We start from the raw sequence: 144,179 nt of genomic DNA on the forward strand, positions 1-144,179 counted from the left end.
GTTCCCCTGTTGTCACTGTGATAGAACAGTTACCCCATCCTCACTGTGGAAGAACAGTTCCCCTTTGTCCTCACTGTGACAGAACAGATCCCTTGTCCACACTGTGAAAGAACAGTTCACCCGTCCTCACTGTGATTGAAACGTTACCCCGTCCTCACTGTGATAGAACTATTCCCCTGTCCTCACTGTGATAGAAGAGTTCCCCTGTTCTCACTGTGATAGAACAGTTCCCCGGTCATCACTGTGATAGAACAGTTCCCCTGTCCACACTGTGATAGAACAGTTCCCCGTCCTCACTGTGACAGAACAGTTCCCCGTCCTCTCTGTGACAGAACAGTTCCCCAGTCATCACTGTGATAGAACAGTTCCCCTATCCACACTGTGATAGAATAGTTCCCCTGTCCACACTGTGATAGAACAGTTCCCCCGTCCACACTGTGATAGAACAGTTCCCCCGTCCTCACTGTGATAGAACTGTTCCCCTGTCCTCACTGTGATAGGCGGAACACTTCTATCAAAGTGAGGACGGGGGAACAGTTCAATCACCGTGAGGACAGTTCCCCCGTCCTCACTCTGATCGAAATGTTTCCCCTGTCCTCACTGTGATAGAACAGATCCTCTGTCCTCACTGTGATAGCACAGTTCCCCTGTCCTGACAGTGACAGAACAGTTCCCCCAGTTTCACTGTGATAGAACAGTTCCCCGTCCTCACTGTGATAGAACAGATCCTCCGTCCTCACTGTTATAGAACACGTCACCCGTCCTCACTGTGATAGAACAGTTCCCCTGTCCTCACTGTGATAGAACAGTTCTCCCGTCCACACTGTGATGGAACAGTTCCCCCGTCCTCTCTGTGATAGAACAGTTCCCCCGTCCTCACTGAGATTGAAACGTTCCCCCGTACTCACTGTGATAGAACTGTTCCCCCCGTCCTCACTGTGACAGAACAGTTCCACCGTTCTAACTGTGATAGAACATATCCCCTGTCCTCACTGTGATAGAACAATTCCCCAGTCGTCACAGTGATAGAACAGTTCCCCTGTCCTCACTGTGACTGAACTTTTCCCCTGTTCTCATAGTGAGAGAACAGTTCTCGCGTCCTAACTGTGATAGAACAGTTCCCCTGTCCTCACTTTGATCGAAACGTTCCCTGGTCCTCACTATGATAGAACTGTTCCCCTGTCCTCACTGTGATAGAACAGTTCCCCTGTCCTCACTGTGATAGAACAGTTCCCCCGTCCTCACTGTGATAGAACAATTCCCCGGTCCTCACTGTGATAGAACAATTCCCCGGTCCTCACTGTGATAGAACATTTCCCCTGTCCTCACTGTGATAGAACAGTTCCCCTGTCCTCACTGTGATAGAACAGTTCCCCCGTGCTCACTGTGATAGAACATTTCCCCTGTCCTCACTGTGATAGAACAGTTCCCCTGTTCTCACTGTGATAGAACAGTTCCCCCGTCCTAAATGTGATAGAACAGTTCCCCTGTCCTCACTGTGATAGAACAGTTCCCCTGTCGTCACTGTGATAGAACAGTTACCCCATCCTCACTGTGGAAGAACAGTTCCCCTTTGTCCTCACTGTGACAGAACAGATCCCTTGTCCACACTGTGAAAGAAGAGTTCACCCGTCCTCACTGTGATTGAAACGTTACGCCGTCCTCACTGTGATAGAAATTTTCCCCTGTCCTCACTGTGATAGAACAGTTCCCCCGTCCTCACTGTGATGGAACTGTTCCCCCTGCCCTCACTGTGATAGAACAGTTCCCCGGTCCTCACTGTGATAGAACAGTTCCCCGGTCATCACTGTGATAGAACAGTTCCCCTGTCCACACTGTGATAGAACAGTTCCCCGTCCTCTCTGTGACAGAACAGTTCCCCAGTCATCACGGTGATAGAACAGTTCCCCTATCCACACTATGATAGAATAGTTCCCCTGTCCACACTGTGATAGAACAGTTCCCCCGTCCTCACTCTGATAGAAATGTTTCCCCTGTCCTCACTGTGATAGCACAGTTCCCCTGTCCTGACAGTGACAGAACAGTTCCCCCAGTTTCACTGTGATAGAACAGTTCCCCGTCCTCACTGTGATAGAACAGTTCCTCCATCCTCACTGTGTTAGTACAGTTCCCCTGTACTCACTGTGATAGAAGCACTGCCCCGTCCTCACTGTGACAGAACAGTTTCGTTGTCCTCACTGTGATAGAACATTTCCACTGTTGTCACTGTGTTAGAACAGTTCCCCTGTACTCACTGTGAAAGAACAGTTCCCTCTTTCTAACTGTGATAGAACAGATCCCTTGTCCTCACTGTCACAGAACAGATCCCCGGTCTCACTGTGACAGAACGGTTCCCCCGTCCTCACTTTGATAGAACATTTCCCCCGTCCTCACTGTGATTGAACAGTTCCCCTGTCCACGCTGTGATAGAACAGTTCTCCTGTCCACACTGTGATAGAACAGTTCCCCCGTCCTCATTGTGACAGAACAGTTCCCTTGTCCATACTGTGAAAGGTCCTCACTGTGATTGAAACGTTCCCCGGTCATCACTGAGATATAACAGTTCCCCTCTCCACACTGTGATACAGCAGTTCCCCTGTTCTCACTGTGATCGAATAGTTCCCCTGTTCTCACTCTGATAGAACAGTTCCCCAGTCCTCACTGTGACAGAACAGTTCTATTGCCCTCACTGTGATAGAACTGTTCCCCCTCCTCACTGTGGAAGAACAGTTCCCCTGTCCTCACTGTGACAGAACAGATCCCCCGTCCTCACTGTTATAGAACAGTTTCCCCGTCCTCACTGTGACAGACCAGATCCCTTGTCCACACTGTGATTGAACAGTTCCCCCGTCCTCACTGTGACAGACCAGATCCCTTGTCCACACTGTGATAGAACAGTTCCACCGTCCTCACTGTGATAGAACTGTTCCCCCTGTCCTCACTGTGATAGAACAGTTCCCCTGTTGTCACTGTGAGAGAACAGTTCCCCCCTCCTCACTGTGGAAGAACAGCTCCCCTGTCCTCACTGTGATAGAACAGTTCCCCTGTCCACACTGTGATAGAACAGTTCCCCTCTCCACACTGTGATAGAACAGTTCCCCTGTCCTCACTGTGATAGAACAGTTCCCCCGTCCTCATTGTGATAGAACAGTTCCCCCGTCCTCGCTGTGTTAGAACAGTTCCCCCGTCCTCACTGTGATAGAACAGTTCCCCCGTCCTCACTGTGACAGAACAGTTCCCCCAGTTTCACTGTGATAGAACAGTTCCCCTGGCCACACTGTGATAGAACAGTTCCACTGTCCTCACTGTCACAGAACACATCCCTGGTCTCACTGTGACAGAACGGTTCCCCCGTCCTCACTTTGATAGAACATTTCCCCCGTCCTCACTGTGATAGAACAGTATCCCCCGTCCACACTGTGATAGAACAGTTCCCCTGTCCTAACTGTGATAGAACAGTTCCCCTGTCCTCACTGTGACAGAACAGTTCCCCTGTCCTCACTGTGACAGAACAGTTTCCCTGTCCTCACTGTGACAGAACAGTTCCCCAGTCTTCACTGTGATATAACAGTTCCCCTCTCCACACGGTGATACAGCAGTTCCCCTGTTCTCACTGTGATAGAACAGTTCCCCAGTCATCACTGCGATAGAACAGTTCTCCTCTCCACACTGTGATAGAACAGTTCCCCCGTCCTCATTGTGATAAAGCAGTTCTATTGACCTCACTGTGATAGAACAGTTCCCCTGTCCTCACTGTGACAGAACAGATCCTCCGTCCTCACTGTTATAGAACACGTCACCCGTCCTCACTGTGATAGAACAGTTCCCCTGTCCTCACTGTGATAGAACAGTTCTCCCGTCCACACTGTGAGAGAACAGCTCCCCTGTCCTCACTGTGATAGGACAGTTCTCCCGTCCACACTGTGATGGAACAGTTCCCCCGTCCTCTCTGTGATAGAACAGTTCCCCCGTCCTCACTGAGATTGAAACGTTCCCCCGTCCTCACTGTGATAGAACTGTTCCCCCCGTCCTCACTGTGACAGAACAGTTCCCCCGTTCTAACTGTGATAGAACATATCCCCTGTCCTCACTGTGATAGAACAATTCCCCAGTCGTCACAGTGATAGAACAGTTCCCCTGTCCTCACTGTGACTGAACTTTTCCCCTGTTCTCATAGTGAGAGAACTGTTCTCGCGTCCTAACTGTGATAGAACAGTTCCCCTGTCCTCACTTTGATCGAAACGTTCCCTGGTCCTCACTATGATAGAACTGTTCCCCTGTCCTCACTGTGATAGAACAGTTCCCCTGTCCTCACTGTGATAGAACAGTTCCCCCGTCCTCACTGTGATAGAACAATTCCCCGGTCCTCACTGTGATAGAACAATTCCCCGGTCTCACTGTGATAGAACAGTTCCCCTGTCCTCACTGTGATAGAACAGTTCCCCCGTCCTCACTGTGATAGAACATTTCCCCCATCCTCATTGTGATAGAACAGTTCCCCCATCCTCATTGTGATACAGCAGTTCCCCTGTTCTCACTGTGATAGAACAGTTCCCCCGTCCTAAATGTGATAGAACAGTTCCCCTGTCCTCACTGTGATAGAACAGTTCCCCTGTTGTCACTGTGATAGAACAGTTACCCCATCCTCACTGTGGAAGAACAGTTCCCCTTTGTCCTCACTGTGACAGAACAGATCCCTTGTCCACACTGTGAAAGAACAGTTCACCCGTCCTCACTGTGATTGAAACGTTACCCCGTCCTCACTGTGATAGAACTATTCCCCTGTCCTCACTGTGATAGAACAGTTCCCCTGTTCTCACTGTGATGGAACAGTTCACCCGTCCTCACTGTGATAGAACAGTTCCCCCGTCCTCACTGTGATGGAACAGTTCCCCGGTCCTCACTGTGATAGAACAGTTCCCCGGTCATCACTGTGATAGAACAGTTCCCCTGTCCACACTGTGATAGAACAGTTCCCCTCTCCACACTGTGATAGAACAGTTCCCCTATCCTCACTGTGACAGAACAGTTCCCCTGTCCTCACTGTGATAGAACAGTTCCCCGGTCCACACTGCGATAGAACAGTTCTCCGTCCTGACTGTGACAGAACCGTTCTATTGCCCTCACTGTGATAGAACAGTTCCCCTGTCCACACTGTGATAGAATAGTTCCCCCGTCCTCACTGTGATGGAACTGTTGCCCCTGTCCTCACTGTGATTGAACCGTTCCCCCGTCCTCACTGTGATTGAACCGTTCCCCCGTCCTCACTGTGATTGAACTGTTCCCCCTGTCCTAACTGTGATAGAACACTTTCTCCGTCCACACTGTGACAGAACAGTTCCCCCGTCCTGACTGTTATAGATCTGTTCCCCCTGTACTCACTGTGATAGAACAGTTCCCCATTCCTCACTGTGATAAATCAGTTCCCCCGTCCACACTGTGATAGAACAGTTCCCCTATCCTCACTGTGACAGAACCGTTCTAATGCCCTCACTGTGATAGAACAGTTCCCCTGTCCACACTGTGATAGAATAGTTCCCCCGTCCTCATTGTGACAGACCAGTTCCCTTGTCCACATTGTGAAAGAACAGTTCACCCGTCCTGACTGTGATGGAAACGTTCCCCTGTCCTCACTGTAATAGAACTGTTCCCCCTGTCCTCACTGTGATAGAACAGTTCCCCTGTCCACACTGTGATAGAACAGTTCCACCGTCCTCACTGTGATAGAACTGTTCCCCCTGTCCTCACTGTGATAGAACAGTTCCCCCGTCCTCACTGTGATAGAACAGTTCCCCTGTTGTCACTGTGAGAGAACAGTTCCCCCCTCCTCACTGTGGAAGAACAGCTCCCATGTCCTCACTGAGACAGAACAGTTCCCCTGTCCTCAATGTTATAGAACAGGTCCCCTGTCCTCACTGTGATAGAACAGATCCCCCGTCATCTCTGTGACAGAACATTTCCCCCGTCCTCACTGAGTTTGAAACGTTCCCCCGTCCTCACTGTGATAGAACAGTTCCCCTGGTCCTCACTGTGATAGAACAGTTCCCCTGGTCCTCACTGTGATAGAACAGTTCCCCGGTCATCACTGTGATAGAACAGTTCCCCTCTCCACACTGTGATAGAATACTTCCCCTGTCCACACTGTGATAGAACTGTTCCCCTGTCCTCACTGTGATAGAACAGATCCTCTGTCCTCACTGTGATAGCACAGTTCCCCTGTCCTGACAGTGACAGAACAGTTCCCCCAGTTTCACTGTGATAGAACAGTTCCCCGTCCTCACTGTGATAGAACAGTTCCCATGTCCACACTGTGATAGAACAGTTCCCCCGACCTCACTGTGATAGAACAGTTTCCCGTCCTCACTGTGATAGAACAGTTCCTCCATCCTCACTGTGTTAGTACAGTTCCCCTGTACTCACTGTGATAGAAGCACTGCCCCGTCCTCACTGTGACAGAACAGTTCCGTTGTCCTCACTGTGATAGAACATTTCCACTGTTGTCACTGTGTTAGAACAGTTCCCCTGTACTCACTGTGAAAGAACAGTTCCCTCTTTCTAACTGTGATAGAACAGATCCCTTGTCCACACTGTGACAGAACAGTTCCCCTGTCCTCTCTGCGACAGAACAGTTCCCCTGTCCTCACTGTGATACAAAAGTCCCCTTGTCCTCACTGTGATAGAACAGTTCCCCTGTCCTCACTGTCACAGAACAGATCCCCGGTCTCACTGTGACAGAACGGTTCCCCCGTCCTCACTTTGATAGAACATTTCCCCCGTCCTCACTGTGATTGAACAGTTCCCCTGTCCACGCTGTGATAGAACAGTTCTCCTGTCCACACTGTGATAGAACAGTTCCCCCGTCCTCACTGTGACAGAACGGTTCCCCCGTCCTCACTTTGATAGAACATTTCCCCCGTCCTCACTGTGATTGAACATTTCCCCTGTCCACACTGTGATAGAACAGTTCCTCCGTCCTCACTGTGAAAGAACATTTCCCTCTGTCCTCACTGTGGAAGAGCAGTTCTCCTGTCCTCACTGTGATAGAACAGTTCCCCTGTCCTAACTGTGAGAGAACAGTTCCCCTGTCCACACTCTGAGAGAACTGTTCGCCCGTCCTCACTGTGATAGAATAGTTCCCCTGTCCACACTGTGACAGAACAGTTCCCCCGTTCTAAGTGTGATAGAACATATCCCCTGTCCTCACTGTGATAGAACAATTCCCCAGTCGTCACAGTGATAGAACAGTTCCCCTGTCCTCACTGTGACTGAACTTTTCCCTTGTTCTCATAGTGAGAGAACAGTTCTCGCGTCCTAACTGTGGTAGAACAGTTCCCCTGTCCTCACTTTGATCGAAACGTTCCCTGGTCCTCACTATGATAGAACTGTTCCCCTGTCCTCACTGTGATAGAACAGTTCCCCGGTCCTCGCTGTGATAGAACAGTTCCCCTGTCCACACTGTGATAGAACATTTCCCCTGTACTCACTCTGATAGAACAGTTCCCTCTTTCGAAATGTGATACAACAGTTCTCTTTTCCACACGGTGACAGAAAAGTTCCCTTGTCAACAGTTCCCCCGTCGTCACTGTGATAGAACAATTCCCCCGTCCTCACTGTGATAGAACACTTCCCCTGTCCTCACTGTGACAGAACAGTTCCACTGTCCTGACAGTGACAGAACAGTTCCCCTGGTCTCACTGTGATAGAACAGTTCCCTTGGCCACACTGTGATAGAACAGTTCCCCTGTCCTCACTGTGATAGAACAGTTCCCTGTCCTCACTGTGATAGAACAGTTCCCCCGTCCTCACTGTGACAGAACAGTTCCCCTGTCCTCACTGTGATAGAACAGTTCCCCTGTCCTCACTGTCAGAACAGATGCCCTGTCCTCACTGTGATAGAACATTTCCCCCGTCCTCACTGTGATTGAACAGTTCCCCTGTCCTAACTGTGATAGAACAGTTCCCCCGTCCTCACTGTGACAGAACAGTTCCCCCGTCCTCACTGTGATTGAACAGTTCCCCTGTCCTAACTGTGATAGAACAGTTCCCCGGTCCTCACTGTGATTAAACTGTTCCCCCGTCCTCACTGTGATAGAACAGTATCCCCCGTCCACACTGTGATAGAACAGTTCCCCTGTCCTCACTGTGACAGAACAGTTCCCCTGTCCTCACTGTGACAGAACAGTTTCCCTGTCCTCACTGTGACAGAACAGTTCCCCAGTCTTCACTGTGATAGAACAGTTCTCCTCTCCACACTGTGATAGAACAGTTCTCCTCTCCACACTGTGATAGAACAGTTCCCCCGTCCTCATTGTGATAAAGCAGTTCTATTGACCTCACTGTGATAGAACAGTTCCCCTGTCCTCACTGTGACAGAACAGATCCTCCGTCCTCACTGTTATAGAACACGTCACCCGTCCTAACTGTGATAGAACAGTTCCCCTGTCCTCACTGTGATAGAACAGTTCTCCCGTCCACACTGTGATGGAACAGTTCCCCCGTCCTCTCTGTGATAGAACAGTTCCCCCGTCCTCACTGAGATTGAAACGTTCCCCCGTCCTCACTGTGATAGAACTGTTCCCCCCGTCCTCACTGTGACAGAACAGTTCCCCCGTTCTAACTGTGATAGAACATATCCCCTGTCCTCACTGTGATAGAACAATTCCCCAGTCGTCACAGTGATAGAACAGTTCCCCTGTCCTCACTGTGACTGAACTTTTCCCCTGTTCTCATAGTGAGAGAACAGTTCTCGCGTCCTAACTGTGATAGAACAGTTCCCCTGTCCTCACTTTGATCGAAACGTTCCCTGGTCCTCACTATGATAGAACTGTTCCCCTGTCCTCACTGTGATAGAACAGTTCCCCCGTCCTCACTGTGATAGAACAGTTCCCCCGTCCTCACTGTGATAGAACAGTTCCCCTGTCCTCACTGTGATAGAACAGTTCCCCCGTCCTCACTGTGATAGAACAATTCCCCGGTCCTCACTGTGATAGAACATTTCCCCCATCCTCATTGTGATACAGCAGTTCCCTTGTCCTCACTGTGATAGATCAGTTCCCCCGTCCACACTGTGATGGAACAGTTCCCCCGTCCTCATTGTGACAGGACATTTCCCCTGTCCACACTGTGAGAGAACAGTTCCCCTGTCCTCATTGTGATAGATCAGTTCCCCCGTCCACACTGTGATGGAACAGTTCCCCCGTCCTCATTGTGATACAACAGTTCCCCTGTCCTAACTGTGAGAGAACAGTTCCCCTGTCCTCACTGTGATAGAACAATTCCCCAGTCGTCACAGTGATAGAACAGTTCCCCTGTCCTCACTGTGACTGAACTTTTCCCCTGTTCTCATAGTGAGAGAACAGTTCTCGCGTCCTAACTGTGATAGAACAGTTCCCCTGTCCTCACTGTGACAGAACAGATCGTCCGTCCTCATTGTTATAGAACACGTCACCCGTCCTCACTGTGATAGAACAGTTCCCCTGTCCTCACTGTGATAGAACAGTTCTCCCGTCCACACTGTGATGGAACAGTTCCCCTGTCCTCTCTGTGATAGAACAGTTCCCCTGTCCTCACTGAGATTGAAACGTTTCCCCGTCCTCACTGTGATAGAACTGTTCCCCCCGTCCTCACTGTGACAGAACAGTTCCCCCGTTCTAACTGTGATAGAACATATCCCCTGTCCTCACTGTGATAGAACAATTCCCCAGTCGTCACAGTGATAGAACAGTTCCCCTGTCCTCACTGTGACTGAACTTTTCCCCTGTTCTCATAGTGAGAGAACAGTTCTCGTGTCCTAACTGTGATAGAACAGTTCCCCTGTCCTCACTTTGATCGAAACGTTCCCTGGTCCTCACTATGATAGAACTGTTCCCCTGTCCTCACTGTGATAGAACAGTTCCCCGGTCCTCGCTGTGATAGAACAGTTCCCCTGTCCACACTGTGATAGAACAGATCCCCTGTCCTCACTGTGATAGCACAGTTCCCCCGTCCTCACTGTGATTGAACAGTTCCCCTGTCCTAACTGTGATAGAACAGTTCCCCGGTCCTCACTGTGATAGAACTGTTCCCCCGTCCTCACTGTGATAGACTGTTCCCCCTGTCCTCACTGTGATAGACTGTTCCCCCTGTCCTCACTGTGATAGAACAGTATCCCCCGTCCACACTGTGATAGAACAGTTCCCCTGTCCTAACTGTGATAGAACAGTTCCCCCGTGCTCACTGTGATAGAACATTTCCCCTGTGTTCACTGTGATAGAACAGTTCCCCCATCCTCATTGTGATACAGCAGTTCCCCTGTCCTCACTGTGATAGAACAGTTACCCCATCCTCACTGTGACAGAACAGATCCCTTGTCCACACTGTGAAAGAACAGTTCACCCGTCCTCACTGTGATTGAAACGTTACCCCGTCCTCACTGTGATAGAACTATTCCCCTGTCCTCACTGTGATAGAACAGTTCCCCTGTCCTCACTGAGATAGAACAGTTCCCCTGTTCTCACTGTGATAGAACAGTTCACCCGTCCTCACTGTGATAGAACAGTTCCCCCGTCCTCACTGTGATGGAACTGTTCCCCCTGCCCTCACTGTGATAGAACAGTTCCCCGGTCATCACTGTGATAGAACAGTTCCCCTGTCCACACTGTGATAGAACAGTTCCCCGTCCTCTCTGTGACAGAACAGTTCCCCAGTCATCACTGTGATAGAACAGTTCCCCTATCCACACTGTGATTGAATAGTTCCCCTGTCCACACTGTGATAGAACAGTTCCCCCGTCCTCACTGTGATAGAACAGTTCCCCCGTCCTCACTCTGATAGAAATGTTTCCCCTGTCCTCACTGTGATAGAACAGATCCTCTGTCCTCAGTGTGATAGCACAGTTCCCCTGTCCTCACTGTGATAGAACAGTTCCCCCAGTTTCACTGTGATAGAACAGTTCCCCTGTCCTCACTGTGATAGAACAGATCCCCGTCCTCACTGTGATAGAACAGTTCCCCGTCCTCACTGTGATTGAACAGTTCCCCGTCCTCACTGTGATTGAAGAGTTCCCCTGTCCTCACTGTGATAGAACAGTTCTATTGTCCTCACTGTGATAGAACAGTTCCTCCATCCTCACTGTGTTAGTACAGTTCCCCTGTACTCACTGTGATAGAAGCACTGCCCCGTCCTCACTGTGACAGAACAGTTTCGTTGTCCTCACTGTGATAGAACATTTCCACTGTTGTCACTGTGTTAGAACAGTTCCCCTGTACTCACTGTGAAAGAACAGTTCCCTCTTTCTAACTGTGATAGAACAGATCCCTTGTCCTCACTGTCACAGAACAGATCCCCGGTCTCACTGTGACAGAACGGTTCCCCCGTCCTCACTTTGATAGAACATTTCCCCCGTCCTCACTGTGATTGAACAGTTCCCCTGTCCACGCTGTGATAGAACAGTTCTCCTGTCCACACTGTGATAGAACAGATCACCCGTCCTCATTGTGACAGAACAGTTTCCCTGTCCTCACTGTGATAGAACTGTTCCCCCTGTCCTCACTGTGATAGAACAGTTCCCCCGTCCTCACTGTGATAGAACAGTTCCCCTGTTGTCACTGTGAGAGAACAGTTCCCCCCTCCTCACTGTGGAAGAACAGCTCCCATGTCCTCACTGAGACAGAACAGTTCCCCTGTCCTCAATGTTATAGAACAGGTCCCCTGTCCTCACTGTGATAGAACAGATCCCCCGTCATCTCTGTGACAGAACATTTCCCCCGTCCTCACTGAGTTTGAAACGTTCCCCCGTCCTCACTGTGATAGAACAGTTCCCCTGGTCCTCACTGTGATAGAACAGTTCCCCTGGTCCTCACTGTGATAGAACAGTTCCCCGGTCATCACTGTGATAGAACAGTTCCCCTCTCCACACTGTGATAGAATACTTCCCCTGTCCACACTGTGATAGAACTGTTCCCCTGTCCTCACTGTGATAGAACAGATCCTCTGTCCTCACTGTGATAGCACAGTTCCCCTGTCCTGACAGTGACAGAACAGTTCCCCCAGTTTCACTGTGATAGAACAGTTCCCCGTCCTCACTGTGATAGAACAGTTCCCATGTCCACACTGTGATAGAACAGTTCCCCCGACCTCACTGTGATAGAACAGTTTCCCGTCCTCACTGTGATAGAACAGTTCCTCCATCCTCACTGTGTTAGTACAGTTCCCCTGTACTCACTGTGATAGAAGCACTGCCCCGTCCTCACTGTGACAGAACAGTTCCGTTGTCCTCACTGTGATAGAACATTTCCACTGTTGTCACTGTGTTAGAACAGTTCCCCTGTACTCACTGTGAAAGAACAGTTCCCTCTTTCTAACTGTGATAGAACAGATCCCTTGTCCACACTGTGACAGAACAGTTCCCCTGTCCTCTCTGCGACAGAACAGTTCCCCTGTCCTCACTGTGATACAAAAGTCCCCTTGTCCTCACTGTGATAGAACAGTTCCCCTGTCCTCACTGTCACAGAACAGATCCCCGGTCTCACTGTGACAGAACGGTTCCCCCGTCCTCACTTTGATAGAACATTTCCCCCGTCCTCACTGTGATTGAACAGTTCCCCTGTCCACGCTGTGATAGAACAGTTCTCCTGTCCACACTGTGATAGAACAGTTCCCCCGTCCTCACTGTGACAGAACGGTTCCCCCGTCCTCACTTTGATAGAACATTTCCCCCGTCCTCACTGTGATTGAACATTTCCCCTGTCCACACTGTGATAGAACAGTTCCTCCGTCCTCACTGTGAAAGAACATTTCCCTCTGTCCTCACTGTGGAAGAGCAGTTCTCCTGTCCTCACTGTGATAGAACAGTTCCCCTGTCCTAACTGTGAGAGAACAGTTCCCCTGTCCACACTCTGAGAGAACTGTTCGCCCGTCCTCACTGTGATAGAATAGTTCCCCCCGTCCTCACTGTGACAGAACAGTTCCCCCGTTCTAAGTGTGATAGAACATATCCCCTGTCCTCACTGTGATAGAACAATTCCCCAGTCGTCACAGTGATAGAACAGTTCCCCTGTCCTCACTGTGACTGAACTTTTCCCTTGTTCTCATAGTGAGAGAACAGTTCTCGCGTCCTAACTGTGGTAGAACAGTTCCCCTGTCCTCACTTTGATCGAAACGTTCCCTGGTCCTCACTATGATAGAACTGTTCCCCTGTCCTCACTGTGATAGAACAGTTCCCCGGTCCTCGCTGTGATAGAACAGTTCCCCTGTCCACACTGTGATAGAACATTTCCCCTGTACTCACTCTGATAGAACAGTTCCCTCTTTCGAAATGTGATACAACAGTTCTCTTTTCCACACGGTGACAGAAAAGTTCCCTTGTCAACAGTTCCCCCGTCGTCACTGTGATAGAACAATTCCCCCGTCCTCACTGTGATAGAACACTTCCCCTGTCCTCACTGTGACAGAACAGTTCCACTGTCCTGACAGTGACAGAACAGTTCCCCTGGTCTCACTGTGATAGAACAGTTCCCTTGGCCACACTGTGATAGAACAGTTCCCCTGTCCTCACTGTGATAGAACAGTTCCCTGTCCTCACTGTGATAGAACAGTTCCCCCGTCCTCACTGTGACAGAACAGTTCCCCTGTCCTCACTGTGATAGAACAGTTCCCCTGTCCTCACTGTCAGAACAGATGCCCTGTCCTCACTGTGATAGAACATTTCCCCCGTCCTCACTGTGATTGAACAGTTCCCCTGTCCTAACTGTGATAGAACAGTTCCCCCGTCCTCACTGTGACAGAACAGTTCCCCCGTCCTCACTGTGATTGAACAGTTCCCCTGTCCTAACTGTGATAGAACAGTTCCCCGGTCCTCACTGTGATTAAACTGTTCCCCCGTCCTCACTGTGATAGACTGTTCCCCCTGTCCTCACTGTGATAGAACAGTATCCCCCGTCCACACTGTGATAGAACAGTTCCCCTGTCCTCACTGTGACAGAACAGTTCCCCTGTCCTCACTGTGACAGAACAGTTTCCCTGTCCTCACTGTGACAGAACAGTTCCCCAGTCTTCACTGTGATAGAACAGTTCTCCTCTCCACACTGTGATAGAACAGTTCTCCTCTCCACACTGTGATAGAACAGTTCCCCCGTCCTCATTGTGATAAAGCAGTTCTATTGACCTCACTGTGATAGAACAGTTCCCCTGTCCTCACTGTGACAGAACAGATCCTCCGTCCTCACTGTTATAGAACACGTCACCCGTCCTAACTGTGATAGAACAGTTCCCCTGTCCTCACTGTGATAGAACAGTTCTCCCGTCCACACTGTGATGGAACAGTTCCCCCGTCCTCTCTGTGATAGAACAGTTCCCCCGTCCTCACTGAGATTGAAACGTTCCCCCGTCCTCACTGTGATAGAACTGTTCCCCCCGTCCTCACTGTGACAGAACAGTTCCCCCGTTCTAACTGTGATAGAACATATCCCCTGTCCTCACTGTGATAGAACAATTCCCCAGTCGTCACAGTGATAGAACAGTTCCCCTGTCCTCACTGTGACTGAACTTTTCCCCTGTTCTCATAGTGAGAGAACAGTTCTCGCGTCCTAACTGTGATAGAACAGTTCCCCTGTCCTCACTTTGATCGAAACGTTCCCTGGTCCTCACTATGATAGAACTGTTCCCCTGTCCTCACTGTGATAGAACAGTTCCCCCGTCCTCACTGTGATAGAACAGTTCCCCCGTCCTCACTGTGATAGAACAGTTCCCCTGTCCTCACTGTGATAGAACAGTTCCCCCGTCCTCACTGTGATAGAACAATTCCCCGGTCCTCACTGTGATAGAACATTTCCCCCATCCTCATTGTGATACAGCAGTTCCCTTGTCCTCACTGTGATAGATCAGTTCCCCCGTCCACACTGTGATGGAACAGTTCCCCCGTCCTCATTGTGACAGGACATTTCCCCTGTCCACACTGTGAGAGAACAGTTCCCCTGTCCTCATTGTGATAGATCAGTTCCCCCGTCCACACTGTGATGGAACAGTTCCCCCGTCCTCATTGTGATACAACAGTTCCCCTGTCCTAACTGTGAGAGAACAGTTCCCCTGTCCTCACTGTGATAGAACAATTCCCCAGTCGTCACAGTGATAGAACAGTTCCCCTGTCCTCACTGTGACTGAACTTTTCCCCTGTTCTCATAGTGAGAGAACAGTTCTCGCGTCCTAACTGTGATAGAACAGTTCCCCTGTCCTCACTGTGACAGAACAGATCGTCCGTCCTCATTGTTATAGAACACGTCACCCGTCCTCACTGTGATAGAACAGTTCCCCTGTCCTCACTGTGATAGAACAGTTCTCCCGTCCACACTGTGATGGAACAGTTCCCCTGTCCTCTCTGTGATAGACCAGTTCCCCTGTCCTCACTGAGATTGAAACGTTTCCCCGTCCTCACTGTGATAGAACTGTTCCCCCCGTCCTCACTGTGACAGAACAGTTCCCCCGTTCTAACTGTGATAGAACATATCCCCTGTCCTCACTGTGATAGAACAATTCCCCAGTCGTCACAGTGATAGAACAGTTCCCCTGTCCTCACTGTGACTGAACTTTTCCCCTGTTCTCATAGTGAGAGAACAGTTCTCGTGTCCTAACTGTGATAGAACAGTTCCCCTGTCCTCACTTTGATCGAAACGTTCCCTGGTCCTCACTATGATAGAACTGTTCCCCTGTCCTCACTGTGATAGAACAGTTCCCCGGTCCTCACTGTGATAGAACAGTTCCCCCGTCCTCACTGTGATTGAACAGTTCCCCTGTCCTAACTGTGATAGAACAGTTCCCCGGTCCTCACTGTGATAGAACTGTTCCCCCCGTCCTCACTGTGATAGACTGTTCCCCCTGTCCTCACTGTGATAGACTGTTCCCCCTGTCCTCACTGTGATAGAACAGTATCCCCGTCCACACTGTGATAGAACAGTTCCCCTGTCCTAACTGTGATAGAACAGTTCCCCCGTGCTCACTGTGATAGAACATTTCCCCTGTCCTCACTGTGATAGAACAGTTCCCCCATCCTCATTGTGATACAGCAGTTCCCCTGTCCTCACTGTGATAGAACAGTTACCCCATCCTCACTGTGACAGAACAGATCCCTTGTCCACACTGTGAAAGAACAGTTCACCCGTCCTCACTGTGATTGAAACGTTACCCCGTCCTCACTGTGATAGAACTATTCCCCTGTCCTCACTGTGATAGAACAGTTCCCCTGTCCTCACTGAGATAGAACAGTTCCCCTGTTCTCACTGTGATAGAACAGTTCACCCGTCCTCACTGTGATAGAACAGTTCCCCCGTCCTCACTGTGATGGAACTGTTCCCCCTGCCCTCACTGTGATAGAACAGTTCCCCGGTCATCACTGTGATAGAACAGTTCCCCTGTCCACACTGTGATAGAACAGTTCCCCGTCCTCTCTGTGACAGAACAGTTCCCCAGTCATCACTGTGATAGAAATGTTTCCCCTGTCCTCACTGTGATAGAACAGATCCTCTGTCCTCAGTGTGATAGCACAGTTCCCCTGTCCTCACTGTGATAGAACAGTTCCCCCAGTTTCACTGTGATAGAACAGTTCCCCTGTCCTCACTGTGATAGAACAGATCCCCGTCCTCACTGTGATAGAACAGTTCCCCGTCCTCACTGTGATTGAACAGTTCCCCGTCCTCACTGTGATTGAAGAGTTCCCCTGTCCTCACTGTGATAGAACAGTTCTATTGTCCTCACTGTGATAGAACAGTTCCTCCATCCTCACTGTGTTAGTACAGTTCCCCTGTACTCACTGTGATAGAAGCACTGCCCCGTCCTCACTGTGACAGAACAGTTTCGTTGTCCTCACTGTGATAGAACATTTCCACTGTTGTCACTGTGTTAGAACAGTTCCCCTGTACTCACTGTGAAAGAACAGTTCCCTCTTTCTAACTGTGATAGAACAGATCCCTTGTCCTCACTGTCACAGAACAGATCCCCGGTCTCACTGTGACAGAACGGTTCCCCCGTCCTCACTTTGATAGAACATTTCCCCCGTCCTCACTGTGATTGAACAGTTCCCCTGTCCACGCTGTGATAGAACAGTTCTCCTGTCCACACTGTGATAGAACAGATCACCCGTCCTCATTGTGACAGAACAGTTCCCTTGTCCATACTGTGAAAGGTCCTCACTGTGATTGAAACGTTCCCCGGTCATCACTGAGATATAACAGTTCCCCTGTCCACACTGTGATAGAATAGTTCCCCTGTCCACACTGTGAGAGAACAGTTCCCCCGTCCTCACTGTGATAGAACAGTTCCCCTGTCCACACTGTGAGAGAACAGTTCCCCCGTCCTCACTGTGACAGACCAGTTCCCTTGTCCACACTGTGAAAGAACAGTTCACCCGTCCTGACTGTGATGAAAACGTTCCCCTGTCCTCACTGTAATAGAACTGTTCCCCCTGTCCTCACTGTGATAGAACAGATTCCCCGTCCTCTTTGTGATAGAACAGTTCCCCTGTCCTAACTGTGATAGAACACTTTCTCCGTCCACACTGTGACAGAACAGTTTCCCCGTCCTCACTGCGATAGATCAGTTCCCCCGTCCACACTGTGATAGAACAGTTCCCCTCTCCACACTGTGATAGAACAGTTCCCCTGTCCTCACTGTGACAGAACCGTTCTATTGCCCTCACTGTGATAGCACAGTTCCCCCGTCCTCATTGTGACAGACCAGATCCCTTGTCCACACTGTGATAGAACAGTTCCACCGTCCTCACTGTGATGGAACAGTTCCCGTCCTTACTGTGACAGAACATTTCCCCCGTACTGACTGTGACAGAACAGTTCCCGTGTCCTCACTGTGACAGAACAGTTCCCTTCACTGTGACAGAACCATTCCCCTGTCCTCACTGTGATAGAACAGTTCCCCCGTCCTCACAGTGATTGAACCGTTCCCCCGTCCTCACTCTGATTGAACTGTTCCCCCTGTCCTCACTGTGATAGAACAGATTCCCCGTCCTGACTGTTATAGAACTGTTCCCCCTGTACTCACTGTGATAGAACAGTTCCCCTGTCCTCACTGCGATAGATCAGTTCCCCCGTCCTCACTGTGATAGAACAGTTCCCCTATCCTCACTGTGACAGAACAGTTCCCCGGTCCACACTGCGATAGAACAGTTCCCCGTCCTCACTGTGACAGAACCGTTCTATTGCCCTCACTGTGATAGAACAGTTCCCCTGTCCACACTGTGAAAGAACAGTTCCACCGTCCTCACTGTGATAGAACTGTTCCCCCTGTCCTCACTGTGATAGAACAGTTCCCTGTCCTCACTGTGATAGAACAGTTCCCCTGTCCTCACTGTGGAAGAACAGCTCCCCTGTCCTCACTGAGACAGAACAGTTCCCCTGTCCTCAATGTTATAGAACAGGTCCCCCGTCCTCACTGTGATAGAACAGTTCCCCTGTTGTCACTGTGAGAGAACAGTTCCCCCCTCCTCACTGTGGAAGAACAGCTCCCCCGTCCTCACTGAGATTGAAACGTTCCCCCGTCCTCACTGTGATAGAACTGTTCCCCCCGTCCTCACTGTGACAGAACAGTTCCCCCGTTCTAACTGTGATAGAACATATCCCCTGTCCTCACTGTGATAGAACAATTCCCCAGTCGTCACAGTGATAGAACAGTTCCCCTGTCCTCACTGTGACTGAACTTTTCCCCTGTTCTCATAGTGAGAGAACAGTTCTCGCGTCCTAACTGTGATAGAACAGTTCCCCTGTCCTCACTTTGATCGAAACGTTCCCTGGTCCTCACTATGATAGAACTGTTCCCCTGTCCTCACTGTGATAGAACAGTTCCCCCGTCCTCACTGTGATAGAACAGTTCCCCCGTCCTCACTGTGATAGAACAGTTCCCCTGTCCTCACTGTGATAGAACAGTTCCCCCGTCCTCACTGTGATAGAACAATTCCCCGGTCCTCACTGTGATAGAACATTTCCCCCATCCTCATTGTGATACAGCAGTTCCCTTGTCCTCACTGTGATAGATCAGTTCCCCCGTCCACACTGTGATGGAACAGTTCCCCCGTCCTCATTGTGACAGGACATTTCCCCTGTCCACACTGTGAGAGAACAGTTCCCCTGTCCTCATTGTGATAGATCAGTTCCCCCGTCCACACTGTGATGGAACAGTTCCCCCGTCCTCATTGTGATACAACAGTTCCCCTGTCCTAACTGTGAGAGAACAGTTCCCCTGTCCTCACTGTGATAGAACAATTCCCCAGTCGTCACAGTGATAGAACAGTTCCCCTGTCCTCACTGTGACTGAACTTTTCCCCTGTTCTCATAGTGAGAGAACAGTTCTCGCGTCCTAACTGTGATAGAACAGTTCCCCTGTCCTCACTGTGACAGAACAGATCGTCCGTCCTCATTGTTATAGAACACGTCACCCGTCCTCACTGTGATAGAACAGTTCCCCTGTCCTCACTGTGATAGAACAGTTCTCCCGTCCACACTGTGATGGAACAGTTCCCCTGTCCTCTCTGTGATAGAACAGTTCCCCTGTCCTCACTGAGATTGAAACGTTTCCCCGTCCTCACTGTGATAGAACTGTTCCCCCCGTCCTCACTGTGACAGAACAGTTCCCCCGTTCTAACTGTGATAGAACATATCCCCTGTCCTCACTGTGATAGAACAATTCCCCAGTCGTCACAGTGATAGAACAGTTCCCCTGTCCTCACTGTGACTGAACTTTTCCCCTGTTCTCATAGTGAGAGAACAGTTCTCGTGTCCTAACTGTGATAGAACAGTTCCCCTGTCCTCACTTTGATCGAAACGTTCCCTGGTCCTCACTATGATAGAACTGTTCCCCTGTCCTCACTGTGATAGAACAGTTCCCCGGTCCTCGCTGTGATAGAACAGTTCCCCTGTCCACACTGTGATAGAACAGATCCCCTGTCCTCACTGTGATAGCACAGTTCCCCCGTCCTCACTGTGATTGAACAGTTCCCCTGTCCTAACTGTGATAGAACAGATCCCCGGTCCTCACTGTGATAGAACTGTTCCCCCGTCCTCACTGTGATAGACTGTTCCCCCTGTCCTCACTGTGATAGACTGTTCCCCCTGTCCTCACTGTGATAGAACAGTATCCCCCGTCCACACTGTGATAGAACAGTTCCCCTGTCCTAACTGTGATAGAACAGTTCCCCCGTGCTCACTGTGATAGAACATTTCCCCTGTCCTCACTGTGATAGAACAGTTCCCCCATCCTCATTGTGATACAGCAGTTCCCCTGTCCTCACTGTGATAGAACAGTTACCCCATCCTCACTGTGACAGAACAGATCCCTTGTCCACACTGTGAAAGAACAGTTCACCCGTCCTCACTGTGATTGAAACGTTACCCCGTCCTCACTGTGATAGAACTATTCCCCTGTCCTCACTGTGATAGAACAGTTCCCCTGTCCTCACTGAGATAGAACAGTTCCCCTGTTCTCACTGTGATAGAACAGTTCACCCGTCCTCACTGTGATAGAACAGTTCCCCCGTCCTCACTGTGATGGAACTGTTCCCCCTGCCCTCACTGTGATAGAACAGTTCCCCGGTCATCACTGTGATAGAACAGTTCCCCTGTCCACACTGTGATAGAACAGTTCCCCGTCCTCTCTGTGACAGAACAGTTCCCCAGTCATCACTGTGATAGAACAGTTCCCCTATCCACACTGTGATTGAATAGTTCCCCTGTCCACACTGTGATAGAACAGTTCCCCCGTCCTCACTGTGATAGAACAGTTCCCCCGTCCTCACTCTGATAGAAATGTTTCCCCTGTCCTCACTGTGATAGAACAGATCCTCTGTCCTCAGTGTGATAGCACAGTTCCCCTGTCCTCACTGTGATAGAACAGTTCCCCCAGTTTCACTGTGATAGAACAGTTCCCCTGTCCTCACTGTGATAGAACAGATCCCCGTCCTCACTGTGATAGAACAGTTCCCCGTCCTCACTGTGATTGAACAGTTCCCCGTCCTCACTGTGATTGAAGAGTTCCCCTGTCCTCACTGTGATAGAACAGTTCTATTGTCCTCACTGTGATAGAACAGTTCCTCCATCCTCACTGTGTTAGTACAGTTCCCCTGTACTCACTGTGATAGAAGCACTGCCCCGTCCTCACTGTGACAGAACAGTTTCGTTGTCCTCACTGTGATAGAACATTTCCACTGTTGTCACTGTGTTAGAACAGTTCCCCTGTACTCACTGTGAAAGAACAGTTCCCTCTTTCTAACTGTGATAGAACAGATCCCTTGTCCTCACTGTCACAGAACAGATCCCCGGTCTCACTGTGACAGAACGGTTCCCCCGTCCTCACTTTGATAGAACATTTCCCCCGTCCTCACTGTGATTGAACAGTTCCCCTGTCCACGCTGTGATAGAACAGTTCTCCTGTCCACACTGTGATAGAACAGTTCCCCCGTCCTCATTGTGACAGAACAGTTCCCTTGTCCATACTGTGAAAGGTCCTCACTGTGATTGAAACGTTCCCCGGTCATCACTGAGATATAACAGTTCCCCTGTCCACACTGTGATAGAATAGTTCCCCTGTCCACACTGTGAGAGAACAGTTCCCCCGTCCTCACTGTGATAGAACAGTTCCCCTGTCCACACTGTGAGAGAACAGTTCCCCCGTCCTCACTGTGACAGACCAGTTCCCTTGTCCACACTGTGAAAGAACAGTTCACCCGTCCTGACTGTGATGAAAACGTTCCCCTGTCCTCACTGTAATAGAACTGTTCCCCCTGTCCTCACTGTGATAGAACAGATTCCCCGTCCTCTTTGTGATAGAACAGTTCCCCTGTCCTAACTGTGATAGAACACTTTCTCCGTCCACACTGTGACAGAACAGTTTCCCCGTCCTCACTGCGATAGATCAGTTCCCCCGTCCACACTGTGATAGAACAGTTCCCCTCTCCACACTGTGATAGAACAGTTCCCCTGTCCTCACTGTGACAGAACCGTTCTATTGCCCTCACTGTGATAGAACAGTTCCCCTGTCCACACTGTGATAGAATAGTTCCCCCGTCCTCATTGTGACAGACCAGATCCCTTGTCCACACTGTGATAGAACAGTTCCACCGTCCTCACTGTGATGGAACAGTTCCCGTCCTTACTGTGACAGAACATTTCCCCCGTACTGACTGTGACAGAACAGTTCCCGTGTCCTCACTGTGACAGAACAGTTCCCTTCACTGTGACAGAACCATTCCCCTGTCCTCACTGTGATAGAACAGTTCCCCCGTCCTCACAGTGATTGAACCGTTCCCCCGTCCTCACTCTGATTGAACTGTTCCCCCTGTCCTCACTGTGATAGAACAGATTCCCCGTCCTGACTGTTATAGAACTGTTCCCCCTGTACTCACTGTGATAGAACAGTTCCCCTGTCCTCACTGCGATAGATCAGTTCCCCCGTCCTCACTGTGATAGAACAGTTCCCCTATCCTCACTGTGACAGAACAGTTCCCCGGTCCACACTGCGATAGAACAGTTCCCCGTCCTCACTGTGACAGAACCGTTCTATTGCCCTCACTGTGATAGAACAGTTCCCCTGTCCACACTGTGAAAGAACAGTTCCACCGTCCTCACTGTGATAGAACTGTTCCCCCTGTCCTCACTGTGATAGAACAGTTCCCTGTCCTCACTGTGATAGAACAGTTCCCCTGTCCTCACTGTGGAAGAACAGCTCCCCTGTCCTCACTGAGACAGAACAGTTCCCCTGTCCTCAATGTTATAGAACAGGTCCCCCGTCCTCACTGTGATAGAACAGTTCCCCTGTTGTCACTGTGAGAGAACAGTTCCCCCCTCCTCACTGTGGAAGAACAGCTCCCCCGTCCTCACTGAGATTGAAACGTTCCCCCGTCCTCACTGTGATAGAACTGTTCCCCCCGTCCTCACTGTGACAGAACAGTTCCCCCGTTCTAACTGTGATAGAACATATCCCCTGTCCTCACTGTGATAGAACAATTCCCCAGTCGTCACAGTGATAGAACAGTTCCCCTGTCCTCACTGTGACTGAACTTTTCCCCTGTTCTCATAGTGAGAGAACAGTTCTCGCGTCCTAACTGTGATAGAACAGTTCCCCTGTCCTCACTTTGATCGAAACGTTCCCTGGTCCTCACTATGATAGAACTGTTCCCCTGTCCTCACTGTGATAGAACAGTTCCCCTGTCCTCACTGTGATAGAACAGTTCCCCCGTCCTCACTGTGATAGAACAGTTCCCCCGTCCTCACTGTGATAGAACAATTCCCCGGTCCTCACTGTGATAGAACAGTTCCCCCGTGCTCACTGTGATAGAACATTTCCCCTGTCCTCACTGTGATAGAACAGTTCCCCCGTCCTAAATGTGATAGAACAGTTCCCCTGTCCTCACTGTGATAGAACAGTTCCCCTGTTGTCACTGTGATAGAACAGTTACCCCATCCTCACTGTGGAAGAACAGTTCCCCTTTGTCCTCACTGTGACAGAACAGATCCCTTGTCCACACTGTGAAAGAACAGTTCACCCGTCCTCACTGTGATTGAAACGTTACCCCGTCCTCACTGTGATAGAACTATTCCCCTGTCCTCACTGTGATAGAACAGTTCCCCTGTTCTCACTGTGATAGAACAGTTCACCCGTCCTCACTGTGATAGAACAGTTCCCCCGTCCTCACTGTGATGGAACTATTCCCCCTGCCCTCACTGTGATAGAACAGTTCCCCCGTCCTCTCTGTGATAGAACAGTTCCCCTGTCCTAACTGTGATAGAACAGTTCCCCTGTCCACACTGTGATAGAACAGTTCCCCGTCCTCTCTGTGACAGAACAGTTCCCCAGTCATCACTGTGATAGAACAGTTCCCCTATCCACACTGTGATTGAATAGTTCCCCTGTCCACACTGTGATAGAACAGTTCCCCCGTCCTCACTCTGCTAGAAATGTTTCCCCTGTCCTCACTGTGATAGAACAGATCCTCTGTCCTCACTGTGATAGCACAGTTCCCCTGTCCTGACAGTGACAGAACAGTTCCCCCAGTTTCACTGTGATAGAACAGTTCCCCCGACCTCACTGTGATAGAACAGTTCCCCTTCCTCACTGTGATTGAACAGTTCCCCTGTCCTCACTGTCATAGAACAGTTCTATTGTCCTCACTGTGATAGAACAGTTCCTCCATCCTCACTGTGTTAGTACAGTTCCCCTGTACTCACTGTGATAGAAGCACTGCCCCGTCCTCACTGTGATAGAACAGTTCCCCCGTACTCACTGTGATAGAACAGTTTCCCCGTCCTCACTGAGATTGAAACGTTCCCCCGTCCTAACTGTGATAGAACTGTTCCCCCTGTCCTCACTGTGATAGAACAGATCTCCGTCCTCACTGTGACAAAGCAGTTCCCCTGTCCTCACTGTGATAGAACAGTTCCCCCGTCCTCACTGTGGAAGAACAGTTCCCCTGTCCACACTGTGACAGAACAGTTCCCCCGTCCTCACTGTGAGAGAACAGTTCCCCTGTCCTCACTGTGATTGAACAGTTTCCCCGTCCTCATTGTGATAGATCAGTTCCCCTGTCCACACTGTGAGAGAACAGTTCCCCCGTCCTCACTGTGATAGAACAGTTCCTCCGTCCTCACTGTGAAAGAACATTTCCCTCTGTCCTCACTGTGGAAGAGCAGTTCTCCTGTCCTCACTGTGATAGAACAGTTCCCCTGTCCTAACTGTGAGAGAACAGTTCCCCTGTCCACACTCTGAGAGAACTGTTCGCCCGTCCTCACTGTGATAGAATAGTTCCCCTGTCCTCACTGTGACAGAACAGTTCCCCCGTTCTAACTGTGATAGAACATATCCCCTGTCCTCACTGTGATAGAACAATTCCCCAGTCGTCACAGTGATAGAACAGTTCCCCTGTCCTCACTGTGACTGAACTTTTCCCTTGTTCTCATAGTGAGAGAACAGTTCTCGCGTCCTAACTGTGGTAGAACAGTTCCCCTGTCCTCACTTTGATCGAAACGTTCCCTGGTCCTCACTATGATAGAACTGTTCCCCTGTCCTCACTGTGATAGAACAGTTCCCCGGTCCTCGCTGTGATAGAACAGTTCCCCTGTCCACACTGTGATAGAACATTTCCCCTGTACTCACTCTGATAGAACAGTTCCCTCTTTCGAAATGTGATACAACAGTTCTCTTTTCCACACGGTGACAGAAAAGTTCCCTTGTCAACAGTTCCCCCGTCGTCACTGTGATAGAACAATTCCCCCGTCCTCACTGTGATAGAACACTTCCCCTGTCCTCACTGTGACAGAACAGTTCCACTGTCCTGACAGTGACAGAACAGTTCCCCTGGTCTCACTGTGATAGAACAGTTCCCTTGGCCACACTGTGATAGAACAGTTCCCCTGTCCTCACTGTGATAGAACAGTTCCCTGTCCTCACTGTGATAGAACAGTTCCCCCGTCCTCACTGTGACAGAACAGTTCCCCTGTCCTCACTGTGATAGAACAGTTCCCCTGTCCTCACTGTCAGAACAGATGCCCTGTCCTCACTGTGATAGAACATTTCCCCCGTCCTCACTGTGATTGAACAGTTCCCCTGTCCTAACTGTGATAGAACAGTTCCCCCGTCCTCACTGTGACAGAACAGTTCCCCCGTCCTCACTGTGATTGAACAGTTCCCCTGTCCTAACTGTGATAGAACAGTTCCCCGGTCCTCACTGTGATAAAACTGTTCCCCTGTCCTCACTGTGATAGACTGTTCCCCCTGTCCTCACTGTGATAGAACAGTATCCCCCGTCCACACTGTGATAGAACAGTTCCCCTGTCCTCACTGTGACAGAACAGTTCCCCTGTCCTCACTGTGACAGAACAGTTTCCCTGTCCTCACTGTGACAGAACAGTTCCCCAGTCTTCACTGTGATATAACAGTTCCCCTCTCCACACCCTGATACAGCAGTTCCCCTGTTCTCACTGTGATAGAACAGTTCCCCAGTCATCACTGCGATAGAACAGTTCTCCTCTCCACACTGTGATAGAACAGTTCTCCTCTCCACACTGTGATAGAACAGTTCCCCCGTCCTCATTGTGATAAAGCAGTTCTATTGACCTCACTGTGATAGAACAGTTCCCCTGTCCTCACTGTGACAGAACAGATCCTCCGTCCTCACTGTTATAGAACACGTCACCCGTCCTAACTGTGATAGAACAGTTCCCCTGTCCTCACTGTGATAGAACAGTTCTCCCGTCCACACTGTGATGGAACAGTTCCCCCGTCCTCTCTGTGATAGAACAGTTCCCCCGTCCTCACTGAGATTGAAACGTTCCCCCGTCCTCACTGTGATAGAACTGTTCCCCCCGTCCTCACTGTGACAGAACAGTTCCCCCGTTCTAACTGTGATAGAACATATCCCCTGTCCTCACTGTGATAGAACAATTCCCCAGTCGTCACAGTGATAGAACAGTTCCCCTGTCCTCATTGTGACTGAACTTTTCCCCTGTTCTCATAGTGAGAGAACAGTTCTCGCGTCCTAACTGTGATAGAACAGTTCCCCTGTCCTCACTTTGATCGAAACGTTCCCTGGTCCTCACTATGATAGAACTGTTCCCCTGTCCTCACTGTGATAGAACAGTTCCCCCGTCCTCACTGTGATAGAACAGTTCCCCCGTCCTCACTGTGATAGAACAGTTCCCCTGTCCTCACTGTGATAGAACAGTTCCCCCGTCCTCACTGTGATAGAACAATTCCCCGGTCCTCACTGTGATAGAACATTTCCCCCATCCTCATTGTGATACAGCAGTTCCCTTGTCCTCACTGTGATAGATCAGTTCCCCCGTCCACACTGTGATGGAACAGTTCCCCCGTCCTCATTGTGACAGGACATTTCCCCTGTCCACACTGTGAGAGAACAGTTCCCCTGTCCTCATTGTGATAGATCAGTTCCCCCGTCCACACTGTGATGGAACAGTTCCCCCGTCCTCATTGTGATACAACAGTTCCCCTGTCCTAACTGTGAGAGAACAGTTCCCCTGTCCACACTGTGAAAGAACAGTTCCCCTGTCCTCACTGTGATAGAATAGTTCCCCTGTCCACACTGTGACAGAACAGTTCCCCCGTTCTAACTGTGATAGAACAGTTCCCCTGTCCTCACTGTGATAGAACAATTCCCCAGTCGTCACAGTGATAGAACAGTTCCCCTGTCCTCACTGTGACTGAACTTTTCCCCTGTTCTCATAGTGAGAGAACAGTTCTCGCGTCCTAACTGTGATAGAACAGTTCCCCTGTCCTCACTGTGACAGAACAGATCGTCCGTCCTCATTGTTATAGAACACGTCACCCGTCCTCACTGTGATAGAACAGTTCCCCTGTCCTCACTGTGATAGAACAGTTCTCCCGTCCACACTGTGATGGAACAGTTCCCCTGTCCTCTCTGTGATAGAACAGTTCCCCTGTCCTCACTGAGATTGAAACGTTTCCCCGTCCTCACTGTGATAGAACTGTTCCCCCCGTCCTCACTGTGACAGAACAGTTCCCCCGTTCTAACTGTGATAGAACATATCCCCTGTCCTCACTGTGATAGAACAATTCCCCAGTCGTCACAGTGATAGAACAGTTCCCCTGTCCTCACTGTGACTGAACTTTTCCCCTGTTCTCATAGTGAGAGAACAGTTCTCGTGTCCTAACTGTGATAGAACAGTTCCCCTGTCCTCACTTTGATCGAAACGTTCCCTGGTCCTCACTATGATAGAACTGTTCCCCTGTCCTCACTGTGATAGAACAGTTCCCCGGTCCTCGCTGTGATAGAACAGTTCCCCTGTCCACACTGTGATAGAACAGATCCCCTGTCCTCACTGTGATAGCACAGTTCCCCTGTCCTGACAGTGACAGAACAGTTCCCCCAGTTTCACTGTGATAGAACAGTTCCCCTGGCCACACTGTGATAGAACAGTTCCCCTGTCCTCACTGTGACAGAACAGTTCCCCCGTCCTCACTGTGATTGAACAGTTCCCCTGTCCTAACTGTGATAGAACAGTTCCCCGGTCCTCACTGTGATAGAACTGTTCCCCCGTCCTCACTGTGATAGACTGTTCCCCCTGTCCTCACTGTGATAGACTGTTCCCCCTGTCCTCACTGTGATAGAACAGTATCCCCCGTCCACACTGTGATAGAACAGTTCCCCTGTCCTCACTGTGATAGAACAGTTCCCCTGTCCTAACTGTGATAGAACAGTTCCCCCGTGCTCACTGTGATAGAACATTTCCCCTGTCCTCACTGTGATAGAACAGTTCCCCCATCCTCATTGTGATACAGCAGTTCCCCTGTCCTCACTGTGATAGAACAGTTACCCCATCCTCACTGTGACAGAACAGATCCCTTGTCCACACTGTGAAAGAACAGTTCACCCGTCCTCACTGTGATTGAAACGTTACCCCGTCCTCACTGTGATAGAACTATTCCCCTGTCCTCACTGTGATAGAACAGTTCCCCTGTCCTCACTGAGATAGAACAGTTCCCCTGTTCTCACTGTGATAGAACAGTTCACCCGTCCTCACTGTGATAGAACAGTTCCCCCGTCCTCACTGTGATGGAACTGTTCCCCCTGCCCTCACTGTGATAGAACAGTTCCCCGGTCATCACTGTGATAGAACAGTTCCCCTGTCCACACTGTGATAGAACAGTTCCCCGTCCTCTCTGTGACAGAACAGTTCCCCAGTCATCACTGTGATAGAACAGTTCCCCTATCCACACTGTGATTGAATAGTTCCCCTGTCCACACTGTGATAGAACAGTTCCCCCGTCCTCACTGTGATAGAACAGTTCCCCCGTCCTCACTCTGATAGAAATGTTTCCCCTGTCCTCACTGTGATAGAACAGATCCTCTGTCCTCAGTGTGATAGCACAGTTCCCCTGTCCTCACTGTGATAGAACAGTTCCCCCAGTTTCACTGTGATAGAACAGTTCCCCTGTCCTCACTGTGATAGAACAGATCCCCGTCCTCACTGTGATAGAACAGTTCCCCGTCCTCACTGTGATTGAACAGTTCCCCGTCCTCACTGTGATTGAAGAGTTCCCCTGTCCTCACTGTGATAGAACAGTTCTATTGTCCTCACTGTGATAGAACAGTTCCTCCATCCTCACTGTGTTAGTACAGTTCCCCTGTACTCACTGTGATAGAAGCACTGCCCCGTCCTCACTGTGACAGAACAGTTTCGTTGTCCTCACTGTGATAGAACATTTCCACTGTTGTCACTGTGTTAGAACAGTTCCCCTGTACTCACTGTGAAAGAACAGTTCCCTCTTTCTAACTGTGATAGAACAGATCCCTTGTCCTCACTGTCACAGAACAGATCCCCGGTCTCACTGTGACAGAACGGTTCCCCCGTCCTCACTTTGATAGAACATTTCCCCCGTCCTCACTGTGATTGAACAGTTCCCCTGTCCACGCTGTGATAGAACAGTTCTCCTGTCCACACTGTGATAGAACAGTTCCCCCGTCCTCATTGTGACAGAACAGTTCCCTTGTCCATACTGTGAAAGGTCCTCACTGTGATTGAAACGTTCCCCGGTCATCACTGAGATATAACAGTTCCCCTCTCCACACTGTGATACAGCAGTTCCCCTGTTCTCACTGTGATCGAACAGTTCCCCAGTCCTCACTGTGACAGAACAGTTCTATTGCCCTCACTGTTGAAGAACAGTTCCCCTGTCCTCACTGTGACAGAACAGATCCCCCGTCCTCACTGTTATAGAACAGTTCCCCTGTCCTCACTGTGATCGAACAGTTTCCCCTGTCCTCATTGTGATAGATCAGTTCCCCCGTCCTCATTGTGACAGGACAGTTCCCCTGTCCACACTGTGAGAGAACAGTTCCCCTGTTCTCACTGCGATAGAACAGTTCCTCCGTCCTCACTGTGAAAGAACATTTCCCTCTGTCCTCACTGTGGAAGAGCAGTTCTCCTGTCCTCACTGTGATAGAACAGTTCCCCTGTCCACACTGTGAGAGAACAGTTCCCCCGTCCTCACTGTGATAGAATAGTTCCCCTGTCCACACTGTGAGAGAACAGTTCCCCCGTCCTCACTGTGATAGAACAGTTCCCCTGTCCACACTGTGAGAGAACAGTTCCCCCGTCCTCACTGTGACAGACCAGTTCCCTTGTCCACACTGTGAAAGAACAGTTCACCCGTCCTGACTGTGATGAAAACGTTCCCCTGTCCTCACTGTAATAGAACTGTTCCCCCTGTCCTCACTGTGATAGAACAGATTCCCCGTCCTCTTTGTGATAGAACAGATCCTCTGTCCTCGGTGTGATAGCACAGTTCCCCTGTCCTCACTGTGATAGAACAGATCCCCGTCCTCACTGTGATAGAACAGTTCCCCGTCCTCACTGTGATTGAACAGTTCCCCGTCCTCACTGTGATTGAAGAGTTCCCCTGTCCTCACTGTGATAGAACAGTTCTATTGTCCTCACTGTGATAGAACAGTTCCTCCATCCTCACTGTGTTAGTACAGTTCCCCTGTACTCACTGTGATAGAAGCACTGCCCCGTCCTCACTGTGACAGAACAGTTTCGTTGTCCTCACTGTGATAGAACATTTCCACTGTTGTCACTGTGTTAGAACAGTTCCCCTGTACTCACTGTGAAAGAACAGTTCCCTCTTTCTAACTGTGATAGAACAGATCCCTTGTCCTCACTGTCACAGAACAGATCCCCGGTCTCACTGTGACAGAACGGTTCCCCCGTCCTCACTTTGATAGAACATTTCCCCCGTCCTCACTGTGATTGAACAGTTCCCCTGTCCACGCTGTGATAGAACAGTTCTCCTGTCCACACTGTGATAGAACAGTTCCCCCGTCCTCATTGTGACAGAACAGTTCCCTTGTCCATACTGTGAAAGGTCCTCACTGTGATTGAAACGTTCCCCGGTCATCACTGAGATATAACAGTTCCCCTGTCCACACTGTGATAGAATAGTTCCCCTGTCCACACTGTGAGAGAACAGTTCCCCCGTCCTCACTGTGATAGAACAGTTCCCCTGTCCACACTGTGAGAGAACAGTTCCCCCGTCCTCACTGTGACAGACCAGTTCCCTTGTCCACACTGTGAAAGAACAGTTCACCCGTCCTGACTGTGATGAAAACGTTCCCCTGTCCTCACTGTAATAGAACTGTTCCCCCTGTCCTCACTGTGATAGAACAGATTCCCCGTCCTCTTTGTGATAGAACAGTTCCCCTGTCCTAACTGTGATAGAACACTTTCTCCGTCCACACTGTGACAGAACAGTTTCCCCGTCCTCACTGCGATAGATCAGTTCCCCCGTCCACACTGTGATAGAACAGTTCCCCCGTCCTCATTGTGATAAAGCAGTTCTATTGACCTCACTGTGATAGAACAGTTCCCCTGTCCTCACTGTGACAGAACAGATCCTCCGTCCTCACTGTTATAGAACACGTCACCCGTCCTAACTGTGATAGAACAGTTCCCCTGTCCTCACTGTGATAGAACAGTTCTCCCGTCCACACTGTGATGGAACAGTTCCCCCGTCCTCTCTGTGATAGAACAGTTCCCCCGTCCTCACTGAGATTGAAACGTTCCCCCGTCCTCACTGTGATAGAACTGTTCCCCCCGTCCTCACTGTGACAGAACAGTTCCCCCGTTCTAACTGTGATAGAACATATCCCCTGTCCTCACTGTGATAGAACAATTCCCCAGTCGTCACAGTGATAGAACAGTTCCCCTGTCCTCATTGTGACTGAACTTTTCCCCTGTTCTCATAGTGAGAGAACAGTTCTCGCGTCCTAACTGTGATAGAACAGTTCCCCTGTCCTCACTTTGATCGAAACGTTCCCTGGTCCTCACTATGATAGAACTGTTCCCCTGTCCTCACTGTGATAGAACAGTTCCCCCGTCCTCACTGTGATAGAACAGTTCCCCCGTCCTCACTGTGATAGAACAGTTCCCCTGTCCTCACTGTGATAGAACAGTTCCCCCGTCCTCACTGTGATAGAACAATTCCCCGGTCCTCACTGTGATAGAACATTTCCCCCATCCTCATTGTGATACAGCAGTTCCCTTGTCCTCACTGTGATAGATCAGTTCCCCCGTCCACACTGTGATGGAACAGTTCCCCCGTCCTCATTGTGACAGGACATTTCCCCTGTCCACACTGTGAGAGAACAGTTCCCCTGTCCTCATTGTGATAGATCAGTTCCCCCGTCCACACTGTGATGGAACAGTTCCCCCGTCCTCATTGTGATACAACAGTTCCCCTGTCCTAACTGTGAGAGAACAGTTCCCCTGTCCACACTGTGAAAGAACAGTTCCCCTGTCCTCACTGTGATAGAATAGTTCCCCTGTCCACACTGTGACAGAACAGTTCCCCCGTTCTAACTGTGATAGAACAGTTCCCCTGTCCTCACTGTGATAGAACAATTCCCCAGTCGTCACAGTGATAGAACAGTTCCCCTGTCCTCACTGTGACTGAACTTTTCCCCTGTTCTCATAGTGAGAGAACAGTTCTCGCGTCCTAACTGTGATAGAACAGTTCCCCTGTCCTCACTGTGACAGAACAGATCGTCCGTCCTCATTGTTATAGAACACGTCACCCGTCCTCACTGTGATAGAACAGTTCCCCTGTCCTCACTGTGATAGAACAGTTCTCCCGTCCACACTGTGATGGAACAGTTCCCCTGTCCTCTCTGTGATAGAACAGTTCCCCTGTCCTCACTGAGATTGAAACGTTTCCCCGTCCTCACTGTGATAGAACTGTTCCCCCCGTCCTCACTGTGACAGAACAGTTCCCCCGTTCTAACTGTGATAGAACATATCCCCTGTCCTCACTGTGATAGAACAATTCCCCAGTCGTCACAGTGATAGAACAGTTCCCCTGTCCTCACTGTGACTGAACTTTTCCCCTGTTCTCATAGTGAGAGAACAGTTCTCGTGTCCTAACTGTGATAGAACAGTTCCCCTGTCCTCACTTTGATCGAAACGTTCCCTGGTCCTCACTATGATAGAACTGTTCCCCTGTCCTCACTGTGATAGAACAGTTCCCCGGTCCTCGCTGTGATAGAACAGTTCCCCTGTCCACACTGTGATAGAACAGATCCCCTGTCCTCACTGTGATAGCACAGTTCCCCTGTCCTGACAGTGACAGAACAGTTCCCCCAGTTTCACTGTGATAGAACAGTTCCCCTGGCCACACTGTGATAGAACAGTTCCCCTGTCCTCACTGTGACAGAACAGTTCCCCCGTCCTCACTGTGATTGAACAGTTCCCCTGTCCTAACTGTGATAGAACAGTTCCCCGGTCCTCACTGTGATAGAACTGTTCCCCCGTCCTCACTGTGATAGACTGTTCCCCCTGTCCTCACTGTGATAGACTGTTCCCCCTGTCCTCACTGTGATAGAACAGTATCCCCCGTCCACACTGTGATAGAACAGTTCCCCTGTCCTCACTGTGATAGAACAGTTCCCCTGTCCTAACTGTGATAGAACAGTTCCCCCGTGCTCACTGTGATAGAACATTTCCCCTGTCCTCACTGTGATAGAACAGTTCCCCCATCCTCATTGTGATACAGCAGTTCCCCTGTCCTCACTGTGATAGAACAGTTACCCCATCCTCACTGTGACAGAACAGATCCCTTGTCCACACTGTGAAAGAACAGTTCACCCGTCCTCACTGTGATTGAAACGTTACCCCGTCCTCACTGTGATAGAACTATTCCCCTGTCCTCACTGTGATAGAACAGTTCCCCTGTCCTCACTGAGATAGAACAGTTCCCCTGTTCTCACTGTGATAGAACAGTTCACCCGTCCTCACTGTGATAGAACAGTTCCCCCGTCCTCACTGTGATGGAACTGTTCCCCCTGCCCTCACTGTGATAGAACAGTTCCCCGGTCATCACTGTGATAGAACAGTTCCCCTGTCCACACTGTGATAGAACAGTTCCCCGTCCTCTCTGTGACAGAACAGTTCCCCAGTCATCACTGTGATAGAACAGTTCCCCTATCCACACTGTGATTGAATAGTTCCCCTGTCCACACTGTGATAGAACAGTTCCCCCGTCCTCACTGTGATAGAACAGTTCCCCCGTCCTCACTCTGATAGAAATGTTTCCCCTGTCCTCACTGTGATAGAACAGATCCTCTGTCCTCAGTGTGATAGCACAGTTCCCCTGTCCTCACTGTGATAGAACAGTTCCCCCAGTTTCACTGTGATAGAACAGTTCCCCTGTCCTCACTGTGATAGAACAGATCCCCGTCCTCACTGTGATAGAACAGTTCCCCGTCCTCACTGTGATTGAACAGTTCCCCGTCCTCACTGTGATTGAAGAGTTCCCCTGTCCTCACTGTGATAGAACAGTTCTATTGTCCTCACTGTGATAGAACAGTTCCTCCATCCTCACTGTGTTAGTACAGTTCCCCTGTACTCACTGTGATAGAAGCACTGCCCCGTCCTCACTGTGACAGAACAGTTTCGTTGTCCTCACTGTGATAGAACATTTCCACTGTTGTCACTGTGTTAGAACAGTTCCCCTGTACTCACTGTGAAAGAACAGTTCCCTCTTTCTAACTGTGATAGAACAGATCCCTTGTCCTCACTGTCACAGAACAGATCCCCGGTCTCACTGTGACAGAACGGTTCCCCCGTCCTCACTTTGATAGAACATTTCCCCCGTCCTCACTGTGATTGAACAGTTCCCCTGTCCACGCTGTGATAGAACAGTTCTCCTGTCCACACTGTGATAGAACAGTTCCCCCGTCCTCATTGTGACAGAACAGTTCCCTTGTCCATACTGTGAAAGGTCCTCACTGTGATTGAAACGTTCCCCGGTCATCACTGAGATATAACAGTTCCCCTCTCCACACTGTGATACAGCAGTTCCCCTGTTCTCACTGTGATCGAACAGTTCCCCAGTCCTCACTGTGACAGAACAGTTCTATTGCCCTCACTGTTGAAGAACAGTTCCCCTGTCCTCACTGTGACAGAACAGATCCCCCGTCCTCACTGTTATAGAACAGTTCCCCTGTCCTCACTGTGATCGAACAGTTTCCCCTGTCCTCATTGTGATAGATCAGTTCCCCCGTCCTCATTGTGACAGGACAGTTCCCCTGTCCACACTGTGAGAGAACAGTTCCCCTGTTCTCACTGCGATAGAACAGTTCCTCCGTCCTCACTGTGAAAGAACATTTCCCTCTGTCCTCACTGTGGAAGAGCAGTTCTCCTGTCCTCACTGTGATAGAACAGTTCCCCTGTCCACACTGTGAGAGAACAGTTCCCCCGTCCTCACTGTGATAGAATAGTTCCCCTGTCCACACTGTGAGAGAACAGTTCCCCCGTCCTCACTGTGATAGAACAGTTCCCCTGTCCACACTGTGAGAGAACAGTTCCCCCGTCCTCACTGTGACAGACCAGTTCCCTTGTCCACACTGTGAAAGAACAGTTCACCCGTCCTGACTGTGATGAAAACGTTCCCCTGTCCTCACTGTAATAGAACTGTTCCCCCTGTCCTCACTGTGATAGAACAGATTCCCCGTCCTCTTTGTGATAGAACAGATCCTCTGTCCTCGGTGTGATAGCACAGTTCCCCTGTCCTCACTGTGATAGAACAGATCCCCGTCCTCACTGTGATAGAACAGTTCCCCGTCCTCACTGTGATTGAACAGTTCCCCGTCCTCACTGTGATTGAAGAGTTCCCCTGTCCTCACTGTGATAGAACAGTTCTATTGTCCTCACTGTGATAGAACAGTTCCTCCATCCTCACTGTGTTAGTACAGTTCCCCTGTACTCACTGTGATAGAAGCACTGCCCCGTCCTCACTGTGACAGAACAGTTTCGTTGTCCTCACTGTGATAGAACATTTCCACTGTTGTCACTGTGTTAGAACAGTTCCCCTGTACTCACTGTGAAAGAACAGTTCCCTCTTTCTAACTGTGATAGAACAGATCCCTTGTCCTCACTGTCACAGAACAGATCCCCGGTCTCACTGTGACAGAACGGTTCCCCCGTCCTCACTTTGATAGAACATTTCCCCCGTCCTCACTGTGATTGAACAGTTCCCCGGTCCACGCTGTGATAGAACAGTTCTCCTGTCCACACTGTGATAGAACAGTTCCCCCGTCCTCATTGTGACAGAACAGTTCCCTTGTCCATACTGTGAAAGGTCCTCACTGTGATTGAAACGTTCCCCGGTCATCACTGAGATATAACAGTTCCCCTGTCCACACTGTGATAGAATAGTTCCCCTGTCCACACTGTGAGAGAACAGTTCCCCCGTCCTCACTGTGATAGAACAGTTCCCCTGTCCACACTGTGAGAGAACAGTTCCCCCGTCCTCACTGTGACAGACCAGTTCCCTTGTCCACACTGTGAAAGAACAGTTCACCCGTCCTGACTGTGATGAAAACGTTCCCCTGTCCTCACTGTAATAGAACTGTTCCCCCTGTCCTCACTGTGATAGAACAGATTCCCCGTCCTCTTTGTGATAGAACAGTTCCCCTGTCCTAACTGTGATAGAACACTTTCTCCGTCCACACTGTGACAGAACAGTTTCCCCGTCCTCACTGCGATAGATCAGTTCCCCCGTCCACACTGTGATAGAACAGTTCCCCTCTCCTCACTGCGATAGAACAGTTCCCCTGTCCTCACTGTGACAGAACCGTTCTATTGCCCTCACTGTGATAGAACAGTTCCCCTGTCCACACTGTGATAGAATAGTTCCCCCGTCCTCATTGTGACAGACCAGATCCCTTGTCCACACTGTGATAGAACAGTTCCACCGTCCTCACTGTGATGGAACAGTTCCCGTCCTTACTGTGACAGAACATTTCCCCCGTACTGACTGTGACAGAACAGTTCCCGTGTCCTCACTGTGACAGAACAGTTCCCTTCACTGTGACAGAACCATTCCCCTGTCCTCACTGTGATAGAACAGTTCCCCCGTCCTCACAGTGATTGAACCGTTCCCCCGTCCTCACTCTGATTGAACTGTTCCCCCTGTCCTCACTGTGATAGAACAGATTCCCCGTCCTGACTGTTATAGAACTGTTCCCCCTGTACTCACTGTGATAGAACAGTTCCCCTGTCCTCACTGCGATAGATCAGTTCCCCCGTCCTCACTGTGATAGAACAGTTCCCCTATCCTCACTGTGACAGAACAGTTCCCCGGTCCACACTGCGATAGAACAGTTCCCCGTCCTCACTGTGACAGAACCGTTCTATTGCCCTCACTGTGATAGAACAGTTCCCCTGTCCACACTGTGAAAGAACAGTTCCACCGTCCTCACTGTGATAGAACTGTTCCCCCTGTCCTCACTGTGATAGAACAGTTCCCTGTCCTCACTGTGATAGAACAGTTCCCCTGTCCTCACTGTGGAAGAACAGCTCCCCTGTCCTCACTGAGACAGAACAGTTCCCCTGTCCTCAATGTTATAGAACAGGTCCCCCGTCCTCACTGTGATAGAACAGTTCCCCTGTTGTCACTGTGAGAGAACAGTTCCCCCCTCCTCACTGTGGAAGAACAGCTCCCCCGTCCTCACTGAGATTGAAACGTTCCCCCGTCCTCACTGTGATAGAACTGTTCCCCCCGTCCTCACTGTGACAGAACAGTTCCCCCGTTCTAACTGTGATAGAACATATCCCCTGTCCTCACTGTGATAGAACAATTCCCCAGTCGTCACAGTGATAGAACAGTTCCCCTGTCCTCACTGTGACTGAACTTTTCCCCTGTTCTCATAGTGAGAGAACAGTTCTCGCGTCCTAACTGTGATAGAACAGTTCCCCTGTCCTCACTTTGATCGAAACGTTCCCTGGTCCTCACTATGATAGAACTGTTCCCCTGTCCTCACTGTGATAGAACAGTTCCCCTGTCCTCACTGTGATAGAACAGTTCCCCCGTCCTCACTGTGATAGAACAGTTCCCCCGTCCTCACTGTGATAGAACAATTCCCCGGTCCTCACTGTGATAGAACAGTTCCCCCGTGCTCACTGTGATAGAACATTTCCCCTGTCCTCACTGTGATAGAACAGTTCCCCCGTCCTAAATGTGATAGAACAGTTCCCCTGTCCTCACTGTGATAGAACAGTTCCCCTGTTGTCACTGTGATAGAACAGTTACCCCATCCTCACTGTGGAAGAACAGTTCCCCTTTGTCCTCACTGTGACAGAACAGATCCCTTGTCCACACTGTGAAAGAACAGTTCACCCGTCCTCACTGTGATTGAAACGTTACCCCGTCCTCACTGTGATAGAACTATTCCCCTGTCCTCACTGTGATAGAACAGTTCCCCTGTTCTCACTGTGATAGAACAGTTCACCCGTCCTCACTGTGATAGAACAGTTCCCCCGTCCTCACTGTGATGGAACTATTCCCCCTGCCCTCACTGTGATAGAACAGTTCCCCCGTCCTCTCTGTGATAGAACAGTTCCCCTGTCCTAACTGTGATAGAACAGTTCCCCTGTCCACACTGTGATAGAACAGTTCCCCGTCCTCTCTGTGACAGAACAGTTCCCCAGTCATCACTGTGATAGAACAGTTCCCCTATCCACACTGTGATTGAATAGTTCCCCTGTCCACACTGTGATAGAACAGTTCCCCCGTCCTCACTCTGCTAGAAATGTTTCCCCTGTCCTCACTGTGATAGAACAGATCCTCTGTCCTCACTGTGATAGCACAGTTCCCCTGTCCTGACAGTGACAGAACAGTTCCCCCAGTTTCACTGTGATAGAACAGTTCCCCCGACCTCACTGTGATAGAACAGTTCCCCGTCCTCACTGTGATTGAACAGTTCCCCTGTCCTCACTGTGATAGAACAGTTCTATTGTCCTCACTGTGATAGAACAGTTCCTCCATCCTCACTGTGTTAGTACAGTTCCCCTGTACTCACTGTGATAGAAGCACTGCCCCGTCCTCACTGTGACAGAACAGTTCCGTTGTCCTCACTGTGATAGAACATTTCCACTGTTGTCACTGTGTTAGAACAGTTCCCCTGTACTCACTGTGAAAGAACAGTTCCCTCTTTCTAACTGTGATAGAACAGATCCCTTGTCCTCACTGTCACAGAACAGATCCCCGGTCTCACTGTGACAGAACGGTTCCCCCGTCCTCACTTTGATAGAACATTTCCCCCGTCCTCACTGTGATTGAACAGTTCCCCTGTCCACGCTGTGATAGAACAGTTCTCCTGTCCACACTGTGTTAGAACAGTTCCCCCGTCCTCATTGTGACAGAACAGTTCCCTTGTCCATACTGTGAAAGGTCCTCACTGTGATTGAAACGTTCCCCGGTCATCACTGAGATATAACAGTTCCCCTCTCCACACTGTGATACAGCAGTTCCCCTGTTCTCACTGTGATCGAATAGTTCCCCTGTCCTCACTGTGATAGAACAGTTCCTCTGTTGTCACTGTGATAGAACAGTTCCCCCGTCCTCACTGTGGAAGAACAGTTCCCCTGTCCACACTGTGACAGAACAGTTCCCCCGTCCTCACTGTGATAGAACAGTTCCCCTGTCCTCATTGTGACAGGACAGTTCCCCTGTTCACACTGCGATAGAACAGTTCCTCCGTCCTCACTGTGAAGGAACATTTCCCTCTGTCCTCACTGTGGAAGAGCAGTTCTCCTGTCCTCACTGTGATAGAACAGTTCCCCTGTCCACACTGTGAGAGAACAGTTCCCCCGTCCTCATTGTGACAGACCAGTTCCCTTGTCCATACTGTGAAAGAACAGTTCACCCGTCCTGACTGTGATGAAAACGTTCCCCTGTCCTCACTGTAATAGAACTGTTCCCCCTGTCCTCACTGTGATAGAACAGTTCCCCCGTCCTCACTGTGCTAGAACACTTTCTCCGTCCACACTGTGACAGAACAGTTTCCCCGTCCTGACTGTTATAGAACTGTTCCCCTTGTACTCACTGTGATAGAACAGTTCCCCTGTCCTCACTGCGATAGAACAGTTCCCCTGTCCTCACTGTGATAGAACAGTTCCCCAATCCTCACTGTGACAGAACAGTTCCCCCGTCCTCACTGCGATAGAACAGTTCCCCCGTCCTCACTGTGACAGAACCGTTCTATTGCCCTCACTGTGATAGAACAGTTCCCCTGTCCACACTGTGATAGAACAGTTCCCCCGTCCTCATTGTGACAGAACAGTTCCCTTGTCCATACTGTGAAAGGTCCTCACTGTGATTGAAACGTTCCCCGGTCATCACTGAGATATAACAGTTCCCCTCTCCACACTGTGATACAGCAGTTCCCCTGTTCTCACTGTGATCGAACAGTTCCCCAGTCCTCACTGTGACAGAACAGTTCTATTGCCCTCACTGTTGAAGAACAGTTCCCCTGTCCTCACTGTGACAGAACAGATCCCCCGTCCTCACTGTTATAGAACAGTTCCCCTGTCCTCACTGTGATCGAACAGTTTCCCCTGTCCTCATTGTGATAGATCAGTTCCCCCGTCCTCATTGTGACAGGACAGTTCCCCTGTCCACACTGTGAGAGAACAGTTCCCCTGTTCTCACTGCGATAGAACAGTTCCTCCGTCCTCACTGTGAAAGAACATTTCCCTCTGTCCTCACTGTGGAAGAGCAGTTCTCCTGTCCTCACTGTGATAGAACAGTTCCCCTGTCCACACTGTGAGAGAACAGTTCCCCCGTCCTCACTGTGATAGAATAGTTCCCCTGTCCACACTGTGAGAGAACAGTTCCCCCGTCCTCACTGTGATAGAACAGTTCCCCTGTCCACACTGTGAGAGAACAGTTCCCCCGTCCTCACTGTGACAGACCAGTTCCCTTGTCCACACTGTGAAAGAACAGTTCACCCGTCCTGACTGTGATGAAAACGTTCCCCTGTCCTCACTGTAATAGAACTGTTCCCCCTGTCCTCACTGTGATAGAACAGATTCCCCGTCCTCTTTGTGATAGAACAGATCCTCTGTCCTCGGTGTGATAGCACAGTTCCCCTGTCCTCACTGTGATAGAACAGATCCCCGTCCTCACTGTGATAGAACAGTTCCCCGTCCTCACTGTGATTGAACAGTTCCCCGTCCTCACTGTGATTGAAGAGTTCCCCTGTCCTCACTGTGATAGAACAGTTCTATTGTCCTCACTGTGATAGAACAGTTCCTCCATCCTCACTGTGTTAGTACAGTTCCCCTGTACTCACTGTGATAGAAGCACTGCCCCGTCCTCACTGTGACAGAACAGTTTCGTTGTCCTCACTGTGATAGAACATTTCCACTGTTGTCACTGTGTTAGAACAGTTCCCCTGTACTCACTGTGAAAGAACAGTTCCCTCTTTCTAACTGTGATAGAACAGATCCCTTGTCCTCACTGTCACAGAACAGATCCCCGGTCTCACTGTGACAGAACGGTTCCCCCGTCCTCACTTTGATAGAACATTTCCCCCGTCCTCACTGTGATTGAACAGTTCCCCTGTCCACGCTGTGATAGAACAGTTCTCCTGTCCACACTGTGATAGAACAGTTCCCCCGTCCTCATTGTGACAGAACAGTTCCCTTGTCCATACTGTGAAAGGTCCTCACTGTGATTGAAACGTTCCCCGGTCATCACTGAGATATAACAGTTCCCCTGTCCACACTGTGATAGAATAGTTCCCCTGTCCACACTGTGAGAGAACAGTTCCCCCGTCCTCACTGTGATAGAACAGTTCCCCTGTCCACACTGTGAGAGAACAGTTCCCCCGTCCTCACTGTGACAGACCAGTTCCCTTGTCCACACTGTGAAAGAACAGTTCACCCGTCCTGACTGTGATGAAAACGTTCCCCTGTCCTCACTGTAATAGAACTGTTCCCCCTGTCCTCACTGTGATAGAACAGATTCCCCGTCCTCTTTGTGATAGAACAGTTCCCCTGTCCTAACTGTGATAGAACACTTTCTCCGTCCACACTGTGACAGAACAGTTTCCCCGTCCTCACTGCGATAGATCAGTTCCCCCGTCCACACTGTGATAGAACAGTTCCCCTCTCCACACTGTGATAGAACAGTTCCCCTGTCCTCACTGTGACAGAACCGTTCTATTGCCCTCACTGTGATAGAACAGTTCCCCTGTCCACACTGTGATAGAATAGTTCCCCCGTCCTCATTGTGACAGACCAGATCCCTTGTCCACACTGTGATAGAACAGTTCCACCATCCTCACTGTGATGGAACAGTTCCCGTCCTTACTGTGACAGAACATTTCCCCCGTACTGACTGTGACAGAACAGTTCCCGTGTCCTCACTGTGACAGAACAGTTCCCTTCACTGTGACAGAACCATTCCCCTGTCCTCACTGTGATAGAACAGTTCCCCCGTCCTCACAGTGATTGAACCGTTCCCCCGTCCTCACTCTGATTGAACTGTTCCCCCTGTCCTCACTGTGATAGAACAGATTCCCCGTCCTGACTGTTATAGAACTGTTCCCCCTGTACTCACTGTGATAGAACAGTTCCCCTGTCCTCACTGCGATAGATCAGTTCCCCCGTCCTCACTGTGATAGAACAGTTCCCCTATCCTCACTGTGACAGAACAGTTCCCCGGTCCACACTGCGATAGAACAGTTCCCCGTCCTCACTGTGACAGAACCGTTCTATTGCCCTCACTGTGATAGAACAGTTCCCCTGTCCACACTGTGAAAGAACAGTTCCACCGTCCTCACTGTGATAGAACTGTTCCCCCTGTCCTCACTGTGATAGAACAGTTCCCTGTCCTCACTGTGATAGAACAGTTCCCCTGTCCTCACTGTGGAAGAACAGCTCCCCTGTCCTCACTGAGACAGAACAGTTCCCCTGTCCTCAATGTTATAGAACAGGTCCCCCGTCCTCACTGTGATAGAACAGTTCCCCTGTTGTCACTGTGAGAGAACAGTTCCCCCCTCCTCACTGTGGAAGAACAGCTCCCCCGTCCTCACTGAGATTGAAACGTTCCCCCGTCCTCACTGTGATAGAACTGTTCCCCCCGTCCTCACTGTGACAGAACAGTTCCCCCGTTCTAACTGTGATAGAACATATCCCCTGTCCTCACTGTGATAGAACAATTCCCCAGTCGTCACAGTGATAGAACAGTTCCCCTGTCCTCACTGTGACTGAACTTTTCCCCTGTTCTCATAGTGAGAGAACAGTTCTCGCGTCCTAACTGTGATAGAACAGTTCCCCTGTCCTCACTTTGATCGAAACGTTCCCTGGTCCTCACTATGATAGAACTGTTCCCCTGTCCTCACTGTGATACAACAGTTCCCCTGTCCTCACTGTGATAGAACAGTTCCCCCGTCCTCACTGTGATAGAACAGTTCCCCCGTCCTCACTGTGATAGAACAATTCCCCGGTCCTCACTGTGATAGAACAGTTCCCCCGTGCTCACTGTGATAGAACATTTCCCCTGTCCTCACTGTGATAGAACAGTTCCCCCGTCCTAAATGTGATAGAACAGTTCCCCTGTCCTCACTGTGATAGAACAGTTCCCCTGTTGTCACTGTGATAGAACAGTTACCCCATCCTCACTGTGGAAGAACAGTTCCCCTTTGTCCTCACTGTGACAGAACAGATCCCTTGTCCACACTGTGAAAGAACAGTTCACCCGTCCTCACTGTGATTGAAACGTTACCCCGTCCTCACTGTGATAGAACTATTCCCCTGTCCTCACTGTGATAGAACAGTTCCCCTGTTCTCACTGTGATAGAACAGTTCACCCGTCCTCACTGTGATAGAACAGTTCCCCCGTCCTCACTGTGATGGAACTATTCCCCCTGCCCTCACTGTGATAGAACAGTTCCCCCGTCCTCTCTGTGATAGAACAGTTCCCCTGTCCTAACTGTGATAGAACAGTTCCCCTGTCCACACTGTGATAGAACAGTTCCCCGTCCTCTCTGTGACAGAACAGTTCCCCAGTCATCACTGTGATAGAACAGTTCCCCTATCCACACTGTGATTGAATAGTTCCCCTGTCCACACTGTGATAGAACAGTTCCCCCGTCCTCACTCTGCTAGAAATGTTTCCCCTGTCCTCACTGTGATAGAACAGATCCTCTGTCCTCACGTTGATAGCACAGTTCCCCTGTCCTGACAGTGACAGAACAGTTCCCCCAGTTTCACTGTGATAGAACAGTTCCCCCGACCTCACTGTGATAGAACAGTTCCCCGTCCTCACTGTGATTGAACAGTTCCCCTGTCCTCACTGTGATAGAACAGTTCTATTGTCCTCACTGTGATAGAACAGTTCCTCCATCCTCACTGTGTTAGTACAGTTCCCCTGTACTCACTGTGATAGAAGCACTGCCCCGTCCTCACTGTGACAGAACAGTTCCGTTGTCCTCACTGTGATAGAACATTTCCACTGTTGTCACTGTGTTAGAACAGTTCCCCTATACTCACTGTGAAAGAACAGTTCCCTCTTTCTAACTGTGATAGAACAGATCCCTTGTCCTCACTGTCACAGAACAGATCCCCGGTCTCACTGTGACAGAACGGTTCCCCCGTCCTCACTTTGATAGAACATTTCCCCCGTCCTCACTGTGATTGAACAGTTCCCCTGTCCACGCTGTGATAGAACAGTTCTCCTGTCCACACTGTGTTAGAACAGTTCCCCCGTCCTCATTGTGACAGAACAGTTCCCTTGTCCATACTGTGAAAGGTCCTCACTGTGATTGAAACGTTCCCCGGTCATCACTGAGATATAACAGTTCCCCTCTCCACACTGTGATACAGCAGTTCCCCTGTTCTCACTGTGATCGAATAGTTCCCCTGTTCTCACTCTGATAGAACAGTTCCCCAGTCCTCACTGTGACAGAACAGTTCTATTGCCCTCACTGTGATAGAACAGTTCCCCCGTCCTCACTGTGACAGAACAGATCCCCCGTCCTCACTGTGATAGAACTGTTCCCCCTGTCCTCACTGTGATAGAACAGTTCCCCCGTCCTCACTGTGACACAGCAGTTCCCCTGTCCTCACTGTGATAGAACAGTTCCCCCGTCCTCACTGTGATAGAACAGTTCCCCTGTCCTCACTGTGATTGAACAGTTTCCCCTGTCCTCATTGTGATGGAACAGTTCCCCCGTCCTCATTGTGACAGGACAGTTCCCCTGTTCACACTGCGATAGAACAGTTCCTCCGTCCTCACTGTGAAGGAACATTTCCCTCTGTCCTCACTGTGGAAGAGCAGTTCTCCTGTCCTCACTGTGATAGAACAGTTCCCCTGTCCACACTGTGAGAGAACAGTTCCCCCGTCCTCATTGTGACAGACCAGTTCCCTTGTCCACACTGTGAAAGAACAGTTCACCCGTCCTGACTGTGATGAAAACGTTCCCCTGTCCTCACTGTAATAGAACTGTTCCCCCTGTCCTCACTGTGATAGAACAGTTCCCCCGTCCTCACTGTGCTAGAACACTTTCTCCGTCCACACTGTGACAGAACAGTTTCCCCGTCCTGACTGTTATAGAACTGTTCCCCTTGTACTCACTGTGATAGAACAGTTCCCCTGTCCTCACTGCGATAGAACAGTTCCCCTGTCCTCACTGTGATAGAACAGTTCCCCAATCCTCACTGTGACAGAACAGTTCCCCCGTCCTCACTGCGATAGAACAGTTCCCCGTCCTCACTGTGACAGAACCGTTCTATTGCCCTCACTGTGATAGAACAGTTCCCCTGTCCACACTGTGATAGAATAGTTCCCCCGTCCTCATTGTGACAGACCAGATCCCTTGTCCACACTGTGATTGAACAGTTCCACCGTCCTCACTGTGATGGAACAGTTCCCGTCCTTACTGTGATAGAACTATTCCCCTGTCCTCACTGTGATAGAACAGTTCCCCTGTTCTCACTGTGATAGAACAGTTCACCCGTCCTCACTGTGATAGAACAGTTCCCCCTGCCCTCACTGTGATAGAACAGTTCCCCCGTCCTCTCTGTGATAGAACAGTTCCCCTGTCCTAACTGTGATAGAACAGTTCCCCTGTCCACACTGTGATAGAACAGTTCCCCGTCCTCTCTGTGACAGAACAGTTCCCCAGTCATCACTGTGATAGAACAGTTCCCCTATCCACACTGTGATTGAATAGTTCCCCTGTCCACACTGTGATAGAACAGTTCCCCCGTCCTCACTCTGATAGAAATGTTTCCCCTGTCCTCACTGTGATAGAACAGATCTTCTGTCCTCACTGTGATAGCACAGTTCCCCTGTCCTGACAGTGACAGAACAGTTCCCCCAGTTTCACTGTGATAGAACAGTTCACCCGTCCTCACTCTGATAGAACAGTTCCCCAGTCCTCACTGTGACAGAACAGTTCTATTGCCCTCACTGTGATAGAACAGTTCCCCCCCCCTCACTGTTGAAGAACAGATCCCCTGTCCTCACTGTGACAGAACAGATCCCCCGTCCTCACTGTGATAGAACAGTTCACCCGTCCTCACTGTGATAGAACAGTTCCCCCGTCCTCACTGTGATGGAACTATTCCCCCTGCCCTCACTGTGATAGAACAGTTCCCCCGTCCTCTCTGTGATAGAACAGTTCCCCTGTCCTAACTGTGATAGAACAGTTCCCCTGTCCACACTGTGACAGAACAGTTCCCCCGTCCTCACTGTGATAGAACAGTTCCCCTGTCCTAACTGTGATAGAACAGTTCCCCTGTCCACACTGTGACAGAACAGTTCCCCCGTCCTCACTGTGATTGAACAGTTTCCCCTGTCCTCATTGTGATGGAACAGTTCCCCCGTCCTCATTGTGACAGGACAGTTCCCCTGTTCACACTGCGATAGAACAGTTCCTCCGTCCTCACTGTGAAAGAACATTTCCCTCTGTCCTCACTGTGGAAGAGCAGTTCTCCTGTCCTCACTGTGATAGAACAGTTCCCCTGTCCACACTGTGAGAGAACAGTTCCCCCGTCCTCATTGTGACAGACCAGTTCCCTTGTCCACACTGTGAAAGAACAGTTCACCCGTCCTGACTGTGATGAAAACGTTCCCCTGTCCTCACTGTAATAGAACTGTTCCCCCTGTCCTCACTGTGATAGAACAGTTCCCCCGTCCTCACTGTGCTAGAACACTTTCTCCGTCCACACTGTGACAGAACAGTTTCCCCGTCCTGACTGTTATAGAACTGTTCCCCTTGTACTCACTGTGATAGAACAGTTCCCCTGTCCTCACTGCGATAGAACAGTTCCCCCGTCCTCACTGTGATAGAACAGTTCCCCAATCCTCACTGTGACAGAACAGTTCCCCCGTCCTCACTGCGATAGAACAGTTCCCCGTCCTCACTGTGACAGAACCGTTCTATTGCCCTCACTGTGATAGAACAGTTCCCCTGTCCACACTGTGATAGAATAGTTCCCCCGTCCTCATTGTGACAGACCAGATCCCTTGTCCACACTGTGATTGAACAGTTCCACCGTCCTCACTGTGATGGAACAGTTCCCGTCCTTACTGTGATAGAACTATTCCCCTGTCCTCACTGTGATAGAACAGTTCCCCTGTTCTCACTGTGATAGAACAGTTCACCCGTCCTCACTGTGATAGAACAGTTCCCCCGTCCTCACTGTGATGGAACTATTCTCCCTGCCCTCACTGTGATAGAACAGTTCCCCCGTCCTCTCTGTGATAGAACAGTTCCCCTGTCCTAACTGTGATAGAACAGTTCCCCTGTCCACACTGTGATAGAACAGTTCCCCGTCCTCTCTGTGACAGAACAGTTCCCCAGTCATCACTGTGATAGAACAGTTCCCCTATCCACACTGTGATTGAATAGTTCCCCTGTCCACACTGTGATAGAACAGTTCCCCCGTCCTCACTCTGATAGAAATGTTTCCCCTGTCCTCACTGTGATAGAACAGTTCCCCCGACCTCACTGTGATAGAACAGTTCCCCGTCCTCACTGTGATTGAACAGTTCCCCTGTCCTCACTGTGATAGAACAGTTCTATTGTCCTCACTGTGATAGAACAGTTCCTCCATCCTCACTGTGTTAGTACAGTTCCCCTGTACTCACTGTGATAGAAGCACTGCCCCGTCCTCACTGTGACAGAACAGTTCCGTTGTCCTCACTGTGATAGAACATTTCCACTGTTGTCACTGTGTTAGAACAGTTCCCCTGTACTCACTGTGAAAGAACAGTTCCCTCTTTCTAACTGTGATAGAACAGATCCCTTGTCCTCACTGTCACAGAAGAGATCCCCGGTCTCACTGTGACAGAACGGTTCCCCCGTCCTCACTTTGATAGAACATTTCCCCCGTCCTCACTGTGATTGAACAGTTCCCCTGTCCACGCTGTGATAGAACAGTTCTCCTGTCCACACTGTGATAGAACAGTTCCCCCGTCCTCATTGTGACAGAACAGTTCCCTTGTCCATACTGTGAAAGGTCCTCACTGTGATTGAAACGTTCCCCGGTCATCACTGAGATATAACAGTTCCCCTCTCCACACTGTGATACAGCAGTTCCTCTGTTCTCACTGTGATCGAATAGTTCCCCTGTTCTCACTCTGATAGAACAGTTCCCCAGTCCTCACTGTGACAGAACAGTTCTATTGCCCTCACTGTGATAGAACCGTTCCCCCGTCCTCACTGTTGAAGAACAGTTCCCCTGTCCTCACTGTGAAAGAACAGATCCCCCGTCCTCACTGTGGAAGAACAGTTCCCCCGTCCACACTGCGATAGAACAGTTCCTCCGTCCTCACTGTGAAGGAACATTTCCCTCTGTCCTCACTGTGGAAGAGCAGTTCTCCTGTCCTCACTGTGATAGAACAGTTCCCTTGTCCACACTGTGAAAGAACAGTTCACCCGTCCTGACTGTGATGAAAACGTTCCCCTGTCCTCACTGTAATAGAACTGTTCCCCCTGTCCTCACTGTGATAGAACAGTTCCCCCGTCCTCACTGTGCTAGAACACTTTCTCCGTCCACACTGTGACAGAACAGTTTCCCCGTCCTGACTGTTATAGAACTGTTCCCCTTGTACTCACTGTGATAGAACAGTTCCCCTGTCCTCACTGCGATAGAACAGTTCCCCTGTCCTCACTGTGATAGAACAGTTCCCCAATCCTCACTGTGACAGAACAGTTCCCCCGTCCTCACTGCGATAGAACAGTTCCCCGTCCTCACTGTGACAGAACCGTTCTATTGCCCTCACTGTGATAGAACAGTTCCCCTGTCCACACTGTGATAGAATAGTTCCCCCGTCCTCATTGTGACAGACCAGATCCCTTGTCCACACTGTGATTGAACAGTTCCACCGTCCTCACTGTGATGGAACAGTTCCCGTCCTTACTGTGATAGAACAGTTCCCCCGTACTGACTGTGACAGAACAGTTCCCCTGTCCTCACTGTAATAGAACTGTTCCCCCTGTCCTCACTGTGATAGAACAGTTCCCCCGTCCTCACTGTGCTAGAACACTTTCTCCGTCCACACTGTGACAGAACAGTTTCCCCGTCCTGACTGTTATAGAACTGTTCCCCTTGTACTCACTGTGATAGAACAGCTCCCCTGTCCTCACTGCGATAGAACAGTTCCCCTGTCCTCACTGTGACAGAACAGTTCCCCAATCCTCACTGTGACAGAACAGTTCCCCCGTCCTCACTGCGATAGAACAGTTCCCCGTCCTCACTGTGATAGAACCGTTCTATTGCCCTCACTGTGATAGAACAGTTCCCCTGTCCACACTGTGATAGAATAGTTCCCCCGTCCTCATTGTGACAGACCAGATCCCTTGTCCACACTGTGATTGAACAGTTCCACCGTCCTCACTGTGATGGAACAGTTCCCGTCCTTACTGTGATAGAACTATTCCCCTGTCCTCACTGTGATAGAACAGTTCCCCTGTTCTCACTGTGATAGAACAGTTCACCCGTCCTCACTGTGATAGAACAGTTCCCCCTGCCCTCACTGTGATAGAACAGTTCCCCCGTCCTCTCTGTGATAGAACAGTTCCCCTGTCCTAACTGTGATAGAACAGTTCCCCTGTCCACACTGTGATAGAACAGTTCCCCGTCCTCTCTGTGACAGAACAGTTCCCCAGTCATCACTGTGATAGAACAGTTCCCCTATCCACACTGTGATTGAATAGTTCCCCTGTCCACACTGTGATAGAACAGTTCCCCCGTCCTCACTCTGATAGAAATGTTTCCCCTGTCCTCACTGTGATAGAACAGATCCTCTGTCCTCACTGTGATAGCACAGTTCCCCTGTCCTGACAGTGACAGAACAGTTCCCCCAGTTTCACTGTGATAGAACAGTTCACCCGTCCTCACTGTGATAGAACAGTTCCCCCGTCCTCACTGTGATGGAACTATTCCCCCTGCCCTCACTGTGATAGAACAGTTCCCCCGTCCTCTCTGTGATAGAACAGTTCCCCTGTCCTAACTGTGATAGAACAGTTCCCCTGTCCACACTGTGATAGAACAGTTCCCCGTCCTCTCTGTGACCGAACAGTTCCCCAGTCATCACTGTGATAGAACAGTTCCCCTATCCACACTGTGATTGAATAGTTCCCCTGTCCACACTGTGATAGAACAGTTCCCCCGTCCTCACTCTGATAGAAATGTTTCCCCTGTCCTCACTGTGATAGAACAGATCCTCTGTCCTCACTGTGATAGCACAGTTCCCCTGTCCTGACAGTGACAGAACAGTTCCCCCAGTTTCACTGTGATAGAACAGTTCCCCCGACCTCACTGTGATAGAACAGTTCCCCGTCCTCACTGTGATTGAACAGTTCCCCTGTCCTCACTGTGATAGAACAGTTCTATTGTCCTCACTGTGATAGAACAGTTCCTCCATCCTCACTGTGTTAGTACAGTTCCCCTGTACTCACTGTGATAGAAGCACTGCCCCGTCCTCACTGTGACAGAACAGTTCCGTTGTCCTCACTGTGATAGAACATTTCCACTGTTGTCACTGTGTTAGAACAGTTCCCCTGTACTCACTGTGAAAGAACAGTTCCCTCTTTCTAACTGTGATAGAACAGATCCCTTGTCCTCACTGTCACAGAAGGGATCCCCGGTCTCACTGTGACAGAACGGTTCCCCCGTCCTCACTTTGATAGAACATTTCCCCCGTCCTCACTGTGATAGAACAGTTCCCCTGTCCACGCTGTGATAGAGCAGTTCTCCTGTCCACACTGTGATAGAACAGTTCCCCCGTCCTCATTGTGACAGAACAGTTCCCTTGTCCATACTGTGAAAGGTCCTCACTGTGATTGAAACGTTCCCCGGTCATCACTGAGATATAACAGTTCCCCTCTCCACACTGTGATACAGCAGTTCCCCTGTTCTCACTGTGATCGAATAGTTCCCCTGTTCTCACTCTGATAGAACAGTTCCCCAGTCCTCACTGTGACAGAACAGATCCCCCGTCCTCACTGTGATAGAACTGTTCCCCCTGTCCTCACTGTGACAGAACAGTTCCCCCGTCCTCACTGTGGAAGAACAGTTCCCCTGTCCACACTGTGACAGAACAGTTCCCCCATCCTCACTGTGATAGAACAGTTCCCCTGTCCTCACTGTGATTGAACAGTTTCCCCTGTCCTCATTGTGATGGAACAGTTCCCCCGTCCTCATTGTGACAGGACAGTTCCCCTGTTCACACTGCGATAGAACAGTTCCTCCGTCCTCACTGTGAAAGAACATTTCCCTCTGTCCTCACTGTGGAAGAGCAGTTCTCCTGTCCTCACTGTGATAGAACAGTTCCCCTGTCCACACTGTGAGAGAACAGTTCCCCCGTCCTCATTGTGACAGAACAGTTCCCTTGTCCATACTGTGAAAGGTCCTCACTGTGATTGAAACGTTCCCCGGTCATCACTGAGATATAACAGTTCCCCTCTCCACACTGTGATACAGCAGTTCCTCTGTTCTCACTGTGATCGAATAGTTCCCCTGTTCTCACTCTGATAGAACCGTTCCCCCCCCCTCACTGTTGAAGAACAGTTCCCCTGTCCTCACTGTGACAGAACAGATCCCCTGTCCTCACTGTGATAGAACAGTTCCCCCGTCCTCACTGTGACAAAGCAGTTCCCCTGTCCTCACTGTGATAGAACAGTTCCTCTGTTGTCACTGTGATAGAACAGTTCCCCCGTCCTCACTGTGGAAGAACAGTTCCCCTGTCCACACTGTGACAGAACAGTTCCCCCGTCCTCACTGTGATAGAACAGTTCCCCTGTCCTCACTGTGATTGAACAGTTTCCCCTGTCCTCATTGTGATGGAACAGTTCCCCCGTCCTCATTGTGACAGGACAGTTCCCCTGTTCACACTGCGATAGAACAGTTCCTCCGTCCTCACTGTGAAAGAACATTTCCCTCTGTCCTCACTGTGGAAGAGCAGTTCTCCTGTCCTCACTGTGATAGAACAGTTCCCCTGTCCACACTGTGAGAGAACAGTTCCCCCGTCCTCATTGTGACAGACCAGTTCCCTTGTCCACACTGTGAAAGAACAGTTCACCCGTCCTGACTGTGATGAAAACGTTCCCCTGTCCTCACTGTAATAGAACTGTTACCCCTGTCCTCACTGTGATAGAACAGTTCCCCCGTCCTCACTGTGCTAGAACACTTTCTCCGTCCACACTGTGACAGAACAGTTTCCCCGTCCTGACTGTTATAGAACTGTTCCCCTTGTACTCACTGTGATAGAACAGTTCCCCTGTCCTCACTGCGATAGAACAGTTCCCCTGTCCTCACTGTGATAGAACAGTTCCCCTGTCCTCACTGTGACAGAACAGTTCCCCAATCCTCACTGTGACAGAACAGTTCCCCCGTCCTCACTGCGATAGAACAGTTCCCCGTCCTCACTGTGACAGAACCGTTCTATTGCCCTCACTGTGATAGAACAGTTCCCCTGTCCACACTGTGATAGAATAGTTCCCCCGTCCTCATTGTGACAGACAAGATCCCTTGTCCACACTGTGATTGAACAGTTCCACCGTCCTCACTGTGATGGAACAGTTCCCGTCCTTACTGTGATAGAACAGTTCCCCCGTACTGACTGTGACAGAACAGTTCCCCTGTCCTCACTGTAATAGAACTGTTCCCCCTGTCCTCACTGTGATAGAACAGTTCCCCCGTCCTCACTGTGCTAGAACACTTTCTCCGTCCACACTGTGACAGAACAGTTTCCCCGTCCTGACTGTTATAGAACTGTTCCCCTTGTACTCACTGTGATAGAACAGCTCCCCTGTCCTCACTGCGATAGAACAGTTCCCCTGTCCTCACTGTGATAGAACAGTTCCCCAATCCTCACTGTGACAGAACAGTTCCCCCGTCCTCACTGCGATAGAACAGTTCCCCGTCCTCACTGTGATAGAACCGTTCTATTGCCCTCACTGTGATAGAACAGTTCCCCTGTCCACACTGTGATAGAATAGTTCCCCCGTCCTCATTGTGACAGACCAGATCCCTTGTCCACACTGTGATTGAACAGTTCCACCGTCCTCACTGTGATGGAACAGTTCCCGTCCTCACTGTGATAGAACAGTACCCCTGTTCTCACTGTGATAGAACAGTTCACCCGTCCTCACTGTGATAGAACAGTTCCCCCTGCCCTCACTGTGATAGAACAGTTCCCCCGTCCTCTCTGTGATAGAACAGTTCCCCTGTCCTAACTGTGATAGAACAGTTCCCCTGTCCACACTGTGATAGAGCAGTTCCCCGTCCTCTCTGTGACAGAACAGTTCCCCAGTCATCACTGTGATAGAACAGTTCCCCTATCCACACTGTGATTGAATAGTTCCCCTGTCCACACTGTGATAGAACAGTTCCCCCGTCCTCACTCTGATAGAAATGTTTCCCCTGTCCTCACTGTGATAGAACAGATCTTCTGTCCTCACTGTGATAGCACAGTTCCCCTGTCCTGACAGTGACAGAACAGTTCCCCCAGTTTCACTGTGATAGAACAGTTCACCCGTCCTCACTGTGATAGAACAGTTCCCCCGTCCTCACTGTGATGGAACTATTCCCCCTGCCCTCACTGTGATAGAACAGTTCCCCCGTCCTCTCTGTGATCGAATAGTTCCCCTGTTCTCACTCTGATAGAACAGTTCCCCTGTCCTCACTGTGACAGAACAGATCCCCCGTCCTCACTGTGATAGAACAGTTCACCCGTCCTCACTGTGATAGAACAGTTCCCCCGTCCTCACTGTGATGGAACTATTCCCCCTGCCCTCACTGTGATAGAACAGTTCCCCCGTCCTCTCTGTGATAGAACAGTTCCCCTGTCCTAACTGTGATAGAACAGTTCCCCTGTCCACACTGTGACAGAACAGTTCCCCCGTCCTCACTGTGATAGAACAGTTCCCCTGTCCTCACTGTGATTGAACAGTTTCCCCTGTCCTCATTGTGATGGAACAGTTCCCCCGTCCTCATTGTGACAGGACAGTTCCCCTGTTCACACTGCGATAGAACAGTTCCTCCGTCCTCACTGTGAAAGAACATTTCCCTCTGTCCTCACTGTGGAAGAGCAGTTCTCCTGTCCTCACTGTGATAGAACAGTTCCCCTGTCCACACTGTGAGAGAACAGTTCCCCCGTCCTCATTGTGACAGACCAGTTCCCTTGTCCACACTGTGAAAGAACAGTTCACCCGTCCTGACTGTGATGAAAACGTTCCCCTGTCCTCACTGTAATAGAACTGTTCCCCCTGTCCTCACTGTGATAGAACAGTTCCCCCGTCCTCACTGTGCTAGAACACTTTCTCCGTCCACACTGTGAGAGAACAGTTTCCCCGTCCTGACTGTTATAGAACTGTTCCCCTTGTACTCACTGTGATAGAACAGTTCCCCTGTCCTCACTGCGATAGAACAGTTCCCCTGTCCTCACTGTGATAGAACAGTTCCCCAATCCTCACTGTGACAGAACAGTTCCCCCGTCCTCACTGCGATAGAACAGTTCCCCGTCCTCACTGTGACAGAACCGTTCTATTGCCCTCACTGTGATAGAACCGTTCCCCCCCCCTCACTGTGGAAGAACAGTTCCCCTGTCCTCACTGTGACAGAACAGATCCCCCGTCCTCACTGTTATAGAACAGTTCCACCGTCCTCACTGTGATAGAACTGTTCCCCCTGTCCTCACTGTGATAGAACAGTTCCCCTGTTGTCACTGTGAGAGAACAGTTCCCCCCTCCTCACTGTGGAAGAACAGCTCCCCTGTCCTCACTGTGATAGAACAGTTCCCCTGTCCACACTGTGATAGAACAGTTCCCCTCTCCACACTGTGATAGAACAGTTCCCCTGTCCTCACTGTGATAGAACAGTTCCCCCGTCCTCATTGTGATAGAACAGTTCCCCCGTCCTCGCTGTGTTAGAACAGTTCCCCCGTCCTCACTGTGATAGAACAGTTCCCCCGTCCTCACTGTGACAGAACAGTTCCCCCAGTTTCACTGTGATAGAACAGTTCCCCTGGCCACACTGTGATAGAACAGTTCCACTGTCCTCACTGTCACAGAACACATCCCTGGTCTCACTGTGACAGAACGGTTCCCCCGTCCTCACTTTGATAGAACATTTCCCCCGTCCTCACTGTGATAGAACAGTATCCCCCGTCCACACTGTGATAGAACAGTTCCCCTGTCCTAACTGTGATAGAACAGTTCCCCTGTCCTCACTGTGACAGAACAGTTCCCCTGTCCTCACTGTGACAGAACAGTTTCCCTGTCCTCACTGTGACAGAACAGTTCCCCAGTCTTCACTGTGATATAACAGTTCCCCTCTCCACACGGTGATACAGCAGTTCCCCTGTTCTCACTGTGATAGAACAGTTCCCCAGTCATCACTGCGATAGAACAGTTCTCCTCTCCACACTGTGATAGAACAGTTCCCCCGTCCTCATTGTGATAAAGCAGTTCTATTGACCTCACTGTGATAGAACAGTTCCCCTGTCCTCACTGTGACAGAACAGATCCTCCGTCCTCACTGTTATAGAACACGTCACCCGTCCTCACTGTGATAGAACAGTTCCCCTGTCCTCACTGTGATAGAACAGTTCTCCCGTCCACACTGTGAGAGAACAGCTCCCCTGTCCTCACTGTGATAGGACAGTTCTCCCGTCCACACTGTGATGGAACAGTTCCCCCGTCCTCTCTGTGATAGAACAGTTCCCCCGTCCTCACTGAGATTGAAACGTTCCCCCGTCCTCACTGTGATAGAACTGTTCCCCCCGTCCTCACTGTGACAGAACAGTTCCCCCGTTCTAACTGTGATAGAACATATCCCCTGTCCTCACTGTGATAGAACAATTCCCCAGTCGTCACAGTGATAGAACAGTTCCCCTGTCCTCACTGTGACTGAACTTTTCCCCTGTTCTCATAGTGAGAGAACTGTTCTCGCGTCCTAACTGTGATAGAACAGTTCCCCTGTCCTCACTTTGATCGAAACGTTCCCTGGTCCTCACTATGATAGAACTGTTCCCCTGTCCTCACTGTGATAGAACAGTTCCCCTGTCCTCACTGTGATAGAACAGTTCCCCCGTCCTCACTGTGATAGAACAATTCCCCGGTCCTCACTGTGATAGAACAATTCCCCGGTCTCACTGTGATAGAACAGTTCCCCTGTCCTCACTGTGATAGAACAGTTCCCCCGTCCTCACTGTGATAGAACATTTCCCCCATCCTCATTGTGATAGAACAGTTCCCCCATCCTCATTGTGATACAGCAGTTCCCCTGTTCTCACTGTGATAGAACAGTTCCCCCGTCCTAAATGTGATAGAACAGTTCCCCTGTCCTCACTGTGATAGAACAGTTCCCCTGTTGTCACTGTGATAGAACAGTTACCCCATCCTCACTGTGGAAGAACAGTTCCCCTTTGTCCTCACTGTGACAGAACAGATCCCTTGTCCACACTGTGAAAGAACAGTTCACCCGTCCTCACTGTGATTGAAACGTTACCCCGTCCTCACTGTGATAGAACTATTCCCCTGTCCTCACTGTGATAGAACAGTTCCCCTGTTCTCACTGTGATAGAACAGTTCACCCGTCCTCACTGTGATAGAACAGTTCCCCCGTCCTCACTGTGATGGAACAGTTCCCCGGTCCTCACTGTGATAGAACAGTTCCCCGGTCATCACTGTGATAGAACAGTTCCCCTGTCCACACTGTGATAGAACAGTTCCCCTCTCCACACTGTGATAGAACAGTTCCCCTATCCTCACTGTGACAGAACAGTTCCCCTGTCCTCACTGTGATAGAACAGTTCCCCGGTCCACACTGCGATAGAACAGTTCTCCGTCCTGACTGTGACAGAACCGTTCTATTGCCCTCACTGTGATAGAACAGTTCCCCTGTCCACACTGTGATAGAATAGTTCCCCCGTCCTCACTGTGATGGAACTGTTGCCCCTGTCCTCACTGTGATTGAACCGTTCCCCCGTCCTCACTGTGATTGAACCGTTCCCCCGTCCTCACTGTGATTGAACTGTTCCCCCTGTCCTAACTGTGATAGAACACTTTCTCCGTCCACACTGTGACAGAACAGTTCCCCCGTCCTGACTGTTATAGATCTGTTCCCCCTGTACTCACTGTGATAGAACAGTTCCCCATTCCTCACTGCGATAAATCAGTTCCCCCGTCCACACTGTGATAGAACAGTTCCCCTATCCTCACTGTGACAGAACCGTTCTATTGCCCTCACTGTGATAGAACAGTTCCCCTGTCCACACTGTGATAGAATAGTTCCCCCGTCCTCATTGTGACAGACCAGTTCCCTTGTCCACATTGTGAAAGAACAGTTCACCCGTCCTGACTGTGATGGAAACGTTCCCCTGTCCTCACTGTAATAGAACTGTTCCCCCTGTCCTCACTGTGATAGAACAGTTCCCCTGTCCACACTGTGATAGAACAGTTCCACCGTCCTCACTGTGATAGAACTGTTCCCCCTGTCCTCACTGTGATAGAACAGTTCCCCCGTCCTCACTGTGATAGAACAGTTCCCCTGTTGTCACTGTGAGAGAACAGTTCCCCCCTCCTCACTGTGGAAGAACAGCTCCCATGTCCTCACTGAGACAGAACAGTTCCCCTGTCCTCAATGTTATAGAACAGGTCCCCTGTCCTCACTGTGATAGAACAGATCCCCCGTCATCTCTGTGACAGAACATTTCCCCCGTCCTCACTGAGTTTGAAACGTTCCCCCGTCCTCACTGTGATAGAACAGTTCCCCTGGTCCTCACTGTGATAGAACAGTTCCCCGGTCATCACTGTGATAGAACAGTTCCCCTCTCCACACTGTGATAGAATACTTCCCCTGTCCACACTGTGATAGAACTGTTCCCCTGTCCTCACTGTGATAGAACAGATCCTCTGTCCTCACTGTGATAGCACAGTTCCCCTGTCCTGACAGTGACAGAACAGTTCCCCCAGTTTCACTGTGATAGAACAGTTCCCCGTCCTCACTGTGATAGAACAGTTCCCATGTCCACACTGTGATAGAACAGTTCCCCCGACCTCACTGTGATAGAACAGTTCCCCGTCCTCACTGTGATAGAACAGTTCCTCCATCCTCACTGTGTTAGTACAGTTCCCCTGTACTCACTGTGATAGAAGCACTGCCCCGTCCTCACTGTGACAGAACAGTTCCGTTGTCCTCACTGTGATAGAACATTTCCACTGTTGTCACTGTGTTAGAACAGTTCCCCTGTACTCACTGTGAAAGAACAGTTCCCTCTTTCTAACTGTGATAGAACAGATCCCTTGTCCACACTGTGACAGAACAGTTCCCCTGTCCTCTCTGCGACAGAACAGTTCCCCTGTCCTCACTGTGATACAAAAGTCCCCTTGTCCTCACTGTGATAGAACAGTTCCCCTGTCCTCACTGTCACAGAACAGATCCCCGGTCTCACTGTGACAGAACGGTTCCCCCGTCCTCACTTTGATAGAACATTTCCCCCGTCCTCACTGTGATTGAACAGTTCCCCTGTCCACGCTGTGATAGAACAGTTCTCCTGTCCACACTGTGATAGAACAGTTCCCCCGTCCTCACTGTGACAGAACGGTTCCCCCGTCCTCACTTTGATAGAACATTTCCCCCGTCCTCACTGTGATTGAACATTTCCCCTGTCCACACTGTGATAGAACAGTTCCGCCGTCCTCATTGTGACAGAACAGTTCCCTTGTCCACACTGTGACAGAACAGTTCCCCTGTCCACACTGTGATAGAACAGTTCCCCCGTCCTCACTGTGATAGAACAGTTCCCCCGTCCTCACTCTGATAGAAATGTTTCCCCTGTCCTCACTGTGATAGCACAGTTCCCCTGTCCTGACAGTGACAGAACAGTTCCCCCAGTTTCACTGTGATAGAACAGTTCCCCGTCCTCACTGTGATAGAACAGTTCCCCTGTCCTCACTGTGATAGAACAGATCTATTGTCCTCACTGTGATAGAACAGTTCCTCCATCCTCACTGTGTTAGTACAGTTCCCCTGTACTCACTGTGATAGAAGCACTGCCCCGTCCTCACTGTGACAGAACAGTTTCGTTGTCCTCACTGTGATAGAACATTTCCACTGTTGTCACTGTGTTAGAACAGTTCCCCTGTACTCACTGTGAAAGAACAGTTCCCTCTTTCTAACTGTGATAGAACAGATCCCTTGTCCTCACTGTCACAGAACAGATCCCCGGTCTCACTGTGACAGAACGGTTCCCCCGTCCTCACTTTGATAGAACATTTCCCCCATCCTCACTGTGATTGAACAGTTCCCCTGTCCACGCTGTGATAGAACAGTTCTCCTGTCCACACTGTGATAGAACAGTTCCCCCGTCCTCATTGTGACAGAACAGTTCCCTTGTCCATACTGTGAAAGGTCCTCACTGTGATTGAAACGTTCCCCGGTCATCACTGAGATATAACAGTTCCCCTCTCCACACTGTGATACAGCAGTTCCCCTGTTCTCACTGTGATCGAACAGTTCCCCTGTTCTCACTGTGATAGAACAGTTCCCCAGTCCTCACTGTGACAGAACAGATGCCCCGTCCTCACTGTGATAGAACAGTTCCCCCGTACTCACTGTGATAGAACAGTTTCCCCGTCCTCACTGAGATTGAAACGTTCCCCCATCCTAACTGTGATGGAACTGTTCCCCCTGTCCTCACTGTGATAGAACAGATCTCCGTCCTCACTGTGACAAAGCAGTTCCCCTGTCCTCACTGTGATAGAACAGTTCCCCCGTCCTCACTGTGGAAGAACAGTTCCCCTGTCCACACTGTGACAGAACAGTTCCCCCGTCCTCACTGTGAGAGAACAGTTCCCCTGTCCTCACTGTGATTGAACAGTTTCCCCGTCCTCATTGTGATAGATCAGTTCCCCTGTCCACACTGTGAGAGAACAGTTCCCCCGTCCTCACTGTGATAGAACAGTTCCTCCGTCCTCACTGTGAAAGAACATTTCCCTCTGTCCTCACTGTGGAAGAGCAGTTCTCCTGTCCTCACTGTGATAGAACAGTTCCCCTGTCCTAACTGTGAGAGAACAGTTCCCCTGTCCACACTCTGAGAGAACTGTTCGCCCGTCCTCACTGTGATAGAACAGTTCCCTGTCCTCACTGTGATAGAACAGTTCCCCCGTCCTCACTGTGACAGAACAGTTCCCCTGTCCTCACTGTGATAGAACAGTTCCCCTGTCCTCACTGTCAGAACAGATGCCCTGTCCTCACTGTGATAGAACATTTCCCCCGTCCTCACTGTGATTGAACAGTTCCCCTGTCCTAACTGTGATAGAACAGTTCCCCCGTCCTCACTGTGACAGAACAGTTCCCCCGTCCTCACTGTGATTGAACAGTTCCCCTGTCCTAACTGTGATAGAACAGTTCCCCGGTCCTCACTGTGATAAAACTGTTCCCCCGTCCTCACTGTGATAGACTGTTCCCCCTGTCCTCACTGTGATAGAACAGTTCCCCTGTCCTCACTGTGACAGAACAGTTCCCCTGTCCTCACTGTGACAGAACAGTTTCCCTGTCCTCACTGTGACAGAACAGTTCCCCAGTCTTCACTGTGATATAACAGTTCCCCTCTCCACACCCTGATACAGCAGTTCCCCTGTTCTCACTGTGATAGAACAGTTCCCCAGTCATCACTGCGATAGAACAGTTCTCCTCTCCACACTGTGATAGAACAGTTCTCCTCTCCACACTGTGATAGAACAGTTCCCCCGTCCTCATTGTGATAAAGCAGTTCTATTGACCTCACTGTGATAGAACAGTTCCCCTGTCCTCACTGTGACAGAACAGATCCTCCGTCCTCACTGTTATAGAACACGTCACCCGTCCTCACTGTGATAGAACAGTTCCCCTGTCCTCACTGTGATAGAACTGTTCCCCTGTTCTCATAGTGATAGATCAGTTCCCCCGTCCACACTGTGATGGAACAGTTCCCCCGTCCTCATTGTGACAGGACATTTCCCCTGTCCACACTGTGAGAGAACAGTTCCCCTGTCCTCATTGTGATAGATCAGTTCCCCCGTCCACACTGTGATGGAACAGTTCCCCCGTCCTCATTGTGATACAACAGTTCCCCTGTCCTAACTGTGAGAGAACAGTTCCCCTGTCCACACTGTGAAAGAACAGTTCCCCCGTCCTCACTGTGATAGAATAGTTCCCCTGTCCACACTGTGACAGAACAGTTCCCCCGTTCTAACTGTGATAGAACAGTTCCCCTGTCCTCACTGTGATAGAACAATTCCCCAGTCATCACAGTGATAGAACAGTTCCCCTGTCCTCACTGTGACTGAACTTTTCCCCTGTTCTCATAGTGAGAGAACAGTTCTCGCGTCCTAACGGTGATAGAACAGTTCCCCTGTCCTCACTGTGACAGAACAGATCGTCCGTCCTCATTGTTATAGAACACGTCACCCGTCCTCACTGTGATAGAACAGTTCCCCTGTCCTCACCGTGATAGAACAGTTCTCCCGTCCACACTGTGATGGAACAGTTCCCCTGTCCTCTCTGTGATAGAACAGTTCCCCTGTCCTCACTGAGATTGAAACCTTTCCCCGTCCTCACTGTGATAGAACTGTTCCCCCCGTCCTCACTGTGACAGAACAGTTCCCCCGTTCTAACTGTGATAGAACATATCCCCTGTCCTCACTGTGATAGAACAATTCCCCAGTCGTCACAGTGATAGAACAGTTCCCCTGTCCTCACTGTGACTGAACTTTTCCCCTGTTCTCATAGTGAGAGAACAGTTCTCGTGTCCTAACTGTGATAGAACAGTTCCCCTGTCCTCACTTTGATCGAAACGTTCCCTGGTCCTCACTATGATAGAACTGTTCCCCTGTCCTCACTGTGATAGAACAGTTCCCCGGTCCTCGCTGTGATAGAACAGTTCCCCTGTCCACACTGTGATAGAACAGATCCCCTGTCCTCACTGTGATAGCACAGTTCCCCTGTCCTGACAGTGACAGAACAGTTCCCCCAGTTTCACTGTGATAGAACAGTTCCCCTGGCCACACTGTGATAGAACAGTTCCCCTGTCCTCACTGTGACAGAACAGTTCCCCCGTCCTCACTGTGATTGAACAGTTCCCCTGTCCTAACTGTGATAGAACAGTTCCCCGGTCCTCACTGTGATAGAACTGTTCCCCCGTCCTCACTGTGATAGACTGTTCCCCCTGTCCTCACTGTGATAGACTGTTCCCCCTGTCCTCACTGTGATAGAACAGTATCCCCCGTCCACACTGTGATAGAACAGTTCCCCTGTCCTAACTGTGATAGAACAGTTCCCCCGTGCTCACTGTGATAGAACATTTCCCCTGTCCTCACTGTGATAGAACAGTTCCCCCATCCTCATTGTGATACAGCAGTTCCCCTGTCCTCACTGTGATAGAACAGTTACCCCATCCTCACTGTGACAGAACAGATCCCTTGTCCACACTGTGAAAGAACAGTTCACCCGTCCTCACTGTGATTGAAACGTTACCCCGTCCTCACTGTGATAGAACTATTCCCCTGTCCTCACTGTGATAGAACAGTTCCCCTGTCCTCACTGAGATAGAACAGTTCCCCTGTTCTCACTGTGATAGAACAGTTCACCCGTCCTCACTGTGATAGAACAGTTCCCCCGTCCTCACTGTGATGGAACTGTTCCCCCTGCCCTCACTGTGATAGAACAGTTCCCCGGTCATCACTGTGATAGAACAGTTCCCCTGTCCACACTGTGATAGAACAGTTCCCCGTCCTCTCTGTGACAGAACAGTTCCCCAGTCATCACTGTGATAGAACAGTTCCCCTATCCACACTGTGATTGAATAGTTCCCCTGTCCACACTGTGATAGAACAGTTCCCCCGTCCTCACTCTGATAGAAATGTTTCCCCTGTCCTCACTGTGATAGAACAGATCCTCTGTCCTCACTGTGATAGCACAGTTCCCCTGTCCTGACAGTGACAGAACAGTTCCCCCAGTTTCACTGTGATAGAACAGTTCCCCCGACCTCACTGTGATAGAACAGTTCCCCGTCCTCACTGTGATTGAACAGTTCCCCTGTCCTCACTGTGATAGAACAGTTCTATTGTCCTCACTGTGATAGAACAGTTCCTCCATCCTCACTGTGTTAGTACAGTTCCCCTGTACTCACTGTGATAGAAGCACTGCCCCGTCCTCACTGTGACAGAACAGTTCCGTTGTCCTCACTGTGATAGAACATTTCCACTGTTGTCACTGTGTTAGAACAGTTCCCCTGTACTCACTGTGAAAGAACAGTTCCCTCTTTCTAACTGTGATAGAACAGATCCCTTGTCCTCACTGTCACAGAAGGGATCCCCGGTCTCACTGTGACAGAACGGTTCCCCCGTCCTCATTTTGATAGAACATTTCCCCCGTCCTCACTGTGATAGAACAGTTCCCCTGTCCACGCTGTGATAGAACAGTTCTCCTGTCCACACTGTGATAGAACAGTTCCCCCGTCCTCATTGTGACAGAACAGTTCCCTTGTCCATACTGTGAAAGGTCCTCACTGTGATTGAAACGTTCCCCGGTCATCACTGAGATATAACAGTTCCCCTCTCCACACTGTGATACAGCAGTTCCCCTGTTCTCACTGTGATCGAATAGTTCCCCTGTTCTCACTCTGATAGAACAGTTCCCCAGTCCTCACTGTGACAGAACAGATCCCCCGTCCTCACTGTGATAGAACTGTTCCCCCTGTCCTCACTGTGATAGAACAGTTCCCCCGTCCTCACTGTGGAAGAACAGTTCCCCTGTCCACACTGTGACAGAACAGTTCCCCCGTCCTCACTGTGATAGAACAGTTCCCCTGTCCTCACTGTGATTGAACAGTTCCTCCGTCCTCACTGTGAAAGAACATTTCCCTCTGTCCTCACTGTGGAAGAGCAGTTCTCCTGTCCTCACTGTGATAGAACAGTTCCCCTGTCCACACTGTGAGAGAACAGTTCCCCCGTCCTCATTGTGACAGACCAGTTCCCTTGTCCACACTGTGAAAGAACAGTTCACCCGTCCTGACTGTGATGAAAACGTTCCCCTGTCCTCACTGTTATAGAACTGTTCCCCCTGTCCTCACTGTGATAGAACAGTTCCCCCGTCCTCACTGTGCTAGAACACTTTCTCCGTCCACACTGTGAAAGAACAGTTTCCCCGTCCTGACTGTTATAGAACTGTTCCCCTTGTACTCACTGTGATAGAACAGTTCCCCTGTCCTCACTGTGATAGAACAGTTCCCCAATCCTCACTGTGACAGAACAGTTCCCCCGTCCTCACTGCGATAGAACAGTTCCCCGTCCTCACTGTGACAGAACCGTTCTATTGCCCTCACTGTGATAGAACAGTTCCCCTGTCCACACTGTGATAGAATAGTTCCCCCGTCCTCATTGTGACAGACCAGATCCCTTGTCCACACTGTGATTGAACAGTTCCACCGTCCTCACTGTGATGGAACAGTTCCCGTCCTTACTGTGATAGAACCGTTCCCCCGTACTGACTGTGACAGAACATTTCCCCCGTCCTCACTGTGATTGAACCGCTCCCCCGTCCTCACTGTGATTGAACTGTTCCCCCTGTCCTCACTGTGATAGAACAGATTCCCCGTCCTCTTTGTGATAGAACAGTTCCCCTGTCCTAACTGTGATAGAACACTTTCTCCGTCCACACTGTGACAGAACAGTTCCCCCGTCCTGACTGTTATAGAACTGTTCCCCCTGTACTCACTGTGATAGAACAGTTCCCCTGTCCTCACTGCGATAGATCAGTTCCCCCGTCCACACTGTGATAGAACAGTTCCCCTATCCTCACTGTGACAGAACAGTTCCCCGGTCCACACTGCGATAGAACAGTTCCCCGTCCTCACTGTGACAGAACCGTTCTATTGCCCTCACTGTGATAGAACAGTTCCCCTGTCCACACTGTGATAGAACAGTTCCCCCGTCCTCACTGTGATAGAACAGTTCCCCTGTCCACACTGTGAGAGAACAGTTCCCCCGTCCTCACTGTGACAGACCAGTTCCCTTGTCCACACTGTGAAAGAACAGTTCACCCGTCCTGACTGTGATGAAAACGTTCCCCTGTCCTCACTGTAATAGAACTGTTCCCCCTGTCCTCACTGTGATAGAACAGATTCCCCGTCCTCTTTGTGATAGAACAGTTCCCCTGTCCTAACTGTGATAGAACACTTTCTCCGTCCACACTGTGACAGAACAGTTTCCCCGTCCTCACTGCGATAGATCAGTTCCCCCGTCCACACTGTGATAGAACAGTTCCCCTCTCCACACTGTGATAGAACAGTTCCCCTGTCCTCACTGTGACAGAACCGTTCTATTGCCCTCACTGTGATAGAACAGTTCCCCTGTCCACACTGTGATAGAACAGTTCCCCCGTCCTCACAGTGATTGAACCGTTCCCCCGTCCTCACTGCGATAGATCAGTTCCCCCGTCCTCACTGTGATAGAACAGTTCCCCTATCCTCACTGTGACAGAACAGTTCCCCGGTCCACACTGCGATAGAACAGTTCCCCGTCCTCACTGTGACAGAACCGTTCTATTGCCCTCACTGTGATAGAACAGTTCCCCTGTTGTCACTGTGAGAGAACAGTTCCCCCCTCCTCACTGTGGAAGAACAGCTCCCCGTCCTCACTGAGATTGAAACGTTCCCCCGTCCTCACTGTGATAGAACTGTTCCCCCCGTCCTCACTGTGACAGAACAGTTCCCCCGTTCTAACTGTGATAGAACATATCCCCTGTCCTCACTGTGATAGAACAATTCCCCAGTCGTCACAGTGATAGAACAGTTCCCCTGTCCTCACTGTGACTGAACTTTTCCCCTGTTCTCATAGTGAGAGAACAGTTCTCGCATCCTAACTGTGATAGAACAGTTCCCCTGTCCTCACTTTGATCGAAACGTTCCCTGGTCCTCACTATGATAGAACTGTTCCCCTGTCCTCACTGTGATAGAACAGTTCCCCTGTCCTCACTGTGATAGAACAGTTCCCCCGTCCTCACTGTGATAGAACAGTTCCCCCGTCCTCACTGTGATAGAACAATTCCCCGGTCCTCACTGTGATAGAACAGTTCCCCCGTGCTCACTGTGATAGAACATTTCCCCTGTCCTCACTGTGATAGAACAGTTCCCCCGTCCTAAATGTGATAGAACAGTTCCCCTGTCCTCACTGTGATAGAACAGTTCCCCTGTTGTCACTGTGATAGAACAGTTACCCCATCCTCACTGTGGAAGAACAGTTCCCCTTTGTTCTCACTGTGACAGAACAGATCCCTTGTCCACACTGTGAAAGAACAGTTCACCCGTCCTCACTGTGATTGAAACGTTACCCCGTCCTCACTGTGATAGAACTATTCCCCTGTCCTCACTGTGATAGAACAGTTCCCCTGTTCTCACTGTGATAGAACAGTTCACCCGTCCTCACTGTGATAGAACAGTTCCCCCGTCCTCACTGTGATGGAACTATTCCCCCTGCCCTCACTGTGATAGAACAGTTCCCCCGTCCTCTCTGTGATAGAACAGTTCCCCTGTCCTAACTGTGATAGAACAGTTCCCCTGTCCACACTGTGATAGAACAGTTCCCCGTCCTCTCTGTGACAGAACAGTTCCCCAGTCATCACTGTGATAGAACAGTTCCCCTATCCACACTGTGATTGAATAGTTCCCCTGTCCACACTGTGATAGAACAGTTCCCCCGTCCTCACTCTGCTAGAAATGTTTCCCCTGTCCTCACTGTGATAGAACAGATCCTCTGTCCTCACTGTGATAGCACAGTTCCCCTGTCCTGACAGTGACAGAACAGTTCCCCCAGTTTCACTGTGATAGAACAGTTCCCCCGACCTCACTGTGATAGAACAGTTCCCCGTCCTCACTGTGATTGAACAGTTCCCCTGTCCTCACTGTGATAGAACAGTTCTATTGTCCTCACTGTGATAGAACAGTTCCTCCATCCTCACTGTGTTAGTACAGTTCCCCTGTACTCACTGTGATAGAAGCACTGCCCCGTCCTCACTGTGACAGAACAGTTCCGTTGTCCTCACTGTGATAGAACATTTCCACTGTTGTCACTGTGTTAGAACAGTTCCCCTGTACTCACTGTGAAAGAACAGTTCCCTCTTTCTAACTGTGATAGAACAGATCCCTTGTCCTCACTGTCACAGAAGAGATCCCCGGTCTCACTGTGACAGAACGGTTCCCCCGTCCTCACTTTGATAGAACATTTCCCCCGTCCTCACTGTGATTGAACAGTTCCCCTGTCCACGCTGTGATAGAACAGTTCTCCTGTCCACACTGTGTTAGAACAGTTCCCCCGTCCTCATTGTGACAGAACAGTTCCCTTGTCCATACTGTGAAAGGTCCTCACTGTGATTGAAACGTTCCCCGGTCATCACTGAGATATAACAGTTCCCCTCTCCACCCTGTGATACAGCAGTTCCCCTGTTCTCACTGTGATCGAATAGTTCCCCTGTTCTCACTCTGATAGAACAGTTCCCCAGTCCTCACTGTGACAGAACAGATCCCCCGTCCTCACTGTGACAGAACAGATCCCCCGTCCTCACTGTGATAGAACTGTTCCCCCTGTCCTCACTGTGATAGAACAGTTCCCCAGTCCTCACTGTGACAAAGCAGTTCCCCTGTCCTCACTGTGATAGAACAGTTCCTCTGTTGTCACTGTGATAGAACAGTTCCCCCGTCCTCACTGTGGAAGAACAGTTCCCCCGTCCTCACTGTGATAGAACAGTTCCCCTGTCCTCACTGTGATTGAACAGTTTCCCCTGTCCTCATTGTGATGGAACAGTTCCCCCGTCCTCATTGTGACAGGACAGTTCCCCTGTTCACACTGCGATAGAACAGTTCCTCCGTCCTCACTGTGAAGGAACATTTCCCTCTGTCCTCACTGTGGAAGAGCAGTTCTCCTGTCCTCACTGTGATAGAACAGTTCCCCTGTCCACACTGTGAGAGAACAGTTCCCCCGTCCTCATTGTGACAGACCAGTTCCCTTGTCCACACTGTGAAAGAACAGTTCACCCGTCCTGACTGTGATGAAAACGTTCCCCTGTCCTCACTGTAATAGAACTGTTCCCCCTGTCCTCACTGTGATAGAACAGTTCCCCCGTCCTCACTGTGCTAGAACACTTTCTCCGTCCACACTGTGACAGAACAGTTTCCCCGTCCTGACTGTTATAGAACTGTTCCCCTTGTACTCACTGTGATAGAACAGTTCCCCTGTCCTCACTGCGATAGAACAGTTCCCCTGTCCTCACTGTGATAGAACAGTTCCCCAATCCTCACTGTGACAGAACAGTTCCCCCGTCCTCACTGCGATAGAACAGTTCCCCGTCCTCACTGTGACAGAACCGTTCTATTGCCCTCACTGTGATAGAACAGTTCCCCTGTCCACACTGTGATAGAATAGTTCCCCCGTCCTCATTGTGACAGACCAGATCCCTTGTCCACACTGTGATTGAACAGTTCCACCGTCCTCACTGTGATGGAACAGTTCCCGTCCTTACTGTGATAGAACAGTTCCCCCGTACTGACTGTGACAGAACAGTTCCCCTGTCCTCACTGTAATAGAACTGTTCCCCCTGTCCTCACTGTGATAGAACAGTTCCCCCGTCCTCACTGTGCTAGAACACTTTCTCCGTCCACACTGTGACAGAACAGTTTCCCCGTCCTGACTGTTATAGAACTGTTCCCCTTGTACTCACTGTGATAGAACAGCTCCCCTGTCCTCACTGCGATAGAACAGTTCCCCTGTCCTCACTGTGACAGAACAGTTCCCCAATCCTCACTGTGACAGAACAGTTCCCCCGTCCTCACTGCGATAGAACAGTTCCCCGTCCTCACTGTGATAGAACCGTTCTATTGCCCTCACTGTGATAGAACAGTTCCCCTGTCCACACTGTGATAGAATAGTTCCCCCGTCCTCATTGTGACAGACCAGATCCCTTGTCCACACTGTGATTGAACAGTTCCACCGTCCTCACTGTGATGGAACAGTTCCCGTCCTTACTGTGATAGAACTATTCCCCTGTCCTCACTGTGATAGAACAGTTCCCCTGTTCTCACTGTGATAGAACAGTTCACCCGTCCTCACTGTGATAGAACAGTTCCCCCTGCCCTCACTGTGATAGAACAGTTCCCCCGTCCTCTCTGTGATAGAACAGTTCCCCTGTCCTAACTGTGATAGAACAGTTCCCCTGTCCACACTGTGATAGAACAGTTCCCCGTCCTCTCTGTGATAGAACAGTTCCCCAGTCATCACTGCGATAGAACAGTTCTCCTCTCCACACTGTGATAGAACAGTTCTCCTCTCCACACTGTGATAGAACAGTTCCCCCGTCCTCATTGTGATAAAGCAGTTCTATTGACCTCACTGTGATAGAACAGTTCCCCTGTCCTCACTGTGACAGAACAGATCCTCCGTCCTCACTGTTATAGAACACGTCACCCGTCCTCACTGTGATAGAACAGTTCCCCTGTCCTCACTGTGATAGAACTGTTCCCCTGTTCTCATAGTGATAGATCAGTTCCCCCGTCCACACTGTGATGGAACAGTTCCCCCGTCCTCATTGTGACAGGACATTTCCCCTGTCCACACTGTGAGAGAACAGTTCCCCTGTCCTCATTGTGATAGATCAGTTCCCCCGTCCACACTGTGATGGAACAGTTCCCCCGTCCTCATTGTGATACAACAGTTCCCCTGTCCTAACTGTGAGAGAACAGTTCCCCTGTCCACACTGTGAAAGAACAGTTCCCCCGTCCTCACTGTGATAGAATAGTTCCCCTGTCCACACTGTGACAGAACAGTTCCCCCGTTCTAACTGTGATAGAACAGTTCCCCTGTCCTCACTGTGATAGAACAATTCCCCAGTCGTCACAGTGATAGAACAGTTCCCCTGTCCTCACTGTGACTGAACTTTTCCCCTGTTCTCATAGTGAGAGAACAGTTCTCGCGTCCTAACGGTGATAGAACAGTTCCCCTGTCCTCACTGTGACAGAACAGATCGTCCGTCCTCATTGTTATAGAACACGTCACCCGTCCTCACTGTGATAGAACAGTTCCCCTGTCCTCACCGTGATAGAACAGTTCTCCCGTCCACACTGTGATGGAACAGTTCCCCTGTCCTCTCTGTGATAGAACAGTTCCCCTGTCCTCACTGAGATTGAAACCTTTCCCCGTCCTCACTGTGATAGAACTGTTCCCCCCGTCCTCACTGTGACAGAACAGTTCCCCCGTTCTAACTGTGATAGAACATATCCCCTGTCCTCACTGTGATAGAACAATTCCCCAGTCGTCACAGTGATAGAACAGTTCCCCTGTCCTCACTGTGACTGAACTTTTCCCCTGTTCTCATAGTGAGAGAACAGTTCTCGTGTCCTAACTGTGATAGAACAGTTCCCCTGTCCTCACTTTGATCGAAACGTTCCCTGGTCCTCACTATGATAGAACTGTTCCCCTGTCCTCACTGTGATAGAACAGTTCCCCGGTCCTCGCTGTGATAGAACAGTTCCCCTGTCCACACTGTGATAGAACAGATCCCCTGTCCTCACTGTGATAGCACAGTTCCCCTGTCCTGACAGTAACAGAACAGTTCCCCCAGTTTCACTGTGATAGAACAGTTCCCCTGGCCACACTGTGATAGAACAGTTCCCCTGTCCTCACTGTGACAGAACAGTTCCCCCGTCCTCACTGTGATTGAACAGTTCCCCTGTCCTAACTGTGATAGAACAGTTCCCCGGTCCTCACTGTGATAGAACTGTTCCCCCGTCCTCACTGTGATAGACTGTTCCCCCTGTCCTCACTGTGATAGACTGTTCCCCCTGTCCTCACTGTGATAGAACAGTATCCCCCGTCCACACTGTGATAGAACAGTTCCCCTGTCCTAACTGTGATAGAACAGTTCCCCCGTGCTCACTGTGATAGAACATTTCCCCTGTCCTCACTGTGATAGAACAGTTCCCCCATCCTCATTGTGATACAGCAGTTCCCCTGTCCTCACTGTGATAGAACAGTTACCCCATCCTCACTGTGACAGAACAGATCCCTTGTCCACACTGTGAAAGAACAGTTCACCCGTCCTCACTGTGATTGAAACGTTACCCCGTCCTCACTGTGATAGAACTATTCCCCTGTCCTCACTGTGATAGAACAGTTCCCCTGTCCTCACTGAGATAGAACAGTTCCCCTGTTCTCACTGTGATAGAACAGTTCACCCGTCCTCACTGTGATAGAACAGTTCCCCCGTCCTCACTGTGATGGAACTGTTCCCCCTGCCCTCACTGTGATAGAACAGTTCCCCGGTCATCACTGTGATAGAACAGTTCCCCTGTCCACACTGTGATAGAACAGTTCCCCGTCCTCTCTGTGACAGAACAGTTCCCCAGTCATCACTGTGATAGAACAGTTCCCCTATCCACACTGTGATTGAATAGTTCCCCTGTCCACACTGTGATAGAACAGTTCCCCCGTCCTCACTCTGATAGAAATGTTTCCCCTGTCCTCACTGTGATAGAACAGATCCTCTGTCCTCACTGTGATAGCACAGTTCCCCTGTCCTGACAGTGACAGAACAGTTCCCCCAGTTTCACTGTGATAGAACAGTTCCCCCGACCTCACTGTGATAGAACAGTTCCCCGTCCTCACTGTGATTGAACAGTTCCCCTGTCCTCACTGTGATAGAACAGTTCTATTGTCCTCACTGTGATAGAACAGTTCCTCCATCCTCACTGTGTTAGTACAGTTCCCCTGTACTCACTGTGATAGAAGCACTGCCCCGTCCTCACTGTGACAGAACAGTTCCGTTGTCCTCACTGTGATAGAACATTTCCACTGTTGTCACTGTGTTAGAACAGTTCCCCTGTACTCACTGTGAAAGAACAGTTCCCTCTTTCTAACTGTGATAGAACAGATCCCTTGTCCTCACTGTCACAGAAGGGATCCCCGGTCTCACTGTGACAGAACGGTTCCCCCGTCCTCATTTTGATAGAACATTTCCCCCGTCCTCACTGTGATAGAACAGTTCCCCTGTCCACGCTGTGATAGAACAGTTCTCCTGTCCACACTGTGATAGAACAGTTCCCCCGTCCTCATTGTGACAGAACAGTTCCCTTGTCCATACTGTGAAAGGTCCTCACTGTGATTGAAACGTTCCCCGGTCATCACTGAGATATAACAGTTCCCCTCTCCACACTGTGATACAGCAGTTCCCCTGTTCTCACTGTGATCGAATAGTTCCCCTGTTCTCACTCTGATAGAACAGTTCCCCAGTCCTCACTGTGACAGAACAGATCCCCCGTCCTCACTGTGATAGAACTGTTCCCCCTGTCCTCACTGTGATAGAACAGTTCCCCCGTCCTCACTGTGGAAGAACAGTTCCCCTGTCCACACTGTGACAGAACAGTTCCCCCGTCCTCACTGTGATAGAACAGTTCCCCTGTCCTCACTGTGATTGAACAGTTTCCCCTGTCCTCATTGTGATGGAACAGTTCCCCCGTCCTCATTGTGACAGGACAGTTCCCCTGTTCACACTGCGATAGAACAGTTCCTCCGTCCTCACTGTGAAAGAACATTTCCCTCTGTCCTCACTGTGGAAGAGCAGTTCTCCTGTCCTCACTGTGATAGAACAGTTCCCCTGTCCACACTGTGAGAGAACAGTTCCCCCGTCCTCATTGTGACAGACCAGTTCCCTTGTCTACACTGTGAAAGAACAGTTCACCCGTCCTGACTGTGATGAAAACGTTCCCCTGTCCTCACTGTTATAGAACTGTTCCCCCTGTCCTCACTGTGATAGAACAGTTCCCCCGTCCTCACTGTGCTAGAACACTTTCTCCGTCCACACTGTGAAAGAACAGTTTCCCCGTCCTGACTGTTATAGAACTGTTCCCCTTGTACTCACTGTGATAGAACAGTTCCCCTGTCCTCACTGTGATAGAACAGTTCCCCAATCCTCACTGTGACAGAACAGTTCCCCCGTCCTCACTGCGATAGAACAGTTCCCCGTCCTCACTGTGACAGAACCGTTCTATTGCCCTCACTGTGATAGAACAGTTCCCCTGTCCACACTGTGATAGAATAGTTCCCCCGTCCTCATTGTGACAGACCAGATCCCTTGTCCACACTGTGATTGAACAGTTCCACCGTCCTCACTGTGATGGAACAGTTCCCGTCCTTACTGTGATAGAAACGTTCCCCCGTACTGACTGTGACAGAACATTTCCCCCGTCCTCACTGTGATTGAACCGCTCCCCCGTCCTCACTGTGATTGAACTGTTCCCCCTGTCCTCACTGTGATAGAACAGATTCCCCGTCCTCTTTGTGATAGAACAGTTCCCCTGTCCTAACTGTGATAGAACACTTTCTCCGTCCACACTGTGACAGAACAGTTCCCCCGTCCTGACTGTTATAGAACTGTTCCCCCTGTACTCACTGTGATAGAACAGTTCCCCTGTCCTCACTGCGATAGATCAGTTCCCCCGTCCACACTGTGATAGAACAGTTCCCCTATCCTCACTGTGACAGAACAGTTCCCCGGTCCACACTGCGATAGAACAGTTCCCCGTCCTCACTGTGACAGAACCGTTCTATTGCCCTCACTGTGATAGAACAGTTCCCCTGTCCACACTGTGATAGAACAGTTCCCCCGTCCTCACTGTGATAGAACAGTTCCCCTGTCCACACTGTGAGAGAACAGTTCCCCCGTCCTCACTGTGACAGACCAGTTCCCTTGTCCACACTGTGAAAGAACAGTTCACCCGTCCTGACTGTGATGAAAACGTTCCCCTGTCCTCACTGTAATAGAACTGTTCCCCCTGTCCTCACTGTGATAGAACAGATTCCCCGTCCTCTTTGTGATAGAACAGTTCCCCTGTCCTAACTGTGATAGAACACTTTCTCCGTCCACACTGTGACAGAACAGTTTCCCCGTCCTCACTGCGATAGATCAGTTCCCCCGTCCACACTGTGATAGAACAGTTCCCCTCTCCACACTGTGATAGAACAGTTCCCCTGTCCTCACTGTGACAGAACCGTTCTATTGCCCTCACTGTGATAGAACAGTTCCCCTGTCCACACTGTGATAGAACAGTTCCCCCGTCCTCACAGTGATTGAACCGTTCCCCCGTCCTCACTGCGATAGATCAGTTCCCCCGTCCTCACTGTGATAGAACAGTTCCCCTATCCTCACTGTGACAGAACAGTTCCCCGGTCCACACTGCGATAGAACAGTTCCCCGTCCTCACTGTGACAGAACCGTTCTATTGCCCTCACTGTGATAGAACAGTTCCCCTGTTGTCACTGTGAGAGAACAGTTCCCCCCTCCTCACTGTGGAAGAACAGCTCCCCCGTCCTCACTGAGATTGAAACGTTCCCCCGTCCTCACTGTGATAGAACTGTTCCCCCCGTCCTCACTGTGACAGAACAGTTCCCCCGTTCTAACTGTGATAGAACATATCCCCTGTCCTCACTGTGATAGAACAATTCCCCAGTCGTCACAGTGATAGAACAGTTCCCCTGTCCTCACTGTGACTGAACTTTTCCCCTGTTCTCATAGTGAGAGAACAGTTCTCGCGTCCTAACTGTGATAGAACAGTTCCCCTGTCCTCACTTTGATCGAAACGTTCCCTGGTCCTCACTATGATAGAACTGTTCCCCTGTCCTCACTGTGATAGAACAGTTCCCCTGTCCTCACTGTGATAGAACAGTTCCCCCGTCCTCACTGTGATAGAACAGTTCCCCCGTCCTCACTGTGATAGAACAATTCCCCGGTCCTCACTGTGATAGAACAGTTCCCCCGTGCTCACTGTGATAGAACATTTCCCCTGTCCTCACTGTGATAGAACAGTTCCCCCGTCCTAAATGTGATAGAACAGTTCCCCTGTCCTCACTGTGATAGAACAGTTCCCCTGTTGTCACTGTGATAGAACAGTTACCCCATCCTCACTGTGGAAGAACAGTTCCCCTTTGTTCTCACTGTGACAGAACAGATCCCTTGTCCACACTGTGAAAGAACAGTTCACCCGTCCTCACTGTGATTGAAACGTTACCCCGTCCTCACTGTGATAGAACTATTCCCCTGTCCTCACTGTGATAGAACAGTTCCCCTGTTCTCACTGTGATAGAACAGTTCACCCGTCCTCACTGTGATAGAACAGTTCCCCCGTCCTCACTGTGATGGAACTATTCCCCCTGCCCTCACTGTGATAGAACAGTTCCCCCGTCCTCTCTGTGATAGAACAGTTCCCCTGTCCTAACTGTGATAGAACAGTTCCCCTGTCCACACTGTGATAGAACAGTTCCCCGTCCTCTCTGTGACAGAACAGTTCCCCAGTCATCACTGTGATAGAACAGTTCCCCTATCCACACTGTGATTGAATAGTTCCCCTGTCCACACTGTGATAGAACAGTTCCCCCGTCCTCACTCTGCTAGAAATGTTTCCCCTGTCCTCACTGTGATAGAACAGATCCTCTGTCCTCACTGTGATAGCACAGTTCCCCTGTCCTGACAGTGACAGAACAGTTCCCCCAGTTTCACTGTGATAGAACAGTTCCCCCGACCTCACTGTGATAGAACAGTTCCCCGTCCTCACTGTGATTGAACAGTTCCCCTGTCCTCACTGTGATAGAACAGTTCTATTGTCCTCACTGTGATAGAACAGTTCCTCCATCCTCACTGTGTTAGTACAGTTCCCCTGTACTCACTGTGATAGAAGCACTGCCCCGTCCTCACTGTGACAGAACAGTTCCGTTGTCCTCACTGTGATAGAACATTTCCACTGTTGTCACTGTGTTAGAACAGTTCCCCTGTACTCACTGTGAAAGAACAGTTCCCTCTTTCTAACTGTGATAGAACAGATCCCTTGTCCTCACTGTCACAGAAGAGATCCCCGGTCTCACTGTGACAGAACGGTTCCCCCGTCCTCACTTTGATAGAACATTTCCCCCGTCCTCACTGTGATTGAACAGTTCCCCTGTCCACGCTGTGATAGAACAGTTCTCCTGTCCACACTGTGTTAGAACAGTTCCCCCGTCCTCATTGTGACAGAACAGTTCCCTTGTCCATACTGTGAAAGGTCCTCACTGTGATTGAAACGTTCCCCGGTCATCACTGAGATATAACAGTTCCCCTCTCCACCCTGTGATACAGCAGTTCCCCTGTTCTCACTGTGATCGAATAGTTCCCCTGTTCTCACTCTGATAGAACAGTTCCCCAGTCCTCACTGTGACAGAACAGATCCCCCGTCCTCACTGTGACAGAACAGATCCCCCGTCCTCACTGTGATAGAACTGTTCCCCCTGTCCTCACTGTGATAGAACAGTTCCCCCGTCCTCACTGTGACAAAGCAGTTCCCCTGTCCTCACTGTGATAGAACAGTTCCTCTGTTGTCACTGTGATAGAACAGTTCCCCCGTCCTCACTGTGGAAGAACAGTTCCCCCGTCCTCACTGTGATAGAACAGTTCCCCTGTCCTCACTGTGATTGAACAGTTTCCCCTGTCCTCATTGTGATGGAACAGTTCCCCCGTCCTCATTGTGACAGGACAGTTCCCCTGTTCACACTGCGATAGAACAGTTCCTCCGTCCTCACTGTGAAGGAACATTTCCCTCTGTCCTCACTGTGGAAGAGCAGTTCTCCTGTCCTCACTGTGATAGAACAGTTCCCCTGTCCACACTGTGAGAGAACAGTTCCCCCGTCCTCATTGTGACAGACCAGTTCCCTTGTCCACACTGTGAAAGAACAGTTCACCCGTCCTGACTGTGATGAAAACGTTCCCCTGTCCTCACTGTAATAGAACTGTTCCCCCTGTCCTCACTGTGATAGAACAGTTCCCCCGTCCTCACTGTGCTAGAACACTTTCTCCGTCCACACTGTGACAGAACAGTTTCCCCGTCCTGACTGTTATAGAACTGTTCCCCTTGTACTCACTGTGATAGAACAGTTCCCCTGTCCTCACTGCGATAGAACAGTTCCCCTGTCCTCACTGTGATAGAACAGTTCCCCAATCCTCACTGTGACAGAACAGTTCCCCCGTCCTCACTGCGATAGAACAGTTCCCCGTCCTCACTGTGACAGAACCGTTCTATTGCCCTCACTGTGATAGAACAGTTCCCCTGTCCACACTGTGATAGAATAGTTCCCCCGTCCTCATTGTGACAGACCAGATCCCTTGTCCACACTGTGATTGAACAGTTCCACCGTCCTCACTGTGATGGAACAGTTCCCGTCCTTACTGTGATAGAACAGTTCCCCCGTACTGACTGTGACAGAACAGTTCCCCTGTCCTCACTGTAATAGAACTGTTCCCCCTGTCCTCACTGTGATAGAACAGTTCCCCCGTCCTCACTGTGCTAGAACACTTTCTCCGTCCACACTGTGACAGAACAGTTTCCCCGTCCTGACTGTTATAGAACTGTTCCCCTTGTACTCACTGTGATAGAACAGCTCCCCTGTCCTCACTGCGATAGAACAGTTCCCCTGTCCTCACTGTGACAGAACAGTTCCCCAATCCTCACTGTGACAGAACAGTTCCCCCGTCCTCACTGCGATAGAACAGTTCCCCGTCCTCACTGTGATAGAACCGTTCTATTGCCCTCACTGTGATAGAACAGTTCCCCTGTCCACACTGTGATAGAATAGTTCCCCCGTCCTCATTGTGACAGACCAGATCCCTTGTCCACACTGTGATTGAACAGTTCCACCGTCCTCACTGTGATGGAACAGTTCCCGTCCTTACTGTGATAGAACTATTCCCCTGTCCTCACTGTGATAGAACAGTTCCCCTGTTCTCACTGTGATAGAACAGTTCACCCGTCCTCACTGTGATAGAACAGTTCCCCCTGCCCTCACTGTGATAGAACAGTTCCCCCGTCCTCTCTGTGATAGAACAGTTCCCCTGTCCTAACTGTGATAGAACAGTTCCCCTGTCCACACTGTGATAGAACAGTTCCCCGTCCTCTCTGTGACAGAACAGTTCCCCAGTCATCACTGTGATAGAACAGTTCCCCTATCCACACTGTGATTGAATAGTTCCCCTGTCCACACTGTGATAGAACAGTTCCCCCGTCCTCACTCTGATAGAAATGTTTCCCCTGTCCTCACTGTGATAGAACAGATCTTCTGTCCTCACTGTGATAGCACAGTTCCCCTGTCCTGACAGTGACAGAACAGTTCCCCCAGTTTCACTGTGATAGAACAGTTCACCCGTCCTCACTGTGATAGAACAGTTCCCCCGTCCTCACTGTGATGGAACTATTCCCCCTGCCCTCACTGTGATAGAACAGTTCCCCCGTCCTCTCTGTGATAGAACAGTTCCCCTGTCCTAACTGTGATAGAACAGTTCCCCTGTCCACACTGTGACAGAACAGTTCCCCCGTCCTCACTGTGATAGAACAGTTCCCCTGTCCTAACTGTGATAGAACAGTTCCCCTGTCCACACTGTGACAGAACAGTTCCCCCGTCCTCACTGTGATTGAACAGTTTCCCCTGTCCTCATTGTGATGGAACAGTTCCCCCGTCCTCATTGTGACAGGACAGTTCCCCTGTTCACACTGCGATAGAACAGTTCCTCCGTCCTCACTGTGAAAGAACATTTCCCTCTGTCCTCACTGTGGAAGAGCAGTTCTCCTGTCCTCACTGTGATAGAACAGTTCCCCTGTCCACACTGTGAGAGAACAGTTCCCCCGTCCTCATTGTGACAGACCAGTTCCCTTGTCCACACTGTGAAAGAACAGTTCACCCGTCCTGACTGTGATGAAAACGTTCCCCTGTCCTCACTGTAATAGAACTGTTCCCCCTGTCCTCACTGTGATAGAACAGTTCCCCCGTCCTCACTGTGCTAGAACACTTTCTCCGTCCACACTGTGACAGAACAGTTTCCCCGTCCTGACTGTTATAGAACTGTTCCCCTTGTACTCACTGTGATAGAACAGTTTCCCCCGTCCACACTGTGATAGAACAGTTCCCCTTGTACTCACTGTGATAGAACAGATCCCCTGTCCTCACTGCGATAGAACAGTTCCCCCGTCCTCACTGTGATAGAACAGTTCCCCAATCCTCACTGTGACAGAACAGTTCCCCCGTCCTCACTGCGATAGAACAGTTCCCCGTCCTCACTGTGACAGAACCGTTCTATTGCCCTCACTGTGATAGAACAGTTCCCCTGTCCACACTGTGATAGAATAGTTCCCCCGTCCTCATTGTGACAGACCAGATCCCTTGTCCACACTGTGATTGAACAGTTCCACCGTCCTCACTGTGATGGAACAGTTCCCGTCCTTACTGTGATAGAACTATTCCCCTGTCCTCACTGTGATAGAACAGTTCCCCTGTTCTCACTGTGATAGAACAGTTCACCCGTCCTCACTGTGATAGAACAGTTCCCCCGTCCTCACTGTGATGGAACTATTCTCCCTGCCCTCACTGTGATAGAACAGTTCCCCCGTCCTCTCTGTGATAGAACAGTTCCCCTGTCCTAACTGTGATAGAACAGTTCCCCTGTCCACACTGTGATAGAACAGTTCCCCGTCCTCTCTGTGACAGAACAGTTCCCCAGTCATCACTGTGATAGAACAGTTCCCCTATCCACACTGTGATTGAATAGTTCCCCTGTCCACACTGTGATAGAACAGTTCCCCCGTCCTCACTCTGATAGAAATGTTTCCCCTGTCCTCACTGTGATAGAACAGATCCTCTGTCCTCACTGTGATAGCACAGTTCCCCTGTCCTGACAGTGACAGAACAGTTCCCCCAGTTTCACTGTGATAGAACAGTTCCCCCGACCTCACTGTGATAGAACAGTTCCCCGTCCTCACTGTGATTGAACAGTTCCCCTGTCCTCACTGTGATAGAACAGTTCCCCCGTCCTCACTGTGATGGAACTATTCCCCCTGCCCTCACTGTGATAGAACAGTTCCCCCGTCCTCTCTGTGATAGAACAGTTCCCCTGTCCTAACTGTGATAGAACAGTTCCCCTGTCCACACTGTGACAGAAGAGTTCCCCCGTCCTCACTGTGATAGAACAGTTCCCCTGTCCTAACTGTGATAGAACAGTTCCCCTGTCCACACTGTGACAGAACAGTTCCCCCGTCCTCACTGTGATTGAACAGTTTCCCCTGTCCTCATTGTGATGGAACAGTTCCCCCGTCCTCATTGTGACAGGACAGTTCCCCTGTTCACACTGCGATAGAACAGTTCCTCCGTCCTCACTGTGAAAGAACATTTCCCTCTGTCCTCACTGTGGAAGAGCAGTTCTCCTGTCCTCACTGTGATAGAACAGTTCCCCTGTCCACACTGTGAGAGAACAGTTCCCCCGTCCTCATTGTGACAGACCAGTTCCCTTGTCCACACTGTGAAAGAACAGTTCACCCGTCCTGACTGTGATGAAAACGTTCCCCTGTCCTCACTGTAATAGAACTGTTCCCCCTGTCCTCACTGTGATAGAACAGTTCCCCCGTCCTCACTGTGCTAGAACACTTTCTCCGTCCACACTGTGACAGAACAGTTTCCCCGTCCTGACTGTTATAGAACTGTTCCCCTTGTACTCACTGTGATAGAACAGTTTCCCCCGTCCACACTGTGATAGAACAGTTCCCCTTGTACTCACTGTGATAGAACAGATCCCCTGTCCTCACTGCGATAGAACAGTTCCCCCGTCCTCACTGTGATAGAACAGTTCCCCAATCCTCACTGTGACAGAACAGTTCCCCCGTCCTCACTGCGATAGAACAGTTCCCCGTCCTCACTGTGACAGAACCGTTCTATTGCCCTCACTGTGATAGAACAGTTCCCCTGTCCACACTGTGATAGAATAGTTCCCCCGTCCTCATTGTGACAGACCAGATCCCTTGTCCACACTGTGATTGAACAGTTCCACCGTCCTCACTGTGATGGAACAGTTCCCGTCCTTACTGTGATAGAACTATTCCCCTGTCCTCACTGTGATAGAACAGTTCCCCTGTTCTCACTGTGATAGAACAGTTCACCCGTCCTCACTGTGATAGAACAGTTCCCCCGTCCTCACTGTGATGGAACTATTCTCCCTGCCCTCACTGTGATAGAACAGTTCCCCCGTCCTCTCTGTGATATAACAGTTCCCCTGTCCTAACTGTGATAGAACAGTTCCCCTGTCCACACTGTGATAGAACAGTTCCCCGTCCTCTCTGTGACAGAACAGTTCCCCAGTCATCACTGTGATAGAACAGTTCCCCTATCCACACTGTGATTGAATAGTTCCCCTGTCCACACTGTGATAGAACAGTTCCCCCGTCCTCACTCTGATAGAAATGTTTCCCCTGTCCTCACTGTGATAGAACAGATCCTCTGTCCTCACTGTGATAGCACAGTTCCCCTGTCCTGACAGTGACAGAACAGTTCCCCCAGTTTCACTGTGATAGAACAGTTCCCCCGACCTCACTGTGATAGAACAGTTCCCCGTCCTCACTGTGATTGAACAGTTCCCCTGTCCTCACTGTGATAGAACAGTTCTATTGTCCTCACTGTGATAGAACAGTTCCTCCATCCTCACTGTGTTAGTACAGTTCCCCTGTACTCACTGTGATAGAAGCACTGCCCCGTCCTCACTGTGACAGAACAGTTCCGTTGTCCTCACTGTGATAGAACATTTCCACTGTTGTCACTGTGTTAGAACAGTTCCCCTGTACTCACTGTGAAAGAACAGTTCCCTCTTTCTAACTGTGATAGAACAGATCCCTTGTCCTCACTGTCACAGAAGAGATCCCCGGTCTCACTGTGACAGAACGGTTCCCCCGTCCTCACTTTGATAGAACATTTCCCCCGTCCTCACTGTGATTGAACAGTTCCCCTGTCCACGCTGTGATAGAACAGTTCTCCTGTCCACACTGTGATAGAACAGTTCCCCCGTCCTCATTGTGACAGAACAGTTCCCTTGTCCATACTGTGAAAGGTCCTCACTGTGATTGAAACGTTCCCCGGTCATCACTGAGATATAACAGTTCCCCTCTCCACACTGTGATACAGCAGTTCCTCTGTTCTCACTGTGATCGAATAGTTCCCCTGTTCTCACTCTGATAGAACAGTTCCCCAGTCCTCACTGTGACAGAACAGTTCTATTGCCCTCACTGTGATAGAACTGTTCCCCCTCCTCACTGTGGAAGAACAGTTCCCCTGTCCTCACTGTGACAGAACAGATCCCCCGTCCTCACTGTTATAGAACAGTTCCCCCGTCCTCACTGTGGAAGAACAGTTCCCCCGTCCACACTGCGATAGAACAGTTCCTCCGTCCTCACTGTGATTGAACAGTTTCCCCTGTCCTCATTGTGATGGAACAGTTCCCCCGTCCTCATTGTGACAGGACAGTTCCCCTGTTCACACTGCGATAGAACAGTTCCTCCGTCCTCACTGTGAAAGAACATTTCCCTCTGTCCTCACTGTGGAAGAGCAGTTCTCCTGTCCTCACTGTGATAGAACAGTTCCCCTGTCCACACTGTGAGAGAACAGTTCCCCCGTCCTCATTGTGACAGACCAGTTCCCTTGTCCACACTGTGAAAGAACAGTTCACCCGTCCTGACTGTGATGAAAACGTTCCCCTGTCCTCACTGTAATAGAACTGTTCCCCCTGTCCTCACTGTGATAGAACAGTTCCCCCGTCCTCACTGTGCTAGAACACTTTCTCCGTCCACACTGTGACAGAACAGTTTCCCCGTCCTGACTGTTATAGAACTGTTCCCCTTGTACTCACTGTGATAGAACAGTTCCCCTGTCCTCACTGCGATAGAACAGTTCCCCTGTCCTCACTGTGATAGAACAGTTCCCCAATCCTCACTGTGACAGAACAGTTCCCCCGTCCTCACTGCGATAGAACAGTTCCCCGTCCTCACTGTGACAGAACCGTTCTATTGCCCTCACTGTGATAGAACAGTTCCCCTGTCCACACTGTGATAGAATAGTTCCCCCGTCCTCATTGTGACAGACCAGATCCCTTGTCCACACTGTGATTGAACAGTTCCACCGTCCTCACTGTGATGGAACAGTTCCCGTCCTTACTGTGATAGAACAGTTCCCCCGTACTGACTGTGACAGAACAGTTCCCCTATCCTCACTGTAATAGAACTGTTCCCCCTGTCCTCACTGTGATAGAACAGTTCCCCCGTCCTCACTGTGATGGAACAGTTCCCGTCCTTACTGTGATAGAACTATTCCCCTGTCCTCACTGTGATAGAACAGTTCCCCTGTTCTCACTGTGATAGAACAGTTCACCCGTCCTCACTGTGATAGAACAGTTCCCCCTGCCCTCACTGTGATAGAACAGTTCCCCCGTCCTCTCTGTGATAGAACAGTTCCCCTGTCCTAACTGTGATAGAACAGTTCCCCTGTCCACACTGTGATAGAACAGTTCCCCGTCCTCTCTGTGACAGAACAGTTCCCCAGTCATCACTGTGATAGAACAGTTCCCCTATCCACACTGTGATTGAATAGTTCCCCTGTCCACACTGTGATAGAACAGTTCCCCCGTCCTCACTCTGATAGAAATGTTTCCCCTGTCCTCACTGTGATAGAACAGATCCTCTGTCCTCACTGTGATAGCACAGTTCCCCTGTCCTGACAGTGACAGAACAGTTCCCCCAGTTTCACTGTGATAGAACAGTTCACCCGTCCTCACTGTGATAGAACAGTTCCCCCGTCCTCACTGTGATGGAACTATTCCCCCTGCCCTCACTGTGATAGAACAGTTCCCCCGTCCTCTCTGTGATAGAACAGTTCCCCTGTCCTAACTGTGATAGAACAGTTCCCCTGTCCACACTGTGATAGAACAGTTCCCCGTCCTCTCTGTGACAGAACAGTTCCCCAGTCATCACTGTGATAGAACAGTTCCCCTATCCACACTGTGATTGAATAGTTCCCCTGTCCACACTGTGATAGAACAGTTCCCCCGTCCTCACTCTGATAGAAATGTTTCCCCTGTCCTCACTGTGATAGAACAGATCCTCTGTCCTCACTGTGATAGCACAGTTCCCCTGTCCTGACAGTGACAGAACAGATCCCCCAGTTTCACTGTGATAGAACAGTTCCCCCGACCTCACTGTGATAGAACAGTTCCCCGTCCTCACTGTGATTGAACAGTTCCCCTGTCCTCACTGTGATAGAACAGTTCTATTGTCCTCACTGTGATAGAACAGTTCCTCCATCCTCACTGTGTTAGTACAGTTCCCCTGTACTCACTGTGATAGAAGCACTGCCCCGTCCTCACTGTGACAGAACAGTTCCGTTGTCCTCACTGTGATAGAACATTTCCACTGTTGTCACTGTGTTAGAACAGTTCCCCTGTACTCACTGTGAAAGAACAGTTCCCTCTTTCTAACTGTGATAGAACAGATCCCTTGTCCTCACTGTCACAGAAGAGATCCCCGGTCTCACTGTGACAGAACGGTTCCCCCGTCCTCACTTTGATAGAACATTTCCCCCGTCCTCACTGTGATTGAACAGTTCCCCTGTCCACGCTGTGATAGAACAGTTCTCCTGTCCACACTGTGATAGAACAGTTCCCCCGTCCTCATTGTGACAGAACAGTTCCCTTGTCCATACTGTGAAAGGTCCTCACTGTGATTGAAACGTTCCCCGGTCATCACTGAGATATAACAGTTCCCCTCTCCACACTGTGATACAGCAGTTCCTCTGTTCTCACTGTGATCGAATAGTTCCCCTGTTCTCACTCTGATAGAACAGTTCCCCAGTCCTCACTGTGACAGAACAGTTCTATTGCCCTCACTGTGATAGAACAGTTCCCCCGTCCTCACTGTGGAAGAACAGTTCCCCTGTCCTCACTGTGACAGAACAGATCCCCTGTCCTCACTGTGATAGAACAGTTCCTCTGTTGTCACTGTGATAGAACAGTTCCCCCGTCCTCACTGTGGAAGAACAGTTCCCCTGTCCACACTGTGACAGAACAGTTCCCCCGTCCTCACTGTGATAGAACAGTTCCCCTGTCCTCACTGTGATTGAACAGTTTCCCCTGTCCTCATTGTGATGGAACAGTTCCCCCGTCCTCATTGTGACAGGACAGTTCCCCTGTTCACACTGCGATAGAACAGTTCCTCCGTCCTCACTGTGAAGGAACATTTCCCTCTGTCCTCACTGTGGAAGAGCAGTTCTCCTGTCCTCACTGTGATAGAACAGTTCCCCTGTCCACACTGTGAGAGAACAGTTCCCCCGTCCTCATTGTGACAGACCAGTTCCCTTGTCCACACTGTGAAAGAACAGTTCACCCGTCCTGACTGTGATGAAAACGTTCCCCTGTCCTCACTGTAATAGAACTGTTCCCCCTGTCCTCACTGTGATAGAACAGTTCCCCCGTCCTCACTGTGCTAGAACACTTTCTCCGTCCACACTGTGACAGAACAGTTTCCCCGTCCTGACTGTTATAGAACTGTTCCCCTTGTACTCACTGTGATAGAACAGTTCCCCTGTCCTCACTGCGATAGAACAGTTCCCCTGTCCTCACTGTGATAGAACAGTTCCCCAATCCTCACTGTGACAGAACAGTTCCCCCGTCCTCACTGCGATAGAACAGTTCCCCGTCCTCACTGTGACAGAACCGTTCTATTGCCCTCACTGTGATAGAACAGTTCCCCTGTCCACACTGTGATAGAATAGTTCCCCCGTCCTCATTGTGACAGACCAGATCCCTTGTCCACACTGTGATTGAACAGTTCCACCGTCCTCACTGTGATGGAACAGTTCCCGTCCTTACTGTGATAGAACAGTTCCCCCGTACTGACTGTGACAGAACAGTTCCCCTGTCCTCACTGTAATAGAACTGTTCCCCCTGTCCTCACTGTGATAGAACAGTTCCCCCGTCCTCACTGTGCTAGAACACTTTCTCCGTCCACACTGTGACAGAACAGTTTCCCCGTCCTGACTGTTATAGAACTGTTCCCCTTGTACTCACTGTGATAGAACAGCTCCCCTGTCCTCACTGCGATAGAACAGTTCCCCTGTCCTCACTGTGATAGAACAGTTCCCCAATCCTCACTGTGACAGAACAGTTCCCCCGTCCTCACTGCGATAGAACAGTTCCCCGTCCTCACTGTGACAGAACCGTTCTATTGCCCTCACTGTGATAGAACAGTTCCCCTGTCCACACTGTGATAGAATAGTTCCCCCGTCCTCATTGTGACAGACCAGATCCCTTGTCCACACTGTGATTGAACAGTTCCACCGTCCTCACTGTGATGGAACAGTTCCCGTCCTTACTGTGATAGAACAGTTCCCCCGTCCTCTCTGTGATCGAATAGTTCCCCTGTTCTCACTCTGATAGAACAGTTCCCCTGTCCTCACTGTGACAGAACAGATCCCCCGTCCTCACTGTGATAGAACAGTTCACCCGTCCTCACTGTGATAGAACAGTTCCCCCGTCCTCACTGTGATGGAACTATTCCCCCTGCCCTCACTGTGATAGAACAGTTCCCCCGTCCTCTCTGTGATAGAACAGTTCCCCTGTCCACACTGTGACAGAACAGTTCCCCCGTCCTCACTGTGATAGAACAGTTCCCCTGTCCTCACTGTGATTGAACAGTTTCCCCTGTCCTCATTGTGATGGAACAGTTCCCCCGTCCTCATTGTGACAGGACAGTTCCCCTGTTCACACTGCGATAGAACAGTTCCTCCGTCCTCACTGTGAAAGAACATTTCCCTCTGTCCTCACTGTGGAAGAGCAGTTCTCCTGTCCTCACTGTGATAGAACAGTTCCCCTGTCCACACTGTGAGAGAACAGTTCCCCCGTCCTCATTGTGACAGACCAGTTCCCTTGTCCACACTGTGAAAGAACAGTTCACCCGTCCTGACTGTGATGAAAACGTTCCCCTGTCCTCACTGTAATAGAACTGTTCCCCCTGTCCTCACTGTGATAGAACAGTTCCCCCGTCCTCACTGTGCTAGAACACTTTCTCCGTCCACACTGTGACAGAACAGTTTCCCCGTCCTGACTGTTATAGAACTGTTCCCCTTGTACTCACTGTGATAGAACAGTTCCCCTGTCCTCACTGCGATAGAACAGTTCCCCTGTCCTCACTGTGATAGAACAGTTCCCCAATCCTCACTGTGACAGAACAGTTCCCCCGTCCTCACTGCGATAGAACAGTTCCCCGTCCTCACTGTGACAGAACCGTTCTATTGCCCTCACTGTGATAGAACAGTTCCCCTGTCCACACTGTGATAGAATAGTTCCACCGTCCTCACTGTGATGGAACAGTTCCCGTCCTTACTGTGATAGAACTATTCCCCTGTCCTCACTGTGATAGAACAGTTCACCCGTCCTCACTGTGATAGAACAGTTCCCCCGTCCTCACTGTGATGGAACTATTCCCCCTGCCCTCACTGTGATAGAACAGTTCCCCCGTCCTCTCTGTGATAGAACAGTTCCCCTGTCCTAACTGTGATAGAACAGTTCCCCTGTCCACACTGTGATAGAACAGTTCCCCGTCCTCTCTGTGACAGAACAGTTCCCCAGTCATCACTGTGATAGAACAGTTCCCCTATCCACACTGTGATTGAATAGTTCCCCTGTCCACACTGTGATAGAACAGTTCCCCCGTCCTCACTCTGATAGAAATGTTTCCCCTGTCCTCACTGTGATAGAACAGATCCTCTGTCCTCACTGTGATAGCACAGTTCCCCTGTCCTGACAGTGACAGAACAGTTCCCCCAGTTTCACTGTGATAGAACAGTTCCCCCGACCTCACTGTGATAGAACAGTTCCCCGTCCTCACTGTGATTGAACAGTTCCCCTGTCCTCACTGTGATAGAACAGTTCTATTGTCCTCACTGTGATAGAACAGTTCCTCCATCCTCACTGTGTTAGTACAGTTCCCCTGTGCTCACTGTGATAGAAGCACTGCCCCGTCCTCACTGTGACAGAACAGTTCCGTTGTCCTCACTGTGATAGAACATTTCCACTGTTGTCACTGTGTTAGAACAGTTCCCCTGTACTCACTGTGAAAGAACAGTTCCCTCTTTCTAACTGTGATAGAACAGATCCCTTGTCCTCACTGTCACAGAAGGGATCCCCGGTCTCACTGTGACAGAACGGTTCCCCCGTCCTCACTTTGATAGAACATTTCCCCCGTCCTCACTGTGATTGAACAGTTCCCCTGTCCACGCTGTGATAGAACAGTTCTCCTGTCCACACTGTGATAGAACAGTTCCCCCGTCCTCATTGTGACAGAACAGTTCCCTTGTCCATACTGTGAAAGGTCCTCACTGTGATTGAAACGTTCCCCGGTCATCACTGAGATATAACAGTTCCCCTCTCCACACTGTGATACAGCAGTTCCCCTGTTCTCACTGTGATCGAATAGTTCCCCTGTTCTCACTCTGATAGAACAGTTCCCCAGTCCTCACTGTGACAGAACAGATCCCCCGTCCTCACTGTGATAGAACTGTTCCCCCTGTCCTCACTGTGATAGAACAGTTCCCCCGTCCTCACTGTGGAAGAACAGTTCCCCTGTCCACACTGTGACAGAACAGTTCCCCCGTCCTCACTGTGATAGAACAGTTCCCCTGTCCTCACTGTGATTGAACAGTTTCCCTGTCCTCACTGTGATAGAACAGTTCCTCCGTCCTCACTGTGAAAGAACATTTCCCTCTGTCCTCACTGTGGAAGAGCAGTTCTCCTGTCCTCACTGTGATAGAACAGTTCCCCTGTCCACACTGTGAGAGAACAGTTCCCCCGTCCTCATTGTGACAGACCAGTTCCCTTGTCCACACTGTGAAAGAACAGTTCACCCGTCCTGACTGTGATGAAAACGTTCCCCTGTCCTCACTGTAATAGAACTGTTCCCCCTGTCCTCACTGTGATAGAACAGTTCCCCCGTCCTCACTGTGCTAGAACACTTTCTCCGTCCACACTGTGAAAGAACAGTTTCCCCGTCCTGACTGTTATAGAACTGTTCCCCTTGTACTCACTGTGATAGAACAGTTCCCCTGTCCTCACTGTGATAGAACAGTTCCCCAATCCTCACTGTGACAGAACAGTTCCCCCGTCCTCACTGCGATAGAACAGTTCCCCGTCCTCACTGTGACAGAACCGTTCTATTGCCCTCACTGTGATAGAACAGTTCCCCTGTCCACACTGTGATAGAATAGTTCCCCCGTCCTCATTGTGACAGACCAGATCCCTTGTCCACACTGTGATTGAACAGTTCCACCGTCCTCACTGTGATGGAACAGTTCCCGTCCTTACTGTGATAGAACCGTTCCCCCGTACTGACTGTGACAGAACATTTCCCCCGTCCTCACTGTGATTGAACCGCTCCCCCGTCCTCACTGTGATTGAACTGTTCCCCCTGTCCTCACTGTGATAGAACAGATTCCCCGTCCTCTTTGTGATAGAACAGTTCCCCTGTCCTAACTGTGATAGAACACTTTCTCCGTCCACACTGTGACAGAACAGTTCCCCCGTCCTGACTGTTATAGAACTGTTCCCCCTGTACTCACTGTGATAGAACAGTTCCCCTGTCCTCACTGCGATAGATCAGTTCCCCCGTCCACACTGTGATAGAACAGTTCCCCTATCCTCACTGTGACAGAACAGTTCCCCGGTCCACACTGCGATAGAACAGTTCCCCGTCCTCACTGTGACAGAACCGTTCTATTGCCCTCACTGTGATAGAACAGTTCCCCTGTCCACACTGTGATAGAACAGTTCCCCCGTCCTCACTGTGATAGAACAGATCCCCCGTCATCTCTGTGACAGAACATTTCCCCCGTCCTCACTGAGTTTGAAACGTTCCCCCGTCCTCACTGTGATAGAACAGTTCCCCTGGTCCTCACTGTGATAGAACAGTTCCCCGGTCATCACTGTGATAGAACAGTTCCCCTCTCCACACTGTGATAGAATACTTCCCCTGTCCACACTGTGATAGAACTGTTCCCCTGTCCTCACTGTGATAGAACAGTTCCCCTCTCCACACTGTGATAGAATACTTCCCCTGTCCACACTGTGTTAGAACTGTTCCCCTGTCCTCACTGTGATAGGCGGAACAGTTCTACCAAAGTGAGGACGGGGGAACAGTTCAATCACCGTGAGGACAGTTCCCCCTTCCTCACTCTGATCGAAATGTTTCCCCTGTCCTCACTGTGATAGAACAGATCCTCTGTCCTCACTGTGATAGCACAGTTCCCCTGTCCTGACAGTGACAGAACAGTTCCCCCAGTTTCACTGTGATAGAACAGTTCCCCGTCCTCACTGTGATAGAACAGTTCCCCTGTCCTCACTGTGATAGAACAGCTCCCCCGTCCTCACTGTGATAGAACAGTTCCCCTGTCCTCACTGTGATAGAACAGTTCCCCGACCTCACTGTGATAGAACAGTTCCCCGTCCTCACTGTGATAGAACAGATCCCCTGTCCTCACTGTGATAGAACAGTTCCCCGTCCTCACTGTGATAGAACAGTTCCCCCGTCCACACTGTGATAGAACAGTTCCCCGTCCTCACTGTGATAGAACAGTTCTATTGTCCTCACTGTGATAGAACAGTTCCTCCATCCTCACTCTGTTAGTACAGTTCCCCTGTACTCACTGTGATAGAAGCACTGCCCCGTCCTCACTGTGACAGAACAGTTCCGTTGTCCTCACTGTGATAGAACATTTCCACTGTTGTCACTGTGTTAGAACAGTTCCCCCGTCCTCACTGTGAAAGAACAGTTCCCTCTTTCTAACTGTGATAGAACAGATCCCTTGTCCACACTGTGACAGAACAGTTCCCCTGTCCTCTCTGTGATAGAACAGTTCCCCTGTCCTCACTGTGATACAAAAGTCCCCCTGTCCTCACTGTGATAGAACAGTTCCCCCGTCCTCACTGTGATTGAACATTTCCCCTGTCCACGCTGTGAGAGAACAGTTCCCCTGTCCAGACTCTGATAGAACAGTTCCCCTGTTGTCACTGTGATAGAACAGTTCCCCCGTCCTCACTGTGGAAGAACAGTTCCCCTGTCCACACTGTGACAGAACAGTTCCCCTGTCCTCACTGTGATTGAACAGTTTCCCCATCCTCATTGTGATAGAACAGTTCCCCTGTCCTCATTGTGATAGATCAGTTCCCCCGTCCACACTGTGATGGAACAGTTCCCCCGTCCTCATTGTGACAGGACAGTTCCCCTGTCCACACTGTGAGAGAACAGTTCCCCCGTCCTCACTGTGATAGAACAGTTCCTCCGTCCTCACTGTGAAAGAACATTTCCCTCTGTCCTCACTGTGGAAGAGCAGTTCTCCTGTCCTCACTGTGATAGAACAGTTCCCCTGTCCTAACTGTGAGAGAACAGTTCCCCTGTACACAGTGTGATAGAACAGTTCCCCCGTCCTCATTGTAATACAGCAGTTCCCCTGTTCTCACTGTGATAGAACAGTTCCCCGGTCCACACTGCGATAGAACAGTTCCCCCGTCCTCACTGTGACAGAACCGTTCTATTGCCCTCACTGTGATAGAACAGTTCCCCCCTCCTCACTGTGGAGGAACAGTTCCCCTGTCCACACTGAGACAGAACAGTTCCCCCGTCCTCACTGTTATAGGAATGTTCCCCGTCCTCACTGTGATAGAGCAGTTCCCCGTCCTCACTGTGACAGAGCGGTTCCCCTGTCCTCACTGTGATAGAACAGTTCATCTGTCCTCACTGTGATAGAACAGTTCTGCTGTCCTAGCTGTGAAAGAACAGTTCCCCCGTCCTAAATGTGATAGAACAGATCCCCGGCCTCACTGTGATAGGACAGTTCCCCCGTCCTCTCTGTGATAGAACAGTTCCCCCGTCCTCACTGAGTTTGAAACGTTCCCCTGTCCTCACTGTGATAGAACAGTTCCCCCGGTCATCACTGTGATAGAACAGTTCCCCTGTCCACACTGTGATAGAACAGTTCCCCGTCCTCACTGTAACAGAACAGTTCCCCGTCCTCTCTGTGACAGAACAGTTCCCCAGTCATCACTGTGATAGAACAGTTTACCCGTCCTCACTGTGATAGAATACTTCCCCTGTCCACACTGTGATAGAACTGTTCCCCTGTCCTCACTGTGATAGGCGGAACAGTTCTATCAAAGTGAGGACGGGGGAACAGTTCAATTACCGTGAGGACAGTTCCCCCGTCCTCACTCTGATAGAAATGTTTCCCCTGTCCTCACTGTGATAGAACAGATCCTCTGTCCTCACTGTGATAGCACAGTTCCCCTGTCCTGACAGTGACAGAACAGTTCCCCCAATTTCACTGTGATAGAACAGTTCCCCGTCCTCACTGTGATAGAACAGTTCCCCTGTCCTAACTGTGATAGAACAGTTCCCCGTCCTCTCTGTGACAGAACAGTTCCCCAGTCATCACTGTGATAGAACAGTTCCCCTATCCACACTGTGATTGAATAGTTCCCCTGTCCACACTGTGATAGAACAGTTCCCCCGTCCTCACTCTGATAGAAATGTTTCCCCTGTCCTCACTGTGATAGAACTTATCCTCTGTCCTCACTGTGATAGCACAGTTCCCCTGTCCTGACAGTGACAGAACAGTTCCCCCAGTTTCACTGTGATTGAACAGTTCCCCTGTCCACGCTGTGATAGAACAGTTCTCCTGTCCACACTGTGATAGAACAGTTCCCCCGTCCTCATTGTGACAGAACAGTTCCCTTGTCCATACTGTGAAAGGTCCTCACTGTGATTGAAACGTTCCCCGGTCATCACTGAGATATAACAGTTCCCCTCTCCACACTGTGATACAGCAGTTCCCCTGTTCTCACTGTGATCGAACAGTTCCCCTGTTCTCACTGTGACAGAACAGATCCCCCGTCCTCACTGTGATAGAACAGTTCCCCCGTCCTCACTGTGACAAAGCAGTTCCCCTGTCCTCACTGTGATAGAACAGTTCCTCTGTTGTCACTGTGATAGAACAGTTCCCCCGTCCTCACTGTGGAAGAACAGTTCCCCTGTCCACACTGTGACAGAACAGTTCCCCCGTCCTCACTGTGATAGAACAGTTCCCCTGTCCTCACTGTGATTGAACAGTTTCCCCTGTCCTCATTGTGATGGAACAGTTCCCCCGTCCTCATTGTGACAGGACAGTTCCCCTGTTCACACTGCGATAGAACAGTTCCTCCGTCCTCACTGTGAAAGAACATTTCCCTCTGTCCTCACTGTGGAAGAGCAGTTCTCCTGTCCTCACTGTGATAGAACAGTTCCCCTGTCCACACTGTGAGAGAACAGTTCCCCCGTCCTCATTGTGACAGACCAGTTCCCTTGTCCACACTGTGAAAGAACAGTTCACCCGTCCTGACTGTGATGAAAACGTTCCCCTGTCCTCACTGTAATAGAACTGTTCCCCCTGTCCTCACTGTGATAGAACAGTTCCCCCGTCCTCACTGTGCTAGAACACTTTCTCCGTCCACACTGTGACAGAACAGTTTCCCCGTCCTGACTGTTATAGAACTGTTCCCCTTGTACTCACTGTGATAGAACAGTTCCCCTGTCCTCACTGCGATAGAACAGTTCCCCTGTCCTCACTGTGATAGAACAGTTCCCCAATCCTCACTGTGACAGAACAGTTCCCCCGTCCTCACTGCGATAGAACAGTTCCCCGTCCTCACTGTGACAGAACCGTTCTATTGCCCTCACTGTGATAGAACAGTTCCCCTGTCCACACTGTGATAGAATAGTTCCCCCGTCCTCATTGTGACAGACCAGATCCCTTGTCCACACTGTGATTGAACAGTTCCACCGTCCTCACTGTGATGGAACAGTTCCCGTCCTTACTGTGATAGAACAGTTCCCCCGTCATCTCTGTGACAGAACATTTCCCCCGTCCTCACTGAGTTTGAAACGTTCCCCCGTCCTCACTGTGATAGAACAGTTCCCCTGGTCCTCACTGTGATAGAACAGTTCCCCGGTCATCACTGTGATAGAACAGTTCCCCTCTCCACACTGTGATAGAATGCTTCCCCTGTCCACACTGTGATAGAACAGTTCCCCTGTCCTCACTGTGATAGGCGGAACAGTTCTACCAAAGTGAGGACGGGGGAACAGTTCAATCACCATGAGGACAGTTCCTCCGTCCTCACTGTGATAGAACAGTTCCCCGTCCTCACTGTGATAGAACAGTTCCCCTGTCCTCACTGTGATAGAACAGCTCCCCCGTCCTCACTGTGATAGAACAGTTCCCCTGTCCTCACTGTGATAGAACAGTTCCCCGTCCTCACTGTGATAGAACAGTTCCCCGACCTCACTGTGATAGAACAGTTCCCCGTCCTCACTGTGATAGAACAGATCCCCTGTCCTCACTGTGATAGAACAGTTCCCCGTCCTCACTGTGATAGAACAGTTCCCCGTCCTCACTGTGATAGAACAGTTCCCCCGTCCACACTGTGATAGAACAGTTCCCCGTCCTCACTGTGATAGAACAGTTCTATTGTCCTCACTGTGATAGAACAGTTCCTCCATCCTCACTGTGTTAGTACAGTTCCCCTGTACTCACTGTGATAGAAGCACTGCCCCGTCCTCACTGTGACAGAACAGTTCCGTTGTCCTCACTGTGATAGAACAGTTCCACTGTTGTCACTGTGTTAGAACAGTTCCCCCGTCCTCACTGTGAAAGAACAGTTCCCTCTTTCTAACTGTGATAGAACAGATCCCTTGTCCACACTGTGACAGAACAGTTCCCCTGTCCTCTCTGTGATAGAACTGTTCCCCTGTCCTCACTGTGATACAAAAGTCCCCCTGTCCTCACTGTGATAGAACAGTTCCCCTGTCCTCACTGTCACAGAACAGATCACCGGTCTCACTGTGACAGAACGGTTCCCCCGTCCTCACTTTGATAGAACATTTCCCCCGTCCTCACTGTGATTGAACATTTCCCCTGTCCACGCTGTGAGAGAACAGTTGCCCTGTCCTGACTCTGATAGAACAGTTCCCCTGTTGTCACTGTGATAGAACAGTTCCCCCGTCCTCACTGTGATTGAACAGTTTCCCCATCCTCACTGTGACAGAACCGTTCTATTGCCCTCACTGTGATAGAACAGTTCCCCCCTCCTCACTGTGGAGGAACAGTTCCCCTGTCCACACTGAGACAGAACAGTTCCCCCGTCCTCACTGTTATAGGAATGTTCCCCGTCCTCACTGTGATAGAACAGTTCCCCCTGTCCTCACTGTGATAGAGCAGTTCCCCGTCCTCACTGTGACAGAGCGGTTCCCCTGTCCTCACTGTGATAGAACAGTTCATCTGTCCTCACTGTGATAGAACAGTTCTGCTGTCCTAGCTGTGAAAGAACAGTTCCCCCATCCTGAATGTGATAGAACAGATCCCCGGCCTCACTGTGATAGGACAGTTCCCCCGTCCTCTCTGTGATAGAACAGTTCCCCCGTCCTCACTGAGTTTGAAACGTTCCCCTGTCCTCACTGTGATAGAACAGTTCCCCCGGTCATCACTGTGATAGAACAGTTCCCCTGTCCACACTGTGATAGAACAGTTCCCCGTCCTCACTGTAACAGAACAGTTCCCCGTCCTCTCTGTGACAGAACAGTTCCCCAGTCATCACTGTGATAGAACAGTTTACCCGTCCTCACTGTGATAGAATACTTCCCCTGTCCACACTGTGATAGAACTGTTCCCCTGTCCTCACTGTGATAGGCGGAACAGTTCTATCAAAGTGAGGACGGGGGAACAGTTCAATTACCGTGAGGACAGTTCCCCCGTCCTCACTCTGATAGAAAAGTTTCCCCTGTCCTCACTGTGATAGAACAGATCCTCTGTCCTCACTGTTATAGCACAGTTCCCCTGTCCTGACAGTGACAGAACAGTTCCCCCAATTTCACTGTGATAGAACAGTTCCCCGTCCTCACTGTGATAGAACAGTTCCCCTGTCCTAACTGTGATAGAACAGTTCCCCGTCCTCTCTGTGACAGAACAGTTCCCCAGTCATCACTGTGATAGAACAGTTCCCCTATCCACACTGTGATTGAATAGTTCCCCTGTCCACACTGTGATAGAACAGTTCCCCCGTCCTCACTCTGATAAAAATGTTTCCCCTGTCCTCACTGTGATAGAACTTATCCTCTGTCCTCACTGTGATAGCACAGTTCCCCTGTCCTGACAGTGACAGAACAGTTCCCCCAGTTTCACTGTGATAGAACAGTTCCCCCGACCTCACTGTGATAGAACAGTTCCCCGTCCTCACTGTGATTGAACAGTTCCCCTGTCCACGCTGTGATAGAACAGTTCTCCTGTCCACACTGTGATAGAACAGTTCCCCCGTCCTCATTGTGACAGAACAGTTCCCTTGTCCATACTGTGAAAGGTCCTCACTGTGATTGAAACGTTCCCCGGTCATCACTGAGATATAACAGTTCCCCTCTCCACACTGTGATACAGCAGTTCCCCTGTTCTCACTGTGATCGAACAGTTCCCCTGTTCTCACTGTGACAGAACAGATCCCCCGTCCTCACTGTGATAGAACAGTTCCCCCGTCCTCACTGTGACAAAGCAGTTCCCCTGTCCTCACTGTGATAGAACAGTTCCTCTGTTGTCACTGTGATAGAACAGTTCCCCCGTCCTCACTGTGGAAGAACAGTTCCCCTGTCCACACTGTGACAGAACAGTTCCCCCGTCCTCACTGTGATAGAACAGTTCCCCTGTCCTCACTGTGATTGAACAGTTTCCCCTGTCCTCATTGTGATGGAACAGTTCCCCCGTCCTCATTGTGACAGGACAGTTCCCCTGTTCACACTGCGATAGAACAGTTCCTCCGTCCTCACTGTGAAAGAACATTTCCCTCTGTCCTCACTGTGGAAGAGCAGTTCTCCTGCCCTCACTGTGATAGAACAGTTCCCCCCTCCTCACTGTGGAGGAACAGTTCCCCTGTCCACACTGAGACAGAACAGTTCCCCCGTCCTCACTGTTATAGGAATGTTCCCCGTCCTCACTGTGATAGAGCAGTTCCCCGTCCTCACTGTGACAGAGCGGTTCCCCTGTCCTCACTGTGATAGAACAGTTCATCTGTCCTCACTGTGATAGAACAGTTCTGCTGTCCTAGCTGTGAAAGAACAGTTCCCCCGTCCTAAATGTGATAGAACAGATCCCCGGCCTCACTGTGATAGGACAGTTCCCCCGTCCTCTCTGTGATAGAACAGTTCCCCCGTCCTCACTGAGTTTGAAACGTTCCCCTGTCCTCACTGTGATAGAACAGTTCCCCCGGTCATCACTGTGATAGAACAGTTCCCCTGTCCACACTGTGATAGAACAGTTCCCCGTCCTCACTGTAACAGAACAGTTCCCCGTCCTCTCTGTGACAGAACAGTTCCCCAGTCATCACTGTGATAGAACAGTTTACCCGTCCTCACTGTGATAGAATACTTCCCCTGTCCACACTGTGATAGAACTGTTCCCCTGTCCTCACTGTGATAGGCGGAACAGTTCTATCAAAGTGAGGACGGGGGAACAGTTCAATTACCGTGAGGACAGTTCCCCCGTCCTCACTCTGATAGAAATGTTTCCCCTGTCCTCACTGTGATAGAACAGATCCTCTGTCCTCACTGTGATAGCACAGTTCCCCTGTCCTGACAGTGACAGAACAGTTCCCCCAATTTCACTGTGATAGAACAGTTCCCCGTCCTCACTGTGATAGAACAGTTCCCCTGTCCTAACTGTGATAGAACAGTTCCCCGTCCTCTCTGTGACAGAACAGTTCCCCAGTCATCACTGTGATAGAACAGTTCCCCTATCCACACTGTGATTGAATAGTTCCCCTGTCCACACTGTGATAGAACAGTTCCCCCGTCCTCACTCTGATAGAAATGTTTCCCCTGTCCTCACTGTGATAGAACTTATCCTCTGTCCTCACTGTGATAGCACAGTTCCCCTGTCCTGACAGTGACAGAACAGTTCCCCCAGTTTCACTGTGATTGAACAGTTCCCCTGTCCACGCTGTGATAGAACAGTTCTCCTGTCCACACTGTGATAGAACAGTTCCCCCGTCCTCATTGTGACAGAACAGTTCCCTTGTCCATACTGTGAAAGGTCCTCACTGTGATTGAAACGTTCCCCGGTCATCACTGAGATATAACAGTTCCCCTCTCCACACTGTGATACAGCAGTTCCCCTGTTCTCACTGTGATCGAACAGTTCCCCTGTTCTCACTGTGACAGAACAGATCCCCCGTCCTCACTGTGATAGAACAGTTCCCCCGTCCTCACTGTGACAAAGCAGTTCCCCTGTCCTCACTGTGATAGAACAGTTCCTCTGTTGTCACTGTGATAGAACAGTTCCCCCGTCCTCACTGTGGAAGAACAGTTCCCCTGTCCACACTGTGACAGAACAGTTCCCCCGTCCTCACTGTGATAGAACAGTTCCCCTGTCCTCACTGTGATTGAACAGTTTCCCCTGTCCTCATTGTGATGGAACAGTTCCCCCGTCCTCATTGTGACAGGACAGTTCCCCTGTTCACACTGCGATAGAACAGTTCCTCCGTCCTCACTGTGAAAGAACATTTCCCTCTGTCCTCACTGTGGAAGAGCAGTTCTCCTGTCCTCACTGTGATAGAACAGTTCCCCTGTCCACACTGTGAGAGAACAGTTCCCCCGTCCTCATTGTGACAGACCAGTTCCCTTGTCCACACTGTGAAAGAACAGTTCACCCGTCCTGACTGTGATGAAAACGTTCCCCTGTCCTCACTGTAATAGAACTGTTCCCCCTGTCCTCACTGTGATAGAACAGTTCCCCCGTCCTCACTGTGCTAGAACACTTTCTCCGTCCACACTGTGACAGAACAGTTTCCCCGTCCTGACTGTTATAGAACTGTTCCCCTTGTACTCACTGTGATAGAACAGTTCCCCTGTCCTCACTGCGATAGAACAGTTCCCCTGTCCTCACTGTGATAGAACAGTTCCCCAATCCTCACTGTGACAGAACAGTTCCCCCGTCCTCACTGCGATAGAACAGTTCCCCGTCCTCACTGTGACAGAACCGTTCTATTGCCCTCACTGTGATAGAACAGTTCCCCTGTCCACACTGTGATAGAATAGTTCCCCCGTCCTCATTGTGACAGACCAGATCCCTTGTCCACACTGTGATTGAACAGTTCCACCGTCCTCACTGTGATGGAACAGTTCCCGTCCTTACTGTGATAGAACAGTTCCCCCGTCATCTCTGTGACAGAACATTTCCCCCGTCCTCACTGAGTTTGAAACGTTCCCCCGTCCTCACTGTGATAGAACAGTTCCCCTGGTCCTCACTGTGATAGAACAGTTCCCCGGTCATCACTGTGATAGAACAGTTCCCCTCTCCACACTGTGATAGAATGCTTCCCCTGTCCACACTGTGATAGAACAGTTCCCCTGTCCTCACTGTGATAGGCGGAACAGTTCTACCAAAGTGAGGACGGGGGAACAGTTCAATCACCATGAGGACAGTTCCTCCGTCCTCACTGTGATAGAACAGTTCCCCGTCCTCACTGTGATAGAACAGTTCCCCTGTCCTCACTGTGATAGAACAGCTCCCCCGTCCTCACTGTGATAGAACAGTTCCCCTGTCCTCACTGTGATAGAACAGTTCCCCGTCCTCACTGTGATAGAACAGTTCCCCGACCTCACTGTGATAGAACAGTTCCCCGTCCTCACTGTGATAGAACAGATCCCCTGTCCTCACTGTGATAGAACAGTTCCCCGTCCTCACTGTGATAGAACAGTTCCCCGTCCTCACTGTGATAGAACAGTTCCCCCGTCCACACTGTGATAGAACAGTTCCCCGTCCTCACTGTGATAGAACAGTTCTATTGTCCTCACTGTGATAGAACAGTTCCTCCATCCTCACTGTGTTAGTACAGTTCCCCTGTACTCACTGTGATAGAAGCACTGCCCCGTCCTCACTGTGACAGAACAGTTCCGTTGTCCTCACTGTGATAGAACAGTTCCACTGTTGTCACTGTGTTAGAACAGTTCCCCCGTCCTCACTGTGAAAGAACAGTTCCCTCTTTCTAACTGTGATAGAACAGATCCCTTGTCCACACTGTGACAGAACAGTTCCCCTGTCCTCTCTGTGATAGAACTGTTCCCCTGTCCTCACTGTGATACAAAAGTCCCCCTGTCCTCACTGTGATAGAACAGTTCCCCTGTCCTCACTGTCACAGAACAGATCACCGGTCTCACTGTGACAGAACGGTTCCCCCGTCCTCACTTTGATAGAACATTTCCCCCGTCCTCACTGTGATTGAACATTTCCCCTGTCCACGCTGTGAGAGAACAGTTGCCCTGTCCTGACTCTGATAGAACAGTTCCCCTGTTGTCACTGTGATAGAACAGTTCCCCCGTCCTCACTGTGATTGAACAGTTTCCCCATCCTCACTGTGACAGAACCGTTCTATTGCCCTCACTGTGATAGAACAGTTCCCCCCTCCTCACTGTGGAGGAACAGTTCCCCTGTCCACACTGAGACAGAACAGTTTCCCCGTCCTGACTGTTATAGAACTGTTCCCCTTGTACTCACTGTGATAGAACAGTTCCCCTGTCCTCACTGCGATAGAACAGTTCCCCTGTCCTCACTGTGATAGAACAGTTCCCCAATCCTCACTGTGACAGAACAGTTCCCCCGTCCTCACTGCGATAGAACAGTTCCCCGTCCTCACTGTGACAGAACCGTTCTATTGCCCTCACTGTGATAGAACAGTTCCCCTGTCCACACTGTGATAGAATAGTTCCCCCGTCCTCATTGTGACAGACCAGATCCCTTGTCCACACTGTGATTGAACAGTTCCACCGTCCTCACTGTGATGGAACAGTTCCCGTCCTTACTGTGATAGAACAGTTCCCCCGTCATCTCTGTGACAGAACATTTCCCCCGTCCTCACTGAGTTTGAAACGTTCCCCCGTCCTCACTGTGATAGAACAGTTCCCCTGGTCCTCACTGTGATAGAACAGTTCCCCGGTCATCACTGTGATAGAACAGTTCCCCTCTCCACACTGTGATAGAATGCTTCCCCTGTCCACACTGTGATAGAACAGTTCCCCTGTCCTCACTGTGATAGGCGGAACAGTTCTACCAAAGTGAGGACGGGGGAACAGTTCAATCACCATGAGGACAGTTCCTCCGTCCTCACTGTGATAGAACAGTTCCCCGTCCTCACTGTGATAGAACAGTTCCCCTGTCCTCACTGTGATAGAACAGCTCCCCCGTCCTCACTGTGATAGAACAGTTCCCCTGTCCTCACTGTGATAGAACAGTTCCCCGTCCTCACTGTGATAGAACAGTTCCCCGACCTCACTGTGATAGAACAGTTCCCCGTCCTCACTGTGATAGAACAGATCCCCTGTCCTCACTGTGATAGAACAGTTCCCCGTCCTCACTGTGATAGAACAGTTCCCCGTCCTCACTGTGATAGAACAGCTCCCCCGTCCACACTGTGATAGAACAGTTCCCCGTCCTCACTGTGATAGAACAGTTCTATTGTCCTCACTGTGATAGAACAGTTCCTCCATCCTCACTGTGTTAGTACAGTTCCCCTGTACTCACTGTGATAGAAGCACTGCCCCGTCCTCACTGTGACAGAACAGTTCCGTTGTCCTCACTGTGATAGAACAGTTCCACTGTTGTCACTGTGTTAGAACAGTTCCCCCGTCCTCACTGTGAAAGAACAGTTCCCTCTTTCTAACTGTGATAGAACAGATCCCTTGTCCACACTGTGACAGAACAGTTCCCCTGTCCTCTCTGTGATAGAACTGTTCCCCTGTCCTCACTGTGATACAAAAGTCCCCCTGTCCTCACTGTGATAGAACAGTTCCCCTGTCCTCACTGTCACAGAACAGATCACCGGTCTCACTGTGACAGAACGGTTCCCCCGTCCTCACTTTGATAGAACATTTCCCCCGTCCTCACTGTGATTGAACATTTCCCCTGTCCACGCTGTGAGAGAACAGTTGCCCTGTCCTGACTCTGATAGAACAGTTCCCCTGTTGTCACTGTGATAGAACAGTTCCCCCGTCCTCACTGTGATTGAACAGTTTCCCCATCCTCACTGTGACAGAACCGTTCTATTGCCCTCACTGTGATAGAACAGTTCCCCCCTCCTCACTGTGGAGGAACAGTTCCCCTGTCCACACTGAGACAGAACAGTTCCCCCGTCCTCACTGTTATAGGAATGTTCCCCGTCCTCACTGTGATAGAACAGTTCCCCCTGTCCTCACTGTGATAGAGCAGTTCCCCGTCCTCACTGTGACAGAGCGGTTCCCCTGTCCTCACTGTGATAGAACAGTTCATCTGTCCTCACTGTGATAGAACAGTTCTGCTGTCCTAGCTGTGAAAGAACAGTTCCCCCATCCTGAATGTGATAGAACAGATCCCCGGCCTCACTGTGATAGGACAGTTCCCCCGTCCTCACTGAGTTTGAAACGTTCCCCTGTCCTCACTGTGATAGAACAGTTCCCCCGGTCATCACTGTGATAGAACAGTTCCCCTGTCCACACTGTGATAGAACAGTTCCCCGTCCTCACTGTAACAGAACAGTTCCCCGTCCTCTCTGTGACAGAACAGTTCCCCAGTCATCACTGTGATAGAACAGTTTACCCGTCCTCACTGTGATAGAATACTTCCCCTGTCCACACTGTGATAGAACTGTTCCCCTGTCCTCACTGTGATAGGCGGAACAGTTCTATCAAAGTGAGGACGGGGGAACAGTTCAATTACCGTGAGGACAGTTCCCCCGTCCTCACTCTGATAGAAATGTTTCCCCTGTCCTCACTGTGATAGAACAGATCCTCTGTCCTCACTGTTATAGCACAGTTCCCCTGTCCTGACAGTGACAGAACAGTTCCCCCAATTTCACTGTGATAGAACAGTTCCCCGTCCTCACTGTGATAGAACAGTTCCCCTGTCCTAACTGTGATAGAACAGTTCCCCGTCCTCTCTGTGACAGAACAGTTCCCCAGTCATCACTGTGATAGAACAGTTCCCCTATCCACACTGTGATTGAATAGTTCCCCTGTCCACACTGTGATAGAACAGTTCCCCCGTCCTCACTCTGATAGAAATGTTTCCCCTGTCCTCACTGTGATAGAACTTATCCTCTGTCCTCACTGTGATAGCACAGTTCCCCTGTCCTGACAGTGACAGAACAGTTCCCCCAGTTTCACTGTGATAGAACAGTTCCCCCGACCTCACTGTGATAGAACAGTTCCCCGTCCTCACTGTGATTGAACAGTTCCCCTGTCCACGCTGTGATAGAACAGTTCTCCTGTCCACACTGTGATAGAACAGTTCCCCCGTCCTCATTGTGACAGAACAGTTCCCTTGTCCATACTGTGAAAGGTCCTCACTGTGATTGAAACGTTCCCCGGTCATCACTGAGATATAACAGTTCCCCTCTCCACACTGTGATACAGCAGTTCCCCTGTTCTCACTGTGATCGAACAGTTCCCCTGTTCTCACTGTGACAGAACAGATCCCCCGTCCTCACTGTGATAGAACAGTTCCCCCGTCCTCACTGTGACAAAGCAGTTCCCCTGTCCTCACTGTGATAGAACAGTTCCTCTGTTGTCACTGTGATAGAACAGTTCCCCCGTCCTCACTGTGGAAGAACAGTTCCCCTGTCCACACTGTGACAGAACAGTTCCCCCGTCCTCACTGTGATAGAACAGTTCCCCTGTCCTCACTGTGATTGAACAGTTTCCCCTGTCCTCATTGTGATGGAACAGTTCCCCCGTCCTCATTGTGACAGGACAGTTCCCCTGTTCACACTGCGATAGAACAGTTCCTCCGTCCTCACTGTGAAAGAACATTTCCCTCTGTCCTCACTGTGGAAGAGCAGTTCTCCTGTCCTCACTGTGATAGAACCGTTCTATTGCCCTCACTGTGATAGAACAGTTCCCCCCTCCTCACTGTGGAGGAACAGTTCCCCTGTCCACACTGAGACAGAACAGTTCCCCCGTCCTCACTGTTATAGGAATGTTCCCCGTCCTCACTGTGATAGAACAGTTCCCCCTGTCCTCACTGTGATAGAGCAGTTCCCCGTCCTCACTGTGACAGAGCGGTTCCCCTGTCCTCACTGTGATAGAACAGTTCATCTGTCCTCACTGTGATAGAACAGTTCTGCTGTCCTAGCTGTGAAAGAACAGTTCCCCCGTCCTAAATGTGATAGAACAGATCCCCGGCCTCACTGTGATAGGACAGTTCCCCCGTCCTCTCTGTGATAGAACAGTTCCCCCGTCCACACTGTGCTAGAACAGTTCCCCCGTCATCTCTGTGACAGAACATTTCCCCCGTCCTCACTGAGTTTGAAACGTTCCCCTGTCCTCACTGTGATAGAACAGTTCCCCCGGTCATCAATGTGATAGGACAGTTCCCCCGTCCTCTCTGTGATAGAACAGTTCCCCCGTCCACACTGTGCTAGAACAGTTCCCCCGTCATCTCTGTGACAGAACATTTCCCCCGTCCTCACTGAGTTTGAAACGTTCCCCTGTCCTCACTGTGATAGAACAGTTCCCCCGGTCATCACTGTGATAGAACAGTTCCCCTGTCCACACTGTGATAGAACAGTTCCCCGTCCTCTCTGTGACAGAACAGTTCCCCAGTCATCACTGTGATAGAACAGTTCCCCTATCCACACTGTGATTGAATAGTTCCCCTGTCCACACTGTGATAGAACAGTTCCCCCGTCCTCACTCTGATAGAAATGTTTCCCCTGTCCTCACTGTGATAGAACTTATCCTCTGTCCTCACTGTGATAGCACAGTTCCCCTGTCCTGACAGTGACAGAACAGTTCCCCCAGTTTCACTGTGATTGAACAGTTCCCCCGACCTCACTGTGATAGAACAGTTCCCCGTCCTCACTGTGATTGAACAGTTCCCCTGTCCACGCTGTGATAGAACAGTTCTCCTGTCCACACTGTGATAGAACAGTTCCCCCGTCCTCATTGTGACAGAACAGTTCCCTTGTCCATACTGTGAAAGGTCCTCACTGTGATTGAAACGTTCCCCGGTCATCACTGAGATATAACAGTTCCCCTCTCCACACTGTGATACAGCAGTTCCCCTGTTCTCACTGTGATCGAACAGTTCCCCTGTTCTCACTGTGACAAAGCAGTTCCCCTGTCCTCACTGTGATAGAACAGTTCCTCTGTTGTCACTGTGATAGAACAGTTCCCCTGTCCTCACTGTGGAAGAACAGTTCCCCTGTCCACACTGTGACAGAACAGTTCCCCCGTCCTCACTGTGATAGAACAGTTCCCCTGTCCTCACTGTGATTGAACAGTTTCCCCTGTCCTCATTGTGATGGAACAGTTCCCCCGTCCTTATTGTGACAGGACAGTTCCCCTGTTCACACTGCGATAGAACAGTTCCTCCGTCCTCACTGTGAAAGAACATTTCCCTCTGTCCTCACTGTGGAAGAGCAGTTCTCCTGTCCTCACTGTGATAGAACAGTTCCCCTGTCCACACTGTGAGAGAACAGTTCCCCCGTCCTCATTGTGACAGACCAGTTCCCTTGTCCACACTGTGAAAGAACAGTTCACCCGTCCTGACTGTGATGAAAACGTTCCCCTGTCCTCACTGTAATAGAACTGTTCCCCCTGTCCTCACTGTGATAGAACAGTTCCCCCGTCCTCACTGTGCTAGAACACTTTCTCCGTCCACACTGTGACAGAACAGTTTCCCCGTCCTGACTGTTATAGAACTGTTCCCCTTGTACTCACTGTGATAGAACAGTTCCCCTGTCCTCACTGCGATAGAACAGTTCCCCTGTCCTCACTGTGATAGAACAGTTCCCCAATCCTCACTGTGACAGAACAGTTCCCCCGTCCTCACTGCGATAGAACAGTTCCCCGTCCTCACTGTGACAGAACCGTTCTATTGCCCTCACTGTGATAGAACAGTTCCCCTGTCCACACTGTGATAGAATAGTTCCCCCGTCCTCATTGTGACAGACCAGATCCCTTGTCCACACTGTGATTGAACAGTTCCACCGTCCTCACTGTGATGGAACAGTTCCCGTCCTTACTGTGATAGAACAGTTCCCCCGTCATCTCTGTGACAGAACATTTCCCCCGTCCTCACTGAGTTTGAAACGTTCCCCCGTCCTCACTGTGATAGAACAGTTCCCCTGGTCCTCACTGTGATAGAACAGTTCCCCGGTCATCACGGTGATAGAACAGTTCCCCTCTCCACACTGTGATAGAATGCTTCCCCTGTCCACACTGTGATAGAACAGTTCCCCTGTCCTCACTGTGATAGGCGGAACAGTTCTACCAAAGTGAGGACGGGGGAACAGTTCAATCACCATGAGGACAGTTCCTCCGTCCTCACTGTGATAGAAATGTTTCCCCTGTCCTCACTGTGATAGAACAGATCCTCTGTCCTCACTGTGATAGCACAGTTCCCCTGTCCTGACAGTGACAGAACAGTTCCCCCAGTTTCACTGTGATAGAACAGTTCCCCGTCCTCACTGTGATAGAACAGTTCCCCTGTCCTCACTGTGATAGAACAGCTCCCCCGTCCTCACTGTGATAGAACAGTTCCCCTGTCCTCACTGTGATAGAACAGTTCCCCGTCCTCACTGTGATAGAACAGTTCCCCGACCTCACTGTGATAGAACAGTTCCCCGTCCTCACTGTGATAGAACAGATCCCCTGTCCTCACTGTGATAGAACAGTTCCCCGTCCTCACTGTGATAGAACAGTTCCCCGTCCTCACTGTGATAGAACAGTTCCCCCGTCCACACTGTGATAGAACAGTTCCCCGTCCTCACTGTGATAGAACAGTTCTATTGTCCTCACTGTGATAGAACAGTTCCTCCATCCTCACTGTGTTAGTACAGTTCCCCTGTACTCACTGTGATAGAAGCACTGCCCCGTCCTCACTGTGACAGAACAGTTCCGTTGTCCTCACTGTGATAGAACATTTCCACTGTTGTCACTGTGTTAGAACAGTTCCCCCGTCCTCACTGTGAAAGAACAGTTCCCTCTTTCTAACTGTGATAGAACAGATCCCTTGTCCACACTGTGATAGGACAGTTCCCCCGTCCTCTCTGTGATAGAACAGTTCCCCCGTCCACACTGTGCTAGAACAGTTCCCCCGTCATCTCTGTGACAGAACATTTCCCCCGTCCTCACTGAGTTTGAAACGTTCCCCTGTCCTCACTGTGATAGAACAGTTCCCCCGGTCATCACTGTGATAGAACAGTTCCCCTGTCCACACTGTGATAGAACAGTTCCCCGTCCTCACTGTAACAGAACAGTTCCCCGTCCTCTCTGTGACAGAACAGTTCCCCAGTCATCACTGTGATAGAACAGTTTACCCGCCCTCACTGTGATAGAATACTTCCCCTGTCCACACTGTGATAGAACTGTTCCCCTGTCCTCACTGTGATAGGCGGAACAGTTCTATCAAAGTGAGGACGGGGGAACAGTTCAATTACCGTGAGGACAGTTCCCCCGTCCTCACTCTGATAGAAATGTTTCCCCTGTCCTCACTGTGATAGAACAGATCCTCTGTCCTCACTGTGATAGCACAGTTCCCCTGTCCTGACAGTGACAGAACAGTTCCCCCAATTTCACTGTGATAGAACAGTTCCCCGTCCTCACTGTGATAGAACAGTTCCCCTGTCCTAACTGTGATAGAACAGTTCCCCGTCCTCTCTGTGACAGAACAGTTCCCCAGTCATCACTGTGATAGAACAGTTCCCCTATCCACACTGTGATTGAATAGTTCCCCTGTCCACACTGTGATAGAACAGTTCCCCCGTCCTCACTCTGATAGAAATGTTTCCCCTGTCCTCACTGTGATAGAACTTATCCTCTGTCCTCACTGTGATAGCACAGTTCCCCTGTCCTGACAGTGACAGAACAGTTCCCCCAGTTTCACTGTGATAGAACAGTTCCCCCGACCTCACTGTGATAGAACAGTTCCCCGTCCTCACTGTGATTGAACAGTTCCCCTGTCCACGCTGTGATAGAACAGTTCTCCTGTCCACACTGTGATAGAACAGTTCCCCCGTCCTCATTGTGACAGAACAGTTCCCTTGTCCATACTGTGAAAGGTCCTCACTGTGATTGAAACGTTCCCCGGTCATCACTGAGATATAACAGTTCCCCTCTCCACACTGTGATACAGCAGTTCCCCTGTTCTCACTGTGATCGAACAGTTCCCCTGTTCTCACTGTGACAGAACAGATCCCCCGTCCTCACTGTGATAGAACAGTTCCCCCGTCCTCACTGTGACAAAGCAGTTCCCCTGTCCTCACTGTGATAGAACAGTTCCTCTGTTGTCACTGTGATAGAACAGTTCCCCTGTCCTCACTGTGGAAGAACAGTTCCCCTGTCCACACTGTGACAGAACAGTTCCCCCGTCCTCACTGTGATAGAACAGTTCCCCTGTCCTCACTGTGATTGAACAGTTTCCCCTGTCCTCATTGTGATGGAACAGTTCCCCCGTCCTTATTGTGACAGGACAGTTCCCCTGTTCACACTGCGATAGAACAGTTCCTCCGTCCTCACTGTGAAAGAACATTTCCCTCTGTCCTCACTGTGGAAGAGCAGTTCTCCTGTCCTCACTGTGATAGAACAGTTCCCCTGTCCACACTGTGAGAGAACAGTTCCCCCGTCCTCATTGTGACAGACCAGTTCCCTTGTCCACACTGTGAAAGAACAGTTCACCCGTCCTGACTGTGATGAAAACGTTCCCCTGTCCTCACTGTAATAGAACTGTTCCCCCTGTCCTCACTGTGATAGAACAGTTCCCCCGTCCTCACTGTGCTAGAACACTTTCTCCGTCCACACTGTGACAGAACAGTTTCCCCGTCCTGACTGTTATAGAACTGTTCCCCTTGTACTCACTGTGATAGAACAGTTCCCCTGTCCTCACTGCGATAGAACAGTTCCCCTGTCCTCACTGTGATAGAACAGTTCCCCAATCCTCACTGTGACAGAACAGTTCCCCCGTCCTCACTGTGATAGAACAGTTCCCCTGGTCCTCACTGTGATAGAACAGTTCCCCGGTCATCACTGTGATAGAACAGTTCCCCTCTCCACACTGTGATAGAATGCTTCCCCTGTCCACACTGTGATAGAACAGTTCCCTTGTCCTCACTGTGATAGGCGGAACAGTTCTACCAAAGTGAGGACGGGGGAACAGTTCAATCACCATGAGGACAGTTCCTCCGTCCTCACTGTGATAGAAATGTTTCCCCTGTCCTCACTGTGATAGAACAGATCCTCTGTCCTCACTGTGATAGCACAGTTCCCCTGTCCTGACAGTGACAGAACAGTTCCCCCAGTTTCACTGTGATAGAACAGTTCCCCGTCCTCACTGTGATAGAACAGTTCCCCTGTCCTCACTGTGATAGAACAGCTCCCCCGTCCTCACTGTGATAGAACAGTTCCCCTGTCCTCACTGTGATAGAACAGTTCCCCGTCCTCACTGTGATAGAACAGTTCCCCGACCTCACTGTGATAGAACAGTTCCCCGTCCTCACTGTGATAGAACAGATCCCCTGTCCTCACTGTGATAGAACAGTTCCCCGTCCTCACTGTGATAGAACAGTTCCCCGTCCTCACTGTGATAGAACAGTTCCCCCGTCCACACTGTGATAGAACAGTTCCCCGTCCTCACTGTGATAGAACAGTTCTATTGTCCTCACTGTGATAGAACAGTTCCTCCATCCTCACTGTGTTAGTACAGTTCCCCTGTACTCACTGTGATAGAAGCACTGCCCCGTCCTCACTGTGACAGAACAGTTCCGTTGTCCTCACTGTGATAGAACATTTCCACTGTTGTCACTGTGTTAGAACAGTTCCCCCGTCCTCACTGTGAAAGAACAGTTCCCTCTTTCTAACTGTGATAGAACAGATCCCTTGTCCACACTGTGACAGAACAGTTCCCCTGTCCTCTCTGTGATAGAACTGTTCCCCTGTCCTCACTGTGATACAAAAGTCCCCCTGTCCTCACTGTGATAGAACAGTTCCCCTGTCCTCACTGTCACAGAACAGATCACCGGTCTCACTGTGACAGAACGGTTCCCCCGTCCTCACTTTGATAGAACATTTCCCCCGTCCTCACTGTGATTGAACATTTCCCCTGTCCACGCTGTGAGAGAACAGTTGCCCTGTCCTGACTCTGATAGAACAGTTCCCCTGTTGTCACTGTGATAGAACAGTTCCCCCGTCCTCACTGTGATTGAACAGTTTCCCCATCCTCATTGTGATAGAACAGTTCCCCTGTCCTCATTGTGATAGATCAGTTCCCCCGTCCACACTGTGATGGAACAGTTCCCCCGTCCTCATTGTGACAGGACAGTTCCCCTGTCCACACTGTGAGAGAACAGTACCCCCATCCTCACTGTGATAGAACAGTTCCTCCGTCCTCACTGTGAAAGAACATTTCCCTCTGTCCTCACTGTGGAAGAGCAGTTCTCCTGTCCTCACTGTGATAGAACAGTTCCCCTGTCCTAACTGTGAGAGAACAGTTCCCCTGTCCACACTGTGATAGAACAGTTCCCCCGTCCTCATTGTAATACAGCAGTTCCCCTGTTCTCACTGTGATAGAACAGTTCCCCGGTCCACACTGCGATAGAACAGTTCCCCCGTCCTCACTGTGACAGAACCGTTCTATTGCCCTCACTGTGATAGAACAGTTCCCCCCTCCTCACTGTGGAAGGACAGTTCCCCTGTCCACACTGAGACAGAACAGTTCCCCCGTCCTCACTCTTATAGGAATGTTCCCCGTCCTCACTGTGATAGAACAGTTCCCCCTGTCCTCACTGTGATAGAGCAGTTCCCCGTCCTCACTGTGACAGAGCGGTTCCCCTGTCCTCACTGTGATAGAACAGTTCATCTGTCCTCACTGTGATAGAACAGTTCTGCTGTCCTAGCTGTGAAAGAACAGTTCCCCCATCCTAAATGTGATAGAACAGATCCCCGGCCTCACTGTGATAGGACAGTTCCCCCGTCCTCTCTGTGATAGAACAGTTCCCCCGTCCACACTGTGCTAGAACAGTTCCCCCGTCATCTCTGTGACAGAACATTTCCCCCGTCCTCACTGAGTTTGAAACGTTCCCCTGTCCTCACTGTGATAGAACAGTTCCCCCGGTCATCACTGTGATAGAACAGTTCCCCTGTCCACACTGTGATAGAACAGTTCCCCATCCTCACTGTAACAGAACAGTTCCCCGTCCTCTCTGTGACAGAACAGTTCCCCAGTCATCACTGTGATAGAACAGTTTACCCGTCCTCACTGTGATAGAATACTTCCCCTGTCCACACTGTGATAGAACAGTTCCCCGTCCTCACTGTGATAGAACAGTTCCCCTTCCTCACTGTGATAGAACAGTTCCCCTGTCCTCACTGTGACAGAACAGATCCCCTGTCCTCACTGTTATAGAACAGTTCCCCGTGCTCACTGTGATAGAACAGTTTCCCCGTCCTCACTGAGATTGAAACGTTCCCCCGTCCTAACTGTGATAGAACTGTTCCCCCTGTCCTCACTGTGATAGAACAGATCCTCTGTCCTCACTGTGATAGCACAGTTCCCCAGCCTGACAGTGACAGAACAGTTCCCCCAGTTTCACTGTGATAGCACAGTTCCCATGTCCACACTGTGATAGAACAGTTCCCCGTCCTCACTGTAATAGAACAGTTCCCCTGTCCTCTCTGTGATAGAACAGTTCCCCTGTCCTCACTGTGATAGAACAGTTCTGTTGTCCTCACTGTGATAGAACAGATTCCCCGTCCTCTTTGTGATAGAACAGTTCCCCTGTCCTAACTGTGATAGAACACTTTCTCCGTCCACACTGTGACAGAACAGTTCCCCCGTCCTGACTGTTACAGAACTGTTCCCCCTGTACTCACTGTGATAGAACAGTTCCCCTGTCCTCACTGCGATAGATCAGTTCCCCCGTCCACACTGTGATAGAACAGTTCCCCTATCCTCACTGTGACAGAACAGTTCCCCGGTCCACACTGCGATAGAACAGTTCCCCGTCCTCACTGTGACAGAACCGTTCTATTGCCCTCACTGTGATAGAACAGTTCCCCTGTCCACACTGTGATAGAATAGTTCCCCCGTCCTCATTGTGACAGACCAGTTCCCTTGTCCACACTGTGAAAGAACAGTTCACCCGTCCTGACTGTGATGGAAACGTTCCCCTGTCCTCACTGTAATAGAACTGTTCCCCCTGTCCTCACTGTGATTGAACCGTTCCCCCGTCCTCACTGTGGAAGAACAGTTCCCCCGTCCTCACTGTGATAGAACAGTTCCCCTGTCCTCACTGTGATAGAACAGTTCCCCCGTCATCTCTGTGACAGAACATTTCCCCCGTCCTCACTGAGTTTGAAACGTTCCCCCGTCCTCACTGTGATAGAACAGTTCCCCTGGTCCTCACTGTGATAGAACAGTTCCCCGGTCATCACTGTGATAGAACAGTTCCCCTCTCCACACTGTGATAGAATACTTCCCCTGTCCACACTGTGATAGAACTGTTCCCCCGTCCTCACTGTGATAGAACAGTTCCCCTGTCCTCACTGTGATAGGCGGAACAGTTCTACCAAAGTGAGGACGGGGGAACAGTTCAATCACCGTGAGGACAGTTCCCCCGTCCTCACTGTGATAGAAATGTTTCCCCTGTCCTCACTGTGATAGAACAGTTCCCCTGTCCTGACAGTGACAGAACAGTTCCCCCAGTTTCACTGTGATAGAACAGTTCCCCGTCCTCACTGTGATAGAACAGTTCCCCTGTCCTCACTGTGATAGAACAGCTCCCCCGTCCTCACTGTGATAGAACAGTTCCCCTGTCCTCACTGTGATAGAACAGTTCCCCGACCTCACTGTGATAGAACAGTTCCCCGTCCTCACTGTGATAGAACAGATCCCCTGTCCTCACTGTGATAGAACAGTTCCCCGTCCTCACTGTGATAGAACAGTTCCCCCGTCCACACTGTGATAGAACAGTTCCCCGTCCTCACTGTGATAGAACAGTTCTATTGTCCTCACTGTGATAGAACAGTTCCTCCATCCTCACTGTGTTAGTACAGTTCCCCTGTACTCACTGTGATAGAAGCACTGCCCCGTCCTCACTGTGACAGAACAGTTCCGTTGTCCTCACTGTGATAGAACATTTCCACTGTTGTCACTGTGTTAGAACAGTTCCCCCGTCCTCACTGTGAAAGAACAGTTCCCTCTTTCTAACTGTGATAGAACAGATCCCTTGTCCACACTGTGACAGAACAGTTCCCCTGTCCTCTCTGTGATAGAACAGTTCCCCTGTCCTCACTGTGATACAAAAGTCCCCCTGTCCTCACTGTGATAGAACAGTTCCCCCGTCCTCACTGTGATTGAACATTTCCCCTGTCCACGCTGTGAGAGAACAGTTCCCCTGTCCAGACTCTGATAGAACAGTTCCCCTGTTGTCACTGTGATAGAACAGTTCCCCCGTCCTCACTGTGGAAGAACAGTTCCCCTGTCCACACTGTGACAGAACAGTTCCCCTGTCCTCACTGTGATTGAACAGTTTCCCCATCCTCATTGTGATAGAACAGTTCCCCTGTCCTCATTGTGATAGATCAGTTCCCCCGTCCACACTGTGATGGAACAGTTCCCCCGTCCTCATTGTGACAGGACAGTTCCCCTGTCCTCACTGTGATAGAACAGTTCCTCCGTCCTCACTGTCAAAGAACATTTCCCTCTGTCCTCACTGTGGAAGAGCAGTTCTCCTGTCCTCACTGTGATAGAACAGTTCCCCTGTCCTAACTGTGAGAGAACAGTTCCCCTGTCCTCACTGTGATTGAACAGTTTCCCCATCCTCATTGTGATAGAACAGTTCCCCTGTCCACACTGTGATAGAACAGTTCCCCCGTCCTCATTGTAATACAGCAGTTCCCCTGTTCTCACTGTGATAGAACAGTTCCCCGGTCCACACTGCGATAGAACAGTTCCCCCGTCCTCACTGTGACAGAACCGTTCTATTGCCCTCACTGTGATAGAACAGTTCCCCCCTCCTCACTGTGGAGGAACAGTTCCCCTGTCCACACTGAGACAGAACAGTTCCCCCGTCCTCACTCTTATAGGAATGTTCCCCGTCCTCACTGTGATAGAACAGTTCCCCCTGTCCTCACTGTGATAGAGCAGTTCCCCGTCCTCACTGTGACAGAGCGGTTCCCCTGTCCTCACTGTGATAGAACAGTTCATCTGTCCTCACTGTGATAGAACAGTTCTGCTGTCCTAGCTGTGAAAGAACAGTTCCCCCGTCCTAAATGTGATAGAACAGATCCCCGGCCTCACTGTGATAGGACAGTTCCGCCGTCATCTCTGTGACAGAACATTTCCCCCGTCCTCACTGAGTTTGAAACGTTCCCCTGTCCTCACTGTGATAGAACAGTTCCCCCGGTCATCACTGTGATAGAACAGTTCCCCTGTCCACACTGTGATAGAACAGTTCCCCGTCCTCACTGTAACAGAACAGTTCCCCGTCCTCTCTGTGACAGAACAGTTCCCCAGTCATCACTGTGATAGAACAGTTTACCCGTCCTCACTGTGATAGAATACTTCCCCTGTCCACACTGTGATAGAACTGTTCCCCTGTCCTCACTGTGATAGGCGGAACAGTTCTATCAAAGTGAGGACGGGGGAACAGTTCAATTACCGTGAGGACAGTTCCCCCGTCCTCACTCTGATAGAAATGTTTCCCCTGTCCTCACTGTGATAGAACAGATCCTCTGTCCTCACTGTGATAGCACAGTTCCCCTGTCCTGACAGTGACAGAACAGTTCCCCCAATTTCACTGTGATAGAACAGTTCCCCGTCCTCACTGTGATAGAACAGTTCCCCTGTCCTAACTGTGATAGAACAGTTCCCCTGTCCACACTGTGATAGAACAGTTCCCCGTCCTCTCTGTGACAGAACAGTTCCCCAGTCATCACTGTGATAGAACAGTTCCCCTATCCACACTGTGATTGAATAGTTCCCCTGTCCACACTGTGATAGAACAGTTCCCCCGTCCTCACTCTGATAGAAATGTTTCCCCTGTCCTCACTGTGATAGAACAGATCCTCTGTCCTCACTGTGATAGCACAGTTCCCCTGTCCTGACAGTGACAGAACAGTTCCCCCAGTTTCACTGTGATAGAACAGTTCCCCCGACCTCACTGTGATAGAACAGTTCCCCGTCCTCACTGTGATTGAACAGTTCCCCTGTCCTCACTGTGATAGAACAGTTCCCCCGTCCTCACTCTGATAGAAATGTTTCCCCTGTCCTCACTGTGATAGAACAGATCCTCTGTCCTCACTGTGATAGCACAGTTCCCCTGTCCTGACAGTGACAGAACAGTTCCCCCAGTTTCACTGTGATAGAACAGTTCCCCCGACCTCACTGTGATAGAACAGTTCCCCGTCCTCACTGTGATTGAACAGTTCCCCTGTCCTCACTGTGACAGAACAGTTCTATTGTCCTCACTGTGATAGAACAGTTCCTCCATCCTCACTGTGTTATTACAGTTCCCCTGTACTCACTGTGATAGAAGCACTGCCCCGTCCTCACTGTGACAGAACAGTTCCGTTGTCCTCACTGTGATAGAACATTTCCACTGTTGTCACTGTGTTAGAACAGTTCCCCTGTACTCACTGTGAAAGAACAGTTCCCTCTTTCTAACTGTGATAGAACAGATCCCTTGTCCTCACTGTCACAGAAGAGATCCCCGGTCTCACTGTGACAGAACGGTTCCCCCGTCCTCACTTTGATAGAACATTTCCCCCGTCCTCACTGTGATTGAACAGTTCCCCTGTCCACGCTGTGATAGAACAGTTCTCCTGTCCACACTGTGATAGAACAGTTCCCCCGTCCTCATTGTGACAGAACAGTTCCCTTGTCCATACTGTGAAAGGTCCTCACTGTGATTGAAACGTTCCCCGGTCATCACTGAGATATAACAGTTCCCCTCTCCACACTGTGATACAGCAGTTCCCCTGTTCTCACTGTGATCGAACAGTTCCCCTGTTCACACTGTGATGGAACAGTTCCCCAGTCCTCACTGTGACAGAACAGTTCTATTGCCCTCACTGTGATAGAACCGTTCTCCCCCCCTCACTGTTGAAGAACAGTTCCCCTGTCCTCACTGTGACAGAACAGATCCCCCGTCCTCACTGTGATAGAACAGTTCCCCCGTCCTCACTGTGACAAAGCAGTTCCCCTGTCCTCACTGTGATAGAACAGTTCCTCTGTTGTCACTGTGATAGAACAGTTCCCCCGTCCTCACTGTGGAAGAACAGTTCCCCTGTCCTCACTGTGATTGAACAGTTTCCCCTGTCCTCATTGTGATGGAACAGTTCCCCCGTCCTCATTGTGACAGGACAGTTCCCCTGTTCACACTGCGATGGAACAGTTCCTCCGTCCTCACTGTGAAAGAACATTTCCCTCTGTCCTCACTGTGGAAGAGCAGTTCTCCTGTCCTCACTGTGATAGAACAGTTCCCCTGTCCACACTGTGAGAGAACAGTTCCCCCGTCCTCATTGTGACAGACCAGTTCCCTTGTCCACACTGTGAAAGAACAGTTCACCCGTCCTGACTGTGATGAAAACGTTCCCCTGTCCTCACTGTAATAGAACTGTTCCCCCTGTCCTCACTGTGATAGAACAGTTCCCCCGTCCTCACTGTGCTAGAACACTTTCTCCGTCCACACTGTGACAGAACAGTTTCCCCGTCCTGACTGTTATAGAACTGTTCCCCTTGTACTCACTGTGATAGAACAGTTCCCCTGTCCTCACTGCGATAGAACAGTTCCCCTGTCCTCACTGTGATAGAACAGTTCCCCAATCCTCACTGTGACAGAACAGTTCCCCCGTCCTCACTGCGATAGAACAGTTCCCCGTCCTCACTGTGACAGAACCGTTCTATTGCCCTCACTGTGATAGAACAGTTCCCCTGTCCACACTGTGATAGAATAGTTCCCCCGTCCTCATTGTGACAGACCAGATCCCTTGTCCACACTGTGATTGAACAGTTCCACCGTCCTCACTGTGATGGAACAGTTCCCGTCCTTACTGTGATAGAACATTTCCCCCGTCATCTCTGTGACAGAACATTTCCCCCGTCCTCACTGAGTTTGAAACCTTCCCCCGTCCTCACTGTGATAGAACAGTTCCCCTGGTCCTCACTGTGATAGAACAGTTCCCCGGTCATCACTGTGATAGAACAGTTCCCCTGTCCTCACTGTGATAGGCGGAACAGTTCTACCAAAGTGAGGACGGGGGAACAGTTCAATCACCATGAGGACAGTTCCTCCGTCCTCACTGTGATAGAAATGTTTCCCCTGTCCTCACTGTGATAGAACAGATCCTCTGTCCTCACTGTGATAGCACAGTTCCCCTGTCCTGACAGTGACAGAACAGTTCCCCCAGTTTCACTGTGATAGAACAGTTCCCCGTCCTCACTGTGATAGAACAGTTCCCCTGTCCTCACTGTGATAGAACAGCTCCCCCGTCCTCACTGTGATAGAACAGTTCCCCTGTCCTCACTGTGATAGAACAGTTCCCCGTCCTCACTGTGATAGAACAGTTCCCCGACCTCACTGTGATAGAACAGTTCCCCGTCCTCACTGTGATAGAACAGATCCCCTGTCCTCACTGTGATAGAACAGTTCCCCGTCCTCACTGTGATAGAACAGTTCCCCGGTCCACACTGTGATAGAACAGTTCCCCGTCCTCACTGTGATAGAACAGTTCCCCGGTCCACACTGTGATAGAACAGATCCCCTGTCCTCACTGTGATAGAACAGTTCCCCTGTCCTCACTGTGATAGAACAGTTCTATTGTCCTCACTGTGATAGAACAGTTCCTCCATCCTCACTGTGTTAGTACAGTTCCCCTGTACTCACTGTGATAGAAGCACTGCCCCGTCCTCACTGTGACAGAACAGTTCCGTTGTCCTCACTGTGATAGAACATTTCCACTGTTGTCACTGTGTTAGAACAGTTCCCCCGTCCTCACTGTGAAAGAACAGTTCCCTCTTTCTAACTGTGATAGAACAGATCCCTTGTCCACACTGTGACAGAACAGTTCCCCTGTCCTCTCTGTGATAGAACTGTTCCCCTGTCCTCACTGTGATACAAAAGTCCCCCTGTCCTCACTGTGATAGAACAGTTCCCCTGTCCTCACTGTCACAGAACAGATCCCCGGTCTCACTGTGACAGAACGGTTCCCCCGTCCTCACTTTGATAGAACATTTCCCCCGTCCTCACTGTGATTGAACATTTCCCCTGTCCACGCTGTGAGAGAACAGTTGCCCTGTCCTGACTCTGATAGAACAGTTCCCCTGTTGTCACTGTGATAGAACAGTTCCCCCGTCCTCACTGTGGAAGAACGGTTCCCCTGTCCACACTGTGACAGAACAGTTCCCCTGTCCTCACTGTGATTGAACAGTTTCCCCATCCTCATTGTGATAGAACAGTTCCCCTGTCCTCATTGTGAAAGATCAGTTCCCCCGTCCACACTGTGATGGAACAGTTCCCCCGTCCTCATTGTGACAGGACAGTTCCCCTGTCCACACTGTGAGAGAACAGTTCCCCCATCCTCACTGTGATAGAACAGTTCCCCTGTCCACACTGTGATAGAACAGTTCCCCCGTCCTCATTGTAATACAGCATTTCCCCTGTTCTCACTGTGATAGAACAGTTCCCCGGTCCACACTGCGATAGAACAGTTCCCCTGTCCTCACTGTGACAGAACCGTTCTATTGCCCTCACTGTGATAGAACAGTTCCCCCCTCCTCACTGTGGAAGAACAGTTCCCCTGTCCACACTGAGACAGAACAGTTCCCCCGTCCTCACTCTTATAGGAATGTTCCCCGTCCTCACTGTGATAGAACAGTTCCCCCTGTCCTCACTGTGATAGAGCAGTTCCCCGTCCTCACTGTGACAGAGCGGTTCCCCTGTCCTCACTGTGATAGAACAGTTCATCTGTCCTCACTGTGATAGAACAGTTCTGCTGTCCTAGCTGTGAAAGAACAGTTCCCCCATCCTAAATGTGATAGAACAGATCCCCGGCCTCACTGTGATAGGACAGTTCCCCCGTCCTCTCTGTGATAGAACAGTTCCCCCGTCCACACTGTGCTAGAACAGTTCCCCCGTCATCTCTGTGACAGAACATTTCCCCCGTCCTCACTGAGTTTGAAACGTTCCCCTGTCCTCACTGTGATAGAACAGTTCCCCCGGTCATCACTGTGATAGAACAGTTCCCCTGTCCACACTGTGATAGAACAGTTCCCCGTCCTCACTGTAACAGAACAGTTCCCCGTCCTCTCTGTGACAGAACAGTTCCCCAGTCATCACTGTGATAGAACAGTTTACCCGTCCTCACTGTGATAGAATACTTCCCCTGTCCACACTGTGATAGAACAGTTCCCCGTCCTCACTGTGATAGAACAGTTCCCCGTCCTCACTGTGATAGAACAGTTCCCCTGTCCTCACTGTGACAGAACAGATCCCCTGTCCTCACTGTTATAGAACAGTTCCCCGTGCTCACTGTGATAGAACAGTTTCCCCGTCCTCACTGAGATTGAAACGTTCCCCCGTCCTAACTGTGATAGAACTGTTCCCCCTGTCCTCACTGTGATAGAACAGATCCTCTGTCCTCACTGTGATAGCACAGTTCCCCTGTCCTGACAGTGACAGAACAGTTCCCCCAGTTTGACTGTGATAGAACAGTTCCCCGTCCTCACTGTGATAGCACAGTTCCCCTGTCCTGACAGTGACAGAACAGTTCCCCCAGTTTCACTGTGATAGCACAGTTCCCATGTCCACACTGTGATAGAACAGTTCCCCGTCCTCACTGTGATAGAACAGTTCCCCTGTCCTCTCTGTGATAGAACAGTTCCCCTGTCCTCACTGTGATAGAACAGTTCTATTGTCCTCACTGTGATAGAACAGTTCCTCCATCCTCACTGTGTTAGTACAGTTCCCCTGTACTCACTGTGATAGAAGCACTGCCCCGTCCTCACTGTGACAGAACAGTTCCGTTGTCCTCACTGTGATGGAACATTTCCACTGTTGTCACTGTGTTAGAACAGTTCCCCTGTACTCACTGTGAAAGAACAGTTCCCTCTTTCTAACTGTGATAGAACAGATCCCTTGTCCACACTGTGACAGAACAGTTCCCCTGTCCTTTCTGTGACAGAACAGATCCCCGGTCTCACTGTGACAGAACGGTTCCCCCGTCCTCACTTTGATAGAACATTTCCCCCGTCCTCACTGTGATTGAACAGTTCCCCTGTCCACGCTGTGATAGAACAGTTCTCCTGTCCACACTGTGATAGAACAGTTCCCCCGTCCTCATTGTGACAGAACAGTTCCCTTGTCCATACTGTGAAAGGTCCTCACTGTGATTGAAACTTTCCCCGGTCATCACAGAGATATAACTGTTCCCCTCTCCACACTGTGATACAGCAGTTCCCCTTTTCTCACTGTGATCGAACAGTTCCCCTGTTCTCACTGTGATAGAACAGTTCCCCTGCCCTCTCTGTGATAGAACAGTTCCCCCGTCCTCACTGTTATAGAACAGTTCCCCTGTCCTCACTGCGATAGAACAGTTCCCCCGGTCTCACTGTGATGGAACAGTTCCCTTGGCCAAACTGTGATGGAACAGTTCCCCCGTCCTCACTGTGATAGAACAGTTCCCCCGTCCCCACTGTGATAGAACATTTCCCCCATCCTCACTGTGATAGAACAGTTCCCCGGTCCTCACTGTTATAGAACAGTTCCCCCGTCCTCACTGTTATAGAACTGATCCCCCTGTCCTCACTGTGATAGAACAGTTCCTCCGTCCTTATTGTGATGGAACTGATCCCCCTGTCCTCACTCTGACAGAAGTGATCCCCCTGTCCTCACTGTGATAGAACTCATCCCCCTGTCCTCACTGTGATAGAACAGTTCCCCTGTCCTCACTGTGATAGAACAGTTCCCCCTGTCCTCACTGTGATAGAACAGTTTCCCGTCCTCACTGTGATAGAACTGTTCCCCCCGTCCTCTCTGTGATAGAACAGCTCCCCCGTCCCCACTGTGATAGAACATTTCCCCCATCCTCATTGTGATAGAACAGTTCCCCTGTCTTCACTGTGATAGAACAGTTCCCCCGTCCTCACTGTTATAGAACTGATCCCCCTGTCCTCACTGTGATAGAACAGTTCCCCCGTCCTCATTGTGATGGAACTGATCCCCCTGTCCTCACTCTGATAGAAGTGATCCCCCTGTCCTCACTGTGATAGAACAGTTCCCCTGTCCTCACTGTGATAGAACAGTTCCCCTGTCCTCACTGTGATAGAACAGTTCCCCTGTCCTCACTGTGATAGAACAGTTTCCCGTCCTCACTGTGATAGAACTGTTCCCCCCGTCCTCTCTGTGACAGAACAGTTTCCCCGTCCTCTCTTTGACTGAACAGTTCCCTCGTCCTCACTGTTGTAGAACAGTTCCCCTGTCCTAACTGTGATAGAACAGTTCTTAAGTCCTCACTGTCAAAATCAGTTCCCTCGTCCTCACTGTGACTGAACAGTTCCCCCGTCCTCACTGTGACAGAACAGTTCCCCTGTCCTCACTGTGCTAGAACAATTCCCCTGTACTCACTGTGACAGAACAGTTCAGCTATCCTCAATGTGTTAGAACAGTTCCCCCGTCCTCACTGTGACAGAACAGTTCCCCTGTCTTTTCTGTGACAGAACAGTTGCCCCGTCCTAACTGTGATAGAACAGTTCCCCTGTCCTCACTGTCAGAACAGATGCCCTGTCCTCTCTGTGATAGAACAGTTCCCCTGTCCTCATTGTTATAGAACTGATCCCCCTGTACTCACTGTGATAGAACAGTTCCCCCGTCCTCATTGTGATGGAACTCATCCCCCGTCCTCACTCTGATAGAACAGTTCCCCTGTCCTCACTGTGATAGAACAGTTCCCCTGTCCTCACTGTGATAGAACATTTTCCCGTCCTCACTGTGATAGAACTGTTCCCCCCGTCCTCTCCGTGACAGAACAGTTTCCCCGTCCTCTCTTTGACAGAACAGTTCCCTCGTCCTCACTGTTATAGAACAGTTCCGCTGTCCTAACTGTGATAGAACAGTTCCCCCGTCCTCACTGTGACAGAACAGTTCCCCTGTCCTCACTGTGCTAGAGCAATTCCCCTGTACTCACTGTGACAGAACAGTTCAGCTATCCTCAATGTGTTAGAACAGTTTCCCCGTCCTCACTGTGCAGAACAGTTCCCTTGTCCTCACTGTGTTAGAACAGATCCCCCGTCCTCACTGTGATTGAACAGTTCCCCTGTCCTCACTGTGATAGAACAGTTCCGCTGTCCTCACTGCAATAGAACAGTTCCCCTGTCCTCACTGTGATAGAACAGTTCCCCTGTCCTCTCTGTGATAGAACAGTTCCCCCGTCCTCACTGTGATAGAACAGTTCCCCGGTCCTCACTGTTATAGAACAGTTCCCCCATCCTCACTGTTATAGAACTGATCCCCCTGTCCTCACTGTGATAGAACAGTTCCCCCGTCCTCACTGTGATAGAACAGTTCCCCAGTCCTCGCTGTGATAGAACAGTTCCCCTGTCCTCACTGTGATAGAACAGATCCCCTGTACTCACTGTGACAGAACAGTTCCCCCGTCCTCACTGTGATGGAACAGTTCCCCAGTCCTCGCTGCGATAGAACAGTTCCCCTGTCCTCACTGTGATAGAACAGATCCCCTGTACTCACTGTGACAGAACAGTTCCCCCGTCCTCACTGTGATAGAACAGTTCCCCTGTCCTGACAGTGACAGAACAGTTCCCCCGGTCTCACTGTGATAGAACAGTACCCTTGGCCAAACTGAGATAGAACAGTTCCCCCATCCTCACTGTGATAGAACAGTTCCCCCGTCCCCACTGTGATAGAACACTTCCCCTGTCCTCACTGTGATAGAACAGTTCCCCCGTCCTCACTGTGACAGAACAGTTCCCCTGTACTCACTGTGATAGAACAGTTCCCCGTCCTCACTGTGATAGAACTGTTCCCCCCGTCCTCTCTGTGACAGAACATTTCCCCCATCCTCACTGTGATAGAACAGTTCCCCTGTCCTCACTGTGACAGAACAGTTCCCCCGTCCTCACTGCGATAGAACAGTTCCCCTGTCCTCTCTGTGATAGAACAGTTCCCCCGTCCTCACTGTGATAGAACAGTTCCCCCGTCCTCTCTGTGACAGAACAGTTCCCCCGTTCTCACTGTGATAGAACAGTTCCCCCGTTCTCACTGTGATAGAACAGTTCCCCTGTCCCCACTGTGATAGAACAGTTCCCCCGTCCTCTCTGTGATAGAACAGTTCCCCTGTCCTCACTGTTATAGAACTGATACCCCTGTCCTCACTGTGATAGAACAGTTGCCCCGTCCTCACTGTGACAGAACAGTTCCCCTGTCTTCACTGTGATAGAACAGTTCCCCCGTCCTCTCTGTGATAGAACAGTTCCCCTGTCCTCACTGTGACAGAACAGTTCCCCCGTCCTCACTGCGATAGAACAGTTCCCCCGTCCTCACTGTGATAGAACAGTTCCCCTGTCCTCTCTGTGATAGAACAGTTCCCCCGTCCTCACTGTGATAGAACAGTTCCCCGGGTCTCACTGTAATGGAACAGTTCCCCCGTCCCCACTGTGATGGAACATTTCCCCCATCCTCACTGTGATAGAACAGTTCCCCTGTCCTCACTGTTATAGAACTGATCCCCCTGTACTCACTGTGATAGAACAGTTCCCCCGTCCTCACTGTTATAGAACAGTTCCCCCGTCCTCACTGTGATAGAACAGTTCCCCTGTCCTCACTGTTATAGAACAGTTCCCCCGTCCTCACTGTTATAGAACAGTTCCGCTGTCCTAACTGTGATAGAACAGTTCCCCCGTCCTCACTGTGACTGAACAGTTCCCCTGTCCTCACTGTGCTAGAGCAATTCCCCTGTACTCACTGTGACAGAACAGTTCAGCTATCCTCAATGTGTTAGAACAGTTTCCCCGTCCTCACTGTGCAGAACAGTTCCCTTGTCCTCACTGTGTTAGAACAGTTCCCCTGTACTCACTGTGATAGAACAGTACCCTCTTTCTAATTGTCATAGGACAGATCCCTTGTCCTCACTGTGACAGAACAGTTCCCCTGTCCTCACTGTGATAGAACAGTTCCCCCGTCCTCACTGTGATAGAACAGTTCCGCTGTCCTCACTGCAATAGAACAGTTCCCCCGTCCTCACTGTGATAGAACAGTTCCCCTGTCCTCACTGTGATAGAACAGTTCCCCTGTCCTCTCTGTGATAGAACAGTTCCCCCGTCCTCACTGTGATAGAACAGCTCCCCTGTCCTCACTGCGATAGAACAGTTCCCCCGGTCTCACTGTGATGGAACAGTTCCCTTGGCCAAACCATGATGGAACAGTTCCCCCGTCCTCACTGTGATAGAACAGTTCCCCCGTCCCCACTGTGATAGAACATTTCCCCCATCCTCACTGTGATAGAACAGTTCCCCGGTCCTCACTGTTATAGAACAGTTCCCCCGTCCTCACTGTTATAGAACTGATCCCCCTGTCCTCACTGTGATAGAACAGTTCCCCCGTCCTTATTGTGATGGAACTGATCCCCCTGTCCTCACTCTGACAGAAGTGATCCCCCTGTCCTCACTGTGATAGAACTCATCCCCCTGTCCTCACTGTGATAGAACAGTTCCCCTGTCCTCACTGTGATAGAACAGTTCCCCCTGTCCTCACTGTGATAGAACAGTTTCCCGTCCTCACCGTGATAGAACTGTTCCCCCCGTCCTCTCTTTGACTGAACAGTTCCCTCGTCCTCACTGTTATAGAACAGTTCCCCTGTCCTCACTGTGATAGAACAGTTCCCCCGTCCTCACTGTGATAGAACAGTTCCCCAGTCCTCGCTGTGATAGAACAGTTCCCCTGTCCTCACTGTGATAGAACAGATCCCCTGTACTCACTGTGACAGAACAGTTCCCCCGTCCTCACTGTGATGGCACAGTTCCCCAGTCCTCGCTGTGATAGAACAGTTCCCCTGTCCTCACTGTGATAGAACAGATCCCCTGTACTCACTGTGACAGAACAGTTCCCCCGTCCTCACTGTGATAGAACAGTTCCCCTGTCCTGACAGTGACAGAACAGTTCCCCCGGTCTCACTGTGATAGAACAGTACCCTTGGCCAAACTGAGATAGAACAGTTCCCCCATCCTCACTGTGATAGAACAGTTCCCCCGTCCCCACTGTGATAGAACACTTCCCCTGTCCTCACTGTGATAGAACAGTTCCCCCGTCCTCACTGTGACAGAACAGTTCCCCTGTACTCACTGTGATAGAACAGTTCCCCGTCCTCACTGTGATAGAACTGTTCCCCCCGTCCTCTCTGTGACAGAACATTTCCCCCATCCTCACTGTGATAGAACAGTTCCCCTGTCCTCACTGTGACAGAACAGTTCCCCCGTCCTCACTGCGATAGAACAGTTCCCCTGTCCTCTCTGTGATAGAACAGTTCCCCCGTCCTCACTGTGATAGAACAGTTCCCCCGTCCTCTCTGTGACAGAACAGTTCCCCCGTTCTCACTGTGATAGAACAGTTCCCCCGTTCTCACTGTGATAGAACAGTTCCCCTGTCCCCACTGTGATAGAACAGTTCCCCCGTCCTCTCTGTGATAGAACAGTTCCCCTGTCCTCACTGTTATAGAACTGATACCCCTGTCCTCACTGTGATAGAACAGTTGCCCCGTCCTCACTGTGACAGAACAGTTCCCCTGTCTTCACTGTGATAGAACAGCTCCCCCGTCCTCTCTGTGATAGAACAGTTCCCCTGTCCTCACTGTGACAGAACAGTTCCCCCGTCCTCACTGCGATAGAACAGTTCCCCCGTCCTCACTGTGATAGAACAGTTCCCCTGTCCTCTCTGTGATAAAACAGTTCCCCCGTCCTCACTGTGATAGAACAGTTCCCCGGGTCTCACTGTAATGGAACAGTTCCCCCGTCCCCACTGTGATGGAACATTTCCCCCATCCTCACTGTGATAGAACAGTTCCCCTGTCCTCACTGTTATAGAACTGATCCCCCTGTACTCACTGTGATAGAACAGTTCCCCCGTCCTCACTGTTATAGAACAGTTCCCCCGTCCTCACTGTGATAGAACAGTTCCCCTGTCCTCACTGTTATAGAACAGTTCCCCCGTCCTCACTGTTATAGAACAGTTCCGCTGTCCTAACTGTGATAGAACAGTTCCCCCGTCCTCACTGTGACTGAACAGTTCCCCTGTCCTCACTGTGCTAGATCAATTCCCCTGTACTCACTGTGACAGAACAGTTCAGCTATCCTCAATGTGTTAGAACAGTTTCCCCGTCCTCACTGTGCAGAACAGTTCCCTTGTCCTCACTGTGTTAGAACAGTTCCCCTGTACTCACTGTGATAGAACAGTACCCTCTTTCTAATTGTCATAGGACAGATCCCTTGTCCTCACTGTGACAGAACAGTTCCCCTGTCCTCACTGTGATAGAACAGTTCCCCCGTCCTCACTGTGATAGAACAGTTCCGCTGTCCTCACTGCAATAGAACAGTTCCCCCGTCCTCACTGTGATAGAACAGTTCCCCTGTCCTCACTGTGATAGAACAGTTCCCCTGTCCTCTCTGTGATAGAACAGTTCCCCCGTCCTCACTGTGATAGAACAGCTCCCCTGTCCTCACTGCGATAGAACAGTTCCCCCGGTCTCACTGTGATGGAACAGTTCCCTTGGCCAAACCATGATGGAACAGTTCCCCCGTCCTCACTGTGATAGAACAGTTCCCCCGTCCCCACTGTGATAGAACATTTCCCCCATCCTCACTGTGATAGAACAGTTCCCCGGTCCTCACTGTTATAGAACAGTTCCCCCGTCCTCACTGTTATAGAACTGATCCCCCTGTCCTCACTGTGATAGAACAGTTCCCCCGTCCTTATTGTGATGGAACTGATCCCCCTGTCCTCACTCTGACAGAAGTGATCCCCCTGTCCTCACTGTGATAGAACTCATCCCCCTGTCCTCACTGTGATAGAACAGTTCCCCTGTCCTCACTGTGATAGAACAGTTCCCCCTGTCCTCACTGTGATAGAACAGTTTCCCGTCCTCACCGTGATAGAACTGTTCCCCCCGTCCTCTCTTTGACTGAACAGTTCCCTCGTCCTCACTGTTATAGAACAGTTCCCCTGTCCTAACTGTGATAGAACAGTTCTTAAGTCCTCACTGTCAAAATCAGTTCCCTCGTCCTCACTGTGATAGAACAGTTCCCCCGTCCTCACTGTGACAGAACAGTTCCCCTGTCCTCACTGTGCTAGAACAATTCCCCTGTACTCACTGTGACAGAACAGTTCAGCTATCCTCAATGTGTTAGAACAGTTCCCCCATCCTCACTGTGACAGAACAGTTCCCTTGTCCTCACTGTGTTAGAACAGTTCCCCTGTACTCACTGTGATAGAACAGTACCCTCTTTCTAACTGTAATAGAACAGATCCCTTGTCCACACTGTGACAGAACAGTTCCCCTGTCTTTTCTGTGACAGAACAGTTGCCCCGTCCTAACTGTGATAGAACAGTTCCCCCGTCCTCACTGCGATAGAACAGTTCCCCTGTCCTCTCTGTGATAGAACAGTTCCCCCGTCCTCACTGTGATAGAACAGTTCCCCCGTCCTCTCTGTGACAGAACAGTTCCCCCGTTCTCACTGTGATAGAACAGTTCCCCCGTTCTCACTGTGATAGAACAGTTCCCCTGTCCCAACTGTGATAGAACAGTTCCCCCGTCCTCTCTGTGATAGAACAGTTCCCCTGTCCTCACTGTTATAGAACTGATCCCCCTGTACTCACTGTGATAGAACAGTTCCCCCGTCCTAATTGTGATGGAACTGATCCCCCTGTCCTCACTGTGATAGAACAGTTCCCCTGTCCTCTCTGTGATAGAACAGTTCCCCTGTCCTCACTGTGATAGAACAGTTCCTCTGTCCTCACTGTGATAGAACATTTTCCCGTCCTCACTGTGATAGAACTGTTCCCCCCGTCCTCTCCGTGACAGAACAGTTTCCCCGTCCTCTCTTTGACAGAACAGTTCCCTCGTCCTCACTGTTATAGAACAGTTCCGCTGTCCTAACTGTGATAGAACAGTTCCGCCGTCCTCACTGTGACAGAACAGTTCCCCTGTCCTCACTGTGCTAGAGCAATTCCCCTGTACTCACTGTGACAGAACAGTTCAGCTATCCTCAATGTGTTAGAACAGTTTCCCCGTCCTCACTGTGCAGAGCAGTTCCCTTGTCCTCACTGTGTTAGAACAGATCCCCCGTCCTCACTGTGATAGAACAGTTCCCCTGTCCTCACTGTGATAGAACAGTTCCCCCGTCCTCACTGTGATAGAACAGTTCCCCTGTCCTCACTGTGATAGAACAGTTCCCCTGTCCTCTCTGTGATAGAACAGTTCCCCCGTCCTCACTGTGTTAGAACAGTTCCCCTGTCCTCACTGCGATAGAACAGTTCCCCCGGTCTCACTGTGATGGAACAGTTCCCTTGGCCAAACTGTGATGGAACAGTTCCCCCGTCCTCACTGTGATAGAACAGTTCCCCCGTCCCCACTGTGATGGAACATTTCCCCCATCCTCACTGTGATAGAACCGTTCCCCGGTCCTCACTGTTATAGAACAGTTCCCCCTTCCTCACTGTTATAGAACTGATCCCCCTGTCCTCACTGTGATAGAACAGTTCCCCCGTCCTCATTGTGATGGAACTGATCCCCCTGTCCTCACTCTGACAGAAGTGATCCCCCTGTCCTCACTGTGATAGAACAGTTCATCTGTCCTCACTGTGATAGAACAGTTCTGCTGTCCTAGCTGTGAAAGAACAGTTCCCCCATCCTAAATGTGATAGAACAGATCCCCGGCCTCACTGTGATAGGACAGTTCCCCCGTCCTCTCTGTGATAGAACAGTTCCCCCGTCCACACTGTGCTAGAACAGTTCCCCCGTCATCTCTGTGACAGAACATTTCCCCCGTCCTCACTGAGTTTGAAACGTTCCCCTGTCCTCACTGTGATAGAACAGTTCCCCCGGTCATCACTGTGATAGAACAGTTCCCCTGTCCATACTGTGATAGAACAGTTCCCCGTCCTCACTGTAACAGAACAGTTCCCCGTCCTCTCTGTGACAGAACAGTTCCCCAGTCATCACTGTGATAAAACAGTTTACCCGTCCTCACTGTGATAGAATACTTCCCCTGTCCACACTGTGATAGAACAGTTCCCCGTCCTCACTGTGATAGAACAGTTCCCCGTCCTCACTGTGATAGAACAGTTCCCCTGTCCTCACTGTGACAGAACAGATCCCCTGTCCTCACTGTTATAGAACAGTTCCCCGTGCTCACTGTGATAGAACAGTTTCCCCGTCCTCACTGAGATTGAAACGTTCCCCCGTCCTAACTGTGATAGAACTGTTCCCCCTGTCCTCACTGTGATAGAACAGATCCTCTGTCCTCACTGTGATAGCACAGTTCCCCTGTCCTGACAGTGACAGAACAGTTCCCCCAGTTTGACTGTGATAGAACAGTTCCCCGTCCTCACTGTGATAGCACAGTTCCCCTGTCCTGACAGTGACAGAACAGTTCCCCCAGTTTCACTGTGATAGCACAGTTCCCATGTCCACACTGTGATAGAACAGTTCCCCGTCCTCACTGTGATAGAACAGTTCCCCTGTCCTCTCTGTGATAGAACAGTTCCCCTGTCCTCACTGTGATAGAACAGTTCTATTGTCCTCACTGTGATAGAACAGTTCCTCCATCCTCACTGTGTTAGTACAGTTCCCCTGTACTCACTGTGATAGAAGCACTGCCCCGTCCTCACTGTGACAGAACAGTTCCGTTGTCCTCACTGTGATGGAACATTTCCACTGTTGTCACTGTGTTAGAACAGTTCCCCTGTACTCACTGTGAAAGAACAGTTCCCTCTTTCTAACTGTGATAGAACAGATCCCTTGTCCACACTGTGACAGAACAGTTCCCCTGTCCTTTCTGTGACAGAACAGTTGCCCCGTCCTGACTGTGATACAACAGTCCCCCTGTCCTCACTGTGATAGAACAGTTCCCCTGTCCTCACTGTCACAGAACAGATCCCCGGTCTCACTGTGACAGAACGGTTCCCCCGTCCTCACTTTGATAGAACATTTCCCCCGTCCTCACTGTGATTGAACAGTTCCCCTGTCCACGCTGTGATAGAACAGTTCTCCTGTCCACACTGTGATAGAACAGTTCCCCCGTCCTCATTGTGACAGAACAGTTCCCTTGTCCATACTGTGAAAGGTCCTCACTGTGATTGAAACGTTCCCCGGTCATCACAGAGATATAACTGTTCCCCTCTCCACACTGTGATACAGCAGTTCCCCTTTTCTCACTGTGATCGAACAGTTCCCCTGTTCTCACTGTGATAGAACAGTTCCCCTGCCCTCTCTGTGATAGAACAGTTCCCCCGTCCTCACTGTTATAGAACAGTTCCCCTGTCCACACTGCGATAGAACAGTTCCCCCGGTCTCACTGTGATGGAACAGTTCCCTTGGCCAAACTGTGATGGAACAGTTCCCCCGTCCTCACTGTGATAGAACAGTTCCCCCGTCCCCACTGTGATAGAACATTTCCCCCATCCTCACTGTGATAGAACAGTTCCCCGGTCCTCACTGTTATAGAACAGTTCCCCCGTCCTCACTGTTATAGAACTGATCCCCCTGTCCTCACTGTGATAGAACAGTTCCTCCGTCCTTATTGTGATGGAACTGATCCCCCTGTCCTCACTCTGACAGAAGTGATCCCCCTGTCCTCACTGTGATAGAACTCATCCCCCTGTCCTCACTGTGATAGAACAGTTCCCCTGTCCTCACTGTGATAGAACAGTTCCCCCTGTCCTCACTGTGATAGAACAGTTTCCCGTCCTCACTGTGATAGAACTGTTCCCCCCGTCCTCTCTGTGATAGAACAGTTCCCCGGTCCCCACTGTGATAGAACATTTCCCCCATCCTCACTGTGATAGAACAGTTCCCCTGTCTTCACTGTGATAGAACAGTTCCCCCGTCCTCACTGTTATAGAACTGATCCCCCTGTCCTCACTGTGATAGAACAGTTCCCCCGTCCTCATTGTGATGGAACTGATCCCCCTGTCTTCACTCTGATAGAAGTGATCCCCCTGTCCTCACTGTGATAGAACATTTCCCCTGTCCTCACTGTGATAGAACAGTTCCCCTGTCCTCACTGTGATAGAACAGTTCCCCTGTCCTCACTGTGATAGAACAGTTTCCCGTCCTCACTGTGATAGAACTGTTCCCCCCGTCCTCTCTGTGACAGAACAGTTTCCCCGTCCTCTCTTTGACTGAACAGTTCCCTCGTCCTCACTGTTGTAGAACAGTTCCCCTGTCCTAACTGTGATAGAACAGTTCTTAAGTCCTCACTGTCAAAATCAGTTCCCTCGTCCTCACTGTGACTGAACAGTTCCCCCGTCCTCACTGTGACAGAACAGTTCCCCTGTCCTCACTGTGCTAGAACAATTCCCCTGTACTCACTGTGACAGAACAGTTCAGCTATCCTCAATGTGTTAGAACAGTTCCCCCGTCCTCACTGTGACAGAACAGTTCCCCTGTCTTTTCTGTGACAGAACAGTTGCCCCGTCCTAACTGTGATAGAACAGTTCCCCTGTCCTCACTGTGATAGAACAGTTCCCCTGTCCTCATTGTTATAGAACTGATCCCCCTGTACTCACTGTGATAGAACAGTTCCCCCGTCCTCATTGTGATGGAACTCATCCCCCGTCCTCACTCTGATAGAACAGTTCCCCTGTCCTCACTGTGATAGAACAGTTCCCCTGTCCTCACTGTGATAGAACATTTTCCCGTCCTCACTGTGATAGAACTGTTCCCCCCGTCCTCTCCGTGACAGAACAGTTTCCCCGTCCTCTCTTTGACAGAACAGTTCCCTCGTCCTCACTGTTATAGAACAGTTCCGCTGTCCTAACTGTGATAGAACAGTTCCCCCGTCCTCACTGTGACAGAACAGTTCCCCTGTCCTCACTGTGCTAGAGCAATTCCCCTGTACTCACTGTGACAGAACAGTTCAGCTATCCTCAATGTGTTAGAACAGTTTCCCCGTCCTCACTGTGCAGAACAGTTCCCTTGTCCTCACTGTGTTAGAACAGTTCCCCTGTACTCACTGTGATAGAACAGTACCCTCTTTCTAACTGTAATAGAACAGTTCCCTTGTCCTCACTGTGACAGAACAGTTCCCCTGTCCTCACTGTGATAGAACAGTTCCCCTGTCCTCACTGTGATAGAACAGTTCCCCCGTCCTCACTGTGACAGAACAGTTCCCCCGTCCTCACTGTGTTAGAACAGTTCCCCTGTACTCACTGTGATAGAACAGTACCCTCTTTCTAACTGTAATAGAACAGATCCCTTGTCCACACTGTGACAGAACAGTTCCCCTGTCTTTTCTGTGACAGAACAGTTGCCCCGTCCTAACTGTGATAGAACAGTTCCCCTGTCCTCACTGTGACAGAACAGTTCCCCCGTCCTCACTGTGATAGAACAGTTCCCCTGTCCTCACTGTTATAGAACTGATCCCCCTGTACTCACTGTGATAGAACAGTTCCCCCGTCCTCATTGTGATGGAACTCATCCCCCGTCCTCACTCTGATAGAACAGTTCCCCTGTCCTCACTGTGATAGAACATTTTCCCGTCCTCACTGTGATAGAACTGTTCCCCCCGTCCTCTCCGTGACAGAACAGTTTCCCCGTCCTCTCTTTGACAGAACAGTTCCCTCGTCCTCACTGTTATAGAACAGTTCCGCTGTCCTAACTGTGATAGAACAGTTCCCCCGTCCTCACTGTGACAGAACAGTTCCCCTGTCCTCACTGTGCTAGAGCAATTCCCCTGTACTCACTGTGACAGAACAGTTCAGCTATCCTCAATGTGTTAGAACAGTTTCCCCGTCCTCACTGTGCGGAACAGTTCCCTTGTCCTCACTGTGTTAGAACAGATCCCCCGTCCTCACTGTGATTGAACAGTTCCCCTGTCCTCACTGTGATAGAACAGTTCCCCCGTCCTCACTGTGATAGAACAGTTCCGCTGTCCTCACTGCAATAGAACAGTTCCCCCGTCCTCACTGTGATAGAACAGTTCCCCTGTCCTCACTGTGACAGAACAGTTCCCCTGTCCTCTCTGTGATAGAACAGTTCCCCTGTCCTAACTGTGGAAGAGCAGTTCCCCTGTCCTCACTGTGATAGAACTCATCCCCCTGTCCTCACTGTGATAGAACAGATCCCCTGTACTCACTGTGACAGAACAGTTCCCCCGTCCTCACTGTGATAGAACAGTTCCCCTGTCCTGACAGTGACAGAACAGTTCCCCCGGTCTCACTGTGATAGAACAGTACCCTTGGCCAAACTGAGATAGAACAGTTCCCCCATCCTCACTGTGATAGAACAGTTCCCCCGTCCCCACTGTGATAGAACATTTCCCCCATCCTCACTGTGACAGAACAGTTCCCCTGTACTCACTGTGATAGAACAGTTCCCCGTCCTCACTGTGATAGAACTGTTCCCCCCGTCCTCTCTGTGACAGAACATTTCCCCCATCCTCACTGTGATAGAACAGTTCCCCCGTCCTCACTGTGATAGAACAGTTCCCCTGTCCTCACTGTGATAGAACAGTTCCCCTGTCCTCTCTGTGATAGAACAGTTCCCCCGTCCTCACTGTGATAGAACAGCTCCCCTGTCCTCACTGCGATAGAACAGTTCCCCCGGTCTCACTGTGATGGAACAGTTCCCTTGGCCAAACCATGATGGAACAGTTCCCCCGTCCTCACTGTGATAGAACAGTTCCCCCGTCCCCACTGTGATAGAACATTTCCCCCATCCTCACTGTGATAGAACAGTTCCCCGGTCCTCACTGTTATAGAACAGTTCCCCCGTCCTCACTGTTATAGAACTGATCCCCCTGTCCTCACTGTGATAGAACAGTTCCCCCGTCCTTATTGTGATGGAACTGATCCCCCTGTCCTCACTCTGACAGAAGTGATCCCCCTGTCCTCACTGTGATAGAACTCATCCCCCTGTCCTCACTGTGATAGAACAGTTCCCCTGTCCTCACTGTGATAGAACAGTTCCCCCTGTCCTCACTGTGATAGAACAATTTCCCGTCCTCACCGTGATAGAACTGTTCCCCCCGTCCTCTCTGTGACAGAACAGTTTCCCCGTCCTCTCTTTGACTGAACAGTTCCCTCGTCCTCACTGTTATAGAACAGTTCCCCTGTCCTAACTGTGATAGAACAGTTCTTAAGTCCTCACTGTCAAAATCAGTTCCCTCGTCCTCACTGTGACTGAACAGTTCCCCTATCCTCAGTGTGCTAGAACAATTCCCCTGTACTCACTGTGACAGAACAGTTCAGCTATCCTCAATGTGTTAGAACAGTTCCCCCATCCTCACTGTGACAGAACAGTTCCCTTGTCCTCACTGTGTTAGAACAGTTCCCCTGTACTCACTGTGATAGAACAGATCCCCCGTCCTCACTGTGATTGAACAGTTCCCCTGTCCTCACTGTGATAGAACAGTTCCCCCGTCCTCACTGTGATAGAACAGTTCCGCTGTCCTCACTGCAATAGAACAGTTCCCCCGTCCTCACTGTGATAGAACAGTTCCCCTGTCCTCACTGTGACAGAACAGTTCCCCTGTCCTCTCTGTGATAGAACAGTTCCCCTGTCCTAACTGTGGAAGAGCAGTTCCCCTGTCCTCACTGTGATAGAACTCATCCCCCTGTCCTCACTGTGATAGAACAGATCCCCTGTACTCACTGTGACAGAACAGTTCCCCCGTCCTCACTGTGATAGAACAGTTCCCCTGTCCTGACAGTGACAGAACAGTTCCCCCGGTCTCACTGTGATAGAACAGTACCCTTGGCCAAACTGAGATAGAACAGTTCCCCCATCCTCACTGTGATAGAACAGTTCCCCCGTCCCCACTGTGATAGAACATTTCCCCCATCCTCACTGTGACAGAACAGTTCCCCTGTACTCACTGTGATAGAACAGTTCCCCGTCCTCACTGTGATAGAACTGTTCCCCCCGTCCTCTCTGTGACAGAACATTTCCCCCATCCTCACTGTGATAGAACAGTTCCCCCGTCCTCACTGTGATAGAACAGTTCCCCTGTCCTCACTGTGATAGAACAGTTCCCCTGTCCTCTCTGTGATAGAACAGTTCCCCCGTCCTCACTGTGATAGAACAGCTCCCCTGTCCTCACTGCGATAGAACAGTTCCCCCGGTCTCACTGTGATGGAACAGTTCCCTTGGCCAAACCATGATGGAACAGTTCCCCCGTCCTCACTGTGATAGAACATTTCCCCCATCCTCACTGTGATAGAACAGTTCCCCGGTCCTCACTGTTATAGAACAGTTCCCCCGTCCTCACTGTTATAGAACTGATCCCCCTGTCCTCACTGTGATAGAACAGTTCCCCCGTCCTTATTGTGATGGAACTGATCCCCCTGTCCTCACTCTGACAGAAGTGATCCCCCTGTCCTCACTGTGATAGAACTCATCCCCCTGTCCTCACTGTGATAGAACAGTTCCCCTGTCCTCACTGTGATAGAACAGTTCCCCCTGTCCTCACTGTGATAGAACAATTTCCCGTCCTCACCGTGATAGAACTGTTCCCCCCGTCCTCTCTGTGACAGAACAGTTTCCCCGTCCTCTCTTTGACTGAACAGTTCCCTCGTCCTCACTGTTATAGAACAGTTCCCCTGTCCTAACTGTGATAGAACAGTTCTTAAGTCCTCACTGTCAAAATCAGTTCCCTCGTCCTCACTGTGACTGAACAGTTCCCCTATCCTCAGTGTGCTAGAACAATTCCCCTGTACTCACTGTGACAGAACAGTTCAGCTATCCTCAATGTGTTAGAACAGTTCCCCCATCCTCACTGTGACAGAACAGTTCCCTTGTCCTCACTGTGTTAGAACAGTTCCCCTGTACTCACTGTGATAGAACAGTACCCTCTTTCTAACTGTAATAGAACAGATCCCTTGTCCACACTGTGACAGAACAGTTCCCCTGTCTTTTCTGTGACAGAACAGTTGCCCCGTCCTAACTGTGATAGAACAGTTCCCCCGTCCTCACTGCGATAGAACAGTTCCCCTGTCCTCTCTGTGATAGAACAGTTCCCCCGTCCTCACTGTGATAGAACAGTTCCCCCGTCCTCTCTGTGACAGAACAGTTCCCCCGTTCTCACTGTGATAGAACAGTTCCCCCGTTCTCACTGTGATAGAATAGTTCCCCTGTCCCCACTGTGATAGAACAGTTCCCCCGTCCTCTCTGTGATAGAACAGTTCCCCTGTCCTCACTGTTATAGAACTGATCCCCCTGTACTCACTGTGATAGAACAGTTCCCCCGTCCTCATTGTGATGGAACTGATCCCCCTGTCCTCACTGTGATAGAACAGTTCCCCTGTCCTCTCTGTGATAGAACAGTTCCCCTGTCCTCACTGTGATAGAACAGTTCCCCTGTCCTCACTGTGATAGAACATTTTCCCGTCCTCACTGTGATAGAACTGTTCCCCCCGTCCTCTCCGTGACAGAACAGTTTCCCCGTCCTCTCTTTGACAGAACAGTTCCCTCGTCCTCACTGTTATAGAACAGTTCCGCTGTCCTAACTGTGATAGAACAGTTCCGCCGTCCTCACTGTGACAGAACAGTTCCCCTGTCCTCACTGTGCTAGAGCAATTCCCCTGTACTCACTGTGACAGAACAGTTCAGCTATCCTCAATGTGTTAGAACATTTTCCCCGTCCTCACTGTGCAGAACAGTTCCCTTGTCCTCACTGTGTTAGAACAGATCCCCTGTCCTCACTGTGATAGAACAGTTCCCCTGTCCTCACTGTGATAGAACAGTTCCCCTGTCCTCTCTGTGATAGAACAGTTCCCCCGTCCTCACTGTGATAGAACAGTTCCCCTGTCCTCACTGCGATAGAACAGTTCCCCCGGTCTCACTGTGATGGAACAGTTCCCTTGGCCAAACTGTGATGGAACAGTTCCCCCGTCCTCACTGTGATAGAACAGTTCCCCCGTCCCCACTGTGATGGAACATTTCCCCCATCCTCACTGTGATAGAACCGTTCCCCGGTCCTCACTGTTATAGAACATTTCCCCCTTCCTCACTGTTATAGAACTGATCCCCCTGTCCTCACTGTGATAGAACAGTTCCCCCGTCCTCATTGTGATGGAACTGATCCCCCTGTCCTCACTCTGACAGAAGTGATCCCCCTGTCCTCACTGTGATAGAACTCATCCCCCTGTCCTCACTGTGATAGAACAGTTCCCCTGTCCTCACTGTGATAGAACAGTTCCCCCTGTCCTCACTGTGATAGAACAGTTTCCCGTCCTCTCTGTGATAGAACTGTTCCCCCGTCCTCTCTGTGACAGAACAGTTTCCCCGTCCTCTCTTTGACTGAACAGTTCCCTCGTCCTCACTGTTATAGAACAGTTCCCCTGTCCTAACTGTGATAGAACAGTTCTTAAGTCCTCACTGTCAAAATCAGTTCCCTCGTCCTCACTGTGATAGAACAGTTCCCCTGTCGTAATTGTGATAGAATACTTCTACCCATCCTCGCTGTGATGGAACAGTTCCCCCATCCTAACTGTGATAGAACAGCTTCTCCGTCCTCACTGTGACAGAACAGTTCCCCTGTTCTCACTGTGATAGAACAGTTCCCCCGTCCTCACTGTGACAGAACAGTTCCCCCGTCCTCACTGTGCTAGAACAATTCCCCTGTACTCACTGTGACAGAACAGTTCAGCTATCCTCAATGTGTTAGAACAGTTCCCCCGTCCTCACTGTGACAGAACAGTTCCCTTGTCCTCACTGTGTTAGAACAGTTCCCCTGTACTCACTGTGATAGAACAGTACCCTCTTTCTAACTGTAATAGAACAGATCCCTTGTCCACACTGTGACAGAACAGTTCCCCTGTCTTTTCTGTGACAGAACAGTTGCCCCGTCCTAACTGTGATAGAACAGTTCCCCTGTCCTCACTGTCAGAACAGATGCCCTGTCCTCTCTGTGATAGAACAGTTCCCCTGTCCTCATTGTTATAGAACTGATCCCCCTGTACTCACTGTGATAGAACAGTTCCCCCGTCCTCATTGTGATGGAACTCATCCCCCGTCCTCACTCTGATAGAACAGTTCCCCCGTCCTCACTGTGATAGAACAGTTCCGCTGTCCTCACTGCAATAGAACAGTTCCCCCGTCCTCACTGTGATAGAACAGTTCCCCTGTCCTCACTGTGATAGAACAGTTCCCCTGTCCTCTCTGTGATAGAACAGTTCCCCCGTCCTCACTGTGATAGAACAGTTCCCCGGTCTTCACTGTTATAGAACAGTTCCCCCGTCCTTATTGTGATGGAACTGATCCCCCTGTCCTCACTCTGACAGAAGTGATCCCCCTGTCCTCACTGTGATAGAACTCATCCCCCTGTCCTCACTGTGATAGAACAGTTCCCCTGTCCTAACTGTGGAAGAGCAGTTCCCCTGTCCTCACTGTGATAGAACTCATCCCCCTGTCCTCACTGTGATAGAACAGATCCCCTGTACTCACTGTGACAGAACAGTTCCCCCGTCCTCACTGTGATAGAACAGTTCCCCTGTCCTGACAGTGACAGAACAGTTCCCCCGGTCTCACTGTGATAGAACAGTACCCTTGGCCAAACTGAGATAGAACAGTTCCCCCATCCTCACTGTGATAGAACAGTTCCCCCGTCCCCACTGTGATAGAACATTTCCCCCATCCTCACTGTGACAGAACAGTTCCCCTGTACTCACTGTGATAGAACAGTTCCCCGTCCTCACTGTGATAGAACTGTTCCCCCCGTCCTCTCTGTGACAGAACATTTCCCCCATCCTCACTGTGATAGAACAGTTCCCCTGTTCTCACTGTAACAGAACAGTTCCCCCGTCCTCACTGCGATAGAACAGTTCCCCTGTCCTCTCTGTGATAGAACAGTTCCCCCGTCCTCACTGTGATAGAACAGTTCCCCCGTCCTCTCTGTGACAGAACAGTTCCCCCGTTCTCACTGTGATAGAACAGTTCCCCCGTTCTCACTGTGATAGAACAGTTCCCCTGTCCCCACTGTGATAGAACAGTTCCCCCGTCCTCTCTGTGATAGAACAGTTCCCCTGTCCTCACTGTTATAGAACTGATACCCCTGTCCTCACTGTGATAGAACAGTTGCCCCGTCCTCACTGTGACAGAACAGTTCCCCTGTCTTCACTGTGATAGAACAGTTCCCCCGTCCTCTCTGTGATAGAACAGTTCCCCTGTCCTCACTGTGACAGAACAGTTCCCCCGTCCTCACTGCGATAGAACAGTTCCCCCGTCCTCACTGTGATAGAACAGTTCCCCTGTCCTCTCTGTGATAGAACAGTTCCCCCGTCCTCACTGTGATAGAACAGTTCCCCGGGTCTCACTGTGATGGAACAGTTCCCCCGTCCCCACTGTGATGGAACATTTCCCCCGTCCTCACTGTGACAGAACAGTTCCCCTGTCCTCACTGTTATAGAACTGATCCCCCTGTACTCACTGTGATAGAACAGTTCCCCCGTCCTCATTGTGATGGAACTCATCCCCCGTCCTCACTCTGATAGAACAGTTCCATTGTCCTCACTGTGATAGAACAGTTCCCCTGTCCTCACTGTTATAGAACAGTTCCGCTGTCCTAACTGTGATAGAACAGTTCCCCCGTCCTCACTGTGACAGAACAGTTCCCCTGTCCTCACTGTGCTAGAGCAATTCCCCTGTACTCACTGTGACAGAACAGTTCAGCTATCCTCAATGTGTTAGAACAGTTTCCCCGACCTCACTGTGCAGAACAGTTCCCTTGTCCTCACTGTGATAGAACAGTTCCCCTGTACTCACTGTGATAGAACAGTACCCTCTTTCTAATTGTCATAGAACAGATCCCTTGTCCTCACTGTGACAGAACAGTTCCCCTGTCCTCACTGTGATAGAACAGTTCCCCCGTCCTCACTGTGATAGAACAGTTCCGCTGTCCTCACTGCAATAGAACAGTTCCCCCGTCCTCACTGTGATAGAACAGTTCCCCTGTCCTCACTGTGATAGAACAGTTCCCCTGTCCTCTCTGTGATAGAACAGTTCCCCCGTCCTCACTGTGATAGAACAGCTCCCCTGTCCTCACTGCGATAGAACAGTTCCCCCGGTCTCACTGTGATGGAACAGTTCCCTTGGCCAAACCATGATGGAACAGTTCCCCCGTCCTCACTGTGATAGAACATTTCCCCCATCCTCACTGTGATAGAACAGTTCCCCGGTCCTCACTGTTATAGAACAGTTCCCCCGTCCTCACTGTTATAGAACTGATCCCCCTGTCCTCACTGTGATAGAACAGTTCCCCCGTCCTTATTGTGATGGAACTGATCCCCCTGTCCTCACTCTGACAGAAGTGATCCCCCTGTCCTCACTGTGATAGAACTCATCCCCCTGTCCTCACTGTGATAGAACAGTTCCCCTGTCCTCACTGTGATAGAACAGTTCCCCCTGTCCTCACTGTGATAGAACAGTTTCCCGTCCTCACCGTGATAGAACTGTTCCCCCCGTCCTCTCTGTGACAGAACAGTTTCCCCGTCCTCTCTTTGACTGAACAGTTCCCTCGTCCTCACTGTTATAGAACAGTTCCCCTGTCCTAACTGTGATAGAACAGTTCTTAAGTCCTCACTGTCAAAATCAGTTCCCTCGTCCTCACTGTGACTGAACAGTTCCCCTATCCTCAGTGTGCTAGAACAATTCCCCTGTACTCACTGTGACAGAACAGTTCAGCTATCCTCAATGTGTTAGAACAGTTCCTCCATCCTCACTGTGACAGAACAGTTCCCTTGTCCTCACTGTGTTAGAACAGTTCCCCTGTACTCACTGTGATAGAACAGTACCCTCTTTCTAACTGTAATAGAACAGATCCCTTGTCCACACTGTGACAGAACAGTTCCCCTGTCTTTTCTGTGACAGAACAGTTGCCCCGTCCTAACTGTGATAGAACAGTTCCCCCGTCCTCACTGCGATAGAACAGTTCCCCCGTCCTCACTGTGATAGAACAGTTCCCCCGTCCTCTCTGTGACAGAACAGTTCCCCCGTTCTCACTGTGATAGAACAGTTCCCCCGTTCTCACTGTGATAGAACAGTTCCCCTGTCCCCACTGTGATAGAACAGTTCCCCCGTCCTCTCTGTGATAGAACAGTTCCCCTGTCCTCACTGTTATAGAACTGATCCCCCTGTACTCACTGTGATAGAACAGTTCCCCCGTCCTCATTGTGATGGAACTGATCCCCCTGTCCTCACTGTGATAGAACAGTTCCCCTGTCCTCTCTGTGATAGAACAGTTCCCCTGTCCTCACTGTGATAGAACATTTTCCCGTCCTCACTGTGATAGAACTGTTCCCCCCGTCCTCTCATGACAGAACAGTTTCCCCGTCCTCTCTTTGACTGAACAGTTCCCCTGTCCTCACTGTTATAGAACTCATCCCCCTGTCCTCACTGTGATAGAATAGTTCCCCTGTCCCCACTGTGATAGAACAGTTCCCCCGTCCTCTCTGTGATAGAACAGTTCCGCTGTCCTCACTGTTATAGAACTGATCCCCCTGTACTCACTGTGATAGAACAGTTCCCCCGTCCTCATTGTGATGGAACTGATCCCCCTGTCCTCACTGTGATAGAACAGTTCCCCCTGTCCTCACTGTGATAGAACAGTTTCCCGTCCTCACTGTGATAGAACTGTTCCCCCGTCCTCTCTGTGACAGAACAGTTTCCCCGTCCTCTCTTTGACTGAACAGTTCCCTCGTCCTCACTGTTATAGAACAGTTCCCCTGTCCTAACTGTGATAGAACAGTTCTTAAGTCCTCACTGTCAAAATCAGTTCCCTCGTCCTCACTGTGATAGAACAGTTCCCCTGTCGTAATTGTGATAGAATACTTCTACCCATCCTCGCTGTGATGGAACAGTTCCCCCGTCCTAACTGTGATAGAACAGCTTCTCCGTCCTCACTGTGACAGAACAGTTCCCCTGTTCTCACTGTGATAGAACAGTTCCCCCGTCCTCACTGTGACAGAACAGTTCCCCCGTCCTCACTGTGCTAGAACAATTCCCCTGTACTCACTGTGACAGAACAGTTCAGCTATCCTCAATGTGTTAGAACAGTTCCCCCGTCCTCACTGTGACAGAACAGTTCCCTTGTCCTCACTGTGTTAGAACAGTTCCCCTGTACTCACTGTGATAGAACAGTACCCTCTTTCTAACTGTAATAGAACAGATCCCTTGTCCACACTGTGACAGAACAGTTCCCCTGTCTTTTCTGTGACAGAACAGTTGCCCCGTCCTAACTGTGATAGAACAGTTCCCCTGTCCTCACTGTCAGAACAGATGCCCTGTCCTCTCTGTGATAGAACAGTTCCCCTGTCCTCATTGTTATAGAACTGATCCCCCTGTCCTCACTGTGATAGAACAGTTCCCCCTGTCCTCACTGTGATAGAACAGTTTCCCGTCCTCACCGTGATAGAACTGTTCCCCCCGTCCTCTCTGTGACAGAACAGTTTCCCCGTCCTCTCTTTGACTGAACAGTTCCCTATTCCTCACTGTTATAGAACAGTTCCCCTGTCCTAACTGTGATAGAACAGTTCTTAAGTCCTCACTGTCAAAATCAGTTCCCTCGTCCTCACTGTGATAGAACAGTTCCCCTGTCGTAATTGTCATAGAATACTTCTACCCATCCTCGCTGTGATGGAACAGTTCCCCCGTCCTAACTGTGATAGAACAGCTTCTCCGTCCTCACTGTGACAGAACAGTTCCCCTGTTCTCACTGTGATAGAACAGTTCCCCCGTCCTCACTGTGACAGAACAGTTCCCCCGTCCTCACTGTGCTAGAACAATTCCCCTGTACTCACTGTGACAGAACAGTTCAGCTATCCTCAATGTGTTAGAACAGTTCCCCCGTCCTCACTGTGACAGAACAGTTCCCTTGTCCTCACTGTGTTAGAACAGTTTCCCTGTACTCACTGTGATAGAACAGTACCCTCTTTCTAACTGTAATAGAACAGATCCCTTGTCCACACTGTGACAGAACAGTTCCCCTGTCCTCACTGTGATAGAACAGTTCCCCCGTCCTCACTGTGATAGAACAATTCCCCTGTACTCACTGTGATAGAACAGTTCCCCTGTCCTCACTGTGATAGAACAGTTCCCCCGTCCTTATTGTGATGGAACTGATCCCCCTGTCCTCACTCTGACAGAAGTGATCCCCCTGTCCTCACTGTGATAGAACTCATCCCCCTGTCCTCACTGTGATAGAACAGTTCCCCTGTCCTCACTGTGATAGAACAGTTCCCCCTGTCCTCACTGTGATAGAACAGTTTCCCGTCCTCACCGTGATAGAACTGTTCCCCCCGTCCTCTCTGTGACAGAACAGTTTCCCCGTCCTCTCTTTGACTGAACAGTTCCCTCGTCCTCACTGTTATAGAACAGTTCCCCTGTCCTAACTGTGATAGAACAGTTCTTAAGTCCTCACTGTCAAAATCAGTTCCCTCGTCCTCACTGTGACTGAACAGTTCCCCTATCCTCAGTGTGCTAGAACAATTCCCCTGTACTCACTGTGACAGAACAGTTCAGCTATCCTCAATGTGTTAGAACAGTTCCCCCATCCTCACTGTGACAGAACAGTTCCCTTGTCCTCACTGTGTTAGAACAGTTCCCCTGTACTCACTGTGATAGAACAGTACCCTCTTTCTAACTGTAATAGAACAGATCCCTTGTCCGCACTG

This window comes from Mobula birostris, chromosome X (assembly GCF_030028105.1).
Source record: "Mobula birostris isolate sMobBir1 chromosome X, sMobBir1.hap1, whole genome shotgun sequence".
Taxonomy (NCBI): Eukaryota; Metazoa; Chordata; class Chondrichthyes; order Myliobatiformes; family Myliobatidae; genus Mobula; species Mobula birostris.